Here is a 144,179-nt window from a genome sequence, read left to right on the forward strand (position 1 = left end):
AACTAATGGATTCAAGGTCTGTCCCTATGTAATTAATTCCTCTCTTTATGTTTTTAGGCTGGTGGAATAATGGAGAAGCATTTAATTAAAGGTATATTTGTGAATCTTCCCTGAGGCTGATTCATGCATAAAACTTAGAAATGATGTGCTGCTCAGCTAGTAACTTTTCAACAGGATCTCTTTCTTTCAGCAAAGAGACCTCTTGATTTGAGGTAGTAATTGTGTCTTTCAGATATTTGGCCAAATCAGATACTGGTGGAGATCAGCATTGCTTCATTGCCTGTAGCAGATTAATGTCCATTCCCAAAGCCTAAGGCTTTGACTGCATAAAGGCAACCTTGTCACAAATTAATAGGAAAGTTACAGTTGATGTTATGTGACTGGCACTGGTTGGTTGTTTGGTTGGCTGTTTTCCAGAATTTAAACCACTTGACAAAATCTTAAAATGTGTGTATGGCACTGGTTTTTGTTGTGTGGGGATTTTTTTAAATTAAATTCTGTTAAATCTTCTTGATATCTGTGTTGAGAGACTTATTAAAGTGGTGTGCTGAAAGAGAGGTAGACACAAAACTCTATGTCATTTCCAAAACTTAAAATAAAATAATGGTTTTACCTGATTTACCCTGTTGATACACATGGTTTTGCTTAAGAGAAAAAAAAAAAAAACAAACCCAAACAAGAAAAGCATACAAACAAACACAACCCCCCCAAAGCGGAGAACAGGGAAAATATTACAGCTCAGTGGGAGGCACAATACAGATTTGCTTCATGTAGTAATGCCTTTGATTCTTTTTCTCTTTCATGTGTGCTGCTATCATTTTTAATGCTAGTTTTGTTTGCATGTCTCTAACTATGGTGTTTACTCCCAGGAATTGTTTTGTGATGGCTGATTGCCCCAAATAAAGGATGGTTAGATAACCTCGTCTTTATCTAAAAGAGGTTGGGTTTTTTTCAACAGACAAAATACAATTATTGTTAGAATACAAAAATCAAATACAGTTCTTCACCCAGTAACCTGAAGAGAGAATAAAAAGAAGTGAGACTTTCTGTAATAATCTATAGCCCAATATTCACAATTTTGTTGAGAGATGTGATTCTTTTATTGAACTGCAGACTAAAATTTTAGAAGCATATACTTCTGCTTGTTTTTTCCTACTTACAATATATTCAGAGACCCAGTAAAACACTATTAACTTAGAGGCTAAACACCTAATAAAAGACACAGTTTCCATTTTACACACCAAAATCTTGACTCAGAATAAAAATTTGGGCAGGTTTAGGGAAATAGGTTGGCAAGTGAAAAGTGACACCTGCCAAAGATGTGACTACTGTCATCATTTTGATGTATATTCCACAATCATTCCCTCTGATATCCTGTATGTACAGCAAAGATTGTTCTAAGCCAAATCCCTGATAAAAACATGTATAGAGACAGCTGGAGGCATAAAATACAAGTAGAGATTTTGTTGTTGGACCCTTCTCTAATTTCATCAGGTATATGTGTTTTCATTGCAGATTTGTTAAATTACTGTGTCACCCCGTTCCAAAGTTGGTATTTATGTAAAAAAAACAGTGCTGATACAGTACAAAATGCATCTTTCTGTTTTCGTGAGATTCTGTAATTTTCGGGATCTCACAACTGTAGGAAAAAGAGTAGTGCCATAATGAGTAAAAGTTATGAAATCTGATTCCCTGTAGCTTTGTGCTAAATGTGTGAATCTTCTTGTGTCCAATAAACTAACACAGAAAATTTCCCTCTGCAGGAAAGGAAGGGACATTATCTTTCCTCTGCCCTACCATCCATACATGTACAGAACTTGATCAGACAGTATTTTTATAACTGCTACCATTCTGTCAAAACCTCATTGAAATTGTCCTGGAAAACTGGAAGTTATTTTGCAAGGCAGGCAAATGGATAGAAGCAGCTGTGCAGGCAACTGTATGAAGTGACTTCCTTGGGAAGGTGGACTGATAATAAAAACTCACTTGCTTAATTCCAGCTGCTCTGACTATGCTGGAGCAGATAACCTGTGCCTCTGTTTGTCACGGAGGGAGGAAGCGAGAGCAGCCCCCTTATCACCAGATTTGATTTGCTGCAACTCAGAAGTGTTGTTCAGCTTCCAGGAGATCTCTGAATGGATTTCATTCTGCAGTGGTATCAGCTGGAGGGTGATTGATTTGGTTGTGCTCTTTTTCTTCTCTATTGTGTAAGAGTTGTGGAGATTTAAAAAAAAAATGTTTCTTTTACAGCATTAGCTGAAAGGGCAGGGGAGAAAAATAAAAATCAACAGCATGTCCCCTCTCAATCCTTTTCATCCACCCACCAGTAAAATCCAGGGAAGCTGATTTGCTATACTTCAATTTTGACAATGTATTTTTTTTTCCAAATTGTTAAGCTTTCATTGTTTATATTGCTTTAGAAATGGGAAATGTAGTATTGCATTTTGAAACCTCAAAATATGCATACAGTGGAAATTTTTTGAATTTAAAAATATTCCACAGCTTCAAGGGTGGTCAAAATGCTGCCTTCTAGGGTGATGTGTTGTTCCTTCGGATCCATATTTTCTGATGTCTGGTAAGGTTCTATAGCTCATCTGGTCAGAGCCTGGTGCTAATAATGTCAAGGTCATAGGTTTGATCTCTGTATGGGCCATTCACTTAAGAGTTGGATTTGATCCTTTTGGATCCTTCCAGTTGGAATACTCTGTAATCCTAATTATAAATAAATGCATATATATAAATGCTTGCCTGTTCCAGTATTCAGGCTTGGCCAGCCCCTCTCTAAGGAGCATCTGTTGGGAAGTCTAGAGAGAAGTGTATATCAGGATGGTTTTCCCTTCCTCTCCTTTTCCTCCTTTGCTTTAATTTCTCTTCCTGTAAGGGAACATTTGAGGCTCACAGGACTGGGGATATTTGAATAAATGAGCAAGGCTGACATCACCGTCTTTTATATAGACTATCTACATAAGCCTAAACTTCTAGAGTACTTAACAGTCAGCTAAGCTAAACAGATTGCCCAGAGTAACTGTAGGTTGTTTGAAATAGATTTTTATCCATCATTTATACACTTGAGCAAGTTTTTTTAAGTGGAGTTGGCACTGCAAAAATCGGTTTAAATTAAAAACAAACAACAAAACAACACCAGCCTCACAGTAAATAATTTCATGCTCCATATATACATATCTGTAAAATGTATATTTCTGCTCCCTACACATCACCCTAGCTACAAATATGAGTGCTAGGAGGATAAAGTTTCATGTTGAAACCTTGGCTCTTGGTGGCATTGCCCTAGTGGGATCTTCTGAGATGAAAAGCATTTGTGTGTGAGGCCTGATCCATTTGCTCTGGCTGGTTATTCAGCAGTTAGACTTATGGAAGGAGTGCACAATCTAAGAGAAGCTGTTGATGAAAAAAAGAAAAGAGAGATTTATACTTGGTCTTTCCTCTGGGGACAGAGGAAACACACTCTGCATGTGTCTTGACAGGAGTCCTAAAGCTGAAATTTCTGTGGCAATACATGGATGCTGATAGGGCCCTTCAGAGCCATCCTGGGTACTCCCACTGCCACCACCCCTCTTGCCCCTCCACTGCTGTGGAGGAGGAAGATGCCCACCCAGCTGTGTTTCTTTAATCTCTCTTTAATGCTATCCTGGTTTGGTCAGCTGGCTTGTCCCTTTGCTTGAATTAATTTCTGCTATAAAACTGAAAAGCTGGCTATGAAATCTTTCAGGATCTAGTTTTCATTTCTCCTGTTTGGAGCAGCCTCTCAGGTATCTCTTTCTCCTGGTGATTCTGACTCATGGCACCTCTGGGTCCTGCTCCTGTCTCTGCTCCACAGGGCTGGGGAAGAGCCAACAACAATCCTTCAGAGACAGACAGGGACTCTCTGAGGCTTCTCATGATGAATAATCTGTGTCTGATGCCTGTGATGGCCTCAGGCAACTCTGGTTGCTTCTGGGTCTTAGAGCAGCTTAAAGATCTTTGCTGGAGCCTCTGATCCCTGCGTTAGACAGCAGCTGATCCCTTAAAAAGCTGCCATTTATTCAGATCTGTGGAGCTGTGATGCACTTAGGCAGGCCTGTCTTGCTCTTGGCTAGGGGGATTGGTGTTGTCTGACCAGCAGACACCTTGCATGGATGCAGTTGAAACTTTTTACTGGAGCAGATTTTTGGGAATGGCTCATTGGCAGCAGCAGCTACTTCTGTCTTATTCCATTGAGTGAAAACTGCTGGTGTGGTAGAACAGCATTCCTGTGTCAGTGAGGAGCTCTTCTGGAGCTGTTTCAGACTCTGTAGATGGCTTGCTGGAAGGAGTTGGCTGAGGAGCAGTTGTCCCAGGCTGACTGTGACAGCTAGAGCTGTCCTGATGGATGCTTTGTGCAGCTCTGCATCTATGGGGCTGAGCCTGGTCACCTCCAGGATCTGCTGTGTGCAGGGCCAGGATGACACCACCACCACACCACAGGTGACTTTAGAGATTTAAGCAGCAGCAGTTAGCTCTGGAGGATGAGGTAGCACCAAGGTTCTCATCTGGTTTGTTCTGTTTACTTCTAATGCTCAAGTACTAGAGATGAGAATCACCAGGAGCTACCCTAAGCATTTCCTATAATAACTTTCTTGCTGTGTATGAGCCTTGCAAATGTTTTCCACTCCATTCTTGTCTTCAGTCCTGCTTTATGCTTCACCCAATTAAAACCTTTCTGGGTCTTCCACTGCCTTGTCTTCAGTCCTGTAAGACATTTATGCTTCACCCAGTTAAAACTTTTCTGGGTCTCATGTGTGGTAAGAGTCCTTAACCAAAAACATGCTTTAGACTCACAGGCTATTATAGTTTCAACTTCAGCTACATGTGTACCTTTCCCTTTAGGTTATCCTAGGCAGCTGGGGAAGGTTCCCTAAAATGGGATCTTGATGATAAAAAATATAAAAAAAAAACCAAAACAAAACAAAACCAAAAAACAAGAAAAAACTCAGAAAATTTGCATGAAGAGTACAGTACTCGAGCTGTCCTAGTTAATGACCTCTCTGAGAAGCTTATCAAGCAAACACTGAAGAGTCTTTGAACTTGCCCTTAACACAGGCATTGATACTGGGCTCATCAGTGCTGCAGAATTACAGTATACTTCAGGGAATTGTTTATCACTGCAATCCTCAAAACCAGGATGACTGGCATAGTTAGAGGCAAACACCAGCCATTCTGTTCTGACATGGGCTGGGCTTTCAAACACTTGAGATGATGAAAGCTGTATTCTGTCTTGCTTTATGGATGTTATCCTGCCTGCTATCATCTTTAAGCATCTGGGAAATAGCATTGCATTTAGATGGACTAACTCAGGATTTCTAAATAAAATAAAAACAATTTCCTGCATTTTATTCTGAAATTTTAAATTTTTTCTTTCCTCTCAGAATTTGTGGTTGCACATGTGAGGTACATCCAAACTGATGTACCTTGTGTCTTGGTTTCTACTACCTTGGGGCCTCTTTGGCTCTAGACTTTTGTGATTCCTTTACTGAAGTGATCATTTCAATAGACAAAGCACTGAGCTTTGGGTTGGGCTTGTTAGAACTTAACAACATCACTGTATTCGTCTCTGTAACTGAACAGTAGTAGGAAGAATACTTATAAACTGCTCTTATAAATTGCTTTTGTTTTCAGAACTTTCAGAAATTAATTCACTGTTCACTGATCCTTCCACATCCGGAGTGCAGCAATGTTGACAAACAAATTTTTGAAGGCAGAACACTGGCACGCTTGCTGTTCACACTTAGGTGCATAAGATGTTGTTGCAGTAAGTGTTGTGGCTGGGCTATTACATCACAGACCTGGAAAGACAAAGAGAAACTCATTACAAGAGGTGACGTCAGGAGGAGCAGTACCCTCCTCTCTGAAAATGGAGAATTTTATGATCTCCCTCCTCCTGTGTGATTAGTCATTGGGAGAGCAGCTGTTCACCACGTACTGGGCAGCTTTCCAGCAGTGTGACATTATTGACATGCCCCAGTCATCACCCATTTCTGCCTACACTTCTGCCTTACAAGCTTGAAATGTTCCTTTCATCAGCTTTTGGGTCCACAGGAGGCTGGAGCCTGTGTGAAAGTGAGATGAGAGTACCTCTACAACAAACAAGACTCCTCGTTTCACGCGTCCTTACTGCGCTTCTCGTCTTTCACTGGGATTACACTTGAGTTAGTAAAGCCAACAAGGGGCTCCCTCAGCCTGGAGATCAAGTTGCCATGCAAAAGTTTCGGCTTTTAATCCAGCAATTCTGGGTTAAATATTCTTCAGCAACTAAAATAAAACTCATGTCTTTTTTTTTCCAAGAAGGTGGATTTCTAAGTGCTTGGATGCTGCTGAGCTACTGAAGGAAGGATTCCACAGATAATCTTAACATTTCTGTATGGTGTCCTGAAATGATATCTGTCATCTCTTCCCCCTCCAAGGGGGACATCATTTCATCTTAGTGGAAGGGTTTTTGGAAGGGTTACAAAAATATCTCTTACACTCACTGAAATGTGACTGACTCACTTGGAAATAAAACCTATGCTAGGAAGCCATAAGAAACAGATGAGCTATGGCTGTCCCAGATTTTGGATATGCTCTTTGGTCTCTCTTTGCACTTCAAAAGCATTGTGTAATTTTCAGAATTAATCAATGAGTTACGCTTATATGGATAAAACTAAAACAGAAAGGTTAGTTGCTTGAGAGCAAAACCAAAAAAAGAGCAAGAATCCTTTTCTTCTTAGTCCCACAGACTAAGTGATGTGGCGTGGCTTGATGGTGGCGTGGCTTTTTCTCTTCCTTCTTATTCCAAAGGAGGGGGATGCCTCTTCATCCCTGGTGCTGCGCTCCCACAGACACGAGTGGGGCTGGCTCCCTTTGAGCAGGGCTGCTGTGGTCAGAGCCTGGATGACCCCCGGGGCCGCGAAACACTGGCAGGGGAGGAGCAACTTGTGGGGAAAAATGGAAATAAACATTGTACTCCAAGTGCTGGTTGTTCTTTCATTGCTCCCTTGGAAAATAAGGATTAATGGAACAGCAGAAGACTGGCATATTTAGGGTTTGGGTTACCTTGTTTTTCAGCATCTCGGCAGCGCAGTAGATGCTCCTGAGAGCTCCAGTATCAATTGGACAATCAGTGCTCAGAGAAAGGAGCTTTATGTTTCCTTCAATATTAAGGGACAAGAGCTACCTGCCTCGCTGGTGAATGTGATTAATTGTCACTTGTCTGGAGGAGAGGAGTTATGGCCTGCTGGCTTTTCAGACTGCCTTGTCTGCCTTGCCTCTCCTACAAGGCTATGGAAAGGAGTGGAGGGGAGGATACTGTAGAATTTGTCAGGATGATGCTGATATACAGTGAAGTGCATGAACATAAATATGCTTCTCCTTTTTGAACTGATCTGCATCCACAAATAAGCAGATTACAATAAAGCAGGGGGTAAATATCTTAATTTTTTTCACGGAGAAGAGCAGTCATGAAATGCAGATCAGCTTCCAAACTGCTCCTTTGCCAAATGCAACATTTCTATATATACACAAGTGTGGTCCAGCACTGACATCCTAATAGCAATGGAATAAAATTGTCTTTTAATGCCTGTGCTTATTCCTTGTTCCCTCAATAGCTGCTCAAGACATGACTCTGCTGATAAGCTTTCATAAGATTTTGTTTAGAAAAATTGTTTTCTATGTTGTCCCTGAAAGAAAGTCTGGGCAAAGAGATTCTTGAAACAGTAGGGCTTTCATTTTTCTGAAAATCTCAACCTTTTTTCCTTTTATTTTTTAAGATTTCATTTAAAATTCCTGTAAAATTATTGTGTTTAACAAAAAAAAAAAAAAAAGTAGTGAGTTTTTGTTACTTAATTGAAAAATGGAAAGAAGACCTGTTGAAAGATTCTCATTCTCCTCATCATTTGAAATTCTTATTTTTGCTGCTTATTTAAGCACAGAAAAGTCACAATTTTTATAACTAGTAGGTATCTGCTTATGCCCCAAGAAGTCAAAAATGTAGTCCTAGCTGTGTTATGGGCCTGTGTCCAGATAACAGTGATGATCATTGTCCTGGTTTTATCTGGGGGGTTGTGGAAGACAGGACTGTAGCGAGGCATTGTAAAACCAGAGCTGGGCTTCCCATCGGGTCTTCCCCACTCCAAACTTCTCTCCTGCTCTTCATTTTTACATTATGATTGTTTTCTTTTTCTGTGTGTCCTTCTTAGCCTGCTCTCCTGACAGCCCAGCTGGTACTGTTCATAATTGGCAGGCCATTCAGGGCTTAGACAAAAATAGCTGTAAATTAAAACACGATTGACTGACCATTCTCTCCCCTGCCTTGCACCTTCTGTAGATACTTCTATGTGTGGAAAATGAGTGGGAAATTATATCACTTTGTTCTACTAAGATTTTATGCATGCTTTGCAGGGATGTAAAGGAGCACAGACTGGTATTGTATAGACACAGAGCCACTAATTTACATTAAGGCTTGTGCGCTAGTTCTTCCTTTGGTTCACACTTTCCACTTTTCATGCATTTCATTAATTTTAATTATTTATAATATTAATAATAAATCAGTCTTCCTTCTACTCTGTCCCAGGGGAACCCTATCATGAAAGTTAAAAATTAGGTATGTTATTACTGTGTCTGCTAAGCATTAGGAGCCAGATTATTCTAGATAGTGATATCTGGAGAGTATGCTGATAATTTTAGATAGTCATTCACCTAGATATTGAATTGGAATTGAAAGAGGGGTGGAGGGTATCAAGCTATTACAAGCTCTGTCACAGCACCTCTGGAAATCTCAATGGTGATTTAATAATGAAAAAAAGACTTTAAAAGCATTTAAAAAAAAATAAAAATCCAAAGCTTACAATGGTCCATACCTGTAACAAGACTGATTAATAAAACAGTTTTGAAATGCTAATTCTTAAGATGAAAGGCTAATAATTAGTCTGTGTAATTATTAACCAACTTTCAGAACTGACCTGACAGCTGCTTCCTGTGTTTTGGAAAGGATGATGGGCAGAGGGAGAAGGCTGCCACAGTGATCCACCCATCCTTACTGACAGACACACACTGGGAGGTGCAAAGCCACAACTGGTACTGCAGCTCAGATAGAAGGAAGGCAGGCAGGTAAGCAGGTTCACGTAGAGTGAATGGGAGATTTGCTTAGGTTTGACTTCATCTAATTCACCTCCTCCACTGAAAAATGAAAAGTTCTGGCAAGTTTTTGGCATGGTTTTGGCGTCTGTTTTGTTTGCTGTGTGGGGTTTAGAGCCTGTACCTTTCTAAAGGGGCAATTCTTCTTGTAGCAGGTTTACAAAGGGGTCCATGCCCAATGTTCTGGTCTAGCATCCTAAATGGGGTCACAGCTCTCCTAAGTCTACAGGCTGGTAGAGCTTTTGCAGTAATGCCTTAGAGCAGGCATCCAATTTCTTTTAATCCCTTCTAGGTCCAGTTGACCCAGGAGAAGAAATTCTTAGCAGGAGTTTTCTGTTCCTCCTCCATCCAGTCATTGTACAAACAAGAACTCAGCCTCTATTAGTAAATTACTGAGTTTGGTTTAAATGTCTTCAGATTTCAGGAATTCAAGATGTGCAGCCAGACTTGTTTTGATGCTCTCTTCCCATCTCCTGTGAACTTTTGCTCAGAAAAACTTTCTGGGATGAGTTTTGACTGGCTTCTGACTTTGCATATACTTTTTTTCCTACTTGCTTTCTGGCATATTTGTAATGTTCATGGGGTAATTGTGGAGACCTTGATCTGCCACTGAAGCAAATACAGTTCCTGTGTTGAAGGCAGAAGCTTCCTTTTGAAAGTTGTCACAAAGCTCCTACTCTTGCAGAAGATAATAAATTTCAAAGCCATCCAGAAAGCTGTCAGAGGGATCAGGCTGAATATTGCCCTAAGGCACATGGATATCTGTTTAATTTTTTTCCTTTTTTAGTTAATTAATACAGACTAAAGCTTCTCAGGACTTGGAACATTAAGAGTATCTTCGAAGTGGATTTGTTGGCAGAGGCTGGAATGCAGGATCAAAGATGCATAATAGATTCTTTACTGCATGGCCCAGCCTCAAAGAACGGGGTCTCATCTCACAGTGCAGAAGTCGATGGTGATTTTTTGATTTTTTTGTGTAATCTATTGTGAACACCTGTCAGAGCTCTGCTGTGACTGGTTTCATTGAGCAGTGCTTAATGCCTTGGTGACTGACTTATCCTAAGATTGAAAGTATGCATGCTATGTTTGGGTTATTTTGAACCAAAAGCCCATTTTAGGATGTAGTTAGCTTCACACACTTTCCTTGTTGCAGAAGAGGACAGAATTTGAAAATGTGTGCAATTTAAATGGAAAAAGAGAGTTTTTACATGTTGGACAGTAATTGTTTCACGTAGAGGAGTGCATGCAAGTGCAGAATATGAGTGTTGTGGGACTGAAACGAAGGCTGGAGAAGGAATTAGTGTTTTGCAGGGTGCTGTTGTAAAGCTGATGACTGACTTGCTTTGCAGCTTTTTTTCCTTTCACAGTTTCTGATCCTGGGGGAGCCAACCTGGGCCCTCCATAGGGTAAACTAGAACAGAACCTGAAGAGCTGTCCCAGAGAAATGGGGGGAGGGATCTGTGAAAATGGATGGGCAGAGGAACTGGAGGGAAACGACTCCTATGAGTTCCTCATTACCACTCTTGTGCCTTTTATGTATATTTTAATGGGTTACTCTTAGTCCTGGTGAGCCTGCTGTATTGGCACTTTTGCCTTTCCCTGCATGGCAGGATGCTTGCTGAAACAAGGATGAGAGATGGGAAAAATATGTTCATGTTGTTTGGTAGTGGGTGAATACCTGAAGTGATTCCAGGTGAACCATCTTCTAGACTGCGGCCACACCTGAACTAATTATCTTCACAGAGATATTTTTATTTACTGTGAGGAAGTCCCCAGAACTTGTGCTGTCTGTGTAGGAAGAAGAGTTTAAATCATTCTTGTAACAACTTTCTCACACTCATTTTCTGTTGGAATTGTTGCTGTCTGTATTTTCTGTATTGAGAGCAAACTGATAATTGTAGCATTGGTAAGCTGTTGGTACAATCACTTTTTTTCTAGGTTAAATGATTTATGATGTTTTACCACAGTCTTATAAACAGGAAAAGCCAGCCTAAAGACTGAAGAGAGATACTAATTAGAGAATGATAGAAATACAAATTTAAAGCAGCCGCAGTAAGGCACAGAATTTAAACAAAAGAGCGTCCCTTTTATTACAACCTAAGCCTTAATTACATATCCTAAGTCCTCTATTATATCCTAAGTTTAATTGCAGAAAACAGGGGATGGGAAAACTAAGCCTTCACAGCCATATTTGGCAGGAGCTCTGGAATAAGATTTGCCATTAGAGGAGAAAGTAGGAAGTGAGCCCTCATGAGGAGCACCTGAGAGACATCAGGATGCTCTATTTTGGCCAAGAGGAGATGAGGAGAACCTGGAGCTTCTGCCACCATGGAATGGGACAGAATTAAGTTGGTGAGTTCAGGCTGGATGCCCCCTGAAGTAGTTAAGGGAGAAGGTGATGGTCAAATATGACCTGGTCATGTACTTTACTGTTTTGTTATTTAAAAGAAAACTGTTTAACTCTACATTGGCGGTGTGAATTTGTCACAGGATGGCTTAGCAGGCTCCCAAACTGCTTATCAGCCACCATGAATGTCATTTTCTTCAGCAAATGTTCAAGGAATTGTAATTCTGGGGGATTGGTAGCATCAGTTGTTCATCTTGCAGAAAGAACATATTTAGTAAATCGTGGAAGTTTACAGAATGCAGCTCCTTGACATCTCAGTATTTAATGACAGCAAGGTTTCTCTACTATGTGTGTGGACCCTCTCCTGCAGACTTGCTTTGTTTAATTTCTTCCCATCCTCCCCAAAGTGCTCACTGAGGAGGGACATGCCTTGCTTCAGTTGGTGTACAGGGCTATGAGCAGCCCTGCAAAGCTGGTTTTTCTTCCAGGGAATCCTGGACTTCATATGTTTTCCTAGTTTAGTTTTCTTTGTTTCCAAATACACTGGGTTGTCTAGCTAGTCTAAATTGAGTGTGTTCATTAAGTCTGAATAATGAAAGCATCCGTTTTTCCTCTTGGCTTAGTACAGACAATACAAAAAAGCCATAACCTAGATAATCATGGAGGCTTAAACTCCCCCAATTCATTCACTAAAAGTAGATTCCTCAAAGTTTCAAGAGTAAGAAAGGGGATTTTTGGTTTGGGGTCTTGTGTGCGTGTGTGGCTTCTGAGACAAAGTTGCCTTTAAATTAAAAATAGGTGGATTTTTTTTCCTAACAAAGAAAAATGCACTTATTTATCCACCTTTGGTTTATATTTTGAATTCTTGCTTCAAGTAATGGGAGTCCCATAGAATTGCTGAATAAAATCATTACGTATTTCACATAAGAGTATTTTCTAATTGCATACTGTAACCTGAAGTTAAACACCCAGAAAGATGATAGCTAGTAGTGGACAGTCTATATTAAGAGACTTAATATGTGTCCAGAGTATCTTAATATTTCAATGCTTAATGTTATCAACCTATATTATCTCAGAAAATTGTCATCTGTTTTCCCTTTTCCACAGATGAAGTGACACACAGAGACAATTAGATATATCTCTTCCCACTTGTTTTTAAAAGCATCAGGGCCCAAGTTCATGCAAAAATAATATGGCAGTGTCAGGAGCTAAACTTCACTTTTAGTCTTAAATCACATTCCTCTTCCCTCAGCTGAAGTGACTCCAAAGGGGATTTTGAAAGCTTCATATCATGAGCAAAAGCTTTCCCTCCATTGTTTCCAATGCAATTTTGGTAGGTGTTCTTTATGGTCCCCTTTAGTAGCAGCTTATGTGAAGCATGGAATTCCTCAGGGAGAGAGCAGTTAGTGAGAGACACAAAAACAGTGTGTGTGGAAATGGAAGAAGGTCTCTACCTCCATTTTATGTTCTGTGGGTTGTTGTGGGCTCCATTCCCAGCTGACAGAGGCACTAGATAAGTCTCCATGCTACTTCATTCCCAACTCAGTTTCTGGTCTTTCTTCCCAGCATCTGACCAAGAAAACAGGTCTCCATTGCTGCTATGTATTCATGGACATTCAGAGGGTACAGTTGGATTTTTTTCCCATAGAGAACTAGTTAGGACTTGGGTTTATAAGGAAAATTATAAATTCTTCTGTGCTTATAATGTACAGTTTCACATCTGTAATGTAAAATACATTGGCAGCTGTGACACCGCAAAACCTGGGCTGTTTTCTTCTTCTGCCTTTTTTCTTTTTAATGCATAGGTTTGCCCTCAGAATGGGATTTCTTTGTCAAAAACACTGGGGTGAAGAGCCACACAGCCCTCACCCTGTGAAAGAGCTTTAGAGCAAGCTGCTGCCATATTCTCCTGGACTGGGGACACAAAGCTGTCTGGCTGACACCTTTGAGAAACGAGAGTGTGTCTCCACATCTCTACCTCCTTTGCATAATCTGTGATATCTGAATTAAGTTTCATGACATATTAACACTTTGAAGTTGAGTTAATATACTGTGTTGTGTATAATGCATTATGTATGACTTGGGCATCATTGTGCTGGAGCATCAGCAGCCACAGACTTGAAAATGTCTCTTTCTGTGACAGAAATCCTAAATAATACTGAAACCAAGTTCTGTTGGCATGACTCTATTTTGTATTCTTTGTCCCATCACAGCATCTCTTACTTGCAAAACCACTCATGTTCAAGCCATCCAGATTCCTCTTCTCTCCTCCATGTACTTGTCACAAAGTCCCCACTCCACATCTTTCATATTACCAATATTCCCATGGTGTTGCACGGTTAATTTTAATTTGTAACATCAGAAGTGCTAGGATTATGTTAGCTTTGCTGAGCCTGAGCACTACGATGTGAAGAAGAACAATGATGAGCATTAACATTTATGATAACGATGTGCTGCAAAGAAGAGCAAGAAACAGAAAGAAGACAAACCCCACTGTGTTTTTCTCTTCTTGCATATTCACATATCGTGCTCCCAAAGTGAGCTAAGATAGAACTTGTTTTGTAGAAGTTGTCTTGTGAATTATTTGTCAGACTACACTGGTCTGACATTGGATACAGTATATACATATATATATATAGGCAAATATGCAGTCACAGGTTTATTGTTCTTAATATAACTCATCTTAAGCCTGATTACTTTTTCAAAATTAGACTCTCAGAACATATTAATTATGGACATATCCCCAGACAACATGGCTGGCCATGGGGGATTGCTGCCCTTAACTCTGATTAGTGTTAATAGGAGCTACCCATGTAAACTCCTAGAGGACCAAAAGAGAAATAATGTTCTGCTAGCTGTGGTTTTTTGTTTAGAGTATAAAACAATGCTAAAATGTTCCAGGAGGGAATTGGTAGAGTACCTGATAGTGCCAGTTCGAAACCTTTCCTCTCTTTACATAAATACTGTAAATATTCCTATATACAGGAGCATGTGGGGACAGATCAAGGGGGAATGGGTTCAGACTGAAAGAGAGCAGATTAAATATTATGGAAAAAATCTTTACTGTGAAGGTGCTGAGGCACTGGAACAGATTTCCCAGAGAAGTTCAGGATTCCCCATCCCTGGAAGTGTTCAAGCCTAGACTGGATGAGGCTCTGAGCAACCTGGTCTAGTGGAGGGTGTCCCTGCCCATGGCATGGGGGCTGGAATGAGGTGATCTTTAAGGTCCCTTCCAACTTAGGTCATTCTCTGATTCTCTGTGGTGAATTCTGGAACTGATAAAAGCACATGTCAATACTATACATGATATTGTATATTTTAAAGTTTATATATAACGTGATAGTTTTTTTCTGTTTGGTTGGGGTTTTGTTGTTGTTGTTTTGGTTTTCTAACCTGAATTAGACATTAGGGAATACCTTTTCTTTTATTTTTTTTTTTCCCTGGAAGCACTGAACTGAGGAATGCTACTATTATATAAGCAATGTCTACGTGACCTGGTGTTGTACGCCCTAATTATCCACTTGTCATAATTCTCCCACCTTGAATTTCTTGGGGAAAAAAATAATTTCATTGGAATTAACAACAGGAACAATTTTCAGACGGAGGGGGTGGCTTGTCCTAGATGCTAGATAAACTTAGAGATTATTGGGTCTGTGTTGTCTGAGACTTCTGGGCTCTAGTGGAAGCTAAGCAGATAATAATTAAAATAGCGATGGAGAATTTACTACATCTTTTGACAATTCATCTCAGTAGCTAATTATACTTAAAACGTGCTTTTTATCTTCAGATTGAACTTGCAAATATTGGATTCTGTTGTGTGTCTGCCCACTAATTTAGAGTCTTATGAAATATCTTCTTCTTGTCTAGTCCCTTAAAGATTATAATCTTCTCTTTGAAGCAAAATACATTTAGTTCAGTGTCTCACTGGAAGGAGTCTTTTTTCTTCTCCGGCGCAAAGTCGTTCTTGTTGCTCTTCTCAGCTCTCTTTCCAAGCCTATTTATTTTTATTTATTTATTTAAATTAAAGCTATTGTAGTTTCCCAGAGGATTTCCTGCTTTGTTCCCAGAGACATGGTTTCCTGTGCACGTCTGCAGCTATCCCTAACTAAGCAAATGGCACAGACCTTTGTGCCTGCCCTCATGGAGTGAGGTCGGACACCCCTGAGCTGATGGAAAGAGCAGGCAGGTGCCATCCAGAATCCAGCCTAAAGGGTTTTATTGTCTAGCACCATTCAGAAGCTGCACCCAGGAATAAAGTAGGATCTCTTCCAAACGATCGTGCCTATTCTTAGCAGCAGCTAAATCTTATGGTCATGAGGGTAAGCCCGTGTGACTGGAGGGCAGTGTTCCAGGGCGGAGGTGATGAGGAATGCATCATGCCTGCCTTATCTTGGGGGGGCTCCTCAAGGAGGAGAAAGTCACAGAGGGAAATAATAAGGTGTAGCACAGTTGTAGCTGTGCCAGCTGCTCTGCTCATAGCAGGGCACAAGTACTCTTACCCAAAACGTAGTAACAGAAGGAAAGTAATTGTGTCATTTTCTGGCAGTCCGCTCTCTGCAAAGTATGCAAGTCAAACTCTGGGATTAGATGGATGATGATGCTGACAAAGCAGTGCCCTGAAGGTGTGTGGGGAGTAAACAAATAGATCCAAATGAGAAAAGTCATGGGCTTCTCTTAGGGAACAGCGGAACTGACCATCCTCAGCTGATCACTTCTGAGTCCAGCTAGCCCAGCTCGTGCAAGGGAGTGCTTTGATATTTCTTCACATCGTTTATTCTTTACCCACCTGACTTGCTAGACTAGTTGGAAATTTCCTTTTTGTATCATACTGTTAATGAAAATGAAGGAAAACTGGGTCAGGTTGTGTGAGGGTGTCTTCCCCCATCACAAGGAAGAGAAACAAGCTCACCAGAGAGGCATGGAAGGAAATTCATGTTGAAAAGATGGTAGTGATGAAAAATAGGAAGAGTGTGACTGTGATCCCTCTGTCTGTGGATAATTTGTTTCTAACAGGCTGTAAAAAATATACTTCCAAGTATTTGTTTTATCGTAGTTGCAGATGAAGAATTGTTCAGTACACTTTTACTTTCTTAATCTTCTTTTGCTGCTCCATATTTTTATGATGACACAAATATGATGGAGCATTACCAGGATCTTCCAGTACTTTTCTGTTCCTTAGTTTTGTTACAGTAAATGCATACAGGCATCTCGAGCTTTTACTGTTGGTACAGAAATGATTAAAGCATCTTAGGTGGCATCTTTCTTGAGGTTTTCATTTGATGTTTAGGTAGGTTTCTGTTCCTGATCAAAGATTTATTTTAGTGAAGGACAGGGCACAAATGTCTTCTCTTCAAATTTGCTGGGCTGTGCGTGTTAGCATATTTTATGATGAAATACACAGAAGCCAAGCACTGACACTGCTCCAAAGTAAAACTGGTAGCAAAAAGCTGTGCAACCATAAAACTCATGACACTGTCATAAAGTATGGCTTTTTAGTGTGGATGAGCTGACATTTTTCTACTATTTCATCTTTTTAGCTGATTTATTAAGTAAGGTTGAATGTCGCTGTGGGCTGAATTACTGTAGGTATCATCTCAAAAAGTGATCTCTGCAAAGACAGGCCTTAGAACATTGCCTGATTTCTGTATTTAGCTCTGGTTATTAGAACTGATCACTCAGAATAGAGCACACAGCAAATATCCACAGTATTCAGAAGGAGCATAAAGTCTTAAATTGATTTTTTTTTGTACTCTTTAACATTTAATGTAATCCTATTAAGGTGCGCGGTGGGTTTTATTTTCTGGGCATAGAAAGGTGGGGAAAAAACCCTCACACCATGCTCTAAAGCCTCATTAACAAAGAACTTTACTCAAGGAGGAGATGTTAATAAGTAATGAAACAAAGGCTCTTTTATGGAGATGAAATGTCCATGTGTCGAAGTACAAAGTTCATGTTGCAAAGTGCAGCTGTTCCCCTGCTCACAGCCCCAAAGCCTGGGTTCAAAGTCTGCCAGCTTTCCTGTCATGGAGCTGACTGGGGCAAGGTCCAGCCGAGGCTCAGAGGTCAGTGGCTGAAGCCTTGCTGGCCCCGTGGCCCTGCTGTCTGACACACTCGGGATAAGCAACTTAAGATTATAAGCACAACCAACAAAAACTTCCCCTTCCCTTTTCTGTTGTGTCAGATTTCATTAAAGAGGGAACGTTTTGGAAGGAGTCGCTGAAGTGTTTAAAAATAATGTGCTGCATAATGGAGTGACCTCACCAAACCCCTCTGAAGGAGCAGTGTAGGAAAATGATGCATGTGGGAAGTAGTGCCCGTGTGCGTTCTCCTTCCTCCTGAGATGTATTTAAATGAGGAAAAATGAACAGCTAATTCTATATATCCAAAGAGATGAAACAACTCTTTTAAAAAAAGAAACAAGAAAGAAAAAAAGCGAGTCCCTGTGTTCCCTTTGTGTCATGGTAACGGTGTTCCACACCATGGGGGTGAAGAGAACTTAATGTGTCTGGATATCCTGCTTTCAAATCCTCCTTTCTCACCTCCTTCAGAGGCTTTTTCGAAGCTAACCCAAACTTTCTTATTCATAAGGGCTGAAAACCCACCTGTGCAGTTTTTTTGATTAGCTGTGGTCATATCAAAGGCTGCTGTACCCAAGCACAGACCCTGAGTGAGAATGGAGACTGACAGCTGAGAGCAAAGGCTGGTACAAACACCCTTGGAGGAATTTATATTTCAGGTAATGCTGTAGCTGTATTACAGATAGAGGAAAGTTTCCTATCTGTTGCCACATCCTTTATCATGGAAAGGATGATAAACCATGGGTGGTAAACCAAGTCATCAGTGCTCAGTGCCCACAGCATGCCGCAGGTCTGAGCAGACTGCTGTCATCTCACCTCACTGAAAGGAACATGCATGTTCAGAAAACTTTCTCAGACATCAGAAGTCTGCCCCTGTTGTATCATGGCTGCTAAATGTCTGGGTTCAAGAAATTTAATTATAGAGAGCCACGATTAAAACCAGGATTCATGGAAGGACTGCTGTAGCCAAAAAACATGAGTTCTGGACCAAAAGGTTTGTGTGTTTAGAAATTATGATTTTTTCTTTCCTGCAAACATTCATGAGTTTACCAAACACCAGAGGAGCCTTCCTCTGGTGGGTTAGTTCTGTGCTTTTGTTATCATTTCAAGTCTGACCTTCCCCTTCCAAGCAATATATTTAAGAAACTAACAAGGACCCTACAGTGAACACTCCAGATCATGGCTTGTGAGGACTTGGAAGAGAGCATGAGGTACTCAGTGCTTAAAAAGAAGTGGGGGGAAAAAAAGGTCAGCCAAGGTCCACAGATCCAAAATAATGTGTTATAATGGCTGAACCCTTCCTAGGAGAATGCTGAGAAGTAGAAATAACAAGAACTGCACCTGTGGAAACTAAGGAATATTAGGGAGTATTTTTTCTGCTACTCTTTGTTGTCTGCATGCAAGTTCTGCAGTGAGCAGACCAAGTCATTGGGGCATTGTTGGAAGTAGTGACTGTGGCAGAGCACATCCATAATCAGTTCATTTGGTCTGCACTGCTGCAAATCCCTGACATAGCAGCAATAGTGAGTAACATTTTATGTTTCTCCCACTGCTGAAGTTCCACCCAAGTCTCTGGCCTCTCTTTGCTAGGCTCATTATACCTCCCCTTGGAATCTTAGTTTCCTATGAAACTCTGACTGTCACTACCCTCCCCAGCACTTCTGGCTACTGAAAATACACAAAAGGTGGGGAGAAGATGATAAAATTAACAGCTGTAAAATGTGTACATTGCTTGCTGCACTGATAAAAGTGCTTCAGGTGATAGAGCTCTTCTGGGTGGTGACTACAGGGTTGAGCCTTGGCTTGCCTCATCTGAAAAGATGAACTCTGTCAGGCCATTGCTACTGTATGGAGTGGGATTCCTTCATTCTTTTCTGTTGGCATTGACCACATATCAATAATAATATCTTTGCAGGGTAAGGTATAACGGAAGGAAGGAGGAGAGTGCCTATAGCCCCATGGTTAGTGAGGTTTCATGGGCCAGGGCAGTAGGCTGAAGTTCAGGTACATAGTCCAAATCAAGCAAAACAGGAACTGGGACTGGGTTTACAAGGCAGCAGCTATGCTGGTTGTTGGCTCCACTGAAGTAGATAGGTGAATGTTTGCATCTCCCTCTTGCCTTCCCCTCACCCCATTTTCATCACAGTCTCATGTGCCTGTGTCACCTGGCTTCACTTAGAAATACAAGAATAAACAGGAAAATTACTTGTAGGTCAATTCTTGTTTTCAGTTTTCTGCTTCTTTATTTTTCCTCTCTTCTTTTTTTTTCCTTTTTGTTATATTTTAAATTTTTGCCTGGGTGTACCTGCTTTTGTTTGAAGCTGCCTATTTTCTTTCTCAGCAGATAGTTTGAGGATCATCCTACCTGTTGCCTGCCTGAACCAAGAACCAGATCCCAGAGAAGGACTGTGCCATACTAGTTGGTTGCAGATCTGCCAGGATCCTAACATTGAGAGGGATCTAACAGGTAAGTAAAAGTTGGAATTTATTCAAGGTGCTGAGACTCTTAAAAGAGAAGAGTGTTATTGCCCCTTATGAAAACAAGAGTGGCCAGAAAAAGGTGTATGCATGCAAATATGATTTGCAGAATATTTTTTAATCCGGGAACTAGTATCTTTCCACTAAGAATTTGTGCCTGTGAAATGTTTTCTTCTCAGTTTAAACACTCCCCAGTCCCTGTTTCAAAACCTTCCAGGTAAGGCTATCAGAAAAGCCCTCCCATCTAGCTTCCTCCTTCTCATGCAAATACAGGTGTCTTAAGAAAATGCTGGGGGATTTCCTCTAGCAGGAATGCTGAAAAAAGACAGAAGTTTCCAAAAGGCATTTTTATTTGTTTCTCATTATTGTTTTGGTTTTGCTCTCCTCTTCAGAACTTTCTTTTCTGGGTGTCTTCTTCATTCAGTCTTGACTACACTGTCTGGATAGAGTAAGAGGCTTGTCTGCAGCCACAATTTTACTGCTTTATTCTTCTAGGGTAGTTAAGGCAAACTTTCCACCACCCATTGCTTCTTCCTAATGTAGGTTGTGTTGTATCAGCAAGAAAGTGCTTGTAGAGATACTTAGAGTGCTCTCTAAAGCAAATTGGCATTGATCATTTGGCGTCACATTCAGTAAAACTGTTTGCACACTAGGACTTTGCCAATTAAAAAAAAACATATTTCAAATAAAATAAAAAGTACCCCTGGTAAATGTTAAAATTAGAGGAGGATTCTGAGTAGCTCGCTATTTTATATGTTGTTAATAATGGAACAAGTACATGTTAGATGAGTTATACACATTGTTACAAAAAGAGTGGACTTAAATAAAAAATATATATATGTATATGTATATATGTATATATTTACTATATAAGGACTTTGACAAACTTATTCAAAAGAGTTGTTCAAAAAGTAATGTTTGCTTCCTCATATTCAGGTTTAAGTCCTTCCCTGGACTTCAGTTGTAGAGCATGGCCTGAGTTGTGTAAAATATTGATTGAAAATAAGCTTTACTAAGAAAAGAAAAAAGACTAAAATTTGCTTACAACATGTGAATTATGATAGACATCATATAAAATATATGATATAAGAAAGGTTTGAGTCTTTATTATGAAAAAACCTTATTGTTCTTGGTCTTTCTGTCTGACATGAGATTTTATATGAAAATCCAGATTCATATCGCTTCTGTGTTAAGTGGAGGGTTCTGCATGATCTCCCTGTTGTGTGTCTGGCTGCTGGTTTGCCACAGTTATGGGTGGAGATCAGTGGTTTATTGTGAAGATAGATGCTGGTTTTAAATTCAGAGTTGAGACTGTGGTAGAAGCTTTTGGTTTGCTGAACTCTCAGTTCTCAAAACCAAATCTCAGTAAACTGCCACCTATGGTGGGAGTGATTTAAATATTTAATGATGTTTTGACTGGAAAATGAATGTAGAAGGATCTTCTAGAGTTAACATTGAATTAATTTCTTAGCAGTGTTGCTTTTAGCTTGTTCGTCCTTTCTCTAAGTCACTCTCACACTCTGGGAGTGATCCTTTTTTCCTGCTCTTTTTCCCCAAAGCGCTCCCTGCCTGACTATCAGCACAGATACGTCGTTTTCGTCTGTGGAGAATTTTCTAACTTTTTAGTCATAACTGAAAATTTATGTGCTCAGTTCAACTCAATGAATTGCATGACAAATCTGCAGCAAGGCAGACGCCATCGGGGAGACAGAGAGGCTGCCCGTCTGTCTTGCCAAGTATCTCAGCAATCCTGGGACAGCAGCAGCTCCCTAATGCGACAATGAGCCGTGTTGACTTTTAGATCTGCACGGGTACAAAGTTCCTGCTGGAGATTTTGCTTCCCCAGCGGTCGTTTGACGCAGCTGGGTATCTGCACTGTGCTGCCATATCTGCTGGAGAGGGAGAGGGAGGGCAGAACATCAGGGCATTTCAGTGCCTTATCAGCCGTGCTGGTGGGTGGTGTGCACCTCCAAATTGTGCTCCTCACGGACTTCAAGGTGTGTGTAGCCTATTTTCCATAATGCAGCTGAACTGTTCACTAATTAGCTATTCCTTGTTTACATTAATTGAACTTATACACATAGGCTGTTTTGATATATTTATTTTTATTTCAAAACTCTGTGCTATTTTTTATGCTGGATATATAGCATCACCATGCATTTATTTTCTATGCTGACAAGCAGACTTGTTTCCTTGTCAGGAGATGAATTGTTTACTTTTCAGACAAAATACGAACATACTCTTTGGAATGATTTTTTAGCATGTACTGGTCTTTTTGAGAGACTGGTAGGTACACAAACAACAGGTGCTCAAATTTATTGCTACAGCTAAAATAGCATTTGCTGAAATATATATTAAAAACTCAGAGAATGCAAGAAGGGCTTGAAAATGTCTCCACTTTTTTTATTCACATCCCATTTCGATAGCTCATTTTTAAGTAACACTGAAATTGTTTGGGCTTATTTGGTTTCAGAAGAAGTGCAGACAAGATAAAATATTTGGGTATCTTCAGTTAGGTGTTAAGATGTACTTTTTTCTTTTTCCAGGAAAGACCCTTAAATTAAAAATAAGCCAGTTGATTTTCTATGGATTTCATCTGAGCCATGAGCTTTAGGTCATTGAGTCTTTGATTTCTTTTTCAAAATACCAAATCAATTTATGTGAGGGACAGAGCTTAAGTTTTTATTTCAGTCTCAAGTTTTCTATTTTTAATGTGTTTTCTGAACGGACTCCTGTAGGCTGGAATATTGGTGATGCAGGGCTTGCTTACTTTGACTAGGACCAGCAGTCAGTCACTGCTTATGCACAAAGTGAAATGAAGCCATGGAAAAGAGGGGAAAAAATCTTGGGACAACAGCCTATGAAATTGGCCACCCAGCTTCCTTGTAATATAATGGTGATGGCAAAATACTCCTGACTCTTACAGTGTTTCACATTTCTGTGGAATTCAGCAGGTGCCTCTGGATACAGTCACTAGAGCCAGCTTCTTTAAAGTGGTGTTGATGTTTGCACAAAACTAAGCAGATATCAACCCCTGGAATGCTAACTGTATGGAAAGGGATAGATGGATTTAGTTGCTTTCCTTCCCTTGGAATGTCATAAATGTAGCTTTCACACAAGGAGGATAAAACAGTGTTGCAGTTTAAGCAGCTTGTCTCTAATGGTTGGATTTTACTTTTCTGCATTTTTGCCCCCCTTTTTTTCCCTTCTTTGCCATTGAATTTTATGGCAAGTAGCTAATGTAAAGTTGTTGGTTTTGATGAACACATCCTGTATATCCTGAGCAACAGGACAGTGATTCTTCCTTTGAGCAGCAAATCCATTCCTATACTCAGGATTTTAGCCAGGGCCACAGGGCAAAACTCTTAGGTTGCATAAAAAAAAAAGAAGCAAAAAAAAAAAAAAAAGCCAAGGGACTTTTAATGATCCAGCAGAGATGATAAGACCTTGGCATATGAAAAACCCTGATGTAGTAAATCAAAGCAGGCTGTCTTGAGTGTAGTAATATTTCTATGCTAATAAATTAGTGTCATAAGTGATTTGTCAATAAGATGTAGAATATGCTATGAGGGAAGTCAGACAATATTTTTCTTTCTCATAGAAAAATAGGGTGAGGTCATAGCAAAATCCTCAACATGATTTTTTTCTAAGAAATATGTGGATGCTCTGACCCACTGCACAATATTTGCATATTTAAATTCTTAATGTGCCTAAGATATCCTTACATACCTAAGCAAGGTAGATGAAGATGGGCTGAGAGAACTGGGGCCTCTGGAGAAGAGAAGAGTCTGGGTAGACCTTTTTAGTAGCCTTTTAGCACTAAAAGGTGACTTATAAGGAAGATGGGGCAGACATTTTAGCAGGGCTTGTTGTGATAGAACAAGATGTAATGGTTTTAAACTGAAAGAGGGTAGATTGAAACTAGAGATAAGAGAGAAATTCTGTATGATGAGGGTGGTGAAACACTGTTACAGATTGCCCAGAGAGGTGGTAGATGCCCCATCCCTGGAAGCTGATCAAGGTCAGCCTGGATGGAGCTCTGAGCAACCTGGTCTAGCTGAAGATGTCCCTGCTTGCTGCAGGGCGTTGGACCAGATGACCTCCAACCCAAACCATTCTACTTATCATTTGATTTGATTTGTCACACCAGGCCCTGTTGCACACCACTTTCCTCCTCTGCTGCTTCTTGCATACACAATTACAGGTAGAAGTCCAGTCTGACCATTTGGCACCCCTCTCTCCAGTGACAGTACAAAAACCCTCAGGAATATCACAGGATTACCAAAACTCTAAGGAGCCATACTCTGATAACTTGGTTTTAATTCATTCCTGCTCTTAACAGATTTGGAAGTTGCATCTTAGTATAAAATACAGAAATGTTAAGTGGATGTAATTCCTCTGGAACTTGCTGGGTTGGCTGCAGCAGATCTGTAAGCCTTCTACGGATCTACCTAAACAAGTGTGATACTGAGAAAAGAGTTTCCATCTTTCTCAACATCCAGAGAGTTTTGGAGGGTAGAAGGCTGGTTTTATTTGCCATGTTTTTCAGGTAGAATTTGCTAATCTGTGATAAGACCTTCTTCTGTAGTAGTAAATCAGGGTCTCTGCAGTTTGGACCCATCACCCAGAGCACATCAGCCATGGCTCAGGAGAGATCTGAGGTGGAACCATGGTGCATCCTCTCACACATCACAGTGTATATTTTCAGAACCACCTCTGCACTGTGCCCTGTAGTTGCAGTTTCTTCTTGTGGGTTTCTGATTTCAGGTCGTGATTCCTGGGCAGATGCTTATTCCTAACTCTGGCTGCTGACCCTTGGTTTGACTTTCTGGTTCCTGGTTTTTGGCCATGAATGTTCAGCTCATTTCCCAGTTCTGGACACAGGCCCTAACCTTTGGGCTGGATAGCCCCTGCTCCAGTCTGTAATCCTAGACAGCCACCAGGTCATTGGTAGTAGAGAGTACTCTAATTTACTCAATAGCAAATGAAATCTAGCAGATAAATTTGGGTGTTTTGTTGGGGTTTTTTGTTTGTTTTTTTTTTTTTTGTTTTTTTTTTTAATTTATGACAACTGTAGCTCTCTAACTGTAAACTTGTCTTTTTTAAATTTATGACAACTGCAGCTCTCCATCTGTAAATGGTCTTCTATTAGTATTTTGCTAGATTGTGGAATATGAGCTTCTACTTTCCATTAGTTATTGTATTGTGCCTAATGGCCATCCTTTCTTAGGGAGAATATTGCCATGTCTGAGCCAGTGGAGGTGAACAGAACTGTTAGCATGTATAAACATTTCAAATTGGTGACCACAAGTTCAATAAATTACACTAGAAAAGGCAGTAGTGTCAGAACTTCATTTCATTTCTGTGGGACATGTTATAAACATTACTGATGTACTGTATGCGTGTTGTGATTTTTTCATGGGAGTTCATAATGTCATTCTAGCACACATGACATAAGAGTGTAAACACACTCAAAATGCGGTCGCTCAGACCCATAAGAGTGTCGTGACTGAAACTTGATGAAAATATGAGTTGCAAAGTTCACAAAGTATGAAGATAAATTTCCAGAAAGAGGAAGAATTGAAACTTATAATGTGTGTTAATGTTCGGGTGGAAGAAGGGTCAGGTTGCTTTGGCAGGAGAATAAATGGATAAGGAGTACAAAGCTGAGTTGTAAAATGAACTGAAGTTGATACTTAACCAGTTACAAGTCATATGATATAGACAATAATGTGAATCTGAGTGAAAAGAAAACTGCTTTTGTATATGCTATACATGTTACATTGTTTATACACAAAATGGTGTAGCATAGGAATTTACATATATATGTGTGTGTTCAACAGAAAATAGAAGTCACAAGATCTGGGCAAATTTATTTAATTTTGCCCGTCAAAAATTCAGGGATAAAACATTCCATGCTGATACAATGGTTTTGCTTTGTAATATTTTGATGGAATTAGGTATCTAAAATCAAACAATGAATAAGTAACCCACATGTCCTATTTCTATGTAAAAATGTGTGACAGTTGTCAATCTAGGAAAAATGGGCTATTTTACTCTAGCTTAAAGGTAAGTTATATTATATTCTGCTGTTCATGGCTGTTTCATAGAAATGTGAACCTTCCTTAATTTTAGAGCTTAAATCAAGACCCATCAATATGGAAACACTTAGATTAACTTTTTTAATAAATTATAAAAACTTGCCTTGCTAAACCCATCTCCTTCTGCGCTTTGACGAGAGGGACTGTCTTTTACTAGGGCAGTTTTCCTGTAGATGGGTTTTTTTACCCTGAAGCAGCCTAGCTCAAATAGGGGATAGCAAGATGTTCATGGGATTTAGCTAACAGTGAATTGAGATTCTTTTGCTTAGTAGAAGTGGATGGTGGAAGCAGCAAGCTTAGTGCATTGCTTTGGTGTGTTTCTTTCAAATTGGCCCCATGCATTAATATGATTTTACATACTTTTGTTAAACTGTCAGCTCAGAAAATGAAATAAAACAAGTACCTCCTTCAATTTGTTGTTCAGTTAAAATCTGCTAGTATAAAAAGCTATAGCAGAATAGCAGGGCATACTTTTTAATTAAACTAACTAAACTAACTAAACTTTTTATTTGGTTTAAATCTCTGTAAGGGAATGGCCTGTGAATTCGTATGATATTCACCATGTATAATGATATCTTTTTTTTTTTTTTTTCCTTCCAAACGAATTAAAAATGGAAAGTACTTCCAGTACTTCTTGGTAAGTACCAAGAAGTCAGATCCCTTGGTACAACAGAAGTCCTTTCTTCATTAGAGGCAGGTAGTTTCCATTATTCATATTCGTTACCATTTAATTTAAAGTCCCACCATTACTTTAAAAGCAAGATATTAATGAGAGATGTTACTGGAGTGCTGTCTTTTAATTTGATATTGTTCGATCCAGCTGTTTTAAAATTTCTAAGAATAAAGCTTCCATTACCTTATATTAGAGAAGAATTTTATAGGCAAGAACATCTAATTTTGTCCGGTTTTCCTTGATAGCCAATTGCCTTTCTTAAATCTTCACCATTTACTTCTAGAGTAATCCTTTTGCTTTGCTTTAAATAATTTCTCTGATTCCTTGATATCCATGCATTGCAATTAGTTATATATAGATATTTTTCATACCACCCCCATCCACTTAGCTGGTGAGTAGACAAATAATGCATACTTAGCACTTTTAATTTTACCTCATAAATCACTCATTGTAGCTCCAAAATCAGTTACATTTTTTCTTAAACCATCATTCAATACAAAGAGTCCATTATGCATGTCTGCGAATAATACATTAATTGTGTGGTTTAAATTCATAAACAATGTTACACAATTAACTTCATAAATTTGCTCACTTTGAAAATTGTGTAGCTACAATTTCTTTAACAGTAGCTAAAAGACAACAGCACTAAGCGAGGAATTGTCACTTTGAATTGCCACTGGTAAATCAGAGGTTTCTTAAATGTGCAATTATGACAGAGAGAAAGTGTTACAGATTCATTCTTGTGTTACAGATTCATTCCTTTAAATTCTTTCTCAAAGGATTTCACCTTGTTTGTGCTGCTGTGCACTAATGGTGTAAGACATGATTACTTCAGACAATGGCTTTACTAATATAAAAATATTACTCAAGGATTTTTTTAAACCTAAAAAGTATCTTTTACTTTAAAAAGTATCCTTTTCATTGTGTTTTATTCTCTATCAGGTTGTTTAAAAAAGATTTTGCTCTTTTGCTTTTGGCAAACACTTTTTTCTTGGAATGGCATGAGTAGCAGGATCTACAAGAAAAGGGTACACAATCCAAAACCAAAAGGAAGCATATTTATATGTTGATAATAGCTTGTTCCAAGTTTGAAGACTAAACTGAGATCCATAGGCTAGATAGCAGTGAAGGTATTTCTGTTGTATTACAGCATTTAGAAAAGGTAGAGAAAGAGTTGAAATAGGCCTTTCACATCTGGGAAATGGAGGTGGGAAATGCGGTGAAGGAATCTGCCCAGCATTACAGAATTTGGCAGGAGAATCAGGAGTGGGAGTTCCTGCCTTGCCATTGAACCGATCTACAAGACTGTATTTATTCTACAATCTGTTTTTATGCTCTTATCTATTTAATCTTCCCCTCACACCAATTTTTATAAGTATGTCTCCACAGAGAACTCCGGCGTAAGGGATGTTTCTGCAGATGAACCCTGAGGTTTTATAGTGACGCTGTATAATCATTACACGGGAGGTGCTCGGCGTTAAAATCGTGCAAATTACCATTGGAAGTGACTCGTTCCAGCGCGGGGAAGGAGGGGTTGCTGTCTCTTCTTGCCGCCCTGCCATCGCTCACGGTCGGCAGCAGCCGCTCCTTACATAATGTCACATATGTCACATATGTGCCGCCAGATTGCCCGATCCTGCCGGGGGCAGGGGAGGCTCCTCGCTCGGCAGCCCCTCTGCCCCCCTGCTGCTCTCACGGGGAGGAAAATCCTGCGAAGTCCCGCTTGGGATTTTCCCATCGGGCTGCTGGGGATGGGAGCCCGGGGCCAGGCTCTGCGCAGGGAGCGGGGGATGCTGGCAGCATCGCCCGCCTCCCTCCCCGCGCCTGGCTCCCGGGGCCGGGCACTGCTGGGGACCTGCTGGCTTCGCTCCCCTTTCCACGGCGCTGTTCACCTCCCTCAGCTTGCGTCGTGCCTCTCCTGTCCATTTCTCCCCGTCATTCCTCTCCCGAGAGTCAGCTCTGCCCTCCCTTCACCTGGATATTCGCACACTAGGGCTGCGTGGTCAAAATCGGTGTGTCACAGCCATTCTTAACCTCTGCTGCATTAAAAAAAAAAAAAACAAACTGGGGGGAAGTTATCCCATGGTCTAGAGCTGTGGTGTAGAAATACATTCAAATGAAAGCCCAGGCATGGAATGAAAGGATTTGGTACCCTACTGCTCAAAGTAAAACACAGCCAGTAGCTCTTTAGCACGGGGTACCAGTTACTGCACATGTTATTTGTTTAAATTGAAGATTCCACCACTGCTGAATCGCATCGTGTGTGAAACTCCAAACCTGCTACCATTCCAGATTTATCAAACAGCATTATAGGGAATATAGGCCTATTAATTTTACAGCCTAATTTCTGCTTAGATTTTACAGCACCTCTGACGAACTGCATAGATTTTACCCATTAAAAATGATGATCATCCAGTTCTGTCATTTTAAGTAGAATTAAAGCCAGTATTGCCAAGTATGATAATATCTTATAAAAAAATGAACCAACACACACACACACACACACACATATATATATATATATATATATAATATATATATATGAATTAAAATAACCCAGCACCATGTTATTTCTCTATAGGAAAAGGGCCCTTGCCAAGAGAGTGGGACTGTTACCTGTTAGTGCAGTCAAGAGCCTGTGGGTCTGACAGCTGACATCAACAGAAATTCTCCATTCAGGCTGAGCAGGTTAAGTAATGTTTCCTAGCACAGCTGGGTAATGTGTCTGTTGGTAATTAAAAGAGTCTGCTAGAGCTGGTTAAGGAAAAGCATAGTGCGAAGCATTTTCTATCAGAAAATAGTTTTGTAAAAAAATTAAAATCTGTACAATGAGTATGCCTTGTATTAGAGGAAACAAATTGTTTTGTCAAAGAGGAAGAAGAAATCGAACACTGAAACAGTCTGTTCCTGGTTTATTTTAGATGCAAACTTAAATAAACACCCCCAAAACCAAAAATGGAAGTGTTGCAATATGAAAATAAAACTTCCCTTTTCTATGATGTCAGTTTTAAATTTGGGGAAGGGACTTATTCTGATTTGACACATCGCCAAATTCTGAAACTAGACATAAAATGACATTCTCACTTGGGACCTGACTTTCCATTTGCATTTGTAGATGCAAGGTACGTTTTTTAGCCCTGATTTGCTCCACTAATCCTGTTGACTTCACTTGAAAAGAATGGCACGTTTCCCACTAACTTTATTAGTGGCAGGATTGGGCCTTGATGCAATACCTCATGTCACAGCAGCAAAACTTGTTGCCAATAGTCTGTCTCAAGGGAGGAGATTTCCAGTAACTGCTCCCTGAGAACTATTCTAAAAATGCAGCTTTTTTCTGTCCAGCCATCGGGATAATGATATACTCCATCCCTAAAGAGAGGGGCATTGACGGAGCTGCATTGATGGCACCAGAGGTCCCTGCTGGCTTGTTCACTAAACAGAACTGGCAACTGACTCTGAAGATAAAAGTTCTTGACGTTTTTCCAAGCTGGTGGAATGGAGCTGAGTGACACTTGGAAATAAATAGAGGAGGGAATAGTATGATCTTGAATGACAGAGGAGCTTTCATGAAAGGTTTTCATGGGGGAAACATGGGATGTACTGTTCCAGGCTTGAGTCTAGGGGATTTGTTGACAGTTGGATAATGTGCATGTTTGCTACCACTTGTATGAAATGTAGAGGGAAACAAGGGGAAAAGCTCCAAATGAATTTTTATTCCCACTTAAACAGTTAAACCCAAATACAGTATCTATCTCTTCTTTCCCAATAATTGACTCTACAAATTGCCAATCTCTTTGGAAATCTCTTAGAAGAACATTCTCTCTCCTGACAAGGAAAAGTACTTCATGCAAAACATTTGTCACTTGTCTGTTATCATAATTCACGATCTTATCCTTCATTCTCTTGCTTGTTTAAGCACACAGAAATAGTACTTTTAACCTGAGACTTCAAAGGTAAAAATATTGTGAAGAGGTCTCCATTCTTTTTCTTCTCATCTCTGATCTCAGCCTTTGAACATCAAAGTGGCTCAAAGTTTGGGGTAAATTCTTAAGGATCCAGTTACTAGAAAGAAATCAATTGATTTTCCATGTTCACATTCACGATAGACCAGAACAAATATTAAAATTCAAGAATGGTTTAATTTAATAATTTACGAAGTTGCTGCTTAATCTTTTGCTCAATACAATGAAGCTCACTCATTCCATTGTATTGATATGAAAAATCCTCAACTTCTGTCAGTCAGAAGTTGCCAGAACAAAAAATCATAACCTAGGAATTACAAAGCAATTAAGAATGTAAAATAAATTCCCCAAACAAAGAATGCTGCCATTTTAATTACAGTATCACACTGTCATGTAAAAAGTTAACACTTAAAAAATTAGTCGTGTACCCTCAATCTATTACCCCTAAGCAATTCTCATTTTCACATTAATTTTTGTAGGCTGCCATCTAAATTAAATAATTTTCAGCTCTGTCAGTTTATACATATTCTCATTACAGCAGACACTAGAGCCAAAATATTTTAATCTTCAGTGTAATCTGTGTAGGCTCATATTCTTAGCTACAAGTTTAGGCGTTCTACAACTTCTCTTTTCCTTTTAAATGGTGGCAGAAATATTTTTTTGCAGAAATTCTTGCTCCTGTAAGGAGATCTCATAAGCAAGTAAGTTCTGCAGTCTGTTGTGAAATTACTTTTGTTTTCAGTGCTAGAGAGTTATAAATCTTCTTACTCCCTACCACTGACTCTTGAAGTTCTGTGTTCTCAAGGAAGGTTCTAATCACACTATTCTGGAAGGTTTAACTTCTGGTCATTTAAAAACCGAGTCCTGGGAACAAACCTATTAACATTTTGTTTTTCACAGGAAAGACCAAAATAAAATTAAACAGCTTAGACATTTAGCACTTATTAAGCATTTCATGGCAGCTGTCAGACATAGCTGAAGCTGGAACCCCTCAGAAAACAATGCAAATTGTGAGCGCACACAGACCATCAGCAGGCAGAGCAGCCCAGAGTGTTTCTGTCAGTCCTAGTGCTCTGATCAGCCTGGCAGAAGGGTGGTGACACATGAGAAGTCTTCCTTTAGAAGAAAATCAGATTTTGCAAAGAAATGGTGCCTATATGTAGTCTTATTTCGATACACAGGGTGTAGCCATAGTGCACAAGCACCAAGATTTGGGGGCTGAAAAGTGCTTCTGAATCTGCCAGTTGGGATATACCAACACTTTCTGAAATTTATACAGAATACAAGCAGAAATCCACCACCCAGTGCCCCTGAAATAGCTTTAAGACTGTGAGTAGGCAATATGTGGGTTTACATCTCTTTTTTTTTTTTTTTTTTGTCTGAAGTCAGTGATAAAGCTTCCGTTACCTTAACCTGGTAGAATCAGCCCTCTGACAAATATCTCTTATAATAAGTTAAAGTTCATGAAAAAACTTGGTAATACAAGAGCAGTAGTAGCTTCAATAGATTTTGTGGTGTATTAGTGACCACTGTGAGAGAACAGCAGGTATGAAACATGCATTAGTCTGTACAATACTTCCTCTGGAAACAGCACTTGGTACACAAGATGAAATTTGATAATCGGCCTCCTCGGCAGATCAACAAGCTGGGCATTAAAATAATCTAGCCTAGGGAACATAAAAGCATGAGTGAGCAATAAGCAAAGCACGTTTAGTTCAACTAATAATAAGAAGCCTTAATCTTTTGACTGCAACACTGAAAGAAGAGCTTGCAATCATAAAACATATAGGGTTTTTAGCCAATGAACCTACACTGAATTTTAAAGCTGGGTTAGAAGTTCAAGTGGGTGTGGGTTGATGGCAAGAGCCAGCCATGAACAGCTCAGGGTTCTTCTCTGATTTTAACTGAAGAAAATTGATGCTTGTAGAGGCTTTTATGCTTACCAGCTTGTCAATATGGTAATAGCATCATCTGAAATTGCTGGTTTGGTTGACAATATCTGTGTCTTGTCAGTATAGAAATGAAATCCAGGACAATGCCAATGACCAACCCTGCTCACAGGCAGCTTCAGATTGCTGAGTAAGAACAGGGCCAGAGTGGACCTACAGAGCTCAAAAAAATAATGCTCTGGGAGAAGGACACAAATTACCCTTGAAAATATAATGCAGGTAAATGTTGGATAAATATGATTTAAGCCAATTTAGAACTGTGCCAAACAGGAAGATAAAGCTCCTCAGGCATTCAAGAAGAACATTAAGATCTAGCAAAATGAGAGTAGCTGGTGTATGAGAGCCTGCCTTTAGGAGAAGGTTAGATCTCTGCTGTCCTGCTGGAAATTTTAAGCAATGGAAACCCCACCCAAAATATAGAATCTGTTTCCATACTCACTGAAGTCAAAAGCAAATCCTTTATGTCTTTTGGTGATGCTGATTTCTGGGGATGTAAAATAACCCAGAAATTCTTGGAGGGATTTTGTGTTTTCAGTTGTGTATCAACTTATAACAAACAGAATTACTGCATGGTATGGCACATCTTGCTTTCTTCTGGATTTGAGCAACTGAATAATGCTATTGCTACTCTTTTTTCATTTAACCCAGAAGAGACAATAAAAAGACAATTAAACCTAATTATAGGATGACAGGTTCTGCAAATCATTATTTTTTAATAAATTTTTGAGGATTTAGGAAAAAAATTCAGTAGGTTACTTTTTATTTTCTGGTGTAGATTTTCTTTCTACCAGAAGCATTCCAGCAGGATCAGAAAATATCAGTGAAATGTTCAGTGATATTTCAACTGTCAGAGAAGAGATAGGGGAAAGAAAGAATGAAAACTCAGAAGAGAAGAGCTGTTCAAACAGAGGAAAAGTATTCTCATTTGGAGTGTCTGGGCCATACAATTTATCCCAAAAATAAAAATAAAAATAAAAATAAATTTTTAAAAAAGGTGGGGTATTTGGATATCAAGGTGGGAACTGGAAAAAAGCTGATGAGTCATAGAAAACAAAATTACATGTCTTCATGTCATGATTTACACTGTGTTTTGCTCATAAATCCAAGTACAGCTTATTACTGGAATTGCAGTATATCTCTGATACTGGGAAAGAGAATTTCAGTAGAGAATAGTGAGAATCATAACACAGTAAATTGTTTATACCTTTTCTTTTTCTTTTTAGAAAGGACATGGACAAAATCTATTTACCATTGAAATAATAACTCTGGAAAGCACATGAAACTATTTGTTTCAAAAATCCAAAAACTATTTGTTTCAAAAATCCAAGAATTTATTATTATAATAAATTTATCATTTATTGTCATTTATTAGCTTTCTGTAAGCATCTATATGAGCGACATTAATCAGACAGCATGAGTGGAAAATTACAAATAACTGGTACATAAAGTGGCTTGGGAGAGGTGAAAAAATGTTTATGGACTTAATTATTTTTTGCTGTTGCAACCTGGTCAATTTAACTGCTTAATAATTATTTGTTAAATAATTGTAACTAGTGATCACCTTTTCAGGATTTTAAATCTGCTCTAGGCAAGCCACACAGACAATTCTTTTTTTTTTCAAGCACATTTTTTCAAGCAAATTTTTTTATATGTTTCTGCTGGTAGACAATGGGCCAGGCCATTGAAATATTAGGAGTTATTAGGGATGTGGAATATAACATATTTTAGGAGCTGCCTGTAACAAGCAGTGTGAGTCCTTACCCTTGTATCAAGAAAGTTAACAACAGTATGATGTACCAAGAGTTTCAGTATGGTTTACATTAAAGAAGGGATTTTAGGGGATGGAATAATTTTGAAAGGAGATTTTCAGAAAAACGTTGATCCATTTGCATTTTGTATAGGATTGCAGTATTCTGCTTAAATAAAATAACAAAACAAAGCAAAAGGTGGGCACAGCAGGTTAGACAAAATTCAGCAGGTTAAAGTCTTGTTTCCAAACCAAATAAAGATGAAACAGAATGTTCAAACTATTAAGAAAATGCAGTTATTTTCTCTACTCAGGCTTTTATTTTTAAGTAGCTGTTTTGGCCACTGTAATGCAGCAAAATGGATGTTTTTCAAATTAAGAATGTAACCCAGATATTCTCTGTGCTAAGTCATCAAAACCCAGAATGAATTTTCTTCTCTACAGAAAATACTACCATTTTTTTTTATCATATATCAAACAAGAAAAAAGAGATGCAATTATGCCAAAATTAGAATTACATATATAGAAACAGGGCATAGTATCTGCTGTTTATACATGGCAGTATCCTCAAGTTCCCACTGCTTTCAAAGCAAGGGCAGTCTTGGCTAGGCAGCTCTCTAAAATATATGCAAAAAGTGGCAAGGGAAATTCCCCAGCTCTGTGAGGGGATGTATCTTATGTGAACAGAGCTGCTGCTTTGTGGTTTATGGTGACTTGAGTCACTCCTATGCCTCTGACAGTTTTATGTCAGATGTAAACTGCTGCTGTGATGATCAACAGCATCAAAGCTGGATTTGTTATATACCTAACATTTAGTGGAGCTAATGTCTCCTAATAAAACCTAGATATTTGTATGCTAATAAAAATATGCAAAGATATATAGTTGGGTCAGTTATAAAACCACAGCTAATATGATTCTGATAAACTCTTCATGTAAAATACAATCAAGCAGAAACTTATCTGACTTTACATGGCCCAGTGATTTGAGTTCTTTAAGTTTTTTGATACATAATTTAAATTGATTTTCTCATTAGGCATCTGTATGTAAACAGAAACACTAATTAATCACTTGTGAATAAATTTATTATGTTAGGTAGGTAAGCAACAATTTTTTTTGAGAATATTTCATCCTCAGAACTGGAACCATGTTTTCAAAACAGTCTCCTTTTAGGTCCCTAGACAAAAAAGCCAGATTTTCTTCAGAATTTTTTAGTTGTACATAAGCTAATATGTGGGGAGGGAAATAGATTTAATAAAAATACATGAGATGCACAGTTTAGCTTAACACAGCAGTTTCCTGTACTTGAGTCAGAGCACCAAGTATCATTTGTACTAAAGAATATTATTGCAATTTTAATACGTAATGAAAGCGTTCATATATTTTAAAATGTTTGTCCAGCACCTGTATTATTTTGAAGGGGAAACACAGGACACTTAAGCTTTGCTTTTTTAGGTGCTTCCTAATGGTCCTCTCCAGAACTTTATTCATTTGCAGCGTGGTATTGGCTGCCAGATCGTGTGTGTATAATTCGTACGTACTGTTCATTTCATTTTAGAACATACTGTTTCAACAACATGGCTTATGTCATCATGAGAACCACAGCAAAGGGTTACCCAGAGCTCATGTTAGCCAGCCAGGAAAACGGGGCTGTGAAACAAAATTGTTACTGAGAGTAACTTCTGAAAGCAGAGTGTGAAAGAGGGCATGATTCTTCAGTCCTCTTTCAATCTGTTGCTGCTGACATGGGGAACTCAGCTTTGTCAGAGAAAAGAGGCAGATTCTGACAGGAGAATGAACGTTCTGAACAGCTCCAGCTACATGCCTGTAACCTTCTCAAACGTTATCTTTGCACACCCCCAAGTAGGAGCAGTGCTTATGTAGTGCAGTACCTGCTCTGCTGGTACTTTCTCATGCCAGTTTATGAACAGGGACTCCAGCGTGGTTATTTTCTGGGTGTGCTTTCACACTACCAGGAACGTGACTCATCAGAACAATGTTCTCAGAAATATAATCTTCATGTTTGTGCAAGTGGGATGAAATTGAAGGAAATTCAAGAGTACAGGATGCTCTCTTCTGGATAAAAAATCCTGGTATTTTATTCTGGTAAAATAATTAATGTAAGGTAATCATATCAATTTAGCACCAGCCCCTTTGACTCTTCTCTAAAAGGTGTAAAGTAGTGTTAATTTCCTGCCACTAAATGTAAGACCTGAAGTGTTAGTCCTCATTTAGGGTCAAAAAACTGCACACCCCTACCCCAAAAACACACATAGCTCGTGCTTCAGAACAGATACGGCGTGCTGGAGGCATGGCCAAAACTCACCAGATGCTGCAAGCATATGATTCCTCCATGAGAGTTTATATGGTACAGCTGTCTTTAAATGTTTCTGTAATTGAAAAGACTCTAGCATCTGGTCCTTTGCTTATTACTCTTAGAATAAATAGTCACGATCTGAAGTCTACTTTTAAATAATGCAAGGAAAAAAAGTTAATTTGAGCTACTAAGGGTACATTCCTCTCAGATGACCTGCTTGGAAGTACTTGTAAAAATGGAAGTAGACTCTGTAATTAAAAAAAAAAAAAAAAAAAAAAAAAAAAAAAGGGAAGTGGAAAACAGCTCCAGTAGAGAATGATAGATGTATGCATACAAATACCTTCATAATTTTAAATGTAGGTAGATGAAAAAGCAGTGGTGTGTAGTTTTTATAACTTTCAGCTACAGAGTGTATTACTCTTCCTTTTACACATCATTGTGTCATTCAGCTCCACCACCAACAGACTTGCTACTGTCACGAGGAAAACAGGAGATGCACTGTGGTACCCCCTGCAGGAACCCCTCTGGAGCAGTTCTTCCTCTGATAACACTTGTAAGGTTCCCACTGATTTCAGGCACTCCCAGACAGTACTCCTGAAGAACAGCAGACTTTTGCACCTTACTACTTCAGATTTATGGATGAACACTGTTACACGATGGCCATTAATTTAAGCAAACCTCCTTTGAAGTCTTTTATTGAATAAACAGGATGCATCATAATGCCTTTTTTCTTTTTATTTTCTATTTTTTGGTGTGTGTGTCTCTCCCTAAATTCTGGAACAACTAGGTGATTTAATCCTCTGTGAAGGCACCTTTGAAATGGTGGCTAATCTGACATATTACGTGAATTGAACTAGGCTGAGTCAAGGACAGAATTTCATTATTTGTCTATGTAAGGCTGACAAACTATTTTAGAGGAAGATTTAGTCTGGAAATGCATTCCTGTAAAGCTAGCTAGCTTCTCGACCACATCCTAAGCCTCTCATACCATGATTGGATGCCATAAAGCAAGGCCTTAATTATTGTGATTGAAAAAGGTAGTTTCAGAGTGGTTAGCTTTTTGAGAGGCTGAGATAACCTTAAATAAAAATCAAAATAAAAGCAACTGTAGTTCTCCCAAGCTCTTCAAAGCACCTTATGTGATTTAAAAATAAGCTAGCATTAGCTTAAAAATGTTTGGGAATAATAAAATAGCATTTGCATTTACTTTTTGATAATAATATGTGCCTTTTTACCATATGGCACAGACCAACGTGTTTTATTTCAGCAAGTTGAAGACAAAGTTTGCTACTGAAGATGCATCTTTGCTTATTTTTTTTTTAATGCAGTATTGTAATCATCAAAATTATCAAAGAGAAGTTGTAGGTACATCAACTACTTTTTAACCATTTTTAAATGGTCAGACAGATTAATTTTGTTGTTCCAGAATGTCAGAATCTTAGTTATATTTTGGTTTTGATAGAAGTTTTCCTAGGTCAAAAATATACGTCTCTGTCTTGTAAAGGAGGGGGTGCATTAGGATATATTTTTATAAATATAAAAAAAGAAATGGTTTGCCGATATTACCAAAGTATGACACCAATAGCTCTCCACTAAGTGCTTGCAGTTCTGGGAGTGAGTTCTAATGTAAGCTCTATAAATAAGTTTTTCCCTTCCAAGACTGATGTAAAGGTAGTTTATGCTTCCCTGTCACAATTGGCCTTCCATTGAACAGCATCTTATAGTGATGAATTCCCTCTGAAAAAAAAATGGAACAAAGTGTCCTGTTTTGTGATGTCTATAGGATAGTGAAGGTACAGACACCACCCACAGATGGTAGATTGGTACAGCCATGGATGCTCACCTTTTATGTTTGGAGAGTGAGTGTGTGTTTGGGTTTGGTTGAAGAACGTTCAGAAAGGACCAACAAATACACATCAGTACTTTCATACTTCTTGGGAGATGGAATTTGCTGTGTGATGGATCTTTTCCTTTACTTGTACAGGGTATTTATTTGGTATATTGTTTGAATTCTCATAGTTAAGTAAACATGGACTAGTGGCACCATTCATTGTGATACAACTATTAAGTAGTGGAAATAACCTACTAAATCTCTATGTTTTATTATTTAATACAGTCTCAGTTGATTGTATCTTCCTGAAACTTGTGTCCTCAAGCAACTATATGTTACCTGACAACAATCATTTTAACAAATACTCCACACATGCATTTTTTTTCTGTTGCTTGTCCAAGATTCCTCATTTTGTAGGTCTCTCATCTACGCAATACATTCCCTAAGGTTAAGAATGAAAGACGTCTTTACTACAGACACTCTTGATTGAAATAGCAGATAAATTGCTGCAGTAATGAGAAAATTTCCTTTTCCCTAGATAACTCAGCTGCTTAGCATTGAAAAAAATTTGAGATGAAGATTCTTTGTGAAATAAAAAAATTAAGGATAATTTCTTTACGATCAAAATTTGCTAATGAGCCTATAATGGAAATGAAGAGCAAACCCATTATTTTAATGGAAGTACGATCAGGCTATATTATGAGACTTATGCTCTCAAAAAAAGGAGACTTGTATAAATACTGTGACATGCAATGGCTTTAGAAAATGCTGCTGCATGTCTGGAAGAAAGTGGTTAAAAACACATGATGAAGTTAACCTAAATCTTTCATTGGCTTAAAAAAATAGGTCAAGTAACACATTACTAGCTCCACTCTAAGCCTGTACACAATCTGTACATTCCAAAGTGAAAGAGGTTTTACTTAACATTCCTACATCTACTTTCATTCATGTTATCTCTCAGTTAAAATATTTAGCTTTTCATAAATATGACTCCCTTTTGCTTTCTTTAAAGTGGAAATTCCTGTGCTCTTTAATATTAGTCTCTTACTAAAGAGATGCTTGAATAGATCATTTATTTTACCTGAGTTTTAAAACTAAAAGGTTGCCATGTGTTAATGCAGTAATTACCATGCAGTTTATATGTGACTTGCAAACAAATTTCTTTCTCTTTCGTCAGTCTTTGACTTGTAGAAGTGAAGTATCATGAAGTATTCTGTAAAGCGTTTGGCAGACAGTGTGCGACACGTCGAGACGTTTGTTAAACACAGGCACACAGGAGGTGTGATGAAGGTCGCATGCACTTTGTAGCTTCCTTTATACAGCCAAGTTCAGCCTGTATCTCTGCGTGCTCTCTTTGGTGGCAGCAAAGTCTAAAGAACAACTTGACATTTAGTGCAATTTCTGACAGCAGAGCTTTGGGGGACGTCGCCTACCAAAATGCAGGGTTGACTCTTTTTGGGAAGCACTGCTCAGCTCCGGTTGTTTTTTTTTTTATTATTATTATTATTATTATTACTTCCCCTCCTAAACTGTATTTATTTGCCACGTGGCTTTGATGAGCCGCTCTGCCCCCGATCCTGGAAGCGCTTCCCCCCGCCTGCCCTCCTTCCCCCGCGGCACATGGACCGCCGAGCGGCCCGGCAGAGCCGGCAGGGATCAGAGCGGGCAGGGATCAGAGCCGGCAGGGATGCTCCCCGCTCCCCGTGGGCTGGGAGGCTGGGGCCGAGGATGAGGAGACGTGCCGGGAGCCGGGGGCAGCGCCACCCCGGAGCAGCCGCAGGTGCCGGGGCCGCTGCCCTCCCGTGCCGCCGCCCGCTGCCGGGAGCATCCCGGCTTTACCTTCAAAATAGCGGTAGTAACAATAACATCAACAACAACAACAACATCAACAATAATAATAATAGCACTGAAGTTTCTAGCCCGTGTTTTTTTCGGAGGAAAGGCTGAAAACTTAAGCTCTAAACTGACAAGTACTAGTAGCACTAATAGCGCCCTCCCCCCCGCTATTATTCCAAAGCAGCCGAAGGGGGAAAGAAAAAGAAAAAAAAACAACCAAAAAAAAAAAGTGTTATTTATAAGCCGCTGCCGTTTTCATTAGATACGGGTCCGCCGGTGCTGTCGCTCGTAAGTTTGTTTCCCGGGGGCTCTGCGACTTCAGTCGGATTAATTAGAGAGGGCAGGAGGGGCTGGGATTCGCGTACGTGCCCTGCCCTCGCCGCGCTGGCGGGGCGGCGCGGGGGGCGCATCCCTGCATGCCCGCATCCCGCCCTGCCTCCTGCCGGGAGGTTACCAAAGGGTTAAGAAACTTGGCTGGAGAGATGAATGGCGCGGCGCGGGGAGGGGCCGGGCTGCGCCGCGGCGGGCGAGGTGGAAGGCGGAGAGGGAGGATCGCGGCTGCGGGTTAGGCTTTGAAAGTCAGCCTCGCAGGCATTGCAGCAGAGCCCCGAGCCGCGGAGAGCAGCGCAGCGGAGCGGAGCTCGGCTCGCCCTGTATGTGCGCGGGGATGCGCGGGGCGGGGGGGACGCGCGGACCCGGGGGTGGCGGGAGGCGGCGCGTCCTGCCCTGTCCAGCCCTGTCCTGTCCTCCGGCCGCGGGGACCCGTCCGCCCGCCTCGGCTCCGGCAGCCGCCGCTGCCCGGGAGCTCAGCGCCGGGACCGGCCGCGGCCGGAGCGGCTCCGGGGGGCTCGGGCAGCCCGGCCGGGAGGAGCCGCGGCGGCTGCGGGGTGAGTGCGGCGCTGTTCCGCCGGGGAAATGGCCGAGCGGGGCGGGCCGGGCCGGGGCCGCGCTGCCGGGCGGCGGCACCGGGGAACAATGCCGGGGTGAGCCCGGCGCGGCGGCGGCGGCGGCGGCCGCCCCGCGGCACCCCCGGTGCGGGCGGAAAGTTTGCCTGGCCGCGGTGGGTTTGGGGGAGCCGCCGGAACGGAAAAGTTACTAGTCCGTCCCCCCGGACCCGCGAGTGTTTCACCGAGCGCCGGCCGCACGCCCGGGCCCCCCCTTTGGCGGGGACCCCGCGCCGCCCCTCCCGGAGCGAGCGATCCCCGGGGCCCGCTCGGTGCGCTGCGGCGGCGCGGGCACACGGCCTCGCTCCCGGGGCTGCGGGCAAGGCCACGCCGCCCCCGCCGCCTCCCCGGCCCTGGCGCTGCCCGCCCGCCGCCACCTGCGGGCCCGCAGCCAGCCCGGGGCTGCCGCCGCCGTCCCCGCTCGGCCGCGGCTCAGGCTCGGCTCCCTGCGCCCCCCAAAGATGCCTTCTCATCGCTTCGGGCTCCTTAGGGACGTCGCTGTTTCCCTTCTAGATTAAAGGTTACTTTTCCAGACGTGGTGGTTTTTTTATTTTGTGGGGTTTTTTTTTCTTTTTTTTTTTTTTTTGGTTGTGTCCCCGAAGCTCTCTAAAGGTGAATTTTAAAATTTTTTCTTCCTCTCACTGCCACCCTTCGTTTCTCCCTACAGAACATGTTGTTTGAGGCTCTTCTTTCTAAGTGTCAGTGGGTGTTAAGTTGGAAGGTAGTGAGACCTAACGAAACGTAGTATAGGCAAAACGGGGGCAGCGTTGTAGCGAGCAGACAGCCTTGTGTCTGTGCCGCACGTTTCTTCTTCTCGTGTATCCTGGTGATTTACTGGGCTTTTAATTTAAAGAAGGATTCGGATAAAATGCTTGACCCATGTTGAAGGTGTTGGAAAAAAACAGTGGGGTTTCTGGCTTTGGGAGTATGTTGTTGTTAAGAAGGCTGAAGTGGAAGTTGTCCTTTTTTGCCTCTTCTCTCTGGAATCTGGAGACTATATTATTCCTTGTTTTATTTTGAGGGGACCTGCTGCAGTGTCAGACAGCTCACAGGCTGATTAGAATTTAACTGAGTCATGGCACTATAAATGCTCAGAGATACCGTAAAGCTTTATTTAACAAAGAGTGTGAATCCAATCTGTGAAGACCTATGGGGAGGAAGCAGTCACTTGTGGAAAGGGGGTGGTGTATTCCTGAGCGAGTAGGGAACATTTTCTTTAATACACAAATGCGATTTACTGCTTCTAGGGCTGACTGAACACATGAGAGAGTGACACATAAGATGCCAGATGACAAAAGCTCTCAGAGCTGAGGATATCTTGTGGTTGGGATCAGATTTAATGGCGTGTGAGTAATTCTGCTCTATGGGCATCAGTAACTAACATCTTGGAAAGCACAAGTTCTCATCGAGAACAGTGTTCAGGCAGCATTGGGGTTTTTGCTATCTGAGGCAGCTGTGTTCCCAAACTTGTGGTAGAGAAGTTTGACTTGTTGTTCTGTCAGTGGTCTCCTGAGATAGAGTTGACATGGACTCGAAAGCAAGACAGTGAGTTAGTCATGAGTGAAATGCAGATGTGAGGGTGTTTGTGTTCTGTGAGTGCGATGGAGGAGGTAAGGAGTAGTGACTGCACGTTTTGGGCAGGGTGAAATCTGACCTGCTGCTAGACTGGCCTATGCTTCTGGGTTATCTAATGAGCAAGAGCTATCAATGGCTTTCAGGTTTTGTAGGCCATGCATGCACAGAATACAACATGCAGTCAGAGGCCAAACCATGCTGGATTGAGGTTTTTGGGTTTTCTTCCCTTTTAGTCTTTCAGCAGAAAATTGCAGATGAAAAGATGCTCTTCTTCTCTGCTTCCCATACTTCTTTCTTTTTCTAAAGTGAAAGATGTGCTAAGGAAAATTTATTATAGTCATAAAAACTGTGTTGATAAAGAAGCAAAAGTCAATAATGTTTTTATATTGTAAACTTAAAAGGGTGATCTAATCACTGGCAGTATCACCTGCAATGTTTGATAGTTGTGTTTGGGGTAAATTTGTTCTGTAAAAGGCATCAAGACATTTTTTTTTAAGTGATTCAGTTAATTCAAATGTCAATTAACTTTACAGTGCTCGTATTTGCCTGTAGTTTTGCTTACTGCACTATTTGCTTGAAAGAATTGACAAAGTCCTGCTTGCTTAAAGCTTATTTTGTCTCTTCAGAGCTAACTTTATTTTTCAGGCTTTAAGCACTGGCAAAAAGTTTCTATAGTGCCAGGTTTATTATCATTAGAGGTGAGAGCACTGTTAATTTTACCAGCGACAGTGCGGGGCATGACTACAATAAAAGATAAAACCTGTTTTGCACTGTGCCGAGCGCATGTACAAACTTGCCCAAGGCATTTCCCCCAGTCAGCTGTTCTGCTCTAGGGCTGTGCTTGACACCTCCTTGAAGAGCTATCAGAGAAGACATGAAGACCATAAGATCTTTGAATTATTATTTTAGAATAGCTCTTCAGAGCTTGCTTGTACCTCAAACCCCAAAAGTCTTGTGGTTGTGTTTCTTTTTCCTGTATGTGAATGTGCAGGGAGTGGAGGGGAATCCAGAAGAGAGCCTGGGGAAGTGTGGGGTTCCCAGCTGGGTGCCTGGTTTGGGGGCACAAGCCCCTTTTCCAGGGGGGGCTTTGGTGGCTACCCTTCAATTCTTGGGGCCTGCAGTAGGGCAGGGATCATCTCCCACGTGCTGAGTGATGGGTTAGGTGGTGAGCAGGAGGCAGGGTTAATAGGATAGCTATCCTAAAATACCCTTTTGGGACAAGAAGTGTAAATTTTGAAGTATAAATCATTGCTGCTCAGGAGCAGGCAATGACAAGCAGAAGGGTACATAGGTAGGGAATGAAGCCTGAGCAAGAGGAGAAGGTGTGAAAGAATATGCATAAATGTACAAAAAAATAGAAAGCAGAAATTTGACAGTCTGTCTAAACAGTCTTGAACTAAAGACAAAAAGATTAATGGTAACAGCATTTGTGGTTTGCTCTTTCTTCCTGCCAGCAGGCCAAAACAATAAGAACAGTAACTCTGAGCCGTGCTGGCCTGCCTGTAGCAAACAGGGGGAGAGCTGGGGGAAGTGTTTAGCAGGGTTGTGGCATTGCTTTTCCACATTTTGGTGTTAGGGATTCACTAGTTGCATTGGAAAAGACTGAATTAGAGAGCAGCATGCAAGGGTTGGCACCCAGTACTTCTGGGTGAACATCTGGAATCATGTGAAAACTCATGTGTTTCCCAGTGGGAAGATACTCCTTGGGAAAAGTGGGCAGAGGGACTCTTTTGGTAAAGATGAATGCCTGCTCTTTAGGGTTTCTGGATTATTTATTTCAAATACTTGGAAATGCTCACAGACCTATTTAGCACTTGAAAGAATTAATTTGGTAATTTATTTGGCTGTCTGTTGCAGGTCACTTGGCTTGATGGTTGAAGAAGGAGAATAGAAACTAAAACTCATGTAAATAAATATTCATGTGTAGAAAGGGGAAGAAGCAGTTGCTAGACATTTTAGCTTGGGTCAAACCCCTCTTGGCATAGTCTTCTCGTACTTAAATTGTTATTGGAGTTCATTGCTCTTGTTTAATTGCCTGTCTTGAGTGAAATTTTGTTTTCATACCACTTATTTCTAAATTGCCTTCAGCAGAGGAAAACCGATGTTGCTTGTAGACAAACTCAGATTAAAAGCAGAAGCTACAGATCTTCTGTTTTAGTCACTGGTTTCTAAGACTGTGAGTTTAATGTAGGAGAGAAACTCAGTGTTGGGAAAGACTTCTGAGGGCATGCTCTTCCTCCTCTCAAGAGAAGAAGTTGTGAGGGAGTCCTTGCAAAGAGATCATGTGCTAGATGTAAAATGTGTTCCAGTTCTGGATGAAACTATTATTACTATATAATAAATAAGGGAGTATTTAATTTTCTCCAAAAAATAGTCCATGAAGTTCTGTATTGAAATGTAGCCAAGCAGCAAGTCTTGCTCACAGATGAACCATATTTTTGTTCTCATTGGTTGGTTTTGTTGTTCTGACTTTTTTTCCATAGCAAACTTCTAAGGTTCATCTCTACCTGCTTTCTGCTTCTTCTTTGTGTGCCATCCCACTGTGAAAAGAGACAGGGAAGTGAACTGAAAAGGCTTTTTCAGTGATGTCAAAAGCAAGGCTTGCCTCAGATGTAAAAAGAAATGATGGTTCTTGCCCCAGGAGATGGCCTTGTTGGTGGTGTTTATGTTATCGCCTATCCTGCACTTGGTAGTCCATAAAACAACAAAAATCAACATTACAAAAACCATAATGTGTGGTTCATATGCAAAGAGTTTAGGAATAAAATACTACTCTAGAAAAGTTTTCTTTTTTCCTCAATTTTTAAAACATACTGAAGGAATATGGAATTTTCACCAGAAATAACGAAATCTGTTGCTGTCTTTTCACTGAACTCTCATAAATCTTTTGTAGTTACTTGGAACAATACAAAAAACTGTTGAATACTGACCTAAAGGAAATCCCATCTGTACATTGAACCTTGATGGCAGTATTGTATGGAGTGTGTTTTTGTTTCTTGTTCTGAGTTTTTCCCTACTACATAGCAACCTCTCTTCTCTTGGAAGTAGGCATGATTAATTTCACCCACTTTTTAGTGCTGAAAAACATTTTGTCTACATCTATAGTATAGAGCAGTAATAGTGGAATTAACTATTTTTCTCAAATTCAGGTGGCTTGTTATTTTAATAATGCTGATTTCTTCTGCTCTTTGGGCCCTCTTGTCCTGTTTTTTATTGTCTACAAAAGATTTCACATCCAACTTACTTACCTTTTCAGTAAAACGGAGTTGAGAAGGCTTTGAACTGTGTTTACTGTGTTTATTAGCACCTTTGTCACTGTACCTGTCATTTCTCTGTTAATTTTTACTGTGATGGTAGATCATTTTTCCCCCTCCTAACTGAGTACAGATTTTTCAGTGTTGAGCCCCTTCTGTGGTGCAGCTTACCTTTTTATTTTGTGATGTATATGGAAGAAGGATTTAAAATAGTGTCTGCATGTAGTATTCCAGGGTATTTACTTATTTTTCAGCTTAGTTTGCTCTACTGTTGGGCATCTTTTGTTGGGTCTTGGTGCTGGCAGTAGTCCAGCATGCTGCTGTTATTTCATGTCCCTGGAAGCTTTGAATAGGTGTTTTTTTGGGTGATGACCCATTGCTCAACACCTGTATCCTTTTTCCCAGTTACCAAGCACATTGCAGTGGTAAGAGTGCATGGCTTACCATGCACTGGTAAGAGTGCATGGCTTGGACCCAAGTGGTTTTGTGGAGGGAGAAATTGTCAGATGTGCCCCCAGCACACCCACTTCCCACTCTTCCCCCTCTGTCCCACCCACCTGTACCCAACTGTGGGGTCCTCAGTGCTAGAGAAATTCTGTGTTCAAAATGTTTTTGTATGCATTTTTTTGGGAACAGAGGCTAAAGGTGTTGAAATAAGGAGAGGAACTCTCCCCCTGCCAAGCAGAAGGAGGGAGGGGAAAGTTCAGCTAAGTGGTGAAGGAAGTCTCTTCTTTTTAATTTTTTAAAGTGTATTTTATTGTATTTAAAGTTGACTCTATGCATAATAAGCTTGCTGCTTTGGTGGTAACTCAAAGACCTTTAATAGTGAGGCTTGTCACAAAAACAAAGCTGAAATAGTAGAAATAAGAATGATCTGGGCTAGCTCTAAGCTTGCAACCTTTAGCAAAATTTCACCTAAGAAAAATGTGCAAATGCTGAGAAGAACTTTTACGTTGGGATTGTAATGGATAGCATTCTCTAACTAAAATAAAATAGTGTTATATATGAATCTTAAATCTCTCAAAAGCAAATATTACAATTTCTGCTGGTTTATCTTTTACTGACTAATTTTGTTGCATTTAGCATTGCACTCACCTGTTATAGTATACTCTTGTCTTTTCCTTATGTATATATAAATTGATAGAGACTCTTTAGAAACTGATTTTGATGTTCATGGGTGCAAGTTTGAAGTGTTAAGCAGTAACCACTACATAGGAAGGAGGGCTTTCATGTCACAGCTGTTTTTTTGAATGAAAGGAAGGAAAAGAGGATTCTGGCTTAGAGTTGAATGTGGATTTTGTTCTTGCAGAATAATGTCCCTTAGTACAAGTCTAGACAACATGAGTTGTTTTTACTAGTTTCACTCATGGTTCTGTCTGGAAGATTTTGATTTCTGAAGTTTGGAACTACATTTTCTTCTGATATGAAAATGTTACTTGCAGTTTGTACTAAACAAAATAAAGCATTGCTTTTTGTTACACCAACAGTAAGAAAGTAGATCAAGGCATATTAGGTAGGAAGGAACATTTTGTAGAATTTCATGGGGGGATTTCTGCTGTTCTTTTCAGATCAAGCATGAAATTTTTGAGGAAGAAAATTAATGCATCCTTGGACTCCTGAAGGAAGAGGTTTCCTAATGGAACCACATTCAAGGTAAATCATTTGTTTGGGTTGTTTACCTTGTCTCTTTGGTTTGTTCTTTGTCTTGCCAAAGCTGTCAGACAGCTGTGTGTCGTGTATAAGCCTTTTAGGATTATAATATATTTTGAAGTGATAAATGTTCAAGTTAATTCCTCTCTTTTACTGTAAGAGTTGGGGTTTTTTTTTAATATGTGTGCTGATTAAAGAAAAATAAGTATTTTTGTAATGTCTGAACTTTCTGTATGTAATTTGCTGTTAAGTTCTGATGATTTAGACCACTTCTTTGGAAGGTAGCTAAATAGTGAAGAACTTGATTTACATGTAATTTCGGAGTGAAAGAGAAGATTAAATAACACTTACTGTGTTACCATCTCTCTTATTTTTTAAATAAAACACATCCAAATTGAGCTTGTGTGGCAAGGGACCATCACAGTAAAATCATTATTAGATATTACATTACCATGGCTTGTAGACATTTAGCATCGCTGTCATTTTGTTCGGATCTGCTCCCTTGGTTCTTGTTTCCTAAATCCTATTTTTCTTTGATACCAGGGAATAATTCCCCGAGTGTTGTCCAGTGATTGCTTATGTATATGCACTTTGGTTAGTGAGTCATTTTATTCACTTGAGTAGCCCCACTGTCCTCGGTGGGCCTACATGCGTGCCTAAGAACTTGAGAATGCTGATGAGCATAAAGAATACAATTTGGGCATGTAATGGTTGACAAGCAGTTGTTGTTTTGTTTCTTGTCTCTCTTAGGACTCATTTGCATTGCCTCCAGTGGCAACTTTTGTGAGCATTAGTAGGGAAGGTCTAGAAGCTGGAGGCAGTCATACCAAATCCCAGCCTGCAGAGCTTTCTCATATCCATTGTAATGACACAGACTGCAGATGCAAGGATATATTTTTCTCTTATTTTAAATAAATCCATGCATTGTTTGACGTTACTCAAATAGAGCATTGGTCTGTGTAGTGCTGTTTGAGCATCTCCAACACAATAGAATATAGCCAAGTGAAATCATTAGAAAATAAATGCACTTTTTAAATTGTAGGGATTTGGATTCAACCAGAATCAGTGCTTTGGAAATAACCAGACGTTGAGATTAGAAATCCATTTTTTCCCCCCACAAAGTTATTTCTATTTGACTTTTCAAAAAAAGAAGTTGAATGTTGCTGTAGTGCATTTAATAGTTGTCTGAGCAATTGTATTTACAGAAAAGTTAATAGTATTACTTGCTGGTCTCAGAATCAGTAAGACAGGCACTTTGGAATTAAAACATAATTAATTAATTAGCAATTTAAAACTGGAGAATTGTTGTGATCAGCAGCAGATGGTCTCTTATAGAGCTTTAATAGAACTTAGTAGACAGTGGCTTTTGTGGCAGCAACCCTTTTGAAATCTTCCACATCTTCAAAGTAATTCAAAGCTTTGGTTCAAGATTGTTTCCTCTTTGTAAAAGGGGTTCTATTTAGTCAGAGTTGCAGAAGCATAAACTGTAAAGAAGGATGTTGCACTAAGTGTTCAGCTTGTCAGTAAGGTGGTTAAGCTAAAGATTTGAGAATGTGTGTGTCATTGCACACATGGCTGGTAATCCCTGCACAGTTTGCGTTCTGTTTTCTGTTTCTAACCTATATTATAAAGCAGTTATGGGCAGTCATCGTTGGTTTTTTGGAGTGGGGAATAGGTTTGTTTACTGGTAATGAGCATTAATTGTGGAATACCTCTGTTGGTATACCAAGCTTGCTTGCATACATAAATAGCTTTTTTGTGGAGTCCAGTAGTGTCTTGATCAGAGGTTTGTTATTGTCACTGGAATTAGAGTTCTTGTTTAAGTCAGAGTTCTGGACCCTTAGGGTAGACTTTCTCCAAAAGAGTATCTGCTTTAAAAACAGATCTGCTGGTCTTGTTTATGTTGTGTAGCCTTTGTGAATTAAGAGATAGTGGAGCAGGAGGCAGCCATGCAGTTGAGCTTGCATAAAAGGAAAAGTGTGCAGCTAGAATGAATAAATCATGTCTTTAAGTCTGTGCAAGTCTGAGAAACTTCAAAGGATACAAGTCACCTGGAGATGCATATGAGAATTACATACTAATAGTAAGTGTAACTATCTTGTCAAAAGAGCAAGATGGTGACTCAGTGTGAGGAGAGTTGGCAGAGGCAGCCTTTAATTGAAGAGAAAATGGTCACTGTAAACCAATTATGTCTTATTTTTAATGATGGGTTTCAGAGAACAGCAAATGAGTGCAGTATGATCTTGGCTGATAGCATGTGCTTTTCTTGTTGGATAAAAACCCAAAAGCCTGAGGATATGAAGTTGCTTGCAGAAGTTTCACTTTTTTTTTTTTTCCCCTCACCTTACTCTGAAGAGGAAAAAGAAGGCTATGCCAGTGGAAGAAACTCCACTTTTTTGTTGTTAAACTGATTAGTATTTGAACATATTTTGTCTTTGAGGACTAACACAGGTGTTGGTAACTTGCAGGGTAGAGAAGCATCCGTCACTCTTTCTGTAGCTTGGCATTTAATATCAAAAGCAAACTTTTAGGTTTAACATATTTGAACTTGTACTAGATAGGGTTAATAGGCTAGAACAAAAGGTCAAAGCATAAGGCATTAGGCTTAATTAAGGGAGAGCAAGAGTGGCGGGAGTATGTGACAGTTAAATGGGTTTCCCACAGACTAATGTCTGTTACAGTGCAACCATGCCTCAACTTAAGTGGGTTATTTTGTGCAAAGGGCAGCCTCGATTAGCAGTTTGACATGCCAGACGTTTCTGGCCAATCCCATCTGTTTTGGAGGTTAAAAAGCGTACCTTTATGAGCTGATAGATTGATTTGTATGCCCGTCTGGTAAAGATTAGGAGTCCAAGGCCGATGCTGTAAATGCCAGTTATGGAATATTGTGCTTTCTTAGCCGCTCTTTGTTTAAACTGTGGTGCAATGGGGCCAGCAGCTCTAGAAGTGACCGCGTGGCATGGGTGCCACGGTGAGTGTTGGGCACCAGAAACGCTCTGGGAGGAACATTTCCTCCTTCCTCAGGTTTGTTTTGAATGTGAGCCTGGAGGCTTTGGGCGTTTTGCAGCGCTTTCCTTGGAAGGAGAATCTGGCTTAGCGCGTTCCCACGTAAGGCTCACGCCTCTTCCTTACTGCAGTCGCTGCTTGTGTGCTGTCCAGAGGTTACCTGTCTCAGCACGAGCACTTCTGCAGTTCCAAGCACAGTTGGCTGCAGGACAGTTTTGGTACTTGAAAGGTTTCAGCATTTGTCTGAACTCATTATGCTGTCTGTATCCTTCCTGCTCTGCTGTTCAACTGGGACGACACATGAGTATTCTGTTGTTTTCCTTTGTAGCTCTTACTTTCAGGATAGTTTTTCTGATTGTGTCATGAGGTTGCCTTAGAAGCCTAAAATAAAATAGGTAGCACACAATAAGTCTTGACTGTGTTTCTTGTCATCTTTATGACTTTGTAAAGTCAAAGTTACATTACTATTAATATAAGACTATTAATAAATCGTTGATGCAATAAAACTGTTTTTGATAATGTTCAAGGTTCACACACAGTTGAAGGTGATTATCCTATTTTAAAATCAAGTAGAGGTCAGACTGTATTGTAAGATAACTGACTGTGGCCCAAATGGTATGTGATAGCTTCAAATCAAATGACAGTCCTCCTCACTTTAAATATATACATGGGTTAGAAAGAAATTGTTAACTTAAATTGCATTTTGTTTAAGATACTGATTACCTTCCAGTGCATTTTGTGACAAGCAGGGAGATAGATGCATTCACCTAAAAGTTACTTTTAAAGCTCTCATTTTCAAGGCACTGTGTAAGGTTTCCCTGTTCTGTCTCTTTTCCATTCAAGCAGTGACACTTGTAGCTAAATATAACTGAGACGTATTAGAGACAAATTAGCATTTGGCACCCTGCATTTAGCATTTCTACATTAACTTTTAGAAGTAGTCACCTGTCAAACGTTTCTTGGTTTTCTCCTTGCAAATGTGATTATATTTCTCTTCTCCATTTAAAAGAAAATGAAATTGGATGATAGCAATGATTTGCTATTTGTGCTGTAAAGATTCTGTGTACCTGAGCTATATTTTTTCTGTGGCAGCTGTGACCTGTTCCTAACGAGAGTTCCTAATTTGCCAGTAACTTGTCTTCACTTTAGGAAGCTCTGTAAGAGCACCCTAGGTTTTCTTTTTTTCTTGTGAAAGTGTCTTCCTTTTACTTCTGTTTAAAATGCCTAGAAATATTTACAGAGTCCTTTAGGATGAGCAAGGCAACATCATTATCTTGCAGTTTATTTAGTAACATGGAGCTGAAATGGGCATATGCAGCATCATGTTCTCTATGGAATAATATCTATTTAAATGATTTGAATCTAATACATATTTACATGAAAAAACGTCTTGCCCTTCTCTGTGGGGAGAGAAGGTGAACAAGCATAAATTTTATAATACTCATTGCTTCTCTTGCACTAAATCAAACTTAAATTGCAGAAGGTTGCTGGCTTGAGAGTTGTATAAAAAGTGCTTGGCTAGTAAAGTAGGGTGCAGGGAGATTTCTCTAATTTAATACTAAGAAAACGTTGTCAACTGCAGTGTATTGATATTGAACTGCCTAAATCCAAAAGCTGTACTTCAGATTTTTGTATATGTATATGAGCAATAATTTCATGGTTATAATGCACAAAATGTAATCCTGAAATGATCCATCAGTGCAGCATGCATGTGTGCTCTGTTTTGGCTAATTTGATTGCTATTGATCATATCTGAGCCATTATCTAATATCTTAGGAATGGATGGACTTCGTCTGTACTTTTCTGCTGTTTCAGGGCATGTCATACTTTATGAAGTTTCTTGCAACAGTCATTGTTAAAAGTTTTTTCTAATTGCTGTTTGAGCATTATTGGCATTTCCCACTCTAGGTGTACCATGGATGAAGCAATGAAGGTGTTCACGTAGCTTTCTAAAAGTTGCCAACTTGTCAGCTTAGTGTTCCCAAGTATAAAGACACTGTACAAATATTCACTAGTTCTCAGTGATATGGATGTATTTTTTAAAAGTATATTTTATGTTGTGCCTTTCATTTAGAATATTATAAAACATTTGCATAAGGTGTTCATACAGCTGGATTGGTCATTAGGCATTAGAAATAATTATGAAGTGTCCGTTGCTTTCGACTTTGAATAGTCTTCAGAAAAAAAAAGAAGATATAGACTTTGGTGTTTTAGAGGATTTGCTTTTTTGATCTAATTGATGAAAAGTGAGTGCTTGGTTGGTATCCCTGACCCTTTGCAAACTGGGTTAGAAAGATGCTGCACTGTCCTTGTGAACTGGCCGACTATGGATTTCTCCTTATTTTAGATTTCCATACTCTTTGACCTTGTAGTTGTTGACTTTGGTCTGGAACAATTTCAAAGTCATGTAAATGAATGTAATTAAGGTATTGCTTATCATCTTGGAGAGTTCACAATGATGCTTATTGGCTAGAAAGGTTTGTTTACTTAATATGGAAGGTTAATAGAAGGTTAAATTTTACTGTGTAAAATGGCTTCATAATGTTTTTATTTAGCAGCTGAAGAAAATAGTGTTTGAAAAGGCAAATAATAGTTTTATTTGACCTCCATGTGTTTCCTGGTGCTTGCATTATTGGGAAAATTTATCTTCATTGCATAGTCTTATTACAGTTTTCCTTTCTCCTTGTTTTACAAAGGGAACCTCTCAGAACTATTTGGAGGCCTTTGTGTACAAAAGGAGCTACATTAAGGAAGGAAGTGCAAAAATGTTTGACAATAATTGCTATAAGTAGTCCATCCACTTCCACTCTGTCGTTTGTTCCCCCTCCCTGTTTTTGCCAGAATGAGATTCAGGCTTTGTTCTTTGGTGCTTCTTTTGTCTTTATTCCCACTGCTGCAGAAATGCAGTGAGAAAGCAGCACGAAACAGCAGGGAGGAACATCAAGATGCTGGTTTCTGCCTTCATTTCTCAGGCAATAGAAGGAACTGGGCCTGGGCCTCTATTTTCTTGCCAATAGCCTTCAACTTTGTTTGACTGTAGTTGTTTTGCTTATCATTTATGGAAAAAATTGCTTGCCTGAGTGGGTTGTTTTTTTTTCCCCTCCACTTAGGAGTTTTTGTAGTTGGCAAAGAGATGAGTACGTGACAAGTGTCATACTAAACAGAACAAAAAGACCCCCCAAAAAACTTTTTCCCACACCTTTTTTGTCTCATGGTGTTTTTCTAGGATTGCAGCTTCCAGATGGAGAAGCAGACATCCCTGCTGGGTTGGGAGATCCAAGCAAGGGTGTTCTGCCAGTCCTACACTGGACTGAGTTGTGTGGGGAAGGACAAAGCTATGTGGAACGTGGACACAACTGTCTGCTCAGATTTCTGGATCCATTTGGGCAACAAGGATTGCTGGCTGTGTTTACCTTATTTTGCAGAGTACTTGGTTTTTGTAATTTCTCTCATCTAACACAAGAATCATGTGGGCTCCTCACTGTTGAGGTAGCTAACTTTCTTCTGTTTACTTGAATTTTATGTGCTAATTATGCAACAGTGAGAATATCCTTCAAATGCTCATTAATTCAGTGAATAGTCTTGTTTGACTGTTTCTAGATTGTGGAGATGCTCTGCAACTCAAGAGCACCCCTTGCCCTCCCATTTTTGCAAGAGCTGAAGGTTTCATGTTCTCTTTTTCGTAATTGTGAAGACAGGACAGATTTTTCTTGAATTTACAATAACAACCATAAATTGAAATGATCTAAAAGTGCTTTTAGAAGGTGGATAGCAAAATCTCTTTGGGTGAGATGTGAGAAGGATAAGAAACTAAAGTTGAAAACCAGAATATAATGATCCAAAAGGCTTGAGGACGTTGGGGAGGTGCAACACCACAGATAAGTATGAAATCCTTCAGTTTCGAAATCAGGAGTGATGCTGTTGAGTTCTCAAAGTCCAAAATTTCACCTGAATTCCAAGATCATATGTTTAAGTCCTAGAACTCCCAGAATAATGGATCTCTAGAGCTGTGTGGTTATGGGAAGGAAAGGCAAAACCAGCAGAAAAATCGCCTTAATCTGTTAGTTTGGATCCTGTTTATAAAAAATAAGGGAAGAATCTATGCCATTCTATGCATCTTTGCCATTCACTTTTGCTTAGCTAACATACTAAAAGCAGCACTTCTCCAGTCTGGTAAACAATGGCCATGTAAGAGTGCAGAATTTCTTGAAGAAAAATTTTGTCTTGCCTCTGGAACTCCAAAGGATTTTTCAAGAATCTGCCCTGGTCCTCTGACTTACTGGTGTTTAAGTCTCTGCTATCTTAAATTTTGTCCTGCTACAAAATAAATGCAAAAAGACCATTTAATAAACTGTGCTGATAGTATTTTGTAACCTCTTTGCACTCCCTCACATAGGTTTAACTGTTGAGATGAAAAGATAACAAGGTTGTGCAGAATCACATTTGCTGTTTACTGAACTCTGGCTCATCTTTAGATTACAATATCAAACATGAAAGTTTGAGCATGTATTGTGGATATAGCTCTTGAGCACAACTGTCTGGACTGCTTGCTCACAAACTTTTTTTTTAAGCTTGTTTGTCATATGCCCAAGGCTGTCTGAGCATGCATATGACCCAACTGGTTTTTGATCTGAATTCATAAAAGGTCACTTTACTGAAATTTATCTTCTGGACCTCAAGTTTTACCACTAGTGATACTCTACTGTGAATTTCCTAAATGGAAGAAAAAGGATCTGTTCAGTGTGCCCTTCAGGCTTTCCAGGCAATTTCACCTTTGCCTTACCCTGCTCTGCTTTTGTTTTCAGAGTATTCTAACATTTGATAGAGGAAGTGAACAGTATTTGGACACTGTTTTTGGGGTAATGCTGAGTATTTTGTGTTGCAGTGCTGTATTCCTCTAGCTCTGATGTCTCGTCCAGGCAAATGTCAGCTGTATTCTGTCTCTGCAAAACTGAACTTGAGCATTAAAGGCAGGTCTTAAAATATGCTATTTGTGCTGATGATCACACTACGTCTGGGTCTTCTACCTTATGACTTTGTTGTTACTTTTTGAGGAAAAATTGTGCGTGTTTCACAAGATACCAGGAGCACAAAAACAATCAAATTTCCTCTGTTCTGGCCTTCTGAGGATATCATAGGCCACTGCCTCTTAAGTAGATTTGGAGCCTCTGATGCCAGTTACTCTTTTGGATAATGGACTGTATGAATTTAACATATAAGCATGCTTGCCTCCTTTTCCTGTCCTCTGTAAAGGTCACTGTACAGGAGGGAAAGTTGAGTCATGGGCTATAAACACTTGGAGGTCTGCTATCTGATCTAATTTTTGTTAGCTTATTGCTTGGTGCTGTGGCAGGTGGACTTTGTCAGGTTTCTCCGTGGCAGTGCTGCTGACCTTGGTGACCTGCTCCATTCCTGTGCAGAAGGTTCCTTCCCTGCAGGGAGATGGCACAAGTCAGGGTGTGTCATCTCCTCGCTCGCTTCTCTACCTTGCTGAGCAAAGAGACTTGCTTGGAGATGCAGCTGTCCTATGTGTCTTAATTTTATTATTATTTTTTTTTTAATCTAAAAACTTGCCCATGTCCCGTGGACATCGTCTTCGGGATTCAGAAAACTCTGGCAGGATGTACCGCATTGTAGAAATAGCAGTGGTTGTTTAAATAATTCAGGAAAGTAACTTAAGATACTGCAATATTTCTGAATATTGCAGATATCATGTTGATGGGAGAGAGACTATGTGAAAGTGTGTGTCAAACAGATGTAGTAGAGCTGGTGATATTGGGAACAGCAAATACTTCTAAGAGTGAGAGGGAAATAATGGATGGGAACCATTTTTACAGTTCCTGAACCCCTTCCATCTGTCTGGGATGAAACACCTACCGTGATCAGCTTTTTAGGCATTGTCAGTTTTGGGGTCGTGTTTTGTTGGTTGGTTTTCAATCCTAATTTAGATTCTGTAGTTAAGATATCAATCAAATGACCTCATACATTCTTGTTTGGAAGAATTAAGGCAAAAAGGCACTTTATGGCATAATTGAACTTGTAGTGATGCAATTTACTTGTAGAAATTTTAGGGGAAAGAATGTATTGATAGAAGTTTGGGAAGGGAATTATGTTTATTTTGCATCTTTTGAATCTTTCTGGTAAGTGAGAACTTTATTCTTTCTGGGTAAAATAGGTCTTGCTTGGATGGATCAAATGTGAAATTTTTAAGTATCAATTATGGAAAAATTGTTTGGAAGCTACTTACAATTTGAAGAGTTCAAATAATGCAATGCTCTTCAGTTGTAATACATAAAAATGAGATGGAGAAACAAACACATGCTTACCTTTCAGCCTGCATAAACAGCCTCACTAATTAAGATAAGGGCAAATATCCTTCCTAGTTTCCTTTTTGATTTAATCATTAGACTGTATTAAAAATGTGTAAACATAATTCATAAACTCACTTTCCTGAGTTCTGACTCCCTGTACATGTCTGGTGTGTTCCAGCACTGTGTTCCTGTATTTGTTATTTACAAGTGAGTCTCTTAAGATATGTAGAAATAACTGGTAGTTACTAAAATGAGATCACAGAAGAGAAGAAAAAGATGTAATATCTGTGCTTTTATTAGCTCTCACTTGGTTACCTCATGTGTGCTCTTTAGTCTTTGCAGATTGTGTAATGTGGAGAACACGTTTTTGTCTGGAAATGCAATGGTTTATTTGAGAAGTTCAGTGGCCATGGTATGGCTGGGAGACTTGCCTGGATTTGACCTGCACTGGATATTTTGATACTCTGTGGTCTGTGGGCACAGCTTCCTCTCAGTTTACAAGTGCTGTTTACCACTCCTTGGGACTATGCACGTAAATAACGGAGGTCTGAACTAATGTCAGATTAAATTTTAGTCCACAAAAATTGCTCATTGAGCATCTTACGTAAAGTAGCTGGTTAAATCCCTCTCCCCCCTACCCACTCCTTTTAATCACCATTGCATTGGTTTTCCCAGATCCTTGTAAATGGAATGGGGAGAACTGGCTTAGTCTAAAGCAACTTACTACTCCTTCAATAGTTCACACTGACATCAATGGTTGTCTGAAATCTGTTTCCTTTCAAAAGATTTGTGATGTATACAGACTTTCAGGTACAAGACTCTTCTAAATAAAAGCATATAAGCAGGCTTGGGTTAAAGTTGTCACATTTGTGAGCTAACATAGCTAAAGCTGTAGAATTCTATCTGGTAAAGAGAACTGCCATAAGGTTCAGATGCGTATTTATCCTGTAAGTCTGTGGTGGGTTTATTTGCTTAGAGAGATACTGTCAAGCCTAAGTCTGGGCTGGTTATGTTATAGATGAAGGCAGGCATGCTTATTTATACTCTTTTCCTTGAAAGTTGGAGAACAGCTCTTTTTTTCTTCTTTTTAAGCCTTGCAGCATTTAATGGGATGGCTTCAAGTCATCATCTACTGTGGCAGAAAGTACATGCAATAGCATGCCTGCTGTAGGAAGTTATGGCTCTTGCCCTGTAAGTGCCGTGCCCTGTTCCTTTCTACAGGCTCTCTATCCTTGTGTTGTTTTTTTTTCTGCTTTTAGTGGGAAAGGGTGGGATGCAAACCTGTGGCAGACTGACTTCAGTGTCCTTGCAGCCTGCAGTAGTGGAACAGACTCAACATGGATATCTGGGCAGAGAGAGGGTGAGAAGTGTCCAGACTCAAGTTTAAAAATTAATCTAGGAAGGACATTCTAAAAATAGATTAGAGCATGTGAACATATAGCTGTGAGAAAGGGAACGTAAAATATTTTGGTCCTAAAAGAGGCTTTTTAAAGGGATAGCTGTTTGCATCTCTTTCAACATGCCAAATTTCATGCTTCTGATGCTTAAAAATATTCTGTTTTTAAGGGAAACCTGTCCTGGTTTGCTTTCAGTGCTTCCTGCTCTCAAAAGCTTTGACACAGAGTGTGAGAGAACATCAGGCTTAAATGGAACACACCTAAATTTAGGGGAAATAGCCCTACTGCCTGCACAAAGTGAGCTCTTTTTTAGAGGTAAATGTTGAGCTTGTGACCAGTTCACACTGTTTCTAATATGTTGACATTTGTTTTAATTGTTCCTTTTAATAGCTACATTGCAGTAAATGTGCCTTTTCCAAGGAGAAGTCAGTCCCATAACCCCATACTACCTACTGATTTCAGGGGGAGCTTAGCATGAAAATTGGTGAAACCATAGGGTCTTCTGTGAGTTGGTGTTTGGGTATTGTTGTTTCCTTTTGCTGGAAGGACCTAGGAAACAAGTGATTCCACCCCCAAGTCTGCTGTGGTTTTCATTTCCTATGCTAATGAGTGTTTTGTAACACAGGAGCACAGAAATGGTGGCTGGAAATAGCACTCCATTGTGTTTTGGAGCAAAAAACCACATGCACACACTAAAACAGGGCAAGAATGGGACTGTTAAAATTTGACAGGCTAAAATGTGTGGGGTATTAAGTTGGCCAGAGGATCCTGTAGTAGGAGAGCCATCCCAGGGTCCCATGGGCTTATGCCAGCATTACTTCAGTTCAGCACTGACAAACACCTGGTTTTAGTTGCATGGAGCCATTATTTAACAATAGAACACTGGAAAAAGATGCTTGCTAAAGACTAGCAGGAAGGGCAACATCTTTGTGGCAGTGCATTGCATGAGATTAGCTTGTGGAGGAGACAGGGACCAGACTAGGGCTAGGTATGACAACAGGTAACCCTCTCACCAGAGAGTCTATATTCAGAAACAAACAGAGCAAATATCCCTTATTTTGGTTTTTATGTTTATGTCTCTTCTTGCTAGACTTGGAGATTAGAAGGCACCTGTGCTTTAGTCTGAGAAATTAAAGTACCTCTCTAACTTGAGCTCATCATGTGGAGGCAGAAGCTCTGCTGCCTGTGTGAATGAATGATGCAGTCAGGATTCAGTGTTAGCAGTTGCAGTGCTCTAGCACCCAGTAAAGAATTTTCATTTTAAACAGCTGCCAAATAATGAGAGATTTTGCTTGCACAGAGGCTGGCATTGCACATGTGAGGGAAAGCTTGGGCATATTCACTTAATTTGATACGGAAATACAAGAGAATAGCAAGAGTGACTCCTTATAGATAAAGACAAAGTACACAGGTTTATGTTACAGCTCAGTTTCAGTCCTGCCACTTCACTGGTACAAGCATGGGCTGTGGTATTGCCCTCGTGGGAGCAGTTTTAAAGACGCGCAGTTATTTGTCATATTAAAAACATAAATGTTTGTGCCATCTTCATTTCCTGAGCCCACTGCAGGATGAGAAAAGAGAGTGGTGTTACTGATTAGAGTTGGGAGAGCTGGAGGATGTCTAAGGAAGGCTTTGGATGAGAGCACAAGTGGAAGTAAAGGAAAGCAGGAGACTGAAAATGAGGATTTTTTATGTACTTTATTTCTGCCTCCCTCCTGAGTAGGCTCACCTGAGCCTCCCTGCAGATAATCAAGAACAGCAGCAAGAGCTGGGTTAAGTAAAAGTTAATAAATAAAATGAGTAATGTGCATTAGGTGATTCTCTGAAAAAAATGGCAGCTGTTTCCTTCTGAGAGACTGTGTCAGTGTTCAAAGTTTTCTGGGGGTTCCCCCCCCCCCCCGGTCTTTATTTTGTCTTTCTTTTCCATTTTTATTTTTTTGGCACTTCTCCAAAGTAAACACATAATCAGGTATTTAAGTAGAGGATGTTTCTGAATCAGGTTTATGAGATACCCTGCTCCAGTTTTGCTAAAGGAAATTTTATTAAAACACAAACCCTGACTCATCTGTTTTATGTTCTTTCATTGTAAAATACAACACTGCCATAGTAAATAAATTACTATTCTAGCCTAGTATTGGATGAAAAGGGAAGGGAAATACTGCTACAGTAACTTCTGAATGCATCTGGTAATTGGAACTAATTTAAACAAACATAACCAACAAAAAAATGTATGAAGACCACTCATTTCCATCTTTAATCTGTGCAGCTGATCAGCTGTCTGCATTAGGAATTTCTGTAGGTAGCCCCTGGTGTGCAAGAGCTCTGCTCTGAAGACCACAGGAGACCTATCACAAAGTATTGATGCCCTTCTGTGAATGAAGGGGTAGAAGAAGCACATTTGGATATTTCCAAATCAAAAAAGCCTTTTGAAAAGTCTTAATAGGTAACCAACATTTTGATGACTAAAAATATGTGTATAAAGTCCTGGAATGTCTTGATTGGGAAGGCATCCATAAAGCCTGTCGAGTGAGTCCTGCTCCTTGCAAGACTACCTAACACCAAACCACATGACTGAGAGTGTCATCCCGAGGCTCCTTGAACTCTGGCACCCTTGGTGCCGTGACCGCTTCCCTGGGGAGCCTGTTCCACTGACTGACTGTCCTCTCAGTGAACAACCTTTTCCTAATATCCCAATGGGCACGGGAAAGATCTGCTCTAGTCCATAATTGCTGAGAGGGTCGCCAGACTTTCTCCTGGTAACACAAGCAGACTCTGGTGCTTCCTGTTGGCATACATGGAGAAGTGCTATGCACTTCTTCCTACAAGTACTTTTAGGGTTAATTTTGATTGTCATAATATTTAAATGTTTTATGCCATGCCTGGATCTGATCTGTAAAGTAGAAAAAACACCCCAACTTCTTAAGTAAATATGTTTTAGATTGTATGTTTTATATTTGCGTTGTTGTTGTGGTGTTGTTGTTTATTTGATTTTGATTATTTATTTTTGAGTGGCACTGGCTACGTTTTTAGAAAATTATCTTTGACATAGCTTTGTATTTGGCCCCAGACTGTTACTTGTAAAATTTTGGACAAAGTGCTAGTTATCTTTACCAGCTAAAGAGCTTGTACGTGGGGGAAAGAAAGCCTTTTTATATTGCCATTGGACTAAATAAGCTGTCAAAGGTCCATAGTACTGAATGTGCTGTAATTGTTGAATAGTTCCATTAACTGATAAGTTCCTTTTCCCAAATATTGTTCCTGCTTCGAGGAGTTATTTTGACACCTGTATTTTTAAACTTTTGAATAAAATAATACAAATACTGTTGAACTTGCTGTAGACTTTAGGTTTTGTGTTTGGGTCTATATGAGGTTATCAGGTTGTATGCTAAATATTAACTCGGAGTCTGCTACTTGAGTATTGTATTACTGTACTGTAAAGAAATTTTATAACAATACAAATGGGCACTTGTCCCATATTGGCTTTGCAGAGAACTTCAAAAACTACAGACATACTCTAATCACATACAGTTATCTATAATAAAATTATTATTTCTGGCACTTGGACATCTAAAAAGCATTAAGATTCAGCAGTTCTTAAATGCGAAAGAAAATATTGATTACAATTTGGAAGCCTGCTATGAGTTATGGAGCACAGCTCTATATATTTTCATCTTTTGCTCTTTAAAAATTAATTTGTTGCTTTTATGCCCGTTGTATAAAAGGCTGCATTGTTCAAGGTGGGCAGAGAAGTAAGATGAGCCCATAGTTATTTTCTGTTTCAGCTGTATGAATTGAAAGGGTTCATGGAGTTGTTTCTTCTTGTTATGAACTCATTAGGTACCTGAAAACTGTCTTCATCTGCTGTAAGACATTTTCAGAAATAATTGGAATATGTGGAAGGACATACCCTTCACATGGTAGCAGTTTTTCCAGAATCTGACCTCCTTGACATTGGATTTTCTGAGTAACTGAGTCACCTGGTCTTGTGCTCTGGTCAATCAAAAGATGACTTGCTTTTCCAGGTAATTTTTCCCTTCCAGTTAGAAATGGCACATGATTTACCTTCAGAGTATGTAGAGATAAAAGAAGCAGCAAACAGAGATAAAGCAGTAAAGGCAGGTGCTACTATGAGTAGCACCTGCCTCTGGAGCATATCACCTGTCCTTTTATCTAAGTGTTTTGCAACTTGCTGTTTTTTTGAGGTAGGTACAGCCAGCAGGCCCCCAACCTTCTGCATGAGGATGCAGAGAATGTACTCAGGAGGTGGCATGCCGCAGGCAGGGGCTGCCTGTGACTCTGTGACCTCCGTGCGAAGCCACGGAATCGCCAGCTCTTGGTCAGTGCTCCCCAGCTCCGGCCGGCAGCGGCGGGCAGGAGCGGCAAGAACATGCTCAGGCAGTTCTTCAACAGCTGCCTGGCTTCCTTTTGGCTTCTGGGTACAATTCAAGGTTTTGGCCTCGGTTACTTTTAAGCCTGATGTGACTTGAGCTCCGGCTGAGAGGCTGCCTGCTTTTTTTTTTTTTTTTTGATCCAACATAGCAATTAACGTCAACTGGGATACTTGACCTAGATCATCCTAGTTTTTAATGTCAAGTAGCCATTGGCAGGAAGTTCTTCGAGAAGTACTCCTGCCTGTGGAATGTGCTCCCAACCTGGTCTGGTGGAGTCGGCTCGCTGGGCGGGCTCTGCGCCAGGCCTATCTTATTTCTTTGCCTATGGAGATGAGGAATGGCTCAGTGCATCTCCTGTTCTCCTTTGCCCTGGTAGAAGAGCAGGTTAATGTGAGTTTATAATCACTGCACCAAGATTTTTCCACTTGAGCCATGTGGGAAGATAAGTGAAATATACGTGAAAGAAAAAATAGCATGCGTGCCTTAGTATGGAAGGGCTTTATTCCTGAGAGAATTTAATTGAATGTTTTGCATGAAATGAAAGCAAAAGACGTTTCCTCACACAGACCAGTTTAAAAGTATGGCAAGTTAAATTTAGATAAGTGCTATTTTCTTTCAGCTTTGTGAAACACTCTACAGCCAGACATGGAAAGTTTCCTTCCTGCTGGGAGAGATTTGTCAAACCACTAAAACCATCACCAAGTGCTTTAAGCTTAAATCACCATCTCCAGGATTCACAGCTGAACAGGCTGTAACAGGGCCCACTTTGCCCCAGGGGAAGGTGTTTGGTGCGTTTTTCTTAGCTGTGCAGTTCGTTGATCAGTTGTTGAAGCAAAATGTTCAGGATCAAAAGCAGTTTTGAGGAGGACGGATTTTGTCTGGAGTGCTACATGGCAACTGCATGCCAAAGCTGGAGCGGTGAACTGTTGGAATATAAATACAGTCACAACTTTGGGCTGGAAAAGCTCTGTTCTCCAACTGCTGCGACATGTCTGAGGGTTTGTTGGCAAGTGCTCAACAGCCAACCGAGGTGACTCTGGTTATAGAAGGATACGAGGAAGGAAGAGGGGAGATAAATTTCATCTTAAGCAACTAAGACTTGTTAGTTCAGTGTGGAACCAATTTCTAACAGTACATCAATATCATGTCACATTTTGCTCAGGTGAGACACTGCTTGGCCTTACAGAATGAGGGAGTTCAGCTTGCCATGGCTGCTTTGGACAGGATAGAAAAAAAAATAGTTACTTCCCTTTCCTAAACACATTTTAACCCTTTTCCTGTCAGTCTGGATTCTGGAGAGCTTTGGGAATATGGTTTAGGAGGAGAAAGAAGAGGAATTAGATGTTATAAGTAAGGAAAAAAAAGTTACTTGTTTCTGGGAAAGGTGAGGAAGTAAATCAGAAGTAGAATTAGGGAACTTGAGAATACTAATTGCTGTAGTTCTTGTCTATCTAGTAAAAATGAGAACTCTACAAGCAAAAGTAAGATAATGGAGGTGATAAACCTGAGCAGAAACCTGACATTTCAAAGTCAAATGAAGATTCACTGGTTTCAGTAGATACTGGGTAATATTTTTAAGTGTAGGACAAAAGAAAAAAGCTTTAGGAAATTGAGAACTTGAGGAACTTCAAGGTAGAAGAAAATATATAGGTCACACCTAAAGAGAGATCTTTTGGTAAGTCTTTTTTGAAGACTGGCAACAAAAAGAGGAAGTTTCTGTTCTAATGAGAAAGAGTTGCTACCCAGAGTCAGGCAATTCTTGTGACATCTGAGAGGAAAAGTACTGAAGGAATAAGTGCAAGCTGACAAATAATGTTGAAGTAAACACACTAATTGGAGTCATGTTACTGAAAGCAGTTATGTGAAGGACTGGTGTTACCTGGGATCAGGCATCCACTGTATTGAGTAGGAAATGCTGGGAACTTACACAAACAGTGCTTTGTTAGTCATTTTTAAACTGGGACGATTAAGCTGATGTTAGGACAGTGTGGGTTTTGTCTCACCTGTGTTACTAAGGTTTAACTCTTGAGTGGAAGTGGCGGGAAAGCCCTAAATGTATCCAGCAAATAGAAACAGGAATCCTGGAGAACTCCTGTCAGGCGAGGAGCAGAAGCAGGCACTTGTGGGATGTGATTCATTTGACCTCCTTTTGACATGTTCTGTAGGAGGAGTTCAGTCCAAGAGCTGAGTTCTTCCCATGGGCTGTAAAGGGAGACCAACATGACCTGTTCAGATACAGACACCTACACTGTAAACATCTTCATTTGGTCAAGTGAATCCTGGCTTGGCATCCACATCTAAGAATGGGAAGAGAAGGTTGCTCTGTTATTATGGCTTGTGGTTAAGTGTCAGATGCCCTCCATCCTACCTGAGTAAAGACTCAACACCTTTCCAAAATGGAAGTTGGCATTCCAGGGCCTCCAGAGGTCTGCCCAGGTAGGGCCAGCAATTCATGCTGAGGCATTGTGAGGGCACGGCCCTTGTGCCATCTCTGTGTGGGCAGCAGGAGCCAACCCATGGTGACTCCTTGCTCCTCTGGTGTTGGTGCCCATGGACACCAGGGGTGGATCCCAGCTCTGGAGGCACAGTCCTGGCGAGACGTGAGTGCACGTGGGCAGTTCCTCCAGCTCTGGAGCAGGGGGAGACTCCCAAGAGCTGGCAGCAGAGGCTTATTAAGTGTCCCCCGTAGCAGTGACTGATTTACAGGTGGGCGTGTGCGGATGTGACAGCTGCTCACACGACGAGCTCCGTGGGGACGCTGTTACTGAGAGCAGGGGCTCTGTGCTGGTGACAGCCCTGGTGCTTACCTGTAAATCACCCCGTGCGTGCTTGGTGGGCCATGGGCAGCAAATGTTTTATTGAACCTGGTTCCTGGGTGGAATTGGAGCGTTGCCCTGCGTTGTTGAATAGGGTCACATAAAGCACAAAAACTCGGGTTTTGTTGTTACTAAGTCAGTAGTTTTGGACTATAAGTAATATGCAGGTGTTACCATTGTGTTGTTTCTATTATATCCATACAAATGTATGAATTGGTTTTATTGCTTCATGGCTTTGAGATTTTTGTTTATGCTGCAAAACTCCCAAATAAATAGACACATGTATCTGTATTTAATTGGAAAACTCTGGGGTTTTTTTCTCTTGAATTTTTTGGTGGTTTATTTGGAATACCAGCATATTATATGGTGGCTGCAGTATTCTTTCCATGGGTATGCCATATACTTGATGTCTCTGGAAGAGATTTTTGATTTTTTAAAATTTTTTAAGAACAAAACAGAAAAGCATTACTATTTCATCATTGTGAAATGTGTCCAAGTTAAATTTTGTGGAAGGTCTTGATAGAGACGTTAATAAACCCCTCATTTTAATTTGATTTTAAGTTGTATTAAAATTTAAGGCACTGAACTAATCCTTTTTTAAGAAAAAGAGGAGTGTCACTTTTAGTGTTATGACTATTATGAAATATTTTATTCAAGTATATTTTAAAAAGTAGCCTTATTGAGAATGTCTTCATTTTTATTGCAGAAAAATGTAAACAAAACATATCATTCTCATTATTACACCTATTTTCTTAAAGTGCTCATTGCCTCTGTGCAGGCTCATTTTATAATGTATGCATCTGGTAATGAAAATAATAATTAAATTCTTTCACAATGAAACAGTGATTGGGGGGAGGGCGGGGGGCGAAGAAAGCTCGGGCAATAGTAGCAGCTGAATTCATACCCAGCAAAGCTATAGCTAATTGACTAGTAAGGCTGATTCTTCACCTTTAATGTATTTTAAAGCCTAAAGTTATATTTTTAAAGAGATGGTTCTCACTTTTTTTCCCCCTAATTGGCACTTCATATTTGGAAATACCACTTTCCTTCTTTCCCTCCTTTTATTCTTCCAGTATTTTTTTCCTTCTGTTGTGCTCCCCAGCTCTCCACACGTCTTCTCCATGTCCTCATGCGTGTTTTCTGATCTTCAGCCACTGAGGAATTACTCTTGTACTGGGGCTCTGAGACCCAGGCACTGACTTTGGAGGGCTTGAAGAAGATGCTACTGGAGAGGTCTGAGAGAATGTGCCTCTGTTGATCTAAAAAGTGCACAGGGTTATGAGGCAGGCTGTATAACCAAACCCTAGCAAAGTCTCTCAGTTCTGGGAAGGACAAGGATGTCATCTGGAGCTGAGTAGCAAAACCAAGCTGATGTGGATTAAGATACAGCTATTTGGGTGAGTGCGTGCATGCTGATGGAAACGTAGGAAATAATGTAGCATAGCTGACCAAAAGTGTCTGGCTGATAACACTTTTTTGGTTCTTAATCTCTTTGCTTTTCATTGTATTATTGCTAATTTTATTTGTTTGGGATGATGTGCTCTCTTAATGTTTTTTTATCTGGGTTGTTTTTTTGGTTTTTTTTTTGTTGCTTTTTTTCTGAATCTTTTCCTTTTTCCTTTTAAATCTGGGTTGGGTGCTTTTTGATGTGTTTTTTGTTTCTTTTTAAATTTTTTTTTTCTTTATTTATGCCTTATCCCTAAGCAGTGTTTACTTTGCTGTATATCCTCTGTGTCTCTTTCATGGCATATTCAAAGACATTTACTCTTCAGTCAGGTCTGGAAAATGATAGAAGCAACATCAAATGTTTTGAGAGCTTAGGACAAACTTCTGACAATGCCCAAGCTCAGTGTAGCCCTGGATGTCTGTGTTCATGTTGTCGTGCAGGCACAGAATAATGCTGAAATAGTCTCACAGCCTTGGACTGTGTAATGATTCCTCTTGTGTAACACAGGGAGGGAAAATGAGGTGGGAAAGATGTCAGCCTTGGCTGGTCTGTGGGATTCAGCTTGGGGGGAGCTGTAGTACCAAGGCTCATCCTTTTCAGAATGCCTTTCACTCATATCTGAGGTCTGGGGTGGCCTGAATCCATATCAAATATGATTTTTGGGAACACCAGTCTGATCCATTATGAGTGCTGCACGTTTGGTATGGTGTCAGTGTTTCCTACTTGAGATTAATCACTGTTACATCTTCATGAAATGGATGTACAACCTACTTTATTAAAAAAGGCAAATGGTGTACAATATTAAAGATCTAGAAAGTGCACTAAAATGATGGCATTCAATAATAAGATTTACCTTGTGTGAGCAAAAAGCAAAGTGACTGTATTTGAAGCTGCTGTTCCATCATTAACTTAGAAACTAGTTTTGGTTTTCCTGGAACTTGTATAAGCGCTCTGTTTCAGCTACCACCTGCAGTAATTCATTCTGCCACTCTTAGCATTTGGTACTTCTGCAGAACTGATCTATTTAATGTGTTTTCAATCAGTGCTTTGAAAATCTGTTATTTCAGAATGTCTTCTTTCTTGATGATAATTCAATCTGGATCCTTTAACCTCTTCATTACAGACATCTGAGGTCACTCTCACCCTTTTTTGTGTTTTGTTGATGTTTCATCCTTCTTTAGACCTTAAAGGAGAACCAATAATTTTTCCTGTTTGCCCTCAACAGCTGTATCTATCTCTTTTTTTTTTAATGTAGTGTGGATTATTTAAAATATACTCCCCCTACTACCTTCTCCTAGAGTAAGTTTTTTCTGTAAACTTGTGGGGAAAAAAAAAAAAAGAAAAATTTGGTGATGAAAAGCCGAGTTTGTCATGGCAAAAGTCTTGAGTTTCTTCGGGGGTTTTGCAACTGTATGTGCCTATTGCAAAAGTTTTGTTTTGCGTGACAAAACTTGATGGCGAACTGTAAATCTGCTGTTTGGTTTCTGCTGTTCTCGTTGGCTGTTATGAGAGAAAGGAGTAGCCCAGGTGCTCAGCTGTACTAGTGGCTGCTCTGGAGGAGGGACCGGCAGATCCCAGGCCTCACCTCTTACCTGCCAGCCTCCATGGCAAGCAGCTTCACCATCTGGCATAGCTTCCCTCTCAAGGGAACAACTGCCAAGAGCACTTTCTTTCTTAAATGAATCCTATTTTCAGGGTAGAAGACTGTCTACTCAGTGTTTTTGTTTACACCTACAGAACTAGAGTTAAGATGTCTTACATCTGACAAAAGGGACATATTTTACAGGGACATTGACTTCAGCAAGTTGTAATCATTGCTTGTTAAACTCTTAATTTTTTTAAAAAGAGATTGTGGGGATGTTTTGTGCTATACGTTTTTTGGCAACAAACTGGGCGTGGAGAGAGCAGGAACAGAGAAGCAAATCTTGTTTTCATGTGGGTTCGTACATTTTTCTGAATAATTGGTCAAGTTAATTGAAGTATGCATTTATTTCAACTCTGATGGTTTTGTTTGTTTTCTTCTTCCACACCACTAATTCTCAGGTTTCTAGGACAGGTCATGTTTTTGCAGGACATTCATACAATTTATCTTCAAAATAAAACCATACTGGCAAAGGGTTTCACTACTTTAAAATAATATATTCTAGTCCAGTACCTTTGTTCCAAAGAGCACATATCAATGAGCCTGCATTGCTGTTGAATTGATGCTGCTTCTCAGTTGCACTCCTTGATCTCATGGTGTAGCTAAGGAATGGGAAGAGATTCATATTTCTGAGGATGGTTGGTTGGTGTCTTTGAGATCTACTTATTCTTCTGTCAGTCATGGTCATTGATCTGCCTTTGAATTTGTGGACTCAAATTGGCAAATTTTGGGTTTGTCCCATCACCATCTGTTGTCCCCACTGCTCGTGATGGACTAGTGTTGAGGCTGGTTGGTTGATTCATGAGATTAACCTGCTCTTGCTGTATTTTTAGTGTTTAAACTTTCTGCTGATAAATGGAAAAACTGTGGCTAGAGGCTTACCTGATCATTGTTTAAGAATTCTAGCCCTTACAATCCAGAAAAGCTTGTTAGTATGGCAAAAATAACTTGGTGCTCGTACTTGTATGTGGTGACAAAGAAACATCTGTTTGAAGGGCTTGCAGTGACCCAGTTTAAATGGTCTGAACAGCACTAAAACCAGTTCTACAGTATCAGGATTTTTTTTTTCTTTCTCATTTTGAAAGAATTGAAGATAAATGTCTTGCACGTTAAGGAGATGAGCTGTAATAAAGCATATATGGATGATATGGCAGGAGTCCAAGAGCATTAGTATGCATGCCCTGTTGGAGTTGTGGCAGCTAGCAGTCACTCTCAACTTAGAGCTAAATGTTACTCAGGGAGCATGGAGAGCATTCCTCTGTGAGCTGGGCCTGTTTTGGAAGAAACTCACCCCAGTTCAAGCCATTTCTTGCCTGGTTTGGTGTAAAACATGTTGGTTTGGAGAACTAGTGTCCAGCTTTTCCAGGGAGCTGCATTGGTGGTAGAGGGTCAGGACTGCAGATGATGGGGTGTGTAGAGGTGTGAATAACTGGGGTAGGGTGTGTAAATGGTGCGTTGTAACAGAAACGTGTGGGCAACACACAGTTGTCCTGACACTGGGCTGGTAGTGCTAGCAGACACGGAGCAAAAGTCACATTTATTAACAGCCATATGGAGATACACAAGCACCATCACTACGCGTGGTAATTTCCGCCGTGTTTTTTGATAGAGCAGAGGCTGCAGGCCCTTATGAAACATAGCGGTGGGAAATCAGATGTGAGGGTAATTCCCTGAGCCCTTTCCTGCTTCCTTCCTGTATCTAATTAGCCATTGGGGAGGACAGTAAGGAGTGGGCAGCTGGCCAGATGAGTTGTTGCAGTGGATTGGATCTGGCCAGCAGGCTGCAGCTCGGGCATTCTGGTTTGGGTTGCAAAAAAAAAAAGGTTTATATGAATTTGTATGACTCGAGCTTGCCTTGAAAGACATCAGTTAGATGTTGATGGTTGTTATGTTGAAAGACCAGGGTATTCCTGTGTTCTTAAGTAGCAGGCTTTTGAAAGGTCTTAGTAGTTTCTTTTCCATGATTATCTATTTATTCCTTTTGCTTGGGGCAGGAGTAATCTTTACTGCTTCTCTGCATTATTATATGCTTCTTGCAAGTGTTCAGGCTTTTACTTTATTATCCTTTGGAGACTCTTTCACAGAGAAATGAACCTTGATGTCAGGTGGTAGTAAGCATGAATATTCCACTGCCAAAATGTTCCTGCTGTAGACTTCATACATACAAGAGAATGAAGGGAAGGAAATTTTCCATGAGGTTCTTCCCATATACATTTCTGTTCTTTGGATGCCAATTGTCAGTGTGACAAATGAGAGGAGAAGGCTGCCTCATGAGCATGGGAGATCCTTTGGGTGATGTGGGGGATACACAACATAGAACTATCTGTGTAGGTGAACCATATGTACAGTTGTTTTTCTTGGTCATCTTATGCTTTTGGAGAGTACTATAATGTTTATTTTGCTCTTGTGAGCAAATGAACCGGGTCCTTTTATTTTTTTCTGTGGACAGTAATTTGTTGTTGATGCTTTGTTTGATGTTTGTTAGTACCAACACATAAACATAGCAAGGAGGAAAGGTTTAGAGTTTTGCCTATTCTCTCCCTATTATGGCTGATCCATTAACCAACAGAAAGTTAAGACAACCTCTAGGAGGACATTTGATATTTATCTGTAAAACTATTTTATAAATTATGTAAGTTATATTTAGAGTAGTAACATTCCATCTTCATCTTTTTCCAATTAGTATTCAGTTTGCCTTCTCCCAGCTCTGCATTTCTTCTTGTCCGTAGTTTCTCAAATGCTTCAGTTGTACGTCAGGAAAGATGAAACAGTGGAACAATGCTGGTTTTTTTATGATTATATACATTATGTAAATTTCTAATAACTCAAACCATTTTTGTGATGTTCACGAAAGTTTGGAAAGCTGACAAATTAATCTTAAGTGCCTTTTTGTTTTTGTTTGAGGTAAATAGTTGTTCTCCCAGTATTGTAATTTGGTAAATCTGTGTTTTTATGTAGATTCATACCTCTTGAAGAATGTGTTTTATGTCCGTGTTTGGCACAGACATACTGTTAATCATCCGTAAATGAAAATAATTGAAAAGTGACAGGGGTTTTGTAAATGTTTTGAAATCTCTGGGTGCATTTTAAAAAGTTGTGAAAGCTTCATATTTCTGATTCTTTAAATCAGCCAGCCTGGGGGTGGTGGTGGTTGTAACAACTGTACTATTGGCAAAATACTAAGAATTAGACAAACTTGAATGAACCATTGCACACCTTGAGAGACTCGACTTGCGTTTTGTGGTATTCACTAAAAGGAAACCTAATGTGTCTTCTGAAAAAGCAGAACAATTTTAGTGTGCTCTCTGCTTTCCTAAGCCAGTAGTTTGGCAAGACCTGCTGTAGTTAGAAAAATTGCTGAGAGTATGGAACTGTTGTGTATTAGTTTTATAGAGGCATTGTGTTTGGGCCGAGGGGTTATGTTTGCTGCAAGACAGATCAGGGGCTTTGTTTCTAAAAGGATCCATCTAGTGTTTCTGAGAAAGGGAGAGCAGTTCAGGATAATTGCCTGGAGCTTTCTTTCCGTTCCTTTTTGTTATTTCTATTGTTACGTATTTTAAAACTATTGGTTCCTAAGTAAATGAAGAAGTGGTCCTTACTTAAGCTTATGGCTTGACTAGGAACAGGATAAATCTCACTTTCCTCTACTTAAGTTTCTATTAACTTTAATGTGAGATTTGATACCACTTTTGTGTTCTATGCTAAGAAGTAGTCAAGAGGTCTGAATCTTACAAAGGTATTAGAGATTCATAACCATTTGGATTTCTAAGGCTAAGAAAAAAGAGCCTCATACATTGCAAATGTACATGTGTGCAGTAAAGTGGGAATCTCTGGATTGAGTTTAATACAAAACACCTGTAATTCTATATTGAGACTGTTGTAAGGTGAAATAACAAAATAGCAAGAGAACATTGTGGTGGGTGGGTTTCTGACACTCTTGCCAGCTGGAGATTCAGGGAGTCTGAGCCACTGCACGACCTAGGAATTAATGAAGCCTGTTTTGGAGAAGCAAGTGCTGTTGGCAGCTGAGTACATAAATACACTTAACCAGGAATCGCTGCTGACTGCTGTTGGCTTCAGCTATTTTGCTGGACATGTGGAAACAGTATTACAGTGTGTTCATTGCTGGAACCCTACAAGTGTAATGCACTCTTCTGTTGGGCTTCTCTGGTTGTCAGCTTCTCTTCTCAGTGGCCTGGAGTACCAGGATGAAGTGTGCATGTCTAACATAGATGTACACTTGTGGAAGTACAGTGTATACAAAACATGCCTGCCTGCCAGACACTTCCATCTTTTCAATTTTCATGGCTAGCTGTATTTTCTGTAATCAGTATGCTGCTTCTTGCTTTGTACTGAGATTTGCACAGACAAAACAAAGAGTATTTAAACAAGAGTATTTGAAGGTGAACTTTGGCAATGTAGCCCTTCAGTGATGATGCAGAAACTGATATATATGTTTAAAAAAACAACAAAAACCCCCAAAACATACTGTAGTCTTCATTTCCTAGGCTTGTGATGTTTCTTTATCAGTCAGCTGCTGATAAAATACTAATAATATTTAATACAGCACAGTCAGAAGTGTAAATAAAATAAGTGCTTCTTTATATTACCCCCTTCAATCCCACATCCTTAATTATAAGAAGGAGGAAGTGATACAGAAGCTTAAGGAGTTTTGTTGGGGTGATGAAAGAGGATGTCTGAGGAATAGGGAATTGTGTTTAATTTTATGAAACATAATATAAACAAACTTCTGGATTATTAAAAATATTGCAAATTATTGTTGAATGTAGGTAGCTCCCCACCCTTACCCCCCTTTTAAGTGCAAATTTAGCAAATGTTGTGTCTGGCAGAACAGGGGAAGGAGCTCAAGGACCTGATTGTGTACTGGATGCCTTCAAAGGCTAAGAGTGGGAGGTGTAGCTTAGACGTTGAGATTGCAGGAGTTGAAACTGAATTTATATCATGTTTATACCTTCCAGATATGGGTGGGTGCAGAGATGGAGATGAAATTAGAGCCTATGGTATTAAAGGTAGCCAAGTAGAATTATTAACAGGTAACTGATTAAGGCAACTTTAAAGGATGTTTTTTCACTATTTAAAGATGTTTCCAGACATCACTTTGCTCTGAAATCCACTTTAAAAAAAAAATCTGTGCTCTGCAGACAGCCAAAAAGCTGTGCTTGTGAATGTTAAAAATGACCTTGAGCAGAAGAACTCAAAGGTTGTTGGTGGCTTTGTACTGAATAAAATAAACTGGCACAGCAATGAGAAAAACCTGCATTAAAGTTCAGGGTCCTGATTCAGCAAAATACAGTCTTAAACACTGATACAGTCCTTATTCTTCTGCAAATGCTCATGTAATCCACAATCAGGACACAGGTTAAATATTAGAATAAAATGTATTTGTGAGTGTATGTAGCATGAAGTGTTGATAATGTCCTTAATCACCTCAGTATATGAGATGATTGAAGCAGGAAATGAACACCCCAAAACTGAATGGTGCTGTCTGGGTGTGTCATCAGGCTTGTTTTTTTGAGATCCACTTTTTGAAAAGATATGCCAAGTTTGGGAGTTACTGTTTTTGAAAAAACATCTGCAGAAGATTGTTGTGGAATTTGAGAGTCAGTGGGAGACCTAAATTAAACACTGGGCTTTACTAGCAAGTTGTGGAAGATGCCTGGGTGTTAGTTGAGATCTCAGCAGAAAAAGGTTATTTCATTTGTACCATAGGATCATAGAATGGCCTGAGCTGGAAGGGACCCCAAAGATAATCTGGTTCCAACCCCTTGCCATGAGCCAGGGACACCTTCCACTAGACCAGGTTGCTCAGAGCCCCATCCAGCCTGGCCTTGAACAATCTAGGGATGTGGTATCCTGAACTTCTCAGGTAAATCTGTTCCAGTGCCTCACCATCCTCAACAGTAAAGAATTTCTTCCTAATACTCTGTCTAAATGTATTTTCTGTCAGTTTGAAGCCATTCATCTCGTCCTATCACTCCAAACCCTTGTAAATAATCTCCATCTTTACTGTGGGCTCCCTTCAGGTTCTGGAAGGTTGCAATTAGGTCACCTGAAAGCCTTCTCTGTTCCAGGCTGAACAATCCCAATTCTCAGTCTTTCCTCGTAGCAGAGCTGTTCTATCCCTCTGATCACCTTGGTGGCCTCTTGTGGACTGGCTCCAACAGCTCCATGTCCTTCCTGTGCTGGGATCCTAGAGCTGGATGCAGCTTTGTATGTGCCTTTTCCGTCCAAAGGCTTCTTGAGCTCTGTCAGGTTTGGTGCTGTGACCACTTCCCTGGGGAGCCTGTTCCAGAGCCCAGCCACCCTCTGGGTGAAAAACCCTTTCCTAACATCCAACTTAAACCTCCCCTGACACAGTCACAATTTCAGGCCATTTACTCAGGTCCTGTCACTGGTCACCAGAGGGAAGAGATCCATGTCTGCCTCTCTACTTCCCCTTGTGAGGATGTTGAAGACCAAAATGAGGTCTCCCCTCAGTCTCTTCTTCTCCAGGCTGAACAGACCAAGTGCTCTCAGCCAGTCCCCATGTGGCTTCCCCTCCAGACCCTTTACCATCCTTGTGGCCCTCCTGTAGGTACTCTCCAAATGGAGAATATGGAAAGGATCACAGTATTTGATGACTTTAATATACATTATTCAGTACTTCTTGCCTTTACCTGTTACTGTCAGGTAGTAATTACAAAATTAATTTATTTTATACTAGTATAAGTCAGTTATTGCATACTAGTGTAAGAAGGCCAGTTATATTGAGCATACTTAAAACTAACACACTAGTGATAAAGCTTCTTACAAATCAGATATACCTAATGTTTTATAGTAGTGTTAATTTTCATTTTTCTGGTAGACCAGGGACATCTTTGGGTGCTGCTGGGAAGTTAGGCCAGAAATGTTGAGATATGTGGTCAGTCACAAAATGATTTTTCAACTGTTTCTACAAATGCCGATGGGATGTATGGTTCCAGGAGAATGGTTTTGTCAGTAGCGTCCTTAGCAGATATTTTTTATATAATAATGGTGTCCAACTGGAAAGAGAATATCTTATATTAACTTCTGCCATCTTTATCCCTTCTTTTTTTCTGCTGCACCTGAGGTACACTGTGTACAAAAGAAGTCTTAGGTTTAAAGAATATGAATGTTGTGTATTCAGAATCAACGGCTAGAAACTGGCAGAATTAAGATTGAGTGGGAAACCTGTATTTGGGTGGTCTGTAAAATGCTTATCCTGTCCATGCATAGATGGAGCTTGTGTGTACTCCTGTGAGTATCCCTGTGGTAGGAGCAGGCCAGGAACAGCCTTACTCTCTGCAGCTTGCCATGCATGAGAAATTGTAGCCACAAAGATCACTTTCATTGGATGGTAGAAACAAGTGACTGTCCAGCTCCACAGATGTGACATTGTCATGGTGGCTGTGGTTTGGGTGGGTGGGCGTGCTGTGTAACTGCACTCACTGTTTCTGTCTGAACCTCCTAGGGATGGCCTGATTTGGAAAGTTTTTACTGAACTGTTGTGGCCCTGGAAGAAAGCTGCTAATTTGTATTTTTGGCTTTTGGCTTCTAGTTCTGGCAGGGCCACACAACGTGTCCCATACTTGGCAGCAATGACTGTGTGGCTTGAAAGCTTTTGTTGCGTCTTTGAGTCACCCTGCTCAGCTGGAACATTGCAATAGGAGTTCTTTGTTGTTGTTTTGGGGGTTTTCACAACACTTGGTGTTTGGAAAAAAAAACATAATATATTTTTGTCTTGTTACACGTTGGAGAAGCTTAAGAAATCACAGATGTTGCATGGCCATACCATGAAAATTCATTTTAGTGTTTTCTACTAGGTTAACATGTAACATGGGAGCTACTTCTACTGGTCTCTTCTAATCCCTCTTCCTGGTAATTGGGGTGAACTGGGAAGCTTTCTAAGAAGCACAGCATGGAATGCAGTACTGCAATAATTGTGTAATAGACTAAGTGGCTAAACTTTTTCTTTTGTTTTTTTTAAACCCCCCACAGCTGGCTGCCTGTATGGCATCCCGTCACTGAAAAGGCTGCAAAAAGAACATCTTTGTGCAGGAAGATCAGTGAATAACCCGTGTATGGGTCTGGTCAGTCTCCATTTGCCAGGGTCTGCAATGTGTTGGAGAAGACACATGAGGTGTGTGCCACCCCCAGCCTCCTGCTTCCCTGGGGGAAGAGATGCGGTGGCCTCTGTGGCAGAGCAGTCCCTGAGACTGTCATCACGGGGGTTCTTCCGACAGCCAGGTGTTGTGGGAACACCGTGGCCTTCTGTCCAGGTGTAACAAATGCCTTGGAAACCTTAGGCCTATGGAAGAGCATCTGTATGGTGCAAGTTCCTCCTCTGCTGATGCAGAAGGCACTGTCACTGATGTTACTGAAAACTAAAATTGTTAAAGCCTTCTAATGAGGAGGGTGTTTTGTGAGAAGAGCTGTGGTTCTTGGGAGTGAGGGAGTGAATCTATTTTAGTGGTAGGTGAAGGGTAGTGTTATAGCAGTTGTGACATAACTGCCGAAGCCGCGTCCTTCTTCAGTAAACTTAAATGTGTTTTGTTACCGTGTAACAGACTACAGTGCCTAGAAAATGACTGTATAAAACCAGACTAAAGGAAGCCTTCCGTGCTCGAACAGAGAAGAATCACAACACCCTCTGCTGGTACGAGTGACTCCTCCTTTTTCTCCTCAAGGACTTGTCTGGTGCATATGCTAGAAACAGTAAAAGATAGTTCTGAAGTGTGATGCTGGCTCCTTTTGATTAAGCTGAGGTTATTTTAACCCATTTGTATTTATTTTTTTTCCCCTTGGAGAAATTGACAGTTTAATCTGACCATTAACATATCACCACTCAAACAGATGGGGGGAACGTGGTGATGCCTTTCTCTCCACATTCGGATATGGGGATCCATGTTGCTTTCTAACTGAGCATTCTCCTACTTGGCAAAATTTTAGTGGAGGTGGAGTTGGCGATTCTGTGTGCAAATACACTTCTGAAGGAAGCACCCATCCCTTCAATGTGCCCATAGCTGCATTTGAATAAAGCTGCTAAATCCATTGGGTAAACTTGTCATTTTGTGGAGTAACCATGTGTTCCTAGGGCCTTTCCTAGAGGTTATCTCTGCCTCTGTGTCACTCTGTGGGATGATGAGCAGTCACAGGCAGGCTGGGAATTGGTTTCTTCTTTTTGTTTCCCCTGTGTGTACAGTCATGCTCTCCAACTCTTAGTAGGTCCCCGTCCCATGTTAATCCCCTCTGCTCTGCTTCCTGCTTGGCTCGGGATGACTGAGAAGGAGATCACAGGTTAGGACGAGAAGTGGTCACTTTTTAATTCCTTCTCATAAAACATGTCTGATGCCTACCACAAAAACCGTCTGCATGTTCCTGACCCTCCTCCTCCTCACCTGCCTGGCCTTAGCATGCACAACATGCTGTGATGGGTGCTACTGCTTCCACCTGGAAGAAGTGTCTTTTCTCCCGGGATATTTGTGGGGGGAGCGGAGGCACTGAGCTCCCCTCTGCCTCCGGCGAGCTGGCTCTGTCCCCGCAGGGTGCTGGGGGAATGCTGGGCATTTCCAGCAGCGGGGGAGGCGAGGGGTGGAGCGGGGGAGCGGGGGAGCCGTCTGGGTGCTGTGCGGGAGCAAGAGCCCGGCTCCGAGGAAATGGTGCCTTACATAATTGGGTTATGAAAGAATTGCTGCGGGTTGAGCCTCCCTCGGTGCGTTCCCAGCGCGGCCGCGGTGCTGCCGCCTGCACGGGAAGGGTTAAGAGGAGACAACATCCTGTCAAAGACCTTGTTTTTAATTTTGCCTCTCACACTGGCACAGATCCGGCTAAGAGCAGCCCAGATTAGTTCGGGAAAACCTTTGAAGAGATTTAAGATGTCCTTCAGCCAGTTTGAAGGTTTTTGTCTTGCAAATCCAGTACAAGGGCGCCTGCAGGCATCTCGACCCTTGCTGTGCTGCTGATGCAGCTCAAGGTCACACTAACCCGCCCTGTGACATTCAACAACACACACACAAAAATTATGCGGTGAAACTGCTTCAGCATTCAGCCAACCAACAACTTCCTCAGTTCCTCACTAAAGGAAGAAGTATATATTTTTTTCTTTTTCTTTTTTTTTTTTTTTTTTTTTTAATTTGGCGTCGTAGATTTTTGCTGCAGGAAATAATCCAGGATTTCTGGTGTGTGTGATGACAAGGTCATTTCTTAATTAGAACACATGTAAAGAACAAAGCTAAATGGCTTCAAAACAGCTTTGTAGTTGATGGAGAGGATTTAAATTATTTAAAGAGATAGTCACCCAAGTATGATGGAAACTGAATTCTAAACACATTAACTCTTTCAGTACTCTACGGTTTCCATATGCTACTCAAAAAGAAATGTCAAACTGGATGAGCATTATCGCAACTGCTGTTAAATGAGCATTTTTTACATTATTTATAGTTAGTGTTTTATTATCCTGTCTCTTATCAGAGTTATGACTGTAAGATTTTTTTTCTTATTAAACAGTGGAATACTCACTGTCGAGAGATCAAGAGATAGCTATAGGAAATTGCTTGTTGGAGATCAGTGGTTTAATTTCTGCTCTGTCTCATATTTTGATGAATGTATTAGCATTAATATATGTATGCATGTGTGAGTACATGTATGAAATGCAGTGCAAGAATACAGGTATTATTCAGAGCTGCCTCTGGGAGGAATCTGGACTCCTGTCCTCAGTGCTCAGCATGGTTGCAAGGCGTAAGACCATATTAAAGGTGGATTTTGGGATTAGGGAATGAGAAATGAAAGAAGAGAATTGACAAGAAATGGCAATTTCATTTAGTTTGAAATAACTGTGAACTGTCTGGAAAGAGGAGATGCATTTGAATTTTGTTCTTCAAATTTACTTGTCACTTTGAGTCAAAGCACCTAAATACAAAGGTGTTGGTACCACTGTCTCAACCATGCTTTCATGTGGCTGTATCTTAATTATTCATACTTTTAATCCTATCCTCCTATTTTTCTTTTCCTTATTCTTTTTTCTAAGCTGCTTATTCTGTAAATGCCAGGGGCTGGTAAGGTGACCACCCTTCTGTGGTTGCCTTGGGCATGCAGAGCCCCAGGTATCCACGGGTAGCACTCTCCTGTTAAAAGGATTGACCTGATGCACCAGAGGAGAAGCTGGATTTACTGTAGACTGTAGGACCTGCCTTTTGGTGCCAGCACACAGTAACTTTCCAGCTTGTCTGCTTAATAAAACAGTGAGGGCAAAAAACCACTTGTGAGTTGTTCACTAAGGGGAAAAAAGGCAAAAGAAGAATCATGGAGTAGAAACTTTGCTTGCAGAGTTTGGGCTCTGTATATGCTCAGAGATGTCACTGCATTATTTGTCTGAGAAGTGAAATGTATAGAAATTAGTCTGCTCCTGTCATCAAAAGTCTAGTACTTAACTCAGATTTAAGTGTTTCAAGAGTAATTGACATAAAATTTACTGGGGGATTTATTTTTTCTGATTGTTTTTATTCCTGTTTTGTTGGGGATTTTTTTCCAGGGTAAACCTTATTCAGCTGGAACTTGCAGTGCAGTAAATGTCAGATGGAGTGTGCTTACTAGAAAGAGATTGTGCTGGCTCTGAGGACCTCCTGAGAAAGGAGGAAATTGCATTTTCCAGGATAAAGAGGGAAGATAGGGTGCTGCAACTTCTTTCTTCTTTGGGTTGCTTCTTTTTTCCCTTCCCTGCACCATCTGGCTCAGGCGAGGCTCGTGAGAAGAAAAGGACAGAGAGAAACAGGCTCCACACAAGGAAGGCACGGATAAGACAAAACTGATGTGCTCTGTGGAATCTGTATATTCCTGCCCTTGCCTGGGGTGTGCTGTGCCCTTAATATTATGGGAGACCTAAGCTCACCTGCTAGTAATTTCTAATTTACTGTCCTAATTCATCGATTTGTTATCACTAATTGTACTTCATTTACTTCTGTGTAGTTTCCAGTACCTAAAGGGTTGAAAGGTTGCTGTAATTGGCACCCGCAGCTGCTCTTTCTTTTGACAGGGGATAATTTTGCAGCCTATGCTTTGTGTGACAGCTGCCTAATTGGGCATTCTCCCCTTGTAGCAAGCCTGCCTCCTCCAGCCTCCCTGCTGACAAATGGTGGTGGATTATAGATGAGGACACGCTGACCCGTTCGACCTTGCTGAGGCAGCGGGGAGGGGCCTCCTGCTACTTGAGGGAAGCTTTGGGTCATTTAAAGGACAAGGTCATGAGCCAGGTGGGGAAATGACATGATATCACATGACAATAGCCCGATGACACGGTCAGTATGTCAAGGACAAACTCATCAGTATTGATTAACGCTGCTTTTTTGCTGGTGTCTCTGCAAAGCCACTGATATTTCAAAAATGTTTTGCTAATTTGTCCTAGGTAAAGTGGCAGGCATTATTTTGGGGAGCATTTGTGCAGTGTTTTCTTCTCAATTCGGGTCATGTGCAACAGCAGTGTTGTTAAAACCCTGCCAATGATAATTTCTAGGGCTCATCTTGATGTTTTTGATAAAATGCACATCTGGTTGTACTGGAAGGAAAACGCCAGGAAGGATGCATGACAGGGCAGAACTTGAAGGGGGGAAAAAATTCTCTGCTTTGAAATTTCAGTGTTTCACTTTGTACTCCTTGAAAGGCACATATATGAACCTCTATGAAATAACATGTATCCACATATGTACAGCTGAGTGGAAAGTTGGAAAAATCTTTATTTAAGGGGAACCAAAGAGAAAAGTTAAATATAAATTGGATGTTTAAAGAAAAAGTCTTATTTATATCAGCTCAAGGGCAATACAGTTAAGATAATGCCCTACCTATTTTGAGAACTAGAACAGTATCCAACTATGCCAGGCAATAAAAACCTGCTAAGTGGGTTTTTGAAAATGTTGTGAATACAAGTGACAGTGTTTTGAGAGCATCTTCATGTTGCATTTCTATGCTAATAAACTTCAAGGTAAATGAACAGCTTGTTTGACATTTGCTATGTTAGACAATAATAAAATGCTTTCTTCTGGAGTAATTAGACTTGATAGATTGATTATGTTAAGAGGTAAAGATAAATATAATCAGAAAGAGAAGTCTCTCGAAGGGAGTTAGTGCCTGTTTTTGAACTTTGCCGCTGTGGTTCTGGTTCAGCCAATGCCTGCTGGTGTGTGTCACACCTGTGTGCACACACACACACATATATGCACAAACACACGGCGTGGTGTGCACGGAGTTTGGGAAACCGGGAGAGCAGCGTTCACCTCTGAGCCAGTTCCCTTCTCCGAGAAATCTGATTTGTTGTGGGAAACTGTTGTGTCTGAGCCTCGTCAGTTCACCAGGATGTAATTTTACTCCCCTGAGGTAAAAAGCCGTCAGTGGTAAAGTGTGATAAATTAGTTCACTCAAGTAGGTGCGCGTGCGTGTGTGTGTGTGTTTAATTCTGACCTTGCTGTGCATGTGTTGAGCTGCTCTCGGTGCCCGAGTCAAGCCCGGTGGAGGTTTAATCCTGTGCCCTTGTACACGTATACTTGATTAGTAGTTGTGGTTATCTCAGCAGAAGACATTCTGCCCTCCTCCTTGTATTGGTTGGGACCCAGGCATTGGGGAGTCAAGTCGAAGGAGAAAGAAAAGAGATTTTGCATTAGTATTCTATGAAAGCCTTACTGTCTGCAGAACAAATTGATTGCTACAGTGTACCTGTGCTTGGCACCACTGCTGTGAAAGAAAGGTATGGTTGTAATCTGTTTTATTGTATTACATATTGTGACACTCCAGGAATGTTTAACATTCGGCGCTTCTATGGCACATGCTAGAAGTCTAAGGAAAGAAAAATACGTGAATGAATGAAAAGTGTGAGGCTGTCGTATCGGGAGCTTTGTTTACTACAGCGAACTAAGTAGCCCCTGCTAATGAGACAAATTTATGTGCCAATGGCAACGTAAGGAGATGATTAACTGAATTCTCTGTATTCTATTCAGTTCCTCACATCAGTGTCAGTAGTTGCTACGTACCTACACAGATAAAATTCTAATTAATGTTTTAAGGGGATTTGGGTTTAGCTTTTTGCAAGATGGTTAATGTGAAATATACTTGAACATGGATGTGTTTGCCTCTTTAAATGAAAATGTGTTGTTTTTTCCTAGTTACTAATCTGCTGTGATGGTCCTACATGGGGGGGGGGTATGTGAGGGGGTTAGGGGAGGTACAAAAACCTGCAAATCTTAGATGTGCTGCTGTGATAAACAGCACAAGAACAAAGCTGAGGAAAAGTCTTAGAGGATTTGAGTCTTCATATCTCACACACACACACTCACCAACCCCCCTTTAGTAATGTGTAAATATGCACTCCTATTTTAATAGGAAATCTAGGGCTCTTTGTTTCCTTAACCCAGCTGTGGACTTTACATAGTTGATTCTCTGGTTTTACAGATGCTCAGCTGATTTCAGTTGTGTGGGAAGTATGAAGCACTCCATTAATAAAATTCAGGCTGTTTCACAGAGGGCTGTGCTTAGTGGTTCGTTCTTGGCATCACTGAAATTTTGTTGCTGATTATTTGGATGTTTGCTTGTGGTCACTCCAAAACATCTGAACTATCTGCTCTTGTCATGCAGACATTCCTAACTAATTAAGTTTAGGACAGGTGGCAGACTCCTCCTGGGCATTTAAATCTACATGTAAACCTAATCTAATATTTTGATGAGAAAATGAAAATCTATTTCTCCTGGTGTGTTATCACCACGCACAAGCCACAGAGGTATTTGTGAAATCCTCTCTGCTCTTTGTCCTGGCAGGTGACAAGTAAATGAGTTCCTTTAAGGAAATGAAGGACTTGGAAAACGCTGTATGTCCTGAGGAGCAGTCATGCACTGTAATAGTTGCTTCTGTCAAATGGCCTTGCTGACTTAAGATTAACACTTTATAGGTGTGGGGTATGTTTATGAGTGTACCTCTGAGCTTCCATTTTAGACCTTGCAGAGAGTGTCAGTACAGCCTTATACATGCAAGTTATTGATCTCTGAGATCCTTTGACAGCTAAGAAAATTTCTGAAGAGCCCCAGTCTGGGAGGCTCTGTGATGTGACTGTTTGGAGTCAAATATGACTTTAATTGCAACTAATTAGTCAAAAATTACTTATTCAAACCAAATCTGTGAATAAGCTATCATTCCCCCAAATTACTTTTTTTTTTTAACACAAACACATGTTGTAACAAAAACAAAAGTTGGTAAGAACAGTTGCACAATTTACGCAGCAGATGGGAGGATCCAGGGACAACTTCATCATATTCAACCATATTTAAGGGCATTTCAGTAATGCTATAGAAATGGTTAATACTTATCTCAAATTTGTATTGATTTTTTGTAGATTTTAACCAGTTGGAGACAGGAGGTTGAGTTCTGAAGAAGGTGTTAGATAAATACAGGGCAATACTGCATTTCAATGCAATTAACTTTTGTTCATAAATAATTCAACCTATGACTTTAAATAAATGATCAGAGGAAAAGAAAATGACATGTGATTAAATCCAAGTCCTTGAAAACATTTTACCAGTCAAGATTGCTGTGACTGCCTTGGACTTCTTAAAATTCCTGTGTTGAGAAGAGCCAGTTCTGAGAGTTGTGGGGATTTCATTTCTTTTTGTTTTTTTCAATTCTCAGCATATCATTAGAGATATGAGGTAGACTTTTCAGATCATAGTTAAAAGAGGACTGATGATGTGCTATTTTTCATTTTGTCTTGATTTTCTTAGTGTCATGGAATATATCAGCTTGAGTAGCCTGTGATTTTTCCTAGGTTTTTGGTGGTCTTTTTTTTTTGGGGGTTCTTTTTAATGGAAAGTAGAAGGATGTTTGCTGAATTAAAACTTTTGCTGCAAACTTTACTGATTGAGCATGACTGATGACATTAGAATCTTGATGAGAATTTTGGAATGCAATTTGGCCTGGGGTAGACTGCTGTATTGTGTGTAGGGTGATGGAGAAGACACCAAATGAGGAAGAAAACCCAAAACCAAACACAACCCCAACCAAATAAATCAGATTTTAAAAACAATTCTTTCTTATAATGGAAGTATGCAGTTGATTCCAGCATTGGTTACCTGTATTACATAGGTTTTCCCCTGTAATCTAAGTTTTAAGTAAGAGTTGGTGCTTGAGTGTTAGTTTAGGCAGATTTTAGAGGTGAATTCCAGATTACATCTGTTTTTTTTTTTGAAAGGTAGCTGTGCCCTGCTTGAGATTGCAAAATGCTAGTTCCCCATCTCCACCCCTTTTCTTTCTGTTACCATGCTCTACCAGAATAAAGAAGAGAGGAAGTGGAAGTGTTACATAACTTCAAGTAGATAGATTTTTGGTGCAGATACTGAAGGCTGCCTTAACTCAACCAGTGCTGTCACTACCAGAATCCTGCTAATGCTAAAGGCAGTTGTGTAATTAATGGCCCTGTGTACTGAACTGAGACTGCTGGGAAACCTCTGGAGGGAATTACTGTGTCTATTGTGTTGGTTAACTTTCCCAGAAAATACAGTCTATTGCTGATAGTTTGTTGGGGTGATGGAGGATTTTGTAAGGCGTGATGAAATACTCTCTGGTATCTTTTTCCTGACCACTGGCCAAAGCATCTGCAGCGCCAGAGTCAGGTTGAACGGTTGAAATGGAGCTGTTAATAAAAACGAGATGAATTTTACTTGAGGAGACAAGTGTGGTAACATAAGAAAATAGAAAGCTGCACTTTAAACTTCCAGTGTGTTTTAAAGATATTTTTGTTGTAAAATCATATAAAGAATTTAGACCTGGTTTTGATACTAGCACCTTACCTTGTACAGCAGTGGTAAATGATCTAAAATAGATGAAAATTATTCATAGATTTTTGTCTAATCTGTTCTTCTGAAGCCATTTATAAAACCTTGTTAAAAGTTCCAAAAACCCTTTTCTTTCTTTCTGTCTTTCTTTTCTTTCTTTCTTTGGATCTTTGTTTCTGCAGCATCAACCATAGGTGGCACTGACTATTAGCAATTAGAGGGTTTGGGATGCCTCCCCTCCTCCCAGACTTAGATGCTTGAGCCACTGGCAACTGCATGATCCATTTTCTCTCACTCAGGCAAAGAGAACAGCAGGGCAGTTATCTGGGAGTTCTACAAATCTGTAGGTATAGGAGCCAAGTTACTGGCTGAGTTTGGTCAGTTTGGAAACTTCCAGCTTTTGAAGCTAGAATTTGAGTTTGTCCAAACTCATTGGGGAAAAATGTTAATATTGATTACTGAGGGGGAGTAAACTTGTTTTTGCAGGCCTAGTTCTAGTTACTCAGGAGAGTTGCAGAGGAGGCTCAGTCAGGCTTGGAGTAATACAGGATTCCAGAGGCTGTGCACCACTGAGCAGTTCAGCACAAAGAAAGCTGTCTGTCTGGATTCACTTGCTGCTGCAGCATCAGTTCTTTCACTGCTGCTGGCACGGGCTGCTGCAGTTCTGCCTTTTCACTGGTGGAACCAGGGATGAAGGCACACCCTGTGTTCTGGTTCATCTGAGCTGTGAGTGTATTGCAGCTGAATTAGACTGGCAAAAGCCAGGTTTTAACAGCTTTCTAAAGAAAGGAGTTAAAAATGGACCTGTTTGGGCAGGAAGTGCTTAGATATGTGTACAGATGTACTTGGCTGTGAGAGACCCTTGCTTAAGGATTGAAAGGACTTTATTGTACTTGGTTAGGAAAGAGACTGAAAGTGGTCAGTGGATCAGAAGAGCTGCTGTGCAGTGGCTTTTGCGGCTCCAGTCCATGTAATAGTTCTTGCCCAGGGAAAGTTGGTGGAATATATTTTTGATCATAATACCATCATTCATGTTTACTTCAGTTCTGATACTTTAGTTCAGTACTGACGTGATGTTTCGTTGGAGAGAACGTTGTTTCAGCAGGTACAGTGGAACCAACCATATTACGGCATTTGACTGACATACATCTCTACCTGAGGGTGATGGGAATGCCAGTAATTGGTCTTATTTTGGAAGAGAAAGGCATTTACTATAGTGTGCAATTCCTACTCCTTTAGTTTAAGGTACCCAATTGTTGTTTGGTTTCAATAGTAGGGGAAAAATGCCCAAAAACCAAAACACCCACAAACTGTATAGCGACTATCTTGTAACTCAGCTGAAACTCAGAAAATCTTTCTTTATTTGCTATGGTTATGGAGTTAATGTGCTACTGAGCAGGCTGCTTAATCTTCTCCTGTCTTCGCTGTTCCTCTTGCGTAGAGTAGGAGTATTCCAAAGTGCTGCTGTGATATGTTCATGGATGTTCCTAAAATGTTCTGTTTTGTTCCAAGATGGAATCTCTTTTTTCTTGCAATTTTGACAGTACCCAGTAGCCTCCAACATGGTTTAGACCCACACAGTGCATGTAATGAGAGGTCCTGGTGAACAACGGAGGAGTGAAATTACTATGATCAGTCTGTAAATAGCAGCAGCCATCTAACATCAGATATTTAGATGTCAGATTGAAACAGGTCTTTGGTAGCTGAAATGCCTCTTACTTGTTAGTTTGCTTGTGAGTGGGGTTTTTTAATGAACTCGGTTTATGTATAAACAATATGTAATTTAATTCTGTAGTTCACGCAAATCCAAAATAGTTTGGGATTTTAACTCCAGATTCATGTAGTGAATGCATAAGTCTGTGAAAGTCCTTTCTGTACTTAGGATGTTGCTTGCATTCTGCAGCTTGGTGGTGGAGTACATTAAGATTATTTTTTTATTGGTATTATTATTAAGTTTTTAAATTGTGGTTGTATGTTTCATCAAAAAAGCCCCTGATGCTTGGTCAATTTCAAACATTTTCTTCTCAGCTTTTCTACCTGTGACTGTCATTTTACCAGAGAAAATAATTTCATGGAAGGGTAGTTCAGATGCATGTTTTGTGTAATTTGCAAGTGTGGGCATTTGCACAGCTGACAGAGTACAGTCAGCAGTGGAAGAAGTATCTTACCAACAGTTCCCTGCTCCTACGAAAATTTCTTCTGCTCTCCAAGATTTATGAGGTTGCGATGTCAAAGGTTTTTGTAGCATTGAGCTAGTCATGATGGAGTGCAAGCCAGTTTGAAATTAAAAATGGTGAGATGAGCTTTACTATGCGAAAATTAAGCTCATAATCAAATTTGCCAATTATACAAAAAGAAATGTTAAACAAGGGAGGTTTTAGTACCTGAAGTGGCAAAGATTGTGCATACATATCCCTATCAAGTTGTCTGGGTTTTCTGGATGCGCATTAGAAATTAGATGTGCACTGTTAGCTTTCCTTTGATAATTATTTGTGAGGAACATGGATCATGCTTGCTCCTGAAAAATATACACTTGCTTCAAGTAAAGTAACTGCAGTGAAATACAAGAATTTGTGGAAAACACAAGAAAGATGTTTTCAGATATATTAGCAAAAAGGAGCTTGTTGTTACTCCATGTTCTGCAATCATTCGTGTCTTAACAAGCAGCTGGCAAAAATAATTTGCATTCAGTGCATGCTTTATATTTTACGTGTGGAAGTGAATTGCAAGAATGGTTTTAAGTCTGTTAATTTTTGTTTTGGAATCCTACCCCACATGCCCCCATATAAGTGGAGCTTTTGGTCTTGAGTGGTGATGGATATGCAGTAATTTGCTGGTTTTTTTCTCCTTTCCATCCCACCTGTTTTTCAGCAACAGATTAGAGTCAAGAGGTTTTAGAGCTTCCAGTCCTTCCTCTTGTTCCTTTGGTCAAAATCACTGTAAAAACAGTCTAAACCCATGAAAATTCTGGACTTTCCATGCATGTGCATTGTGACAAAGTTTACTGCAGTTCAGTGGAAATACTTTCTACAACATGGTAGAGAAATAGAGCTGTCTGGTAGGAACCATGCTACCTAGAATTTCACCTCTGGCTTTATATTTTAGTGAGGCAAATTGATTATTATGTTTTACAGTGTGCAGTATCCTACTGTAACCTGTTTCTGCTTGTCATTTTTTACAGTTTAGGACTCCATGCTGGTCAGGCAGCTTGAACAGTCTCACAATCTTTCCTGGCATTGATACTCTCTTCCTCTTTTATACTTACTTTTTCCCTACATCTTTCCTTTCTGCTTCATTATCTCTGCAGCTCCTCTCAGTTTGTAAGCACTTGGGGGTCATAGTCTGATTTTACAGGAATATAAAACATTTTACAGTAGTAATTATGCCAAATGTCAAGCACAGACAGACTTGCTCTCATAAACCCGGCAGCATATAAAGCAGGCAAGTGGAATTTGCATCCTGGTAGGTTATTCTTGGTCAGTCAAACTGTTCACCTTCCCAAGTGCTACAAGCAAGCTCTGGTTTACATGATTTAATAGAGAGATATGAGGCGACTTCGGAAGCAAGGGTTACGTTTTATTTGCACTAAAACAGAATTCAGACATAGACCCAGTAAATCAAACCACTCTGGTTTGACCTGGAGAAGTTATGTTCAAAAAAATGGAAACTTACAGTATTGGTTGGTCTGGGAAGGTTATTTCATGAAGGCAGTTGGGACACAGAAAGCTTCCTTGGTTTCATTGGAGGAGGTCTGGGTTTATGCTTAGCCAGTCCCTGGGACAGGTGCTCCCTCAGCCTTCACCTTGCTCCTCAAAGTTTCCTCATTCTTGTCATTAATGTGGTCATGATTCAAAGTAAGTAAATAGTTACGGTCTCTCTGAAAAGAAGTATCTCCTTTCTTTCCTAGGAGCAATATTTTTTCACTTTCTGGTCTTTCTTGCCTCTGTGCCCTCTGAAGTAAAAGCAGATTGCATCAGGGTAGGGATATTGTCATTGTACCAGCTGGAGAAGTGAAAGAGCTTTCACTGGACTTTTTAAAAGTAGCAGCTCAAGAGAAGGGGAGCCCTTTGATGCTGTATTTTAGCCCTTCTACATTATATTTTAGGCCTTTTGTACCCTTTTCTTCCTATCATTAGTCATTGTGTTCTGTTGATCTTTTAGGGTATATCATTCTTTATTTCCCTTCCAATCATATGTAGTAAAAGACAGGTATTGGGTTAAAACTGTTATTACAGCAGCACGTATTGTTGTACTGCAAAACCAATAAATGCATTTTTTTTTTTCTTCTGTAAGAGGAAGAGAAAACATACTTATTTTGGAGGCCAGTGTTGCTCTAGGGCTTCATTTAATTGCTGTCCAGCTGAACTTGTCAGCATCTCACAGGTGCAGATGTATTTATTTTAAACTTCTTATAGAATACGATGAGGAAAAGGGAACAAACAAGTCTGTGAGGAAGGGCAAGCAACATATATCATTTGTGTTTTGGCTTGTGGTCTTGCAGGAGGTATTTTGGTGGATTTGGATTAATTTTTGCTCTGGTAATTTACTGCTGGAGGAGAGGAAGAAGTAGCCTCCAGAGTGCAGATGATCTTCGCCTGGGGAGCAGTGCAGAAGCATAATGGAATTTCCTATGTGAGAGGTGCCTCAGTATTATAGTAGAAACGAGTGTTTGTGGAAACAAAAGGGTAAGGAAAAAGGACACAATAAGTGGTTAGGTTATGTGGATAGAAATGGAAGTTATTAATGTTCGTAGAATTCAGATGAGAAATTCTAAACTTAATCTAGAGCAAGAGAATAACAATTGAAAAGTTGAAATAAAAGGTTATATGAACAGAGTGTCTTCAGGGGAAAGATTAAAATAATAGCTGTGTTTTGTGCAGTGTGGAATGGTCTTTGGATGTTGTTAATACTACACAGGTGTGGATTGTGGAAGTGGGGAGCTGAGGGAAGACTGAATGAGGGTAATGATGAGAGCAGGAGACAGTAAGATTCTAGAGAAACAGAATGCAGTGCCATGGGTGTGTTGTGTGTTCCTGGTTTCTTTCTGGTTGTTCGTTTGGGACTTTTTTTTTTTTTTGTCATGGTGGGTAAGTGGATAGTGGGAATAAATGGATAGTGTTAGAATAAAGATAATCTTCTGTTGACAGCTTTTTTTTACAATGTGGGTAGTATTAACCAGGCAAGGAGAGCTATCCTCTCTCTCCTGGTAGGTTACCTTTACCAGCTTGTTCAGCTCAGTTTTGTTAATTTGTCAAGTTCTGATACTCTCACAAATTAACCATAAATATAACCAGCTTTTTGGGAAAACTTTATATTAATCTCTTCATACCCTGTTAAGAAGTAAGACAGGCTCCCTTTTGTGAGCAGATACTGAATTAACAAAATTACTTTCCTGTTACTGTAGAAATATAATTATTTTCCACCATAAGTTTCTATATCCTGATTATAATGTATTTATTTTTGGCAGGGAGGAGTGAAAACCAGATTCACAAAGATCCTGCATTGACATTTGAAAGGTATGAGTTTCTGCCCTGAATTTGAGAAGTTTATTAACTTCTGTTTTGTTCTCACCCTGGACCCGGAGTGGTAACTTTGTCTCATTGACACTAGCTTTGGTGCTTATCCCTCTTAGGAATTCCCAGTCAGAAGATGATTCATTTCACATCCCTCTATAGTCCTGATCTCATTCTCTTGACATTGCTAACGAGGGTGCTGAGGTAACAATCTGCTTCGTTTCCTGAGAGGCTGAAGACATGGTCACCTGCCCACCAGCACTTCTGGCTTTTTCCTGACAAATGGATTTGAAATTGTATGGTTTTAATAGCATTAAGTCCCTTTGAGAAAGTGTTTTGGGTTGTGGGTTTTTTCCCTCTGGTATTCCTTTGCTGCCCTCTTTGGCTTGTACCTCCCTTTCCAATATAATTTGCTTCAGCATTTATTTGGGAGTTGTTTATGATTCTGTAAGATTCTGTAGGTACTCACAGTTCTTAAATGCTATTGAATGAAATCACATTAATGTGTTCATTTGAGTTCTTTTGGTCTCACTCACTGATGAAATTGAGCAACAGAATTTGAACAAAACCATCCTTCTTTAGCGAGATTATGTATAGACTGAAAAAGAGAAGAAACCAAAAAAATGTGCTTTAGTAATAATGCAGGCAGTCAGTGAAACTTACCTTCAGATTATTGACAAGGCCTTACTATATATTGATTTAGAAAACAGTGGCATTATTGATGTTACATTGAGCTGGGAAATGACTCTTCCAGTTACATCAAGGAAAGATGGTTTTATATAAGACAAAGAACATGGATTGTGACCTGTCAGCCATATCCAAATCTCTGCTATGGCAGGGTAAACTAGAAATAATACATAGCTGATCAGCTGAATTGATAGAGTTGTGGTTATAGATAATAAGTATCAGGTAATGACTTTATACTACATCATACATGGCTTGAGCTACTTTGGTGCAGTTTCACCTGTTTATTTGCTAGATTCTTGACTTTTAGGTCTTTTGTTATGACAGCTTCTCCCACTCTCACCACATTCTTTCAGTAGTCATTAACTGAATAGATTCAAACTGTAATTCTGAGATATTTCCCTCAAGGCTGAGACAAGATTTGCAGAGAGAAATTCACCGCCTACCTCCCACTGCCTTTCATTGTTACAAATTTTATTTGATGATGAATCGATATCAGACTTCCAGCATGTGAAAAACCAAATCACCTGCAATAGTTGTTTTTTGTTGAACAACTTGAGGAATGAGAATACTGGAATAACTGATGTTGCACATCTTGGAAATCCTGTGCTGTATTTTGAATGATAGAAGAATACTGAAACTTTAAATGTTAACTAGTGTGCTTTTAGTAGTCATGATGCTTAAACTGGTGATGTCTTACTGGGTTTTAGCATGGTAGATACCCCTCTGTCCTATGCATATGTCTGTAACTTTAATATTTTTTGAAAAATTTTGATGCCTTCCTCATGAACAGATCTGCATGTGTGCATAACCTTGTCATTATTTTATTGTCCCATTAAAATTCATAGGTGTACTTACATCAGGGAAAATAAGTAAGCAAAAAGGAAGTACAAAGTTCAAGAACTTACCACTACACTGTTCATCAATATGGTGTTCTAAGATTTTTTGGGAACTTACTTGACTTTTCACACATGTAAATATAACCATGAACCATTTTTATAAAAAATCAGTACAAATTGTACTTTTACAGAATTGGGGATTGATAGCCATCCAGTCCTTCAACATAATCCATTGTTGTGGACTGTTGTTGACTACTAAATTGACCAGAAGTGCTTTTTGCTAGCTGTCATACTTACTGTTGTTGCTGTATTGGCTGGTTGTTTGCTCCTGTTTGTCATTACCCCCTTTTAAAAGACAGAACCCTTGAAGTGCTTTACATTTGGATCACTGCGTGGAAAGATGCCTGTTCCAGCTCTCCAAAGAGGAATGGATAAGAACTGGATTGCAGATATTTTCTACATGATGTCACAGCCAAAACCACCACTGGCTACTGACAGCAGCCTGCACATCCCTGCTGCTCGATAAGTGGGGGATTTAATCCAAAGTTCAGAATAAGCAGAAACCTCTTGCTTCTGCAGGTTATGTGTGTTAAGAGTGTGAGCTTGTATTTAAAAGGAAAAACCCCAAACTCACAATGGCTGCTGTCTTGTTTTATCAAAGGTTTGGTTGTGAAGATTAAAGAAGGTTTTTATAGTATAAGCTTGAGAGAAGACTTGCCATGACACTGAATGAACAGTTACTGTAATGCAGCTCAGTTAAAGCAAAGGCTTTTTCATGTGTTTGTAAACTTAAAAAAGCTATGTGACTCCAAATAAATTTGCTGTAGGGTTTCACATGTTGGGCAGCTGTACTGCTAATAAGCCAATGTGTTTCCTAAAATGCTTTTAGTTGTGAAATGTCCTATATACACATTTTCATGCCTGCTTGGTTCTCAAAGTAAGCTGCTCATTCGTGGATGTGGAAGGAACTTCTGCGGGTTTGTTGTAATCCTTGCCTGGTTTACTTTCTTTTATTTTTCCCTTTCTAACTCTTCAATGCAGTGAGACGCTTTATCAGCTTTTCACAAAGTAGGAAGGATAGAAATTCCACTTGGAAAAAAAAATAACCAACCTCCCCTTTTCTCCCATTTTTGCTGAAAGTATTTACTAAAGGGGGGCTAAGGAAGAGCAGAATTGTATTACCCTGGGGTCTACAACTTAAATCAGTTTAATCTTAAACCAGTGACTGTTTGAGGTCTGATGAATCACTATCAGAGTTAAAAGCGCCTATACCACAGTGCTGAGAAGCTGGCATCCCAGGCTTCAGGAGTGATTTGTATCTGGCCCTAGTAGCTCAGGTAATACTATAGCTTAAAAGGGTGACAACCTAATTCTTGTGAAGGATATTTTCAAAAAGGAGACAAGTTTTTAAACCTTTTTTTTTCCATCTTTTTTTTCATTTGAGGCCTTTTCATCAGTAGCTGAAACAACCCAGTCATACAGGTAGAGAGCTGCAAATTTACTACCTCTACAAAAATGGAGGAAAATCAGTAAACAAATGTTAAATAGCTGAAACAAGATGCAGGAGGGTATGTGATGGCATGGAGGTTTGACTAGCAATGTCCAAGATGCCCACATACTAGTGAGCTATGCAGGTCACCCCAAATGGGTTCCAGTAAAAGCTTTAATATTAACACTGGCAGTCCTAGTTAGAGATATGCCTAGTCCTGGCATATCTCTCTGTCTAAATATAAGTTGCTCCCACTCATGTCTAGACTAACATCAGAGCAGTGCTGGTGTTGAAGGTGGGGGTTAAGAATTAAGAGTACAAGCCACACTGTTCTTTAAATTACTGCCTATTACAATGAGCATCTAAACTTTGTGGCAGCAGTGCAGTTTTGAATGCCATTGTGTCACCCAAGACACCTCTTCCTCTTGTTCAGGCACCAGAAGGGTGCATGTGGTAGATGTGACCTGTAAGCTAAATACTCTCCTGCATGTGTTTAAAGCTTTGAGAATGTATCAGTGCGTGGATGGATGGATAGATCAGTAAATGACTTTCATTGCTGACTATTTTCAGCAGCTGAGTTTTAATGAGTCTTTCAACTGTTGCTACTGTGTTTAATCTGCTCACTTACTCAGCGTTCAGCGTTAGAGAGGCTTTCTAGGAGGTAAATGTTGTCCTGATTACAGAAGAGGTTAGTTTGATTGTGTTCTGCACAGACCTTGAGGTTTTTTTGTTAATTGAGAAATATATGTGCTGTGCACACAGATAATTATGATAAATAAGCAAGTGTTGTGCTTGGAAGTGCACATCCAAATATACAATTGTTATATATGATAAGTGTCTTGAACTGCAGCAAGTTAAAACCTGAGGTCCTGATTCTTTAGCATTGGTCTTGCTACGTGTTTGAGTAGGTTTTCCTTTTAGATTTGTAATTTAATGTATATTAGCAACGGCTGAATAGAGTGAAAAGAATGGCAAAAAGTGTCTTCCTTTTCATTTAACATAAGAGCTTTTCCTTAGTTTATTTGCTGTGCTACCTAATAGCTCTTATCAAAATAAATAAGGACAGAGCAGCTGCTCTTAAATGTAGGGAATACTTAAAATATGTAATGTACCAATGTGAAGAAAATGAAGTGTAGTGGTATTTCTGGTAAGTGTACTAAAAAAAAGGTACATCCAGAAGCTTTGATCAAATGCCAGCTCTTACATCAGTCTCTTTGTAATCTTTCTTGCTGATCTGTGACCTTGACCTTGTGTTTGTGTTTGTATGTCATATCTATTTTAGGGATGGACAAACTAAGTTCAGTTTAATAGGATTTATACTCCAGCTTCAGAGGATATCTTAGTAAAACATAAAAATTAAAATATTTGAGTCAGTTAAATTTTCAGTCATCTTTTAAGATTTCAGTGGGTTTGAAGACATTGACTTTGTTGTTGTTATTGTTCTTAGGAGATGGTTCTTACAAAGACAACTTTAGCTCACCAATAAACTCTTCTAAATTCAGCATGGACCTTTGGACCTTTTGCCTGGAGGTTGGCTTTTCTCTTCAAGCATCTCACCAGTGGCTCTGCTTTTGTTTGGCACTGAGTGAGGTTCAGCATTGAAAGTAGTCCCTGCTCCTTGTCCTGCCTCATGCCACTTCTAATCCCCTGTTCCCAGAGGGAGAACTGCAGAAATGCTTGGCAGGATCTTTGGGGCTTCTTTGGACTGTGACAAGATCCTCAGTCTGGCTTGCCTGGTAGGAGCTTTGTGCCATGTGCACTCAGCAGATTCTTGAGCACAGCCCTTATTTTAAACATGAGCAAACAGGGCAGCAGAGTTGGTTGGTGTAACACTGGCACTTTGGGCATATGGGTTCATAAAGCCTTAGTGAGGTTGTTGATTTCACGGGTATTGTGAAATAGAGTCCCAAATTAGCTAATACTTATGTGCAAGTATGGAGTAATAGATTTATTTTTAACAGGTCTTTTTCTGGGGTAATGCTCTTTTATGTAGGAAATCACATGCTTTCTTCAAAAATCAGTCACGCATCTATGTTACTTTGTTTTATACTTTTTAATTTGGCATAAGCACCTGTTTTAACTTGACAGTAATGGAACAGCAATAATAATAAGCATCTTTTTTTTTCCTATTGCAATTGTTTTCTCCATGAAGGGCTCATTAAAAACTGATACAAAATGTTTCCTTTCCACAAATTTTTGATGGCATGTTATCTTCTTAAAATGCATGGCACCATTATCAGCATAAATTTTGAGAAATTATTTAGAAGAGTATGTCCTTACAGTGGGGGATAGTTAAACACCTCCCCTTATCCACTATCCATTGGTTTTGCTATGCCTTTGTGGCAGTAAATGTTATTTTCGCTGGTTTTGAATTAAGTTGGTATTTTAATTGTTCTCATTTGACTGATGACTAGAGGTGAGGTCCTGTTCTTTATGTGTGACGGTCAGATGACCGCCTCTCTATACATCTATATGACTTCAAGTCCTTTTAATATTTTACTTAGGGATTTATGTTGGGAATGTTTTTAGATTAACTCTGGCATCATGATAAGGACTCTTTGTCCTTTTGTCTTTACAATATGTTATGAGCCCTTTCTCCCAAGGTTTCAGTAAAGCTGGTTCTTACATTTTATCTTCAATTTTGCTTGGCTTTTTTGCTGTTTTGGAGAGAAAAAAATATAATTTTTTAATTTGAACTGAACTACTAGAGACCATCTTGCTAATGGAGATTTTTCCTTTCCCATTTAAATGTAGGTATATGAGCCTTTTCGATGTCCACAACAACCTTTGTAAACATCATCCACAATAAGCTGAAATCTCCTATTACAACAGAAGCTGTAGTGTTGTCTTCTCTAGCTGTAGTGTAGTGATTTAATCACAAATCATCAGGGTCTCTAACATGAATTTATGGGGGGTTTTACATATAGCTGAATGCTATGTGACTGTGATCCTGTATTTCACTTTGCCAGGAATTCCTGTGTATTTGTGTTCAGCTAGCTGAAATCCGTTCTGTTGAGAAGTCTACAAAGTGGCTTTCATTCATAACCATGCTTCGTCTCAGGTGAAATGCAGCTATTACTGTCAATAAAATACTTTTTATTACATTACTTTTTAGTCCTTTGTTGCACTCTGACATCTGAAACCCCTTCTTGGTTAAAATAACATAAAGTGATTTAACATATGCCAAACCACCTAACATAGTTATTCCAAGAAATGTTTTAGTGCGCCTGCTATCAGTAAATGCCTGTATCTTTAGATCCCTCCAACAAGCAGGAGGTCAGAGTTGTGTGGAAATGCATTATCTGCATGCATTGATCATAACTCAAAAGCATTGCCCAGGAGAGGACATTGATTTCTTCAGTGTATATTAATCACACTTCATTCCTGGGGAGTTGATGTAGAGTTAAATGTGTAATCAGTGATTTGGTTTTGTAGGTGTCAGAGGGAATGGAAATCTGTTTGAGTTTCCTTTTTAATTGCTTATTTATAGGCAAGTGGTTTACCAAACACTGGAGAGGTGCATCCTCTGTCCATTCTGTTGTATGTTGTCCTCCTCTGTTCTGAAAACAAGTCTTTGTATAGATTTTTTGGTATGTTTTTTGCTCTTGGTCTCTTGAATAAGAAGACTCAATTAGCCAAAAGCCTTTCTGCTCACTGTGTTTCTGAGCTTGGATCAACACCCTTTCCCACGTTAGTTGGGATTCAGTGATGCATGCTATTTCTGTATCCCTGTCCGTAATGGATGTGCAGTGGGGGTGTAACTTCTCTGCATTATCTTTTAGTTTCTGCCCTTTTTGTTTTCAGCAGCAGAACACCATTGAGCAGTGACTAATGGGACAGGTTTAGGTGTCAAATAACTTGCTTCCTTCACAGGTGGTGTTCGTAAGTTGAATGTCTGTTCTTCCTCATTCCTTACGATTAGTAAAGATTTAGCAGAGAGTGTGTTTCTAAGTTCATGCCTGGAGTGTTAGCAGATCATAATCAACAAGTGAACTCGAAGATGTCCTTTAGAGTGCTATTAGAGAACAAAATACAAATATTCCTCCAGTAGTCTGGGTAAGGAATTGACTGAACTGTCTGTGAAACACCAGGTGAATCATAAGTTATACAGATGGCATGGGGTAATCTAGGGGTGTCTAGGAGTGATTATTTCTGTGATGCTCTGATCTCGTACTTGTTAGAATAAGAAATACTTCCTAAGGTAGGCTGAGCTATTGTTTGAAGTGTGTCCAAACTTTTCACCAGGAGGTTTTGACGTGCAGGCCACATTTGGATTAAGCTGTGTATGGTGCTTAAGTGTACTTGTAAACCTTGGAGAGCTGCTACTAAGGCTTTCACAAACTCAGCTTTCAAACTCAGCAGCTGTCTGCTCCCCATTTCCTCCTTCCCATGTACTTCATCTCTTTTGGGGGTTTCATTGCGTTTGGGATTATGTTGGTTGAGGGATTTTTTTTTATTTCTGAAGTAGGGTTTTTGTTGGTTGGTTGGTTTGGCTTTTTTGTTAGGGCTTTTTTTTTTTTTTTTTTTTCATTGTCAGTTTCTTTCCCACTCCTTACTGGTAGCTTTATGAAGTAAGATACAAAAACACAAGGCACACGTAACTTAGGGAGAAATGTCTGCCTGTGGCCTTCTGCAAGCTGTGCACCACGATCTAGATGATGTGGCTGGGATGGGTTGAGCGCCAGCATCGGATGAGTCTCAGTGTAGCCAGCAGTGCTCAGAATTTGGGTTTTCCACGGGGCAAAGCTTAGCCACGGAGTTTGAGGTGTTCTGAGTTGCGTGGCAGGGTGTGCAGCCTCGCCTCACCACCTCCCCAAGCAGCCCTCTGCGTGGGTATGGAAATCTCCTTGACATTTCCACACCTCATTTCAGCGCACGCTGGAAATGTCGTGCTCCCCCTTCGTATGTATTACGTACTATCCCAAAGCTCCTCGTTGTTGTCATGGGGTGGTATTCCGTGGTCTGAGTGAGGCACAGATTCCTGGACTGGAGAATCCCATGTGAAATCTGAGGAGTGGAGGGACACATGAGATGAGGTGACTGAATCTCCCTTTCCACACCCCAAATGGAATTCGTAGGAACAGCCTCCCCTTCCTTATGTGCCTCTGGCGCTGCTATTAACAAAAAGAGTCATCGGCATTTACATTTTAGTGGTCTCTTAAAAGCTGGAGTAAATCTAAATAGTCTCTACCATGACAACAGTTGGGGTTTTTTCTTCCCCACTCAGTTGTTGGTTCGCTAACATTTCAGTACAGTGGTCTGTCAGGTCTTAGAGGAAAAACTGTGTCTTGTGCCTGCTGTGCTCTTGGTTCTGTGTTTCTGTCGGCTTTTTGTGACTTAAAGACTTCTCAGTTACTCAGGATTTGTGCGCTTTTGTAAAACGATACATTTTGCATCCTTTTGAACTGTTTCATCATCTCTTATGGAATTGGTTTGCTCTAGTATTTTTCAAAATCCTATTATTACTGAAACTGCTAAAATAATCAGAAGGTTTTGATCAGGCTGGTTTGGGTCTGATCCCTTCTACACACCCCGTCCCACTGCTGCCACATCCCCATAGTGAAGAAAACGCCTCTTTCTGTTGCCTAAAACTTAAAGTCAGGTCGAAGCTGGGGTTGGCAGCACACAGCTTAACAAAACACAGGGGAAAAGGCTTTTCCATTCCCCTGCTCGTGCAGAACTTGGCCGTGAAGCCGTGGCTGTTGCTAATCCTGCATTATCCAAGGGGGTGTTTCACAGAGGGAGCGGTGCTGCCGTGCGCTCCGTGCCAGCCCGGAGGGAACAGCCCCAGCTCGGGATGGGGAATGCCAGCTCTGGTGGGGTCAGAGTCTCGGGAGCCTCTGCAGAATTCCCGGCAGCAGCAGGAGCTCCTCATGTGCCCTCTCCTGTCCGAGCTGTCTGAAAGGGATCGGCTATCCTTGCCATGTTTAAAATGTCTTTTGGAGTCAGTCAGCAGGTCTAGGAGGAGTGAATAATGTGCCAAGCTCCTGGGAAGAAGCTTATTTTTGCTTTCTCAAACTGATACCCTACAGTTAGTTGTGGGAGAGGAGCCTGATTTATTTTATTTAAATGAATTAGTTGTAGAAAAAGGCTTCTGGATTCCCAAGTTCTTTTGAGTGCAGCTGTGGGAGAATTCACCCACTTACTGCTGAGTTTTGCTCCGCCATCTGATTATTTCTGCCTTTCTTTCTTTCCTTTTTTTTTTCTTTTTTTTTTTTTTTTTTTTTTTCTTTTTCCAAATTACATTTGCAAAGGGAACCTTCAAAATGTCTTGGCTGCCTGAATCAAAACTGTGAAGAGGTCTCAGCTGCTCCATTCATCTGAACAGATTTCTGACACAAACAAAGCGTGGATTTCGGAAAAGCAAAGCACTTAAACACTTGATTCTCTTAAAGCACGTGCTTAAGTACCATTGAAGTACCTGCTCCTTTGTGCAGCTCGGTGCATTTGGTGCCGGGGTTGTTGATCAGGGCTATTTTGCTGCTCAGAACCTTTGCAACCAGAGCCAACTGAAGGCTGAAGTGCTTTTAACCAGCACTCTGAAAGCATCCTTCCTGCTGAAATCAAAGGTGTGCAAATTGAGCTTAATAAGAAAATAATTCTGAGACAGCAAGTCTCATTACCCCCACTCATTCTTAGTTCACTGCAAGATTCTCCTGCAATTCCAGTGCATCTAGGAATTTTTTATTGAGATCCTAATTTCATTGTGCTCTTCAACATTTCATTGCAGGCAGCCATAAGGATGGGGAGTCACTTAAAATCCTGTGTTTTAGATTCTTACTTAGTGCTGATACTGGAGCTGCTGAGTAACATACAGACTTTAATATATTTATCCTCAATTGTCTTTCTGAAGTTCCCATCTATTATTACTCCATCTGGGAAAACAGGGTACAGAGAAATAAAACCAGAAGTCAGACAGCCTGTCTGCAGCACAGTGAGTAATTGGACCCCTGGATCCCAAGCTGTCACTGTAATCACTGTACTGCATTCCTCAAATCTGTAATAATTAAAATGACAGTCTGAGCCATTGGCTGATGTGGTGGGCTGGAGCTTTTACACTTGGGAATATGAGAATGGGAAGTCAGTGAAGCTAGTAAGAGGCTTTTCCTGACTCTTCCAGTAGTAGCTAAGCATTAGAACACCAAATTTATTAAATAACTGAAGATTATTTTACAGACCAGTTTGATTTTTAGCTTTACAAATGCATGTTTTGATTCATCTCAACTTAAAAATAGAACATAAAATTGCTATAGGAGTTTAACAGTCATGAAAGAACTCTGAAATGTAGTTAATAAAAATATTTTATCTGTGTCAACATATACTAATCTCAACCTCTATTAATCATTCTAACAATGTGCATGAGTTTGGGTAATGTGTCTTCTAATAAATGTTCATGTGGGCAATCTGCTAGCCATTGCCAGTTTCCTAAATGAATTCCTTAATGGTTTCTGTAAGATTTTTTTTCCTATGGTCTTCAGTTGATACTGCAGAAGATGACACCTTGATAATACCAAGTTTTTTGAATTACCTAACTGGTTATGTAACCCTCGTACTCAAATACTGTTAGTCTAGTGTTGTTAATTTACTGTAGGTCTCTGTTCCATTTAGCAAAAAGATTTAACTGCAAACGCTAGTCTGAGATACTGGAATGTGGTTTTGCTAGTTAAACTGTGAACTTCTAGAATTTCTTAAATAGCAGGAAATACCTATTGGGTGAACTAAAAGTCTGCTGTTTGTTTAGAGCATCAGGTTTGCAGTTAAGGTTTTCATTCATTCAAAGAACTCATTAAAAATCAAAAACAAATATTCAGGAGCAAAAAGTAATTGGTTCTGTTGCACTTTAACATATTAGAAGCTGTGTTCTCAGATTGCATTATCTTTTGCAGCAGTAATATATGGAAAGCAAAGGATCTTAAAGTTTTGTGTTATTATTCCTTTAAAATCTTTGTGGTGGATAAATATATTTGTAGTTTGCAAACAAAGAAAAACTTCAACAACTGCAGAAGTGGAATTAATTTTCTGGATGTATGCAGTTCAGTGAACATTTTAATATTCCTTTATTTTCCCTATACTGCCTACAGTTTCTCCTTAGGCACATTTTAAAAGGCCGAAGAACTGATTTCTCATGGTGTGCTTCACTTGGGGAGTGTCTCACCAGGTTGCAGCATTTGTGCTCTGGATTCTGCTGCTGCTTTAGTTTTGTCTAGGTAAACATGGCTTAATGAGCTGTAATTGGTTGGTGCTCCTGGAGGTTCTGCACAACAGTGGGGTTGTTTATTTCTTATGATACAGAAGTCTGGGAGAAGATAGAAGTGACAAAGAAGTGCATTTAGAGTAGTTGTGGTCAGGAAAGCACATGAACTTACCAATTCATTTTGTCATAGTAATTAAATACAATATTTAGGTCTAGAGAGGCATAGATCTTAGCAGTTGCTCCAGCTCTTGCTGGGAAATAATAATAAATTTGTTCCTGTATGATTTCTCCTTTCTCTCTCTTCTGCCTTTTCTTTGAATTTTCTTTTCTTTTTCCTTAGCACTGCTCTGGTAATTTCTTTAATATTTAATTTAAAGAAAAAAAATTAACATTTCAGTGGGTACTGGAAAGTTCTTTTGTACAGTTTGTATGTATTTAGAAGGTAGCTGAATGGTCGCCTTAGTGTCCTGCTGAACATTAATTTCCAAAGCTGGTTTGGATTTGGCATGACTACATCTCAGATGGACATTGTCATGTGAGATTTTAACACTGTAATATCTGTTACAGCACTAAATCAAAAGAGGCTTTTTAAAAGGATTGCTGATGTCCTGTTCTAATGTGTTAAGTGCTTTCCAGATTTCATTATCTTTAAAGAGGCTTCTTTGCAGCAACCTGATTTCATTAAATTTATCAGTATTTCCCTAGCATTGGGTAATTAAAATCAAATAAAAAAATGAAAAAGGTGGCAAGACACTTCTTAGAATAGTTATTGTATATAAGCTGTACTGGCTACAAGTGTCATCTCCTGCAAGAGGCTTTTGGAGTACCTGAGGGATTTGCATAAGTCTTTATGTTGTCTTTTTTTAATTACCCAAAGGTGTAGTGAGTAAAGTTGTACTGAATATTGGCTTAATGGTGCATTTGTTTGGGACTATATCTTAAAGGTGTCCTGTAAACCTTGCTTTTACCAGATAGTCAGAAATCCTGACAGAATTTCAATTTTATTGTCTTAAATGCAATATTTTTGGAAGCTGGAAGATTATATTCTCCAGATAAAGTGTGTTCCCAAATATTTGAGGAAATTAGTCTAATTGTATTGCTGTTACTGTTGCTGGATATTTGATGTTTTCATTGGTAATCTTGTTTTGTTGGGTTTTTTTAAGGATTTGTTATTTGTGATTTTTATTCTGTTTTTGGGTTGAAACTCTGTAAAAGCCCACTCAGAAGTACAGAGGTTTTTGAAGGAACAGTAAGATGATCAGTAATTTTCGGTTAGCTGAATCCACATTTAAATTGTTTCGTGTTTGAAGGAACACTGTGTCTTCCACAGGTAATTCTGTAAATGCTGGTTAATGTATTTCTGAGAGAAGTACTGAGACCTCAATAATAGCTAAAAGCTTTGCATTTGATATTTAAATGTATGGATATACACATTTACACTACAATGCATTGCTGGTTATATTTTTTGTTTGGATTTTTTTGCTTTTTTTTTTTTTTTTAAGATAGCTCAATTTTTAGAGTTTTTCTAGACGACTTAAAACCAAGTAAGGGAATATTTGCCTAGGGAGATTAAGGATGGTTAACATTACAGCTATTTAGTAGTTCTTATTCTTTACATTTTTAAGATCTGATTATTTTCTGACTTCGAGTTGCCTGTAGGTTTTGAATTAAAAGCTTGCCTCTGGGAAATCAATCATAAAATATTCATTCACTTTAAGGAGACAAGGATTTCATCTATGTACATCCCTTTTAAACTTATAAATACAAATTTTCAATGGAGTTTTAGCCCATGAAAGCAAATTACAGAGCTCAGTATGCAGAAGGACACTTACCTTTGCTCATGTTGAATATTTATGCCAGTTTAGTACTGAGTGAGTGAAGGAAGGTGCATGTGTGGTGTAATGGTCTCATTACTGAGGTGTGGTGACTGAAATGTTCGTGCTGCCATTGACCAGCCCTATAAGTGAAACTGAAGAGATGCATCCAGCACAAGTGCCGTTGCTGTGCATTTTAAAACAGCTTTTCCTTCCACACTGCTCCATCCAAGGAGGTATTTAGTTGGAGATATTACACACTCTTTAAGAATAACAAGACTTCAGGGAAGAACTGGTTGGTTTGGTTTTGCCATTGTATGTTTCGTGTACAGAAAGAATGCAAAGGTGAAAATCCTCCAGGGAAGGGAGGATTTTGATGCCAGGATTTATGTTGCATCAGGAGCATAAGCAACCTCTTCCCCACTCTTATCACATGATTGTTCTAATAACTTGTGGTGTTTGGGTGTTGTAAGAATAACAGATTTTGCCCCTGTTGTGTTACCATACTGGATTTTGCATTTTAGCATAGTCCTGGGCAGCACTAACAACTTTGTTTCTACTTTCAGCAATATCATCCACCTGCCAAACAGAAATGTACTCATATATATGATGCTGTCTACTCTGTTATTTGAGGGCTTATGCAATGTGAAACTAAACATTGACTTTAGGCCTGCCTTTTCCTATTAGTTCAATTTAAGAGTGATAGGCTGCGTGTCCTGTGTATTTACATTTACAGAAGAAAAGTTTATGCAACTGTGAAGTAAAATTCAATGGAATTTTTTTTAAACTCTGTTTAGAATAAGATTCTCATGTCAGGTTTGCTATTCCTTATTTTTAGCTGCAGAGTAGTGAAATTCAGTGAAGACTTGTAGTAGCTGTGCTTATGATAAATAAGCTTAATTTTTGTGTAAAACTTCATCTCAGAATTGTTTTCATAATGTTTTTTAAATTGGATACCATGTATTTTGTCCTTTATTTGATTTTTAGTTTCTTCTGGAATGTATGTGTTGTTTATGTATCATGAATCTCTGCCTAAGACAATGCATGGGGGGTTGGGTTTGGAGGGGTTTTTTTTAAGGAAAAAATGTCTTATATCTTAATCCTAAATATTTTCTTTGTTTTTTGTTTTGTGTTTCTGACTTAGGAATTTTATGTGCTTGGTGGAGATGGAAAAGGAAGAAAAGCAAGCTGGCCTCCTGAAGAAAGAAGGCAGCAAATATTTAATGGAACTTTTCTTCTGTGAAACCATGTTTTGAGTGTTCCTCCTAGACGTCGTCGACAAATATCCTAGATATCAGCTGATTGCGATGATTGGAAACCTGGCTCATCAAACAGTGTACACTGGGAGAAGCCTGCCTAGGATAATACATTTTCTATTGTTTCTGAAAGTCTCTAAGAAAGCACTGTAGACATCTACCTGTTATTAACTCTGCATCTTGATTGAGCAAAACTAGTCTTTGAAGTGAACAGAAACAGAGCCTTTTTGGAAACTTTTATTGAACATGACTCATGGAGAAGAGCTTGGCTCTGAGATGCACCAGGATTCTGTTGTTCTAACTTACCTAGAGGGATTACTAATGCATCAAGCAGCAGGAGGCTCAGGTACTGCAGTTGACAAAAAGTCCACTGGGCATAGTGGGGAGGATCAAAACTTCAAGATTTCAGGAAATATATTTCCCAGCTGTCAGAGTAATGGTCCAGTTATTAACACAAATACATATCGGGGATCTGGCATGCTGCACCTCAAAAAAGCAAGACTGTTGCAGTCTTCAGAAGACTGGAATGCAGCGAAGAGAAGGCGGTTGTCTGATTCCATTGTAGATTTAGATGGAAAGAAGGAAGCTTTGTTGGCTGGCATGGTTGAAAATGTGCCTAAAGGCAAACAGGATAGCACATTACTTGCCTCTTTGCTTCAGTCATTCAGCTCTAGGCTGCAGAGTGTTGCTCTGTCACAGCAGATTAGACAGAGTCTTAAGGAGCAAGGGTATTCTCTTAGCCATGATTCTTTACAAGTGGAGAAAGATTTAAGGTGCTACGGTGTTGCATCCAGCCACCTGAAGACACTGCTGAAGAAGAGCAAAGCGAAAGATCAGAAGCTGGACAGCAGCCTGCCTGACATCACTAAGAACCTGCCCAAAGAGAGGTTTATAGAATCTCCTCATGCAGTGCAGAGCAGCCCTAAGGTGATGAATGAGCCCCTGTCGTGTGCTGCAAGATTACAAGCTGTTGCAAGCATGGTAGAGAAACGATCCAGTCCTGCTGCTTCGCCCAAGCCCAGCGTAGCGTGCAGCCAGCTGGCTTTGCTCCTTTCCAGTGAAGCCCACTTGCAGCAGTACTCCAGGGAACATGCTTTAAAAGCACAAAATGCCAATCAGATTGCAAGCGAGAGACTTGCAGCAATGGCCAGGCTACAAGAGAGTGCTCAGAAGGACATGGGACAATTTGGTTTGGCCAAAGGAATGACAAGCCATCTCAATGGTCAAGCAGGATCATCGCCCAAAACAGTGGCTAGCAAAGGCAATATGGTACCGTTTCAGAGTTCGGTGGGAATCGTGCACTCACCTCCCAAAACTGTGGGATACAAAAGTACTGTGGAAAGGAGTAACCTGAAAACCTCTCCCAGCAACAGTTTGCTCTTACATCTGCTGAAAAGCCAGAACACCACCAAGCACGTGAAAGGGCGTGAGCAGAGTGAGAGAGCCAGCATTTTTGAAGACAGCAGCACACCAACAACTGTTGATGAGTATTCAGACAACAATCCCAGTTTTACAGAAGACAGCAGTGATGATGAAAGCTCCCATTCTAACTGTCTTCCTATAGATCTATCCTTTAAACAGAGGACAGATAAACCAGATGCAGGTCCACCTGCATCACTGGATAACCTGACTCAGTCCTTGCTTCGTAACTGGGATCCCAAAGTTTCCTGTCCAGAGAACAAGGAAGAGAAAGACACTCCGAAAGCTTCTAAGCTGAATCCCCACCAGAAAGTAACACTGCTTCAGCTGTTACTTGGGCATAAGACTGAAGAGCAGGTAGACAAGAGTAATGATCCTCAGGGACCACACAGTGCAGCTGATGTGGCAAAATTCACTGTACAGACTGGGAAAAGGACTCCTGTTACTGACAGTCCCAGTGCCAACCGAATGACTCCGTTAAGCACTCCACCTTTGCTGGCTTCTACAAAAGCAGACTCTCCTATAAATCTCTCACACCAGTCGCTGGCTGTCAAGCGGAGCTCGCCACCCTATGCCTGCAGCATCCAGCCAGACAGAATGATGAATTCTGCATCTAAACACTTGATAGACCTGTCCAAAAGCAAAGAAATTCAAGGAGCTAAGCTGAGCAGGACCGATAGTCCCCAGAACCCCTCGGCATTCAGTGCCAGCAAGCTGCTGCAGAACCTGGCTCAGTGCGGCATGCAGAGTTCCATGTCGAGTGAGGAACAAAGAGCTAGCAAACAGCTGCTGGCAGGGAACATGGATAAACCTGTGGGCTTGATTGATAGATTGAACAGCCCTCTGCTTACGAATAAATTGAGTATGCATGAAGAAAATAACAAACTATTCAGTTGTCAGCCCGCACCCGCTGAACAAGGACTTCCAGGTTCGGAAATAGAAAATCTCCTTGAAAGGCGCACTGTCCTTCAGCTGCTTCTGGGAACTCCCACTAAAGGTAAAAATGAAAAGAAAGAGAGGATGCTTTTAAGAGATGAAAGTTCTCAAGAACAGACAGACAAGGCTTTGAATGAGCAAATATTGACGGTGAAAATAAAAACTGAACCGTCTGACGAATCAAATGTTCCTTATAATTCAAATGCACAACAAGTAAGAGAATGCAAGGGTAACAAATTCCAAGGGTTTGTTCATTCACTGCAGAGAAACACAGCTGCTTCTCCAGCATCCGAGGAGGTGAAATCTGAGCCTATTTCACCTCAAGATTTCTCTTTTTCCAAAAATGGCCTGCTAAGTAGGTTGCTGAGACAGAATCAAGACAATTACCCTGCAGATGAGCTGGACAGGAGTCACCGAAACAACGAGCTGACACACCTTGAATCCAAGAGTCTTTGCACAGTACCGAAGAAGAGGAAGCTTCATGCTGAGCCTTTGGAAAGCCCGTTAAAAAAGATGAAAAGTAATGTGTCTGATGCTGGAAACAATCACGCTTCTCCTACCGAGGCACTGTACGGGCCTTTGCTTAACCAGCAAGAACTGAAATTCAGCAGAAGTGATGCTGAATTTAAATATGCTGTAAGTCATGGTTCAAATAGTGAAACTGAAAATAGGAGTTGGTCTAGAGATAGTAAAGGCTTTAATGTGTTGAAACAGCTGCTTCTCTCTGAAAACTGTGAGAGAGATCTGTCACAACATAGGAATAATATACTAACAGAGGGCAAGAAAAAAGGAAACAAAACCAGTGCAACAATCAATAAACCTGAATTCACCATTTCTTCAGTAAGATCATTGGTGGGAAGCCCTGTGCAGCAGAACAATTGTGTAGATCACAGAACATTTCAGTATCCTGTAGCAGTAAAAAGTCCGGCCAGCTCCCCCTTCCCTGAGCATCTGGGGAGTACGGTGTCCAGGCTGGAGCCCGACCAGTTCAGCATGTGTTCCGTGCCCAGTGAGAAGGGCCCCATCAGATGGGTGATCACGGGCATGGACAAGAATGATTATGAGAAAGACTCTCCAAGACTGACCAAAACCAATCCAATATTGTACTACATGTTACAGAAAGGTGGCAGCTCTGTCAGCAGCCAAGAAGCACACGACAAAGAAATTTGGAATGAACCTTCATTTACCGAGAGTTCAACTCGTGTTACAATCAAAGAGGAGTTGACATCTGACACAGAGCTTAAAACTCCTTTTAGTAACTTAAGAAGCCCTTACAACAGCCATATGGGGAGTAACACCTCCCATCAGCATGGTGGTGTGAATGGAGAAGTGCATGGACTTCTGGAAAAAGTGCGAACAATCAAAAAAGAGCCAGAATAAACTGCAGCCTCCTCAGTGAGTTTACAATCAGCGGTTTTGAATCTTTGTTTAAAAAAAAAAAAAAAAAAAAAAAAAAAAGAAAAATGAGTATGAACTTCACTACTGTATAAATTGAGCATGATTTTAAAAAAAAAAGCATGGTCTAATTGAAACGTTTTCATTTGATAAACTTTTTATTTTTCTGGTGATGTTATTTAAAATACATGTAGATAAAATTTCCTTTACAGTAGATTGTCACAAGGAAACTAGAAGGGTTGTAATTTGTAAAAGACGTTTCTGTATGTATCAGATTAAGTTATGAGTACTCTTGGATCAGAGTCTTATTTGGATCTGCAAGCTTTTGGTATAACATAAAGTGTAAGCATACAGCCTAGGTGGTGGTAATGCTGCGTTTCCTCCCTCCCTGTAAAATAATCCTTATTTTTTTGAAGCCTGAGCATAGAGACAGTGTACTTTTTTTTTTTTTTGAATGTTTTAATATGTTTTGTGAAATTTTAAGAATAACTTGTAAGAAGTGGAGCAGTCCGTCCAAGGTATTAGCTCGTCATATTGGAAAACCTGCGTCAGTGTTAATAATTGAAGTGCACTGAAATGTATTTTTTAGTGCTTCCAAAATTTATATTGTTATTTTTAAATCTTGTTTGTGGTCCTGCCAGAATAGTGGTGTAAAATCTATTTTTCTTCCTTGCCCTGCTCTCAACAAATGCCTTCCTCAGAATTCTTAGCCATAGTTATGAGTTACTAGTTAGAATTAAGAGGTTTTTCTAGGTTTTTATAAAAAAAGGCAGATTTTCATAGGCCATGCAAGTACTGCATGAGTCCTTTTGTCGGCACATTCCTGTCACTTTCCTGCCTAAAAGGGGAAAGCCAAAATGCCTCTTGGAGTAGTGTGATTGAGAAGGCTTAGTACATGTATTCAGTGAGGAAAATGCTGGAAAGCTTGTGAAGGGGATGAGCAGAATTGTGTGTTCAGCACCATCCTGCTTTCCTGTGGAAGAATACCAACTGCACTAAAGCAGCACATCAGACTTCCACTCAAAGATGGAATAGGATTTTAATGAAAAATGTGTTGGCCTCTTCCTACAACCAGGGAAAAGAATCTATAATCTGCCAATATTTATTACTCTCTGAACAGCTGATACATGGTTTAATGCACTGCCCTTTCACTGCAGAAAATCTGGCTTTAGAATAATTTTCCAGGTAGCACTGAGGATAAAACTGTGGTTTTGTCATGTTCTGTAATGGATAGTGGGATATATCTGAGAAATCCTTCTCTGCCCTTTTCCTCAATCCCCACCTGTGCTGTGATTTGTAACATCTGGCAATATCAGGCTGAGATGGGAGGAACTGAAAATTGCAGTCAGAGCTGAGACATCTTAAAAGAATTGCTGGCTGGGGAAGAGTCGTGTGGCTCTCCTTTCCTGTTAACACTATCAGTGTTAACTCCATTTGCAGCCCTTATTTCTCTGGGGGCAGGAAGAGGACAAAATCCAGTTCCTCTAAATTATATCAATTATTGGCAAGCAGAAGTTTTGCTGAGCTTTTTACTCCCCTTAAAAAAAAAAAGTTCTCTGTGGCTTCTTGATTTCACTGATAATCCTCTCTGCCATCAGCAAGCAGCTAAGCGGTTGTCTTGCATAAATAATGAAAGCTGCACTCTGGTTTAATTTTGTCTGTTTTCTCCACTGCGAGCCAATGACATGACAAAACTGCTGTTTCTGTCCATCCCATGTCTGCACAGCAGACATGAGTAACAGGGCATTTTGCTCTTTTCCATCTGGTTTGGTTTCACAGATCCTTTTCCCAGACTCCTGGCTTGCTGAGACAGAGCAAGCTGTTGTCCCCCTCTTGTCGCTGCCCCAGCCCGAGATCAGTTCCTCCTCTTTCCAGTGCAGTTCCTACTAAAAGGGACTTCTTCTGTCTGACAGCTGGAAAATGCACCACTATTCTGTTTTGCCTCCCTCCGGGGGATACCTTCCTTTAGGGAACACAAATATTTGGCAGTATCTGGTATAAAACATTCCCCCTGGTTTTTATGAGAAATAACAGAGCAATTTAAAGATATATTTTTATGTTACTTTGGTGAAGCATAATATATTAATGGGCTGTACAAAAAAGATTTATATTTTAAAACCTTCACACAAATCTAATATCATTTTAAATGTCATTGTCTGAAGTATAATATAAAAATAAAATTTTGTTTGTCTTTAATATTGCATTTATAAGTAGCCCAATGACAATTCAGATGTCTCATAGAGTAATCATTAATGAGATAAAGTATATTTTGGATTGACAGTGGAACTGAATTCTTTTTATATGAGTCAACCCAGCAGAAATATTAAAAAGATGGTATTTGTTCCATCCATTAAATGTCTTTTAAAGTCTTAATTGATTATTTTTCTTGAAACAATGTGTATATAGGTAGGAGATATATACAGTATAGAATAATAGATGGTCCCCAGACTAAATACAGGGTTATAATTTGCTTGAAGAGCACCACAGAAAAATGCAGCATGAGAGGATGTGGAATTATCTGGTTGAAAAGACTTCTCCAAAGCTAAGTTGAGATGAAGAGTGGGGAAGAGATTCTAACCTTAACAAAAAATAATACTGGAATCGAGCAATGCACTGACCTTTGTATTTATTCTAGGGTAGTCTATTGTTATAATATATACTTTTGAACATTTAGTTTTGAAAGTTTTGTAAAACAGTTAAGTTAAAATGTTAACAGTTTGACCAGTTAAGGATTTAGCTTTCTTTTTAGTTGATGTTAACAAAAGGGTATTGCCATTCTCACAGACGTCAGTAAACTCTAATATACAAGAATTTAAGTTTGGGACATGGTGTTCATGGAAGACTCTTATCTCCTGTAGACGTTGCACTCTCAAACAGCAGGTAACAAGGCTGAGGCCCTTGAGAGAGGGCAGGACATGCCAAGGGACTGCTCAGTCAGCTGCTAAGTGGGCAGCTGTCCCCTCCTATATGGAATTCTCCAGTATCACTGGTGTTACCCCCTCCCTAGGGAAGAGAGGTCTTCTTTGAATCTACCCCATCCACATTTACAGCATTGACACCTTAGGACCAAAGGCTCTTTAATTATTTTTTGTCTTGTAGCATGGGTGAGTAAAAAGGAGTTGCTATTTTTTTCCTTGAGGACTCTTCCATCAGAAGAGGGATGTGGGAGCTGGGTTTGTTGTCCCAGGAGGGACTGGTAGGGCTGGCCACGTTTTCCCAAGCAGCTCTAAGATCCCTGATTTCCACCAGTCCCTGTAGATGAATCACAAACCAAGGTCATCTCTTGAGTAGCCCTCGGTACTCTCAGCAACTCCTGTTTCCTCTAGGCCCTTAGACTACAGATTTGAAGCAAAATGGGGTCTTGGCAGATCTTGGCAGCAGCAGCTGTACGGGCAGAGCAGTGCAGCATCAGTGGGTGCTGGTGTGTGATCCCACCATCAAAGGAGCAGGGAGGGAGGGGAGAGCACATCCCAGTTACAGCCAGCAGAGACTGCTGGGGGAAAGCTGCCTCCAGCTCTCAGACCCGTGAGGAATTGAGTTAGGGAATTGTCTCTATACCTCGCTAAGAGCGCAATTGCAGCCTGAACTTTAACCTGAATTAACTCTGGCCCCACGTAGCTGGGAAGGGCTGGGGCTGCAGCAGTTGCGTTTTGGAGACCCCGGTGCCTTGCTCAAGGGGGTGTCACCAGTGCCTGGTGGAGCGCCCAAACCCGCTGGATTTGAGGATTGACTTGGAATTGCCATGCAGATATGCCTTTCCTTTCCAGAAGGAAGTGTCTGGGACTCAGATATCCAGGTTTCTAGTGTCTCCTCTGTCAAAGCTTGAGGAAAAGATGGTGGGTAACACTTGACCACAGAATCAAAAGTGGAGAGCTGGAGGGCTTCTCTACACATAGCTGGGCAGCTCAGTTTGAGAAGTTTATATGAGATCAAAAGGGAATTCAGCCATAACTTTTACTTTTCGTAGCCATTTACTCTTAGTGATGTTTTTAAATCTTTAATTTACAGATGTTTTTAAAATAAAGAAATGAGTGGTTTAAATTTTCCCTGTTTAATGTTGGTGAAAGTATTACAGCTCTCATTGACGTCAGTGACATGATATTACCAGTTTGTTCTCTGCCACATCTTACAGAGGAGTAAACTGGTAAGTATATATTATATATATATATTTATATATAATGTAAATATGTTGACTTGTTACGCCTATAATATGTTGAAATTGGTTTTTAAAAGGTGATGTAAATAGTGGTTTCCTTAATGAAAAATACATATTTTGTATTGTTCTAATGCAAAGGAAAAAAAACCTTTTAATCTTTTTTGTTATGTATATTCCATGTATAAGTGTAAATATGATCACATAGGTTTAAAAACTTTTGCATGTATGTATACAGTTGCAAGTCTGGAAGAATGTATAGAGAAATTCTTTTATTTACAGTTGTGATTAACTGCTGCATGAAAAATGCATGGGGGACCCTGTGCATCTGTGCGTTGGCAAAAAAAAAAAAAGTCTTAACAAGTCAGGTCAGTTCAAAACACAACAGTATTCCACTTCTGGACATGACTTCTGCTGTGATATTTTAGCTTTGTGAAAGAATGTGCTTCAATTCAAAAGGGTCTGGAAAAAAAAAATGCAAACCTACTTTTAAAACATGAAGTGCTCATACAACTATAATAAGTCATGCAAGTTCAGGACTCCATTTTACGTAATTGAAATATTGTACCTGGACTATTCCATCCCTGTAAAACAAAGGAGTATTGATTTTCATTGCCATACATAAGAATTTGGGATTTTACCACAACCAGTTTTATTGTGATGTGTCTTCAGTAATTTAACTGGTCTCATTTTTTTTATTAGAAATTAATTTCCTCATGTGATGTCACAAAACTGTACATACTGCAGTGTGAAGTTTTTTAAAATCTTTCAGTGTTTACTTCCTGCAGAAGATTTGAATAAATGAGAAAAATGCATTGTCTTGATGGTTTTTAAATCTGCTTTATTTCATGTGTACTTTGTGTTACTGAGGTGTTAGTGGGCTCTTTGCATCAGTGCTGTTGATGCAAATTCTGACAACAAAAGTACCTCCAGGAACTTAGGCACACACAGCCTTCAGCAAGGCTACTGACTGGAATGTGAGTATTGTGGAGCTGGAAATGAAGCACTCTAAATCAGATTAGCAGCTTTACTTCACAAAGCTCTGTATTACGTTTTATTTAAATACCCTTCTTCTTATTAACTTGAAATCAGTGACCATAAACTGGAAACCTCTAAGTGGGAATTTTCATGTGAAAATAATTTTGAATGTTAAAACATTGTTCAGGTCCCTTGTGCAGGGCAGAAAGATCTGTTTTCCCACTAAAATCTACTTTGGTTCATATCACAAAGAAGATTTCTCAGTTTCTACATGTTTGCTTAAGAACATAAATAAAATAATAAGTGAACACAATTTGCCCATGAAGCCCACACAAAGGTTTAACAGTGCACTTCCATCATATTTTGGAGCTAAGTCAGTTTATGACATTACTGCAAATGATGGATTGCAGCATTAGTGCAAGTGCTATTTCTCCAGAAAATTTTTGTTCCAGGGTGTCCAGACTGTGTCTGGAGCTGTACAGTTGCAAGCAATCGCATAGGATAGGTCATGACTGTCTTGGGTAACACTGACAACTATTTTCGTGAATCATCCTATGCTTCCTGGTCTCAGCAATAAATTGTGTGCCTCGGGTTCTTTGGAAGCATTCTGGAAAGCAGAAAATACAATACATAAAGGTAATTTTAAAACAGTAATTCCAAGTTCATAGACCTCAGCTAGGGCTTCCTGAACTGTATAACTGATCATTTTAATTGTTCAGTATCCAACATGGAGCAGCATGGGGATGCTGTGTCTCTTTGGATATGTCCCCTTGCAGTATGGGCATAATGCCACCAGTGATGCTCAACTGTGCTTCAGAGGGAAAGGACCCTGACCCAGCTTCTGCACAGACTCTTCTCTCTGTAAGTAGGCTTGATGTGAGGGATCAATGGCTGAGCCAAAATGCAGCCACCTGAAGAAGCAATATTGCTAAGGAGCCAATCTCATCTTCTAATGGCAGTGCAGCTTGGATATAATTTCTTGAAATACGTGGTTTCATCACTGCTGTGTTTCTTTCAGTTTTGAGTCTGCCCACCAGGCAAAGCCAACACTGCCTCTGTTTCTAAGTGGTCATGCCCTAGGACAGTTCCATGGAGCAGCTGAATATCTCTGACTTTTCTGTTATTACTTGATGGGGGTTTCAGGCTCTTGTAAATTCACTATATTTATTCAGTTGTGCTGTAACACCAAGTAAAACTTGCACAGTGTCTACCAGAAGAAGCAGGGCGGTAGAGCTGAGGGTATGGTGTGCTGAACAGCCTGTGGGGTGGTGAGGCTGTAGAATGGGTGTGATATCCCAAGAACCATTCCCCTCTGAGTGAATGTGAACAGCATTTGCTTGGTGATTCGGAATGAATTCACTCAAAAGTGCTTCACACTGCCAGTGAACTCTTCACAGACAGACTTGTGGTCACATGGAATCTTCTTGGTCCCCATCTTGTTCCTCACAGAATGAAAATTGCATGTGGAATTGGGTTTTTTCCACAAAATAGCTGCTGGATGGGAATTTTCATTTCTGCTTCAGAGATTTCCAAAGTGGGGGGAGGCAGGGGACAGCAATTGTGTTTGTGGGACTTGGCACCCCAATCTTCTCTGCTCCTGAGTGAAATGGGCTGCAGTGTCAAGGACATGAGCTTGTGAGTGTCGAGGACAGGTGTGGACTCTGATAGATCATTTGCAGGGATGTGCATTGTGGAAGCCTCTTTAAGAGTAGAGAAAGTTACTGCAGTTGTACAGACATATCTTTAAAAAAGAAAAGTAAAGCAAATTATTCTTCACTGACTGTAAACTTGCCAAGAAAAATGTGTGTCTGAAACTAAAGAATGCAATGACAGTGTTTTGCTGTATGGCACAGCTTGGCACATTAGGGCTGTGGAATACACCCATGGGAATGCATGTAGGGACTTGATATGAGCCTAGAGCAGAGGCTGGGATATGCAGGCAGTAATTGCTGGTAATATTTTTATTTCCTTTTGATTGTCAGAGCGACTCAAAGGGAGCATGGCACGAACTGGGGGCATAAAAATCCTCTCTGCTGGTAGCTATCAATGCTGCTAATGAAGGAGCATATGCTGATCCAAGCTCACAGCAGCCCACTTTCATTTGGCTTTCTAAGGAGTGCTCACTGTTAATGAATAAAGAGATTTGTCACTATTTCCAGATTACTTTTCTGGTTAAATTACTCAGAACTTAGCTGAGTGCAAAACAAACATAAATGACTTGTGAATGTGCCACTTGGATAAACCTGATGGCTGCTTCCACAGTTAAAGTCACCGTGTGCCTTCAGTGCATTGTGGTGTGCATCACTGGGGAGAGATGGAGAGAGAACTGTCCTCATCCACAGTACAGATGATCTGGATTCTCTTCATCCAGTCTAGTTTGGGAAGGTGGTGAAAATTTGTCACTAAACAGGAGGCAAAGTGGGCTAGTCTCTAAGTTAGTGGGGGCCCCAGTCTTCACTGAAGCTGCTGCTGACTTTGAGAGTCATACCCTTCTGTGTGCTCAAGTTCTTTCAAAAGTTTCAGTACAAGCTCAAAGGTTACTTCTGCAGATGAGTCCTGGGTAGCCACTGACACAGATACATGGAATGTGTTGTTACCTCTCTACATTTGCTGTCTGCACCTCTGTAACTCTAGCAAAATGTACAGCTTTTCAAGTTCTGCCTGACTAGATTCCATGCCCAAATCTCATCTGAGATTTGGTACTGAGAGAGAATAAGTGATGAAATTCAAGGATGATTTGGAGTTGGATGCCCTGCCCTCGGTCTCTTGTATGCTGTGAGCTGGGAAATGCTTTGCTAGAGTTTCTGTGGAAGAGGGAAGTTCCTCCAGTAGCCAATAAAATTGCACATTTCTTTTTTTCCCTGAATTCACATTTTACTCTGAAAGAATCCTTTGGTTTGGTGTTGGGGTTTTTTTTCAAGAAGCCTCATTGACTCACACATGCCTCACAAATGGCTCAGTGATTCACCTTTGGACAGCCAAGGGAGCCTGTGTCCCTTCAAGTGATGTGTGCTGTCCCCACACGAGTGTATCTGTGCACCTGTCCTCTGTGTGTGTGGTAGGGGACCGGTGACCTGGGGCTCTTAGCTTTTGTGCCACAGTTATTTAAAGTTAAGAAGGAAGAAAGAGAGTGAAGGGGAATCTTAAAATGGCAAGCTACAAGATGCTATTCCTAAGTGCCTTTTACTTTCTAATCCCACTTCATTTTCTGCTATTTAACATGGCCATAGTAAAAAAATCCTCATTAGCATTTGCAGCAAGAATTAGATAGGTCTGGAAAACAAAAATCTTGTGTAGCTATTCATGTCGTAGGTTGTAGACTCATAGGAATGGCTTGGCTTGGGAAGGAGCTTAAAGATAATTTCATTCCAACCCCCCTGCCATGGGCACGACCACCTTCCACTCAACCAGTTGTTCAGGGCACCATCCAACCTGGCCTTGAACACTTGCAAGGATGGGGCAGCCACAACTTCCCTGGGCAACCTGTTCCAGTACCTCAGCACCCTCACAGTAAAAAATTTCTTCCAAATTTCAAATCTAAGTCTACCTTCCTTCAGCTTAAAGCCATTCCCTCTGTCCTATAAGTACATGCCCTTGTGAAAAGTCCCTCTCCAGCTCTCTTGAAGCCCCTTTAGGCACTGGAAGGTGCTCTAAGGTCTTCCCATAACCTTCTCTGGTCTGAACAACCCCAGCTTCCTCACAGCAGAGCTGCTCCATCCCTCTGATCACCTTGGTGCCTCCTCTGGCCTGGCTCCAGCAGCTCCCTGTCCTTCCTGTGCTGGGAGCCCAGAGCTGGATGCAGCCCTGCAGGTGGGGTCTCAGCAGAGCGGGGCAGAGGGGCAGAATCCCCTCCCTGCCCTGCTGCCCACGGGGCTCTGGATGAGCCCAGCACACGTTTGGCTGAGTGTACAGAGATCAGTACCACCACTGAAATCATGGAGTATTACTGATGCAGGTGTGCTTACTTCCTAGTCCAAAATCTAAAGAAACTTTACATTTCATTATGAACAAGTACCAGGAGCTGGTTGGTCAGCATGTAAATGTTTAAAATCAGAAAAGAACAGTTTAGGTAATCCTTGCATACAGTGATGTCTGTCTCTTGTGTAAGGAACTGTTAACTCTCATGCCATTTCCCCCCTTCCTCTTACCTATTATTTTGAGTCGTTTCATCTCATCTTTAAACTACACAGGAGCCCAGTCATCACCCATGAAGGGCAGAGGAGACAAAAGAAGTATATATTTTTAGACAACTCTTTTGAAATAAGTGTTTGCCTAAGGTACTGCGTTATGCATTGGCTGTACTGAATGCTGTGTCTTGGTCTCTCTGAAAGCATTCACCCAAGGCATTGCACAGTGCCTGCACACTGAGAAGAGAGGTGATGACATCTAACAGCAGCTACCCCCAGCACCCCCTTTCTTTTAGAATGCTGCTTACTGTGGCAGAAAGAAGCAAAGTGTATGACACAAAGCTTTTCTCCCCAAAAAAAAAAAAAAATTGCTTTTGAAAATGGCACAGAATGAAAACTGCAGGTTCAAGGTCAGAAAGGGAAAATGAGAGGGGATTTTTTTTTTTAGGTGTCCTCCTCAGCATGGTCTAGCTGTCAGCCTGTTGCCTGCTCCCATCCTGTCCCATCACCTGTTTCCTAGAGGGAAGGCACTATGGTGGTGCAGGCAGTGGTTGTTTCCCAGGGGGCCAAATTTTGCCATTTACATGAGATCTGACTCTCAGAGAACTGGTGGCAGCTGCTCCCAACACGGACAAAACCATGGCAGCTCCTTATAAAAGAAGAAAAGGCACTGAAATCCCCTGCTGAAAATGTTCACAGCCCAAAGAATCATCCTGTATTTTTGCAAGGCATAGATTTGCAGTTATTAATTTAGAAGTGGAAGGAATAATTGTCTAGAAACTGACAGCAGCTATCGTATTGAATACATCTCACTCTTTAAAACTTAAAAGGTCTGGGGATAAAGCTAGTTGCATAAGAAAAAAATCAACTTTTTATGTATTCAGTGTTTCAACAGTTTTTTTTCATTGTCTTCCAACATCTGCCTAGCACTTAAAAGCTTAGTTCTCTTTAGTCAGAAAGGTACTATTCCAATTTTCCTGCCTTCTTTATCTCTTTCTGTTTTTTACCATTTTTGTTGTGCTTCTACTACAACAATATGGCTTGCTATCACTTGTTTGATTTCAAATTATGCCTGTAACTCTGTATAATGCTGCTGCAAAATGTCTCCTGACAGTCCCAGGAAGCTCCTGCATGGAACAGAAGTCTCCTCTGAGCCAGGCTATGCTGTGCCTTGCTCCTAGGGTGCCTGGAGCAGTAAATGCTAATGTTGGTCATATGTGATTCTGAGCACTGTGTAAATTCCTGCCTAGTTCAGTTTTTCTATCTCCCACTTCAGATCAAGGGGATATTGAGATTTTTGGCAGTACATTATGGGCTGCAGAAGTAGCAGCTGGTTTCCAGTCATCTTCTGTGTTCCTGTTAGCCTGCATTAATGGTGCAGCTGTGCCACTGTCACCCTTTGAGCCTGTGCCCCGTTGGCCTGAAGCAAACACAATTCCACGGGAGCCGAGACGGTGCCGTCCCTTCTGATGTGGAACATGGCTGCCCGTGGCATGGAATGCTATGCCTTGCAGGGAAGTACAGACTTCAACAGAGGAGATCAAGTTCTTGACAACTGTGGAAACATCTGTAGAGCAGGGCACAGCTTCTTGTTTTTTGCAGTTTCACTCCGGATGCTCAGAGTTCATTCAATCCAAGTATTATTCTGGAGTGGGAACCAGGAGGGGAAGGGTCAGATGGATGAGAACAGCATTTGTGGGGCAAAATTCAGTCCCTGGAGTGAGGACCAAATCTGAGGGTGACAAAGCACAGAAACCTCTGTTCAGAAATGCCTTAAGGCCAGGACACAGCTGCAGCACTATATTGGTCAAAGGAGTGCTTAGAGAGATACTCTTTTTGATCCGATATTCAAATTCCTGGGACCTGACAGGGATTAAAAGAGGTGCTATAGAAGGGGCAATGTAATGGAGCCCTGCTGGCCACAGGGGTGCTGCTGCTCAGTGGCGTTGGGGGATACACAGTGGGCAGATGGTCCATCCCGAGTCTGGAGGGAAGGATGGCTGGGTTGAGTTCACTGAAAAGGACCTCAGGAGAGGTGGTGTGGTACCGGGATCCTTGTGGTACCAGGATGCCTTGCTTCAGCATCTGAGCAAACAAAGCCAGGTTATAAAGCCAAAATGGTAAGACTCCTGCGACAGTAGGAATTCTGTTTGCCGTATTTTCTTTTTCCACAGCAGAAGTTCCAGATGCTATCTCATCTCTTGCCTGGGCTCTGCAGCAATTGCTGCAGTTTGCCTGCCATGAGCAAGGGTGGCTCTTTCCACAGCATCTATGTGAAACAGATCTGTGTTGCTTTCAGGGGTTGTCTGTAACCTGTTGTGACTTGTATTTCCTACCATGATCCTCACAGAGAGGAGAATAGTGATGGTCTGCAAATTGTTACTGAGGAACCCCAGATTTGCATTGCAGTTGACTCTGGAGGTTGATGAAATTTCAGGTGGGGCTTATGGTCATACTATATGTCAGGATTTCTCTGCAAAATAGGTGAAAAAAAGAGTTCTTGTTTTAGAGAGACTTCAGTGCTAGTGGAGTATCTGCTGCACATATATGTGACATAGACAAGAGAGTATAATTTGCAGTATTTCAAGTTTGGGTGTGTAAAAATGCATAGAATGTGGCTTGGCCTTTGAATTTAGAGCACCTGAATGTGAGGACTCCTATCAGATGGCAGCATCCCCGGCAGTGATGGGACTGCTATGATGTGCTCAGAAACGTCTTGGCAAGTGACAGATCACAGAGGAGACAGTGAACTCCACAACTCTGATGCAGCTTCCTGTCTGCATTGGTTATTTAAATCACACTCTCTAACCCTGCCTGCCCCTGCTTGGGTTATCTCACCTGAGACCTTTGAGTAAAACTAGGTTAAAATGTACTTGCAAGAGAAACATTTTGGAAATGTAACTCACTTGAAGGGCATTAAGTGAGCAAATTTAAAAGCCAACGTGAGTGAAGAAAATGAGAGAAAGGTTTCTGAAGCCAGTGAATAAGCAAAGCAGAAACAGGACACTGGCTGTAATTTGTACCTGAAACCTGTGAAAGCTGACCCCAGGCTTGCAATTGTAGAGCAGGTCTAACCCCTAATGGGTTTGGACAAGTAAATAAGACCTTGCAGCAGTGAAAGTGCCTTATTGTGACTGTGCTTGTGGGATCCAGTGTTTTTCTCAGCCAGGCTCCACCTCACTGTGTTCTCCTCAAGATAAAGCTCTTCCACTTAGGCTTAGTTCCAGTATTCAAGACTTCTGTGTAATTTTAGCATGTTGTTTGTTTATAATCTGCTATATATTTCTTATAGCAACAGCAGGGCAAGTTAAACATGGGGTCTCGTGTCTAAAATAGCTTTTCTCAGAGAACACAAACAGTGATTTTATACTCTCTGGTTAGGGATTTTTGGGGGAGGAAAGGGGAACTTCTATAAAAATTAAGTGTAGAATAAAATAAATAAAATAATAAAAAAGTGGAAAATCTTTGGACCTGACACTCTACAGCTAAATCAAACTGGTTAGATTAATGTGCAAAGTAAGGAATTTTGGTGCAGAGGGTTACTTTAGCATTTCTTTCTGTGGAGAGAAATGTCAATGAGCATGAATGTGTATGTACACACACAGAAGATGGGTACAATGACTCATGCAGACAAAAGAAAAATGAAGAAAGCTGACAATGCAAGGGCTGGTATTTAAAGCAGGAGGGGTGTGTAGTGAGCATTCTTGTAGAGTAGCCATTATTTATTAAGTAGAGGCAGAGTGAGTTGAGCTATACAAAAATATAATGAGACATGCTTCAAGGAATTTGCAGCCTATTACAAACTCAGAAAAAACCACTGCGGGCACATAAAGTACATTAAGTGCTGGTACAAGTTAGCAGTAGTGAAGGAATCTGACTGAGGTCATTGTTGAAAAGCATTGTGAAAGGAATGAGTCTGGAGGAGGAGGAGAGGGGAAAGTCATCTGAGGTGAAATTCTTTGGAAGACTTAAGTGGACCTGACACCAGCTCCTCTGTGTGGGGTGAATTTTATCCTTGATGCTGGAGAAAGATGACTTCCCACTTGGAGGGGCAGTTGGAAGAAGGAGGAGAAAAGTGAGGCAGGTGGGACTGGAAGGAAAGGTTTTATGGTGGGAATTGAAGGAGCTTTTGAAAATCAAGAGAGGAAGATAAGAAGGAAAGGGGAAATTATTTAGATATATGGAACTACAAAATGACAACTGAGCTTGATTTGGAGCTAGTCAAGGAACACTGGTTACAGATGGTACCGAGATGGTTTTTGAGAGCTGAGTCAATCCAGAGCATTCAATACCATAGGAAATGTAGAAAAATTGTAAATAAAACAAGAGTAGATGAGAGGAAAGCTATATTTAATTAACTCCTTACCTGAATATTGGTTATCCTTATTTCAGGAGTGTGTTGTTTCTTAATTTAAAACAGTAATGATTATATATGGCCCGTGTAATTGAGGTGATCAGAAAACAGAAGGGGATCTATTGCTGCGGGGTTGTCCAGTGTTACCTTAAAAAAAAAATCTATGAACCCAATAAGAATGAAGGAAGAAAAGGGAAGAGCAAAGGTGGGATGAAAAAGGAGTTGTTTGTTAAATTGCAAAGAGGAAAAAATAAGTGTCATCTGGATTTGAAAAATGAGTAGTAGTGGGGTAAAAGCAGGAAAAGTCATGTGGAGGGAGCTGATTCCGAGTGGCCAGGTGCCTCCCTTTGTTTATACTTAGTTGGTTTTAACTTAGATAGAAGTATATCCTGGTATGGGGGTGGTCCCCACACAGAACCCAAGGCTAAGCTTTGCTTAGTTAAAGGTTAGTGCTGACAGTACCATCTTATCACAGCAAGCTGAAAAAGAATGCAATGGGACTTCCTAGTAGTGAATTTTAGTGAAACTTCCTGGTTTCTGGTTGCAAGGGACAAGAAAATAACAAATTGTGGCTAGTATAGCATGGCTCTTGGGCAGGTTTCAAACCAGCCACGGTTTTAAACAGAGTCTGATGAAGTAGAAGACCTTACCCACTCTATAAATTGTAAAAGAACCTCCTTCCACCTTCTCTTTTTTCATATTATTACTGTGTACTCACTGGGGCCTCACACTCACAGGGAGCCAAGTTCCAGGTAGCAGATGATCCTGGCTGCTCTCTAAGCAAATTAGGGAGAGAAGAAGCAGACAGTCTTTCTTCTAAGATCATAAATTTCAGGGAGGAATTCTTCATCCTTTTCAAAAATTATGCAAGAACATCTTCTGACCCTGGACCTGTTAAGCTGTGAATGCCCAGCCTTAACTTTTGCACTGTGAAAACAGAGCAGCCCTGTTGCTTTTGGGTGTGAGCTCTGGCTCTCCTGCGGCGTAACTTAATGAGTGTGGTAACACCTCACCTCTGCAGCCTGACCTTGCTTGCCTTTTGTGTGGGGGACACTGAGGCTTGGATTGAAGAGCAGTGCATTTAGTTACAAATACAGGTATGGTTACAAACTCCAGGCTGTTTCCCAGATATCTGAATATGCACTTGGGAGCAGGGAGGGAGAGTTTACCATTGTCTTCAGTTTCTGCATTCCTCAACTCCTCAATTCAGAGCAAGGGTTCTGGAATTTATAGCCTCCTACATTTATTTCATAACAGTGCAGATGCTTCTAAGTCAGTGAATTCAGCCATCCTGACAACATATTTGCTTTTTCCAGCTGTCTCTTGCAGGGATGCTCAGAGACCCTGTGGCCCTATTAAAAAAAAATATCTGTTGTTGAGAAAGAGTCTCTAAAGATTATTAGTGTACCATGAGCAAATACTTGATGAAAGAAATGCTTTTTGAAATATTTACTTGTATACCAGATGACCTTTCACCTGTTTAGCATGGTAGTTAGTGGGAATATACCTTCTGTTTATCTCCTCAGCAAAATCTGATTTAGAACATTCCACACAGATCTGGAAAGAGAAACCTGCAGTTTGGGGAAAAAGATGTATCTGTGGACTGCTGCTCCTGCCAGTTTTCAGGAGTTTATTACTCTTAGGGGAAAGCTTAATAGTCTGTTAATTGAGAAGACAGAAGATCTTTTACACTTGGCTGCACACTATTATTAGGAGCATAGCAATAAAGGGAACAAACCTTAGCCCACATATTCAAGCAAAAATTTGCAAAATAAGTTTAACAAGATAGTGATGAATTATCCACGCTACAATGTGTAGCAGAGCACAAAAGGGCTAATAGCAATAAAAGCATTGATTACTGAGAGAGATTCTGCTCATTTTTATTTTTTCCATTGACAAGGTACTTGTTTCTGGTGCTTCTTATTTAATTCACAGGTTGTAGAATTGCAACTCCACAATGTCATGGCAAGGTGGAGTCCAGCCTAGCTTGCAGAAAATTACTAATTTTTCCAAAATCTCACTATTTTTTTCATCTTTGGATCCAAACAACTAGATCAGAGTGAACACTGAGTTCCTGGGAGGTACAGAACAGTTTGTTCTGAGGTTTTGCTTGCTTTGTATGCAGGCGAAACTGCTGCTTTTCAGAGGGTGGTCTGATGGTGCTGTGATTCACACGTAGTAGCAGTGGTACCATGACAACTTCCAACTCAGCCGTGCCTGTGAATTTCATCTCCAGTGCCAGCCCCATCTTTTATAATTCCCATGGTGGCTTTCTTGTTTTTTTTTTTTTTTTTTTTAATAATGGTACAGTGTCACTCTGAACTCTTCCTAAGATTTTATGCAAGTTGTTATTGTCCCAGCTTAAACAAAGAAAAGAACACAACATTAAATTTGTGAACACTTCTGGGGCTTACGTTTTTATATCAAAGTAAATTATGGCTCTGTAAACAAGAAACTATTTGATAAACTCTGTTGTGATTGATCCTTATCTACTTAAAAGGAGTCCAGCATGCAGCCATGCTGCTGGTATGGACTCCATGAAATTTTGATCTCAGGCATTCTTGTGATTAGCTCCTGGTTCTTGCATGTGGCTTTGCCAGGGCAGGGCCTGAGCCCGTGTCTCTGTTCCAGGGAAACCAGAGGTCTCTTGCAACTGTGGGCTTTTGAATCTCCATATCTAAATCCAGTGTATTGCCAACGAATCTGCATCATTTACCACTTGAGAGAAGATCTTTTTTAAAGCCCAGTTAGGAGCACCTGCACTGGGTACGTAGAGAGCATGCAAGATTTGCAAAGGAGGAGTAATATATCTTTTTATGCTTTATTTGATCAGGCCATCATCTGTTTTTTTGTAGACAAACAATTAGTTCCAGGACAGAAGACAATGATCCAGTGGAAGGCACAGCACCATGGTCTGTCTCTAGAGCCTGTAGCTGTCCAGTCCCATGCCTCATGGAGTCCTTTTGAGAAACCACGTGTCTGCAGGAGCAGTGTGCAAGCATTCATAACATGGATATTTTCAAACCTTTATGGTTTGCTGAAGGAGCTTCTGTTTATGCTCTGATTAAAAAAAAAAAAAAAAAAAAAAAAAAAAAAAGACTTCTGAGCAGCAAGGGTTTGTACCTGGCTTGGTGTAACAGCTACATTGTAGGGAGCAAGGATTTTACCAGGAGGGGGATTTTAAGTAAATTCATTAACTCCTACTGCAAGCACACAGGTGTAGCTTGAAGCAGAGGAGCAGACTCTGTTGCTGTACCATATTTGTGCTGACCACCAGGTTGTGGGTCAGGATGAGTCCTTGCTGGTGCTAAATTTCCAGTCTTTTCTTCTGCAAAATTGTTTGTTTCAAAATATATATAACCAGGGCTGTTGGAGTGTGTGTCAGGGCCCTGGCACCACGACAGGCTGTCGCTGTCCCTTGCCTCCCTCATGGCAGAGCTGATGCTGCTCCTGGGCCACCTCTGCTCCCTGTGGAGATGGTGGGACAGGACTGGCCATGAGGTCCTGCCATGCTCTGCTGCCATGATGGGAGTAGGAAAAATAATGTCTGTTGTGCACTCAGATGAGGCAATTCTCCCTGTTTAGGGGGAGCACGCAGGGGGGGCCAGGCAGGGCATTTGATGGTGGCATCTGAAAGCCATATATATTCCAAACATCTGGAAAATATATGGAATTTGCATGCAAGATGTGCACTATCCACTGACATACCTTTGTAAATCCAAAAATGGAGGGGGGTGGGGGGAACAAACCCAAGCTGAAGAAGAGGAACTTTCCAAACATTTCAAATGCTTTTTTAAAAAGCAGATCTACTGTGTCTCCTGACTAGCCTGAAATCTCCTCATACAAATTGTGTCAGCTCTGCCAAGAACTGAGATTATTTTGGGCCTGCCTGGATCATGTCAAAGCCGTTTGCAGCCTCTTACCCTGGCGCCAAGTGCACTGATGTGCTGCCCTGACCCGGTCAGGTACGATGCACTCACTAAAACCAAACAGGTGCTGGGTGTGGGCGCTTCCTCCTGTCCTGGGAGAACAGAAGGACTGTGCCATGTCACAGGAGAGGGCTCTGGGAGCCAGGACTCTCAGGGGCACTTGGGCATTGCTCAGAAAGGAGGAGATGGGGCATGAGGAGAGTGCTTCTGCTGATGGCAGCTCTCCTCCGCCAATGACTCAATAAAATCTGGCAGCCAGCTGGATCACCACCAACACAGTGTCTTGAGGTATTGCTAGGACAAAGTAAAAATACTGTGACTGGTGTGGCATCTACACTGTGCCACATCTACGAGCTACTCAGAGTCAAGGTACTCTAAGGAAATGTAAACCTGCTGGAGCTGTCATGGAGAAATTTGGAGTAAGATGCTAGCACAATACAGGAGACAGTGCATAAGCTGATGCTGGCTTCCAGCTAAGGGTTCCACAGCCCTTTCAGCAAGGTATGCCATGTGTGGAGAAATGGCAGCACAGCCACCAGTGTCACCCTCTGCGGGGGAACCTCAGCCACTCCACAAAGGAAGCACGTGGCAGAGACTGAAAGGCAGCGAAGGGAGCGGAGGTTTCTGAATGTCTGAAACTGCTGCTCTTTTTTCACGCTGGTGAAGCTGAAGCCTGCACAACTGCCTCTGCAGAGAAGCACGGAAATCCCTCGCGAGGAAAGCTTGTGATAACAGTTGGCGTGTGCCGCGGAGCAGAGATGCCCGACGGCTCCCGGGAAGTGAAGGGGAGCACCGCACGGGAACAGCAACATCTGCCCACTAGGATCCAAGATCTGGGGCCACGTTCTCCAGCAAATGACACGAACTGACACAGTTTGGGCAGCTGCCTCTGTGAATGGGGAGCCTTCAAAGATGCTCATCTCGCTCCTGCAATTGGACAGCCCAATCATGTGTGAATCCTAGTGGCTGAACTTTCCTCAAACACTTGGTTTCCATCCCTGCAAATGGACTTGGTGCTCTGGTAGCCTGCCAGCTGTTCGGTTTTAAGGCAGCAAGCACGTTGCAAGCACTATTTTTTTACATGTGCTCGTTTCAATATGTTCAGATGTGAAAGTACTTAACTGCATAATGCCCCAGATGTCTGAAGGCCTCTTGGGGATGAGAGCACGCACTGGTGATATCGTAGCCTGGAACAGTGTTTTTTGTGTGCATTAGGAATGACTACAATTAGCAATGACAATTTAGGACAGGAAACCACCTACCCAGAGAAGAGATCGACTGCAGACAGAGCCATGCACAATAATTCTGAAAACTGAGAAATATTTGACATCCAGATAAAATGAAGGTAAGTCTGAAACTCAGCCACTCAAAAACCAAGTTAAAGTAGGTCAGTGAGTTTAGACCCAGCACTGCAGTTTGAACAACTCACAGAAAGTATCTGCATATTTTTCAAAACATAGGCACTGCCTAAAGCCATTGCTTTGCAGCAGATCCAGAAGTCGACTGAACATCCAAAAGCCTAATCCAAGACCTTCCAATGCTGCAATAACATTGAAAATGAGACTAAATCATCATGCTTTTTTAAGAAGTGTTCAGTCAGGGGAAAAAATTTAAAAGGGTTAAGCTTCAGCTGACACATGCCCTACTTCTCATGTGAGCTTACTAGGAACAGCAGCAGGAATACATCTCTGTGAGAGCAAGCCAAGCATGAAGCTTGGTTTTGGCCTTGGAGTCATACTGTTATGGCCCATCTCGGGGTTTGTGTGGGGCCACAGTACTTCTCCCAGCTCAGTCTGCCCACCAGCTGCTTCCTTCAACGACAGAGCCTGCCCACAGCCAGGGCTACCTCAAACCTGCCCTTTGACAAGGCTGATTCGCTGTTGGAGTGTGGAGAAGAAAAGGCAGCAAGTGTTGAGTGTCCCCTGGGCAGTGTAGCTTAGCTCTAGGGTGATAATGGCTCTCTCAGTTGGGCACCCAAAAGTGCAGCAGGCTGGGACAATCCCATCAGAAACAACTGCACTGGTCACCTTTAGGAAAATGTGCAGCAGTAGTCCTGCTTCCTCACCCAGGCCCAATGCTAGTAATAAAAATAGTTAATGTTAATTTGTTACTGGGGAAGAGCAGCAGCATTGGCCAGTTATTGGGGCTGGCACATGATTTCTCACTTTTTGCACCAGTATTTCCTCTCTTCTGAAAACACAGAAGCTTCTGGTTCTGGCACACCATTTCTCTGCAGGTTTTCAACACATAATATGAGAGTTCATTTAAAAGAAACTAATAATAATAATAATAAATAAAAAAGACAGAAAAATCACCCCAGCCAGAATAAAGTAACACCAAGTAACTGGCTAGAATCCTTAATCTCTCTTGATAGCACAGGAAAGCTTGTACAGACTTTCACAGTGAATGACTCAGGTTGGTATTTAAATTTATTTGAGAAGAAATCACCCTAAAAATATAAGTGAAGACTGATGCAGTTTTGTAGGTTAGGTCTGCCTTATTTAGTGAGCCTCATTACATGTTCAATGACATAAAACCAGGTGGCAGTTGACACACTAAACCAGTCTAAACAGGTCACAGTCTGCTCCAATGTCAATCATTTGCCTGGGGTCAGGAAGTAAAAGTAGGCCATGACTTCATTTCTAAAAGCATCAGATTCGGTTTTGTTCCTTGTTAGTTTTGCTCAGCTCCTGTGTTGAAGTGCAGTGGTCACATCCATCCTGGGGAAGTAGCTGAACCTGAGGCTGCGTCTTCCTAGGAATCCACTGCACAGGTTTGCTGCTGCTCCTCACTGGGCAGTGTCCTCCCCTGCCTTTTCTGGCTGCTGAGGGGGTGGTTCTTTGTTATCCCTCTTGCCTTGAGCAAAAATCATTACGAATTTCACAGAGCAGCTCTCTCAAAGAGCTCGTTCTGTGTGTGCCAAAGGTACACAGATTCACGAAACACAGTCACTGGGGTAAAAGTCTTGGCTAATAGGCTGGCATCAAGATCTTTCCTTCGGTTCACATCAGCTGATTGATACCTCTGGTGTCTCTCATTTCAGTTAGCAGAGCAATTACAATAACATACCTTTTTGCTAAAATAGAGTTTCTGAAAATACATTGTGTACAGCAACAAGGAAAAGCTGGTGCTGTGGAAAACAACAGTTTTTGTAAAACTGCATTTTCTGTGAAAAAAAGGCACAGACTTATTCCAATGGGCAATAGTTAACAGTGCAATCCTACCAGATCATTCCTTGCTTTCCTACCTCCAAGTAGTAGCTCCATAGGAAAAAAAAAATCTTTGAAGTAGGAAAAACCAAAATACAACATTTTACTTTCTTTTAACCTCCAATTCAGCTGTAAGGCCAGGAATTAGAGGGCAGGGTCTTCAGTGCCATGATGAAGTGCAGAGAGAGCACTGGTAGGTCAGCAGAGATTCAGCCCCAGGGTTCTGCACTAGGGACATACCCCAGTCTGTTTCCTTTAGTGTGCAGCACCACTCACTGTGAGATATTTCATCATGGCAGTGCTGCTTTTGCCAGGAGTTTTGGAGGCTTTAGTAATAAAAACATAGGCAACTGCTGAATCAAGTGAAAATTCATCACAATCCTTTTAGATAAGATGCTGTAGGACCCTTGACACAAGTCTTTCAGTGATAAATTTCTATTGTGTGTTAAATAAAATTACTTAGAATCATATTCCAATTTTTTAATTTCAGGCAGCTGTGTGGATCATCAACATTCCTAAAGGATCTGAGGTAAATTCAATTACTGAGAAATGTTTCACCTGATATAGAAAAGTTGAGTGGTGTGCATTACATTATTAGATGTTTGTTTATTGATTTCTGAGGTGCTATCCTATTATAGTTTTTTAATCCTTCTAAAGACTGCCTCAGGGTTTTGAGAAGCACTTTGGGTCTGAACAGCCATGCTAAAGGAGTGATTTATTTGGTCTTAGTATGAGAAAAAAAAAATCAGCATTTTAAAATTTGTCACCAGTTGGAAGCTGAGATTTAAATTTGAGAAGGGTCAAATCTGGATTAAGTATTTTAGATGTACTTCTCAATAGAAGAAAAGTGTGAACAAGCAGAAAAATTCTGAGACAGGTCATGGATAGAAAAGAAAATATTGCTGTGCAAATATTAAGAGAGAAATGTGCTGGAAACTAAGATGGAAACTTTCTGAACTCTGATACTTACTGAAGCATAAACTGGACTTTAGTGGTATCTTCCATTAATTGTTGCCTGTACGATAATTCTGTGAGTAATTTTGGTATAATATAATGCCACTGGTCTTAGCCATTCATATGGTGTCTTTTCTTGTGGCTGGTTCAAAGTACAACTTTACATACCAGACAAAAATTAATTCTCCAGTTCCATATGTCTGAATAAAAACTTGAGACGGAGTCAGAAGCAGTTAAAAGTAAAATTCAAGTCCTGAGATCTCAGAAAGAAACTTGTGCTTCACAGATTCATGAATGCATTCTAGTTTTGCCAAGTAATATAGTTCTAGTGCTTGTCATTGGGTGGTAAAATAAATATGTGATCTGTTTTGTTTGGTTTTGGTTTCATTATGATTTATTTGTTTGTTTGTTTGTTTAGGTTTTTTAAGAATACTTTTTAGACTTGTTTGTGAACCTCCAAAGCAGGCTAAAGTTGGTTGTGGGAATATTTGGTGGAGACTGCAGACTAAAGTGAGATTGTTTTCCCAGTGGAAATGTTGGTTACTCATTTTTCTTGTTTTCCTTCCTAGGAACTCTCTCCAAGGTTATGTATTTTAGGATCAGAAGTGTAATTGTATCCTCAGAGCATATCAGTTCAGTTTATGTAGGGAGCATCATGGCATGTGTCATAGGGATTCACTGGTCAAATGCTATCTAATGCTGGTCTGTTTAGTTCAGATTATCAGTAGTTTGCAAGTATAAGACCATGATCTTTGTTGTCATTCAATAGATATCTAAACCAGAGATCACCAAAGCTTTTTCTTGGTTATCCTGCTGTGGATCACATAGGCTCCTTAGCAGCAGAAACAAAAAGTATTCAAATTTGTTGAGTTTGCTGTTTTGCAGAAATTAGCAGTGCTGTGTTTTGAGTTACAGAACAGCTGGAAAATAACTAGTTATATTCTATTTACAGAAGTACATTTTCTAGGATAAAACTGAGAACTCAGCCTTGTAACCACAGCTTAGCATCTAACATTGAGAAATCAGGGTAAGTTTTAATAAGGTCTTTAATAAAACTGAAGGTGTGTATTAACAGAATGTCACAGCTTCTGGAAATATCACAGCTGTACATATTTTCAATGTAAAGTATTACTAGCTTAGAATAATATAATTAAAGTATAAGGAGGAAAGATGCTCTACTGAAAAATCTATTTTTAGCTTCAAAGAAACTTAAATTGAAGAGGTAGAAAACATTAGGTCACTGATGGCGTTCTCCAGAGCCCTTACAATTCAACGGGAAGTTCTGGACTGAATGCAGTCAACCACAGCAAATGTGAAAGCTTGGTATGAAAATGCCCCCATAAACAAAGAGATATGATGTCTGATGGGTGTGCATGCCAGAAAATTACTTTCTGTGGAGATTTTGAAAAATACAACTTTTTCCAAAAATAGATGTAAAAAATATTGCATACTATGTTCTATACCTATTTTTCAGGCTCCAGGCTTTTAATTGCAGCCCAGTGATTCAATTAAGAGTGAGGAATTCCAACGTGTTCACACATTTCTCTAAAATCTGTTAGTTCTTCACATAACTGAAAAAAATACCTAAGTTGAAATTACCTTTATGTGTTCAGGCAGTTTCTTGAAATACATTGCCATTGTGGGCAAGTTCCTGTAACTGTTATTGAAGCAGGTTACTCTTTATTTCAGTTCACATTGTGTTAATATTTCATTTCTAGAACTGGTTCAAACCTACGTATTTCGATATATCTAGTAGTGAAATCACCAGTTAAGCAGAGGGGCTGAAATAATCAATATTTACATTGACAGAGGAATGCAGGAAAGTTTCCTTCTTATAATATTGGCTGTAGTGAGTTTTATGAACCTTTATTTCCCTTTTGTAGCCAGGTGACACTGCTTATTCACTGCACAATCTAAATTAAACAGCAGCTGGTTGGCTCCCACCAGCTTATTCTGTATAAGGATTTCAAAACTCATCCTGATGTATCACTTTCCATATGTTTCACGCTGAATTTTAAGCAGAGGAATGTCTGTCTCAGCCTAGATACTTTCAGTCACACCTTCCTGGTATAGAAAGTCCTGGTTAATAATTTAATCACAAATATACTTCTTCTAGATCCCTACAAACATTGGCATTTGCTGTTGTTCTTCTCAATTCCTTAGACAAAAGAAAAAAAAAACAAACCAACCAACCAAACAAACAAACAAAACCAAAACCAACACAAAACAAAACGAAAAATAAAGGGTGTTGGGGGCAAAATCATATTTGCCCTTATTTTAAAAAATTCTGTCAGAAGTAAGACCACAGCAGAAACATAAAATAGTTGGGTGTATACTAGGGGAAAATGCATTCTGTCTTTTTTTTTTCCTTAAAAAATGACATTTTTAGTGTTTACAGGTTACTCTTGCCCTGATTAGCCATATATCTTAGTGAACTCACTGAACATACACAGTAAGATCTCATTTATCAAGATTACAGGTGAAAGCTTAGAAAATGGAGAATTTTAATAGAGTCAGCAGCAAAAGGGCAGAAGTGTCTTTGTGCTCCCCAGGCGGTGGGATAGTGAGCCATGCTGTACAGGTGAGAGGGGCAAATACCTCTTCCCTGTTTGCTGTGCAGTGTGAGCACACTCGAATCTGCTCCTAAAGCCACAGCTTCAGGTTTTTCTATTTCAGCAGAATATGTAGTTTAGCTGTGGCTGGTATTTTCTCATGCTGTCTCATTGTTTTTGTGGGTTTTCAAGGCTATTCAGCAAGAGAGAAAGTAAATTATGAAGCTTTTCCTAGAAGGGTGTTCCTTTTTCCCAGGGTTACCTGTGTCAAGTAGCAGATTAATTTGAAGAGGCACTGGAGCCATAGTGGCTAATTTGCACAATCATGACTGAACACTTTGATTGTTTCTTGTTCTTCTGATGAATCACTGAATTATTTAGATTGGAAAGGACTTTAAGAATCACCTGGTTCCAAGCCCTTGCCAAGGGCAGGGACATCATTCACTATCCCAGGTTGCCCAGAGCCCCATCCAACCTGGCCTTGGACACTCCCAGGGATGGGGCAGCCACAGCTTCTCTGGCCAACCTTTGCCAGGGCCTCACCACCCTCACAGGGAGCAATTTATTCGCAATATCAAATCTAAATCCATCCTCTTTCAGTTTGAAGCCATTGCCCCCTGTCCTGTCACCACAAGTTTTGTAAGAAGCCCCTCTCCATCTCTGCTGTGGGCTCCCTTCAGGCCCTGGGAGGTGCTTTAAGGTCTCCCCAAAGCCTTGTCTTTATCAGGCTGAACAACCTGGGCTCTCAGCCTTTCCTCCCAGGAGAGAGGCTCCAGATGCTGGCAGGGCTGTGACTGTGCAGCCCAGCTGAAGAGAAGGAGCAGGGGCATGGTGTCAATGTATTTAAATATCTGCAACAAGGCACAAAGACAACAGCATCAGGTTCTTGTCAGTGGTGCCCAGTACCAGGCCAAGAGGCAGCATGCACAAACTGAAGCACAGGAGGTTTCCCTTCAAGAGAGTTGAAGCTTTTTTACTGTGAGGGTGGCATAGCAATGGCACAGGATGCCCACTGAAGTTGTGGAATCCCCATTCTTGGAGATATTAAAAATTCTTCTGGGCACAGTGTTGGGGAGTCTGCTCTAGATAGACCTACTGTTTACAGCCCTTTTATTGTTAAATTTTGGAAATTTGGGGTTGTTTTCCCACAACAGGTCCCATACAATAAAATAAAATAAGATAAAGATAGCTTTTTCTTCTTTTCTTTTTTTTTTTTTTTTTCATTTCTAGAATGGACTGCTTTTAATTTTACTTAGTTATTAAATTAAAAGTATTATAGTTGGTTTATCTCTCAGTCTATGACACTTCAGAAATGAAGATCATTCAGCTGCAGGTCTGTTACATCAGCAGAGACAATGGCAGTACAATAGTATCTCCTCTCAGAATGGGAATCTGAATTAAATTCAATGCACAGAGAAAGATATATTTTTTTTTTTTATCTGCAGGACTTGAAATTCAGTTAACAGATTTGCCCACTGAGTAAAAGTTGCTTTTCATTCACCAGCTTTTAGGTGCATAGCCTTAAAAAGAACATGATTTATTTTATCATCACCAATTAAATTACTTAGCTTATGATGCTTCTGAATGTGAATGTAGAGAGTCTAGTTGTTAACTTTCTCACAGTATTTAACATAAATTTAGCATGTATTCCATGTGTCAGAGAAACCTCGACTGAATGTTGGTTTTTTTTCTCACCTGAGTAACTTCTGAGTAATTTGTAAGAAGAGATAAACACTGAAGTTAGGATCTGTAAAATACCATGGCATCAAACAGCCAAGCTCCTCATTACAAAAAATATCAGCCCTATATTTTTGATACGTGTCTAAGTTCTATAATAATTTCAGTCTACATTTGAAAATGCCTAGAAGACTTTATCAGCACCTTATCTGTTTCTGTGCACCTAGGTTTTGCTTAAATATGTCTGCCTCTGTTGATACTCTGCCTAAAGGCCAATAGAGTAGCTTTTCATTTGGAACAAGTTCTAAAATTTAAATCAGGAAAAGACCTCTTCTGCATTTTCTGTCAACTTTAGAAAAAGACTATAGAAGAAATTATATAACCTAGATTCACAGTTACAAAAAGATTAGTAGTAATATTTTGTATTCAAAGGAGATTGGTGTTATATAATATTTCAAAGCTGCTGAACAAAGCAACTTGATAATGGAGGTAATATGAAGTGAAATATCCAAGATTTAAAGAAAAAGATGGAATAGTGCTGTTAAAGTCACCAGGAAGGCTGCATCTCTAGAGATAGCCTTAGAAAGGAACTAGGCCATCAAACTGAAGCTCTCAGCTTCATCTTTAATAGATAAGAAGCTCCTTTTGCAAAAATCAGTGTAGCATAGTTAAATTTGGTCTCTGGTAATTACAGTGGCTGAAGTTCCCTCTGTTAGGGATCTCTTCCATGCTTTCTCCTATTTATGCTTGTGCTGCCCTGCTCTCCTGCCCTTCTGCCTTTATCCTTCCACCCTCCAAAACAACACCCGAGTTGACTGGTCAGATATGGTGCCTAAGGAAGCCCAATAAGGGGCATAAAGGTCATATTTAATATCTAGAACAATAGCAGCTAAGGTGTATGGAGGAACTATCAAGAGCAGCCTCAGGTTTTGCAAAGGTTTTTTTAAATTGTTTTTCCAAACAGCTTTTGATAATTTACATGTAGCTTATGGGATCTGAGTTTTTAAGCCTAGTCTGGTCAGGAAGCACTAATGAGCTTTTGGGACCCACCTACAGTACTAAAAACTCTGCAGGTCCTTAAAAAAGAGGGACCAGGTATCATAACACTTACTGAGCCCAGAAGAATATAAAGCAGAGAATGTAGAAGAATTACAAGGGAAGATCAGTGCAAAAGTGAAATAATGAAAATCAAAGATAGAAAATATGTGGGAAAAAATCCCCAGAGAAGGAACAGGCATACTGCTTCTGTTGCTGCCTTTTCCAATATAAAAGAGTAATAACCATTTTTTACTTGATTTCCACCTGACAAGATGACAAAAGAGTGCTTGGAATGACTGTGACAAGAGCCTATGTGCCCCAAACCCTTACTAATTCATGTATTGATTTTTTTTAGAAAAAAAAAAAAAGTCTAGACTTTCATATGTCTGGTAAATGTAAATCAGTGACTTGAATTAGCAGCTGCTTACTCTCATATGCATACAGAGATGTGATAGTCTTAACTAGAGGGATTTGCAGCCTTATTACTTTTTATCTCTTTTGGAAAATTTTAAATTGGGTGTTGAAACTGCAGTGAACCTTATTAAATGCCTTCCCTATCCCCATTGGTTGCCTTAAGTGCACAGTAGTTCTTTTGTGCTGCTGCAAGAGGGATGAAAGATTTAGACGCTCAAACCTGTCCAAAAGGCAGCAGGCACATGCAGATCTGGAGAGGGTGCTTTCTTATTTGTAACAATGCCAACACTTTATTGTGATGCCTTGGAAGCATCTCTAGGTATTGATCCTGAAAAAGGTTGGCACGGGTTCAGCCCCAGTGAAAGCAACAGAGTCAGCTTACCCAGCTAGCTTTTGAGGACTTCAGCCATCTATCAAGTAAGCAGGTTTTGCATATCTAGATGAATAATTCCTGTACAGCAAACTGTACAGCAACGCTTAGCTTAATCCCATAGCTGCTAATCTAATATATATTTCACAGTTAACACTTTTTTTCTTTTTTTTTTCCTCCTTCAAAATGGATGTTCAGTGACTTCTTGCTTTGAGATTCGGGTTCTAACTTTAAACAACTGGTTTTTATTGCCAGAGAAGCTGTCAGCCCGTTCATTATCAGTCACATGCCCCCTGCCACTGCGCCTGTGGATCTTTTCCCTTCTCTGGCTCACACTGCGTAACCTCCTTTCCCTCCTACGTCACAGGCACTGCAATCCTTTTCCTTTTCTGTTCCATGCCCTGCAATAATCTCCTGCTAACGCACCAGCTCTCACTAAGAGAATAAGCCCTGCCACCCCCAAGCTCAAGCAGCTGCCTCAATAATACCACATGATGGGAGATTACACGCTTAAAATATAGTTCAGTCTTAGCGTTTTCTTGCTCGTTCTAGTTCAAGCCCTTCCTTGTGAGTTGTGACATGTCCCAGATCCCTGCCTCAAGCCTATAACCCTTTGGCCTGTTTTTTTAGGATGATCTGACTCCATACTGGACTTCCCACAAGTCTCCAGGTTGCTGGGAGGCACTTGCCTCCTGGTGTGCCCTCAGCTGCCACATTACCATGTCCTTAGATAAGATACAGCCTTCAAAATAAGGCTGTGCCTTGGTGCAGTGCTTAGAGCCCCCCAAAACTGAAAAACAATAAGCAAAACAAGTTGCATTTTGCAGTCCTCCAGTCCTAAAATGCAGCTGGCTATTAACCTTCTTGTTTACCTCTGAAAAGTTGTGCGTGTGCATCTGTGTGCCCATGTTTATCTAGCTGGGAAACTCACAGCGTTTACAGTAAGTTTGGGAAGCATAAATCTTTGCATAATGTTTCTATTGGACCTGAAATACAGCAAACAGGTTGATATACGTGATTATCTTAGTCTACACTAAGAAATGGGGTCCCTGAACAGCTGTGTCACAAAAACTTTAAGTTCGTGTGCACGTATTGGGGTAGGTAGGTGCTGTTTTATAAATTCCTTTTAGTACTGAAATAATTTTAGAAATTTGATAAAATGCTTCTTTTCATCTCTTAATTTTTAAACTGTTACTTTTCCTTGAATCAATAACTGTGCAGACTCTGAAGCCTGGCAAGCAGATACTTTAGGTTGCAGAATTGTGTAGTGAGGCTTTGATTCATCATGCAGTCAGAGATCCATAAAACACTATTTTTTTCTTCTGCAAAGAATCCAATATTTTTTTGGGGGGATGTTTGTTTGTTTTGGGGGTTTGTTGTTGGTTTTTTGTTTGTTTTTGGAAGGTTCTGTTGTGTTTTGATTGGTTGGTTGTTTCTGGTTTTTTAACTGAAATAGAGTTATATAATAAAAGCAAAGTTATGCAGGATGCCTGAATCCACTATGTGCTCTCCTATACAACTTTGAGAGGGATATTTTGCTCTGTGATATGCTAGCTGTAAAATGAGAGTATTAGTTCTTGCCTTCTTTAGTAAGTCTATTTGAGGCAAGATAAATGTGAAGGGATAATTATACATTATTACTGTGATAACACTGTTCTTTTTAATGTATGTTTTCATGCAAGACTTCCTAAAAATCTTATTGTTATTCCACTGAATCATTCATTAGCCTTTTCTCTGTTAAAATATGGGGGTCTTTTCATTTTTTTACAAGACAGTATGATTTTACTCAGATAACTGTCTTTCTGGTGGGGACTTTCCACCACTGCTGAACTGAAGGGGAGAGAACAGATTTCTTTTTGAGCATGCTTTTCTTGGCAGGCTCAGGTAAATACAATGTGGAATAACAGAGAAGAGTCTTAGGCTGGAATTAATTTTCTTTTTATTAGGCTATCTAAAAATTTGCTGTCCAGTCAAAGTTAATTGTACAGTTAAATATTTTCTAGTGAGTATTGAAGTCAGCTGTCAATCTTCCTCATAGTCTGGTTATGCTTTTGGAGTCTGTTATAGAAACACTTTCAGTGATCCAACATAATGTGTGTTTTTCACATATGAAAAGAATGAGTTTTCTTTCTACTGCAGGGTTGTGATTTTAATTTTTTTTTTTTTAATCTGGGTGTACAAGTTTCTGTATTTAAAAAGCATAAGTGGTTTTAGAGGTAGTAGAAATATTTCATCTCAAGTAGTAATGCAAGGGAGGGCTAGAGCATAGAATTCTTTCTTCTTGTGATTTCATTTTGTTGGAACCAAAAGTATGGCTAGCCAAGAGACAATTATTCCTTCCCCACTTCATAGCTACAAACAACTGAAAATTCAGTGGCATTTATTCACAGACCTGGAGAGAATACGAGGTAGTTTTGTTTGGATGGATTTTCTGAGATGTAAAAGCTTTTAGCTGGATTTTGCTCTAAGTTTGAGCTGTGGCGAGTTAATTTTAAGGGCATCAGGTGGCAAAAGGTCAAAAAGTGAGGCCTGTTCTGTTTGTTGGTGTCTCTAGACTAGAACATGGTACAATTTAGGACCAAGGTTAAGTTCTAATGTCATAAGGCAAAAGCTGGACTGTGATCTCTATGCAGTGCTGGGTTTTATTACCCTGAGTGGGACTATATGTGAAATACCATGGCTTGTTTAATCCTGGCTGACTCCTTTGAAGCATTGGTAGAACACCGACCGTGCTTCTTTCAGGGTGCCACGTGAGCTTGCACTTGAATTTTATGGACTGTTGGGTGCAGAAGCTTGATCATCCACTCTGACAGCTGTATGGAAACTCCACAGGTCCAACATAATTTCTTCCTCATTTTAGATGGCAAAATTTGTGGCACAGGAAAGGGCTGCATGGTTGAATGAATCATAACCACAAGAAGTCTCTAGTTGAGATCTATTTTTCCTGACTCCTACTCCACGGCCATGTCTTCCCTTACTCCACTGTCATGCTGTGCCATGTAGGCTTTGTTATTGAGACGATGCTATTGTGAAAGAAATCCAATTAGAAAATGGAAATCCTCCCCTTTAACCCTGTTAGAAATTCATATGAAAAGTAGCGAGAGGCACTGTAACACCTATACCATAAGTTTTTAAAAATACACTTTATTCCTGGATATATTGAGAAATGTTATTAAGTAGATTTGAGATGAACAAGAGAAAAAGTAAGAAATTACCAATATAATTTTAGGCCAGTCAGTTCTTAAGACCTTGATTTGCTGAAAGACATCTGTATTGTTACTTGGAGTCTCAGTTTTTAAACCAGATATTTAAGATTTTGGATTTAAAATGTGCCTGAGGCTGTGCTTAGCCAGGGGCTGCAAACACCACCATGCATGTTTAAGATGCTGCTGCCCACTGCACCCAAGCTGAATCAGAGAGCAGAGCTACCTCAGAAGGGGCATGAATACTCTCAAATTGCCTGGTTATAAAGCTAGCTGGATTGGCTTAAACTGCAGTTAAAAGCCACTAAAACATTAGATAATCGTGTTTATGTTACTGTGATGCAAGTCATGGGAGACAGTTTAATGTTTATGAGACAGCTGAAATATTTTAAGCAAATCAATAAAAGCAGTAACAATAGTCATTAAACTTCTTACCAAGTATGCAGAGTGTACCAAAGACTTCAAAAATTCTCAGAATTATTTTTGTGCTGAAATATTCAATCAGGATTGGCAGGAACAGAAAACTACTGCTGGATTGCAATGGAACTTCTACATGGCATGTAGATTAATACCAAATAAGTCCTTCATTATTAATGCTACCATGATGAACACCAAAGTTATTAATAAAGTTTAGAACAACTCTGAGAGAGTGCCAGCAAAAAGATGACAGTTCAGTACAAAAAGATGACTTTCAATATGAAAAAAATCTGTGTCAGATTAAAATTCATATTAGAAAGAACAGAAGGATATGACTAAAACTGAAAACCCCCAACTGTTCTCTAAAAGGTGCTGCAGCCTGCTCCTTTCTGGTGAGGGTGACATACATGTTTGTGCTGTTCAAGGGGCAGTCTGCATGGACAGAGGTGGGAGCTGTGCACTGTATTCAGCAGGACCAAATTTGGATCCACCCAGGGACCACTGGCAGCATCGCTATGTACAAGGGATGAATTTCTAAATTCTGCCAAATATGGTTCCTTATAACTCAAACAAGAGAAAAAAAAAAACCCAGCCCAGACCTTGAATCAATAACTGTGCAGATGGCACGTGTGGGTAGTACATGAGCAAGTTTTTCTTACAAGTTTCTTTGTGTATCATCCCCCCATAGACTTTCTTTTACCTCAGTAGCCTTCTCACCTTTGCCTCTAATTTGCTGCAGTTTATTTAAAGGATTAAATTTAATTGGAATAAGAGATTATCTGAGGATTTGTTTTAAACTATAACCTAGGAAAGTTTGTTTGTGTGAAAATGAAGTGTGTTTTGAAAATACGGTCACATCTTTAAATTACTGACAAATGTTATTAGAATTTGGTGGAGTCCTGTGGCAGATAATTGATCAGCTGATCAATGACAACAATGAACTGGTGGAGCTACCACAAACCAGGCATATCCACCAGGGCATCATATGGTGCTGTAAGAGGAAAGACAATGCTTGGATGTTTGTTATTTGCAAGTAGAGAAGTGCAAGAATACAAGAGAGTTTGATCCAGCACACTGAGGGGATTGTTACAGGTAAAGAAATATGGAAGAGGTCACAGAATCTGAGTCACTTTTCCTGCCCTGCATCTGAAAACATGTCCTCTGCAGTGGCACCCAGAGCCAGGGGGAGGGGAGGCTGGCTCAGAGCCTAGGGCTTGGCTCAGCATGTGCTATCTCATCCCAGTTCAGAGTGAACATCCTGCCACTGCTGATCCTCAGGTCACCGTGACCCCAGCCTCTATTTATTGCCACGCTGTTTGCTTGGCTCTGGAACCACGTGGGCATGATGTATGTGATCTGCTGCTAAAAGGAAAGATTGTATGGGTTGAGCCCTGTTATGTCCTGGCTGGGCACTGACCCAATCATCCACTTTTCCCCTGCCATCCTCTGCCTGGTTATTTGGGCTCCTCACAGCCATCAGAGTGTGGACCTGTGATCAATAAACTCATAGCCACCCTGTTGTGGTCCCACATTTTACGTGACAGTGTGTAACTGCACAACTTTTTCTGGGAATTATTCACCTACACCCAATGTTCTCAGAATACAGTACTCCTGACAAATTTTTCCCATTTTTCTAATCACCAGTGAAAACTTAGCAGCCTCTGTTGTGATGAGTGCTGGGAGCTAAGCCTCTTCCCAAAGGGAGCTGCCAGGCTGGGAAAGCATAAGCGACAACTGGATGAACTGCAGTAAAATAAACACCATGATCCAGTTATAGTCCTATTCTAGGAATATGTACTTAAACATTTTTAACTATGTTACTGGAAAATGAAGGTGAATATCCAGAGACAGTAGAACTTAACATGCAATGAGTACTTTATTTAATGGGTGTAAATCTTCTATGTCCATGGAATAGCTCAGTGAAATCTGTGTTGTCATTTAAAGCATTCATTGTTCAGAATTATTTGACAAAGCATAACTTCAATGTTTCTCATTTAAATTAAGCTTTCAATGAGATTTTTTAGTACTTTTTTTCTGAAGTCCTATTACTTAAATGTGAAACGCAAATTATGCTATATTGAATTATCCTCTGATCAGACAGCTGTTGCAGGCAAGACACTCCCCCATGATTGTAATTTCCTTTTTTTATCTATAAGACTGCTTTTCAGGCTATTTAAACACAATTTCATATGTATCTGTACAGTTTACACTGCATAGAAATTGAATTGGAATAAATTTTAAAACATTTTTAAATAGTTGCAGGTGTAACCCCTGTCCAACAAATCTCCTAAACTTCACTCTGTATAATAGGAAATACAATCTGGGGCACAGAGGAGAAGCAAGATATGAGAGAGATCATTAAGAGCTCCCATAAACAGCTCACAAGATAACTCCTGTGACCCATTGCTGCAGTTGATCCAGATGGACAATGTTAGTGCAGTGGAGCTATTTCTGAACCAGCAAACAACTTTTCAGCAAAATCCAAATTCTCTCTATGTATGATTTTGGTTTTTTTCAGAAAGTTTCCTTTCTTTTGTGAAACTGGAAACATGGCTTGCATCTGCATTTTTATCAAAGGTGATGTCTTTCCATGCAAGAAAATTGGCTTCATGGTCATGGTGACAGGGCCTTCCTTATGTAGACTACAGGAAAAAAAGAGGTGTTAACTGAGTTTTCAAAGTTCCAAAGCTGCTCTATAAAATCCTTCTTCTTTTCAAACTGGTATTGAACCCAAATAGCCTAACTGTCTCAGCAAATATGCAACTGAAAGTGGTCTGCTGCTAAAAAGCTTGGCTTTGCCACTTGAGCTAGTTCTGACTCCCAGGGTGAAATCTACCAACAAAATTAAATCTCTAAGGGAAAAGAATAATTTATGTTATTTTCACCAGAGATTCTACTGCAAAATATTCATGTAATGAAATTTCTTCTCTAAGTTACATGAGAGATCTTTTTTTAGACTGTCTTTGAGAATCAGCAATGAAGTTTTATTAAATTGAAGGGTGAAGCCTTTTAAAAGCAAATTTCAGTCCAGAAAGGAACTTTCAAAGAGCTTGCTTTGTGTTGGGATAGCTGAATCACAGGATACCAAGCCCAGGACAGCAAGCCCTGCTGTGAGGGAAGATGTATTGGATCAGGGTTGGAGTTATGCCACTGTGGTTTGTGCCCCTCCTAATTCACCTGTATCATGGACAGAGCAAACTCACCTTTGTCTAAAAAGTGGTATGTGGGCATAGAATGTGATGCAGCTGCAACAATATACTTTTGTTTAAGTAAAAGTAGTAGCAGCAGAAATGTTCCCAGAGAAATACTGGAGTAGAGGCTATGACTGCAAACAATGGCAGATGGGATGATAACACAGCCACTTAAATTCCTATAATGTTTAGTGGTCTACAAGGAAATAATTTGACTTAAAAAAAATCCGATGTCAGTGGAGTTTTTTCCAAGTCACCACATTCACTGACCTTTGCACTGAGTGCTCTTTGTGAGCCTCTGAGATGGGGCACATGCAGCATGTGGAGTCCCATGTCATTTTGGTCATCATTCTC

The 144,179-nt window shown here is 40.3% G+C and overlaps 1 protein-coding gene and 1 long non-coding RNA gene across 6 annotated transcripts; one reads left to right on the plus strand and one right to left on the minus strand.

The window, feature by feature from the left end:
- The first annotated feature begins 40,174 nt into the window (after nt 1–40,174).
- Nucleotides 40,175–114,232, plus strand: NRIP1 (nuclear receptor interacting protein 1). 4 transcript variants are annotated; one of them, XM_053935071.1, is made up of 4 exons: nt 40,175–41,116; nt 47,805–47,889; nt 91,188–91,236; nt 105,398–114,232. In XM_053935071.1, the coding sequence occupies exon 4, from the start codon at nt 105,756–105,758 to the stop codon at nt 109,242–109,244; it is 3,489 nt and encodes a 1,162-aa protein (XP_053791046.1). In that variant the 5' UTR covers nt 40,175–41,116; nt 47,805–47,889; nt 91,188–91,236; nt 105,398–105,755; the 3' UTR covers nt 109,245–114,232. The 4 variants fall into 4 exon arrangements, 2 of the variants coding, with proteins under 2 accessions (XP_053791046.1, XP_053791045.1); XR_008429277.1 differs by lacking the exons at nt 40,175–41,116; nt 47,805–47,889; nt 91,188–91,236; nt 105,398–114,232 and adding exons at nt 65,505–65,591; nt 76,916–77,057; nt 77,485–77,656; XM_053935070.1 differs by lacking the exons at nt 40,175–41,116; nt 47,805–47,889 and adding an exon at nt 65,543–65,591.
- Nucleotides 63,253–65,432, minus strand: LOC128783906 (uncharacterized). Of its 2 annotated transcripts, none has more exons than XR_008429279.1 (3): nt 65,360–65,432; nt 64,995–65,193; nt 63,253–63,360 (listed from the first exon to the last, which is right to left on the minus strand). It is a non-coding gene; the product is annotated as an uncharacterized LOC128783906 (long non-coding RNA). The 2 variants fall into 2 exon arrangements; XR_008429278.1 differs by lacking the exon at nt 63,253–63,360 and adding an exon at nt 63,530–63,914.
- Nucleotides 114,233–144,179: the final 29,947 nt, after the last annotated feature.

The sequence above is a fragment of the Vidua chalybeata genome, chromosome 2 (assembly GCF_026979565.1).
Source record: "Vidua chalybeata isolate OUT-0048 chromosome 2, bVidCha1 merged haplotype, whole genome shotgun sequence".
NCBI lineage: Eukaryota > Metazoa > Chordata > Aves > Passeriformes > Viduidae > Vidua > Vidua chalybeata.

Excerpts from the sequence above, each read along its gene's own strand:
- NRIP1 (XM_053935071.1), top strand. The coding sequence starts at position 105,756 with ATGACTCATGGAGAAGAGCTTGGCTCTGAGATGCACCAGGATTCTGTT.